This window comes from Lissotriton vulgaris, chromosome 12, assembly GCF_964263255.1.
Source record: "Lissotriton vulgaris chromosome 12, aLisVul1.2, whole genome shotgun sequence".
NCBI lineage: Eukaryota > Metazoa > Chordata > Amphibia > Caudata > Salamandridae > Lissotriton > Lissotriton vulgaris.
Window position 1 is genome coordinate 747,409,605 of NC_141700.1, and position 144,179 is coordinate 747,553,783.

The window sequence follows — 144,179 nt, forward strand, 5'->3', positions numbered from 1 at the left end:
AACGATGCAATGGTTGCCATTATTAGCTGACAATAATCAATACTCTACAAAATGGAGGAATGGCAGTCCTCCGGCCAAAATGGAGCTTCATTGCTACAATTCAGCAGCGCTTACTGAATGTGCCTTAGTGCTCACAAACACCTAAAATGAGACAAATAAAGCTTAATTAACCTGCAAACCTAGTAACCTTCTAAAGAAATGGCCATGTTTCAAAGTTCAACAAGCGCATTGACTGGCTCAACCTAGGTAAGCCTATCTCACTGGTTTAGATCAGGCAATGTCAATCAGCCTAATGACTGTATCTCACTTGGGAACCAATCTCAGTTATGTTGAGCTATAGATCAATATCTGACTCACAGAAACAGGAGGGAGATCAAAGAAATGGATCCCCTCTCTTGACACTCAGGCATCTTGCAAGCCCACCAGCTGGCAGGTCAACTGGGAGCTGGACCAATGCAATAGTAGCAGAGTCAAATATTTACCTAAGCATTATTAAGGTTGGTGAAGAGAGGCAGCGTGGACATCAATCAGAGTGCTTACTCCACTTACCTGTACGTGTAAAAGTTGTATCATGGGGCCACTGTTAAGGAGTTGTGAGATCCAAGGTGCTGTGTCCACATTCCTGGACTCCTTGGCTGGGTAAGGGCTCTTAGGAATGTTAGATCAACATCAGGGAAGGCCATGAGTGCTCAAGAAAGGGCCTTCTGCTTTGTTCCTAGCGAGGAGGAAACTTGCAGTACTCAGCTCTACATTTATTCATATTTATATATTGCTCTATTCATTAATTTATTCTGTATCAGTACAGCACAGTAACATTTAGTGACTTGCCATCAAAATACTTTGGAGACTAACATAAAACATTGATACACCCATAGCAGCAGACATATAGCTGCATATTTTAACAGCTGTTAAGAGGTAAACGCTTAGTAAAAGATACAGATTATTTTAACTAAATCAGCTAATAGAAATCTTCTCCCAAGGGAGTTCTAATCCACATGGGATTCCATATGATGAATGCCCTCTAGCTTTTCAATACCTTTTTACGATGCATTTATATGGAAAGGAAAGGTTATGAAAAGTAAAAATATATAAATAGTCATTGCATTCACGAGAACAAAAGCTTCAGCTGGATAACTAATTCACAGTTCTCACAGTTCTCAGGGTGTGTGTCTTTTGATGTTGGACTAACTTGCAGTGTCTCTGTTATGGATTTATGAACAAATATTACCAGTAAAGGGCTGAAGCCACATTGATTTGTACCATAGTTCAAGTACTGCAAATGAGTTGGAGCAATGCTGTGCCCACCTTAAAGAAAAACATGTGGCCTAATGGGATATAGCTTTGGTTAAAAAACCTTGGTCTGACCTGGATCCCGGCTCATTAGATATGCTTTTGTGTTTCTGTTTGGTCTAAAAAGGATGATGAAACACTTTGGAAAAAAAATACAGAAAACTAGAGATGAACTTGAAGATAAAATGGCGAATATCTCCATGGCCACCATGTACCTGCCGTTAGTGCTGAGGTAGGCAGGAATAAATGAGATCCAAACACTGAGGAATGCAACCATGCTGAAGGTGATTAACTTGGCCTCGTTGAAGCTGTTGGGCAGATTCCTGGCCAGAAAGGCAATTATAAAACTTATGGTTGCAAGAAATCCAAGATATCCTAGCATGCACCAGAATGCAATGGTGGATCCTTCGTGACATTCTACTGTGATGATACCAGGGTGAGTGTGAGTGTTATAGACTGAAAAAGGAGGTGCAACAACCAACCAAATACCACAGATTAGAATTTGGATTAGAGTAGAGAAAAATATGATTGTGTATGACAACTGAGGCCCAACCCACCTTCTTAAGTCACTGTTGGGTTTTGTGGCAGCAAAGGCAATCACCACCATGATGGTTTTGGCTAAGATACAGGAGACACAAAGTGCAAACGTGATACCGAAAGCTGCTTGGCGAAGAAGGCATTTCTCTGATGTGGGGTAACCAATAAAAGCCAATGAGCAAAGGAAGCACATGGTAAGAGATAGGAGCAGGAGGTAGCTAAGATAACAATTGCTTGCTTTGACAATAGGTGTGCTTCTGTGATGAACGTAGAGTCCAAGGATGGCAAGAGGAATTGTTGAAGACAAAAAACTGGCTCCAGCCAGGATGGCTCCAAAGGTTTCATTGTAGGAAAGAAACTCAGTGATCTTTGGGATGCAACGGGTTCGATTATCATTGGACCATTGATCCCATGGACATTTGAAGCATTCAACAGAATCTGATAGATGGCAAGAAAGAAACATAATTATGTTTCTATTTGTTGACCACTAAAAAACTCATAGTTCAAGCTCTGGTAGCATGTCCAATTACCTGTTTGGTTGGAAATCTCTCCCTGCAGACAGGGAACACAGTCGTAGCAGCAAATGGGCTGTGTCGTTATGGTAGATTTTCTGAATCCAGGAGGACAGTGGGGACTACAAACAGAGGCTGGGACCTAGAGACAGCAAACAACAATACATGAATACAGAGGTTAAATAAAATGTATACATCAACTCTAAGGGACAAAACTGCAAAGACACAATTAAAGCACAAATGTAAATAAAACATGAGAATACATCATTTGTTAAAATAATTTGCAGGTGTTTTCTTGTAATAAGAGATTATGTATTTGCATGGCAGGAGCTGCCTCAGCTCAAGTTTTGCAGATGATCCTAATTTATTTATATATGTATTTATAAGTGAGAGCATCAACAATTCATAAAATGCTATTAAATATCAATCATCTTTGAAAAAAAGGCCAGAGGTATCAGAGTAGTTTGTATTTGTAAGCTTCAACATAGTGGCATACTGTGTCCAGGTAAATCACCAATATTAAATGTATTTGACTAAAATTATAATTTAATAATTTCTTTTCATATACAATTTTCATATTACAATTCCCGGTGAGTTTCTGAGAATAAGAGTTGCTAAAGAGATAGTTTTCCCCATTCTTGTGACACACACGTTACTTACTCAAAGCATTCTAACAACTTCTGTGTCTGAAAAACATGCAGGGCCAGATGTACAAAGCTCCTAGATTCTTGCTGTTTGTGAATGAAAAAAGGCATTTTTTAATGTTCAAAGGCACAATTTGCTAACCTATTACCGAGTCTCAAATTGGATTGGTGATACTGTATAAGGAAGGGGTTGATTTAGGGCATCCCTTACTAATATGGACTAGCAGCGGTATGTGTGAATGTTTAGTGAGCGAAATGCATTTGAAAAAAAACTCCAATTTTACCACCGATTTCAGGTAGGTGGTAACCCACTTGCAAATGCAAAGTAATCCCCAAGGAACCCCCTCCCCTTTCTGAATGTTTGTAAAAACATTTTTTAAGATCATGCTGTGGCCCCAAGTGCCGGTACCTACTCTTAAAAAATAGAAAGAAAATGTTTTTTGTTTAAGCACTTCCCATTTTTCTTTATTGAAAAGCAATCACAGACATGGCGGTAAGCTGACACCAGCAGGCCACCATCCCTGTGACTGAGACCCACCTCATGAATAATAATGAGGTAGGTCTATTTGTGACCCACTATTAAACACGCCATTTTCACAACTGTTTGCACTAAGATTCACAAAATGTGTTAAACACACATTTGTGCCTAGCTGTTTGCGATGACCAAATACTGAATCTGAATAATTCGCTATTTGGTAATCACATACATCTGGCCCTAAGTGATTATTGATTTTTCAAGGAAAAATGTAATTAGCCACCAGGAGGAAATTTTACATTTCTAATAACTTCTGTTGTGAGATGGACATCACCAGCATCTGGGGAGCATACAAGCATCTCATGGACCACGGAATGCTCTCTACAATGTACATGTCAAATTACTGGTGTTTATGGAAACGAACAGTCAGCATTCTCTGAAATGTCCTTACCTACTTCTCTAAACCATGGTGAACACTGATGGCCAACTTCGATGCATCCATGCCATCCATTTTTTTACTCTGTTTTCCATCAGGGTATTTTAACACAAAATATGGTTAACAAAAATTGAGACTTGTTTTTTCGTACTTGCCAGAAACTGTTTTTGGTTAGAATGAAGTAAGTTGAAGTGGACTTCATGATTCTGTCTTTGTTTTACTGTCAACTGTTAAACGTTATCTACACTGCTGCAGAAAGTGGCATCATTAGAGACTGAAACACATTGATTGTGCAGGGGGATTTAGATGCAGAGAAATACAAAATGCCCTATGCCTCAAATATGAACATACGAATCTATGAAGATGCTGCTAAAGAACTGTGGGGCATATTATCAAGAAAGCTCGATACATTATCGCCACTTTTATCGGCAGGAAACTGCCGATAAAGCAGCGATAATGGGCTTGATAATATGCTCTATGGAATTCCAATCGAAGCCCATGTTAGATGTCTTCACATCTTGATAATATGCCCCTCCGTTTACTGTATGATTATAGAAGCTTTTCTCAAGGAAGCAGCTGAAAAGAAAAGGAATGGGACCTTGGAAACCAAGTTCAACCAAATGGATTATCAACCACAGCTGTGTTTTGCATTTCTGACGCTCCCAAAAGAACTGCAAAACAAACTGGAAAAAATGCTCAAAGGAAGCCTGTGCTCATAATCTTAAATACATGGCCTGGCATAGCAGAAGCTCTTCTGCTCCAGAACCACAGCCAGCCACATCCATTCACCCCCCAAAGCTCCCCTCTGGGAAAGCAAACTACACAAATCTTTGGATTTGGGGTCGTAAACCCAGGTCAAAATGTATTACATACATTACAGAAAACATAACACACAGCATTTCAACATTGTATACAGTATTATTTACACCAGGTGATGTGTACCTAACCTTTACAGTGAAACTAGACATCATCTTCCTACAGTTAACTAGACATGTTGCTGCATATCCCAAATTATGCCCTGAGTGTAATAACTCCCCAGCTCAGGCCCAACCTTTCTGCCCAATGGCATGTGGTGGGTCACCCCTTAGGGGAGAACCCCACACACCCACACACCCAGAACGCATTCCACTTTGGGGTGTTTATGTGTGAGATGCCTGGCAGGGGGCTCGTCAGCCCACTAGTAAGCCTACCTCAGGCACACCCTACACCTGCCACTTCTCTCCTCCCTCATCGGCCAATGCGAGGCACATGCATGGGTGGGTGGCCTTAAGGGCCAGATGCAAGCGTCAGCTCACAACCCTCTGCACCTGGATCCTCCCAACGACCTCCTACCAGCACCCCTTGGGTGGACCAATCATCCCGCCATTGTGGAAATCTAAGGAAAGGTAGTGCCTAATTGAACCCCAATTGTGACCTCGCCTGCAATACCCCCAACAAAAATATGACAAAAGCACTCAACCGGAAATGGAATGATTGGTTAGCACATACAAGACAGCCCAACACCCAACATGTGAGGATCCTAGCCCTAAAATCTAATTGTGAAGGGGATGGTGGGAGAGACAAAGAAGACACAGCTGTCCTGTTGTGACATGCAGAGCAGGTCAATCCTCTCGAAGCAACGATCAGGAATACAAAGACCTGACCTTTGCCTCATGCCCCTTTTAAGGGCGACGCTTTGTGGTCCAATCGGACACATGCTCCAGGAAGTCGATTACGGATCTTGAAGTTGCTTCTGATGGCCCTCTGCTCCAGAAATACAGCCAGCCATGTCATTCTGGTCCCCACGGCCTCCTGGAAATACAAACTACACAATTCTTTGGCTTTGGGGTCTTAATCGCCAGCTATATTTAATTACATACACTATGAAAAACAAAACCCTCAAAATTATAACATTTTATACGCAGTAACCCTCATATTTACAGCATTATTTACAACTGGTGATGTGTACCTAACCTCGACAGAACCACTAGATATTATCTTTCTACCGCTATCTAGACATGTTCCTGCATATCCCAATTTTTGCACAGAATAGGATCATGAGCCTGTGTAATCTCCCCAGTCCAGGCCCAGCCTTCCTGGGCAGTGACCTATGGTGGGTTCCTCCTTAGGGAAGGACCCAACACACACCCAAAGGCCAGTGTCAGGCATGCTGATTGCACCTGCACAGGTGGTTGCCTATAAGGGCCAGATGCGAGCATTCACTTGTAACCCCATGACCCTGGATGCTCCAAGTGACCTTGTGCCAGCACCCCTTGGGTGGGCCCGTGACCTCGCTGTCATGGAAATGTAATAAAAGGTATTGACCTTACCCACTGACCCCAGCCTAGTTCACCTACAATCTGGCCTCAGACCCCCTCTGGTCCATTCCTCTATCGAGGGCGATGGACGAGCCACACCAAAATGTTCTCAAGAAAAATATCATTACGATCTTTGATAGGTGTACTCCATCCTACAGGAAAAAACACTTGCCCTTAATGAGCCCATGGGGGATTTATGCCAACTTAAGTGATCTTAATAGCTTGCTAGTTTTATTGTTCACATGTTTTACCGAATGATTGAGAGCATGCATTGAGCTACCACCGCTCTAATCCATCCATGAGATAATGTGTGTCCATGTCAGCACCGCAAGCAGGAACTTCTGGGCTAGCCAACAGCAGCCGCCAAGCAACATGCACCAAGTCATTGCCACCTAAATGCGGTGTAACCACTCCTGGGTGCGTGAACCCCTTTGGCACTATCGTGTCTAAAAGAGCCCTCAGTTGGGCTAGCTCCTGTCCCCCTTATCTGTATAACTGCAGGCGATAACCTGGGCTCAGCTCTCTACTTGGGAAGTAACCTGCAAGGTATGTCTCTTTAGCATGACGGACATAGAAGCGGCCATTCACCTCTGCATCGGCAGGGCCTGCCAAGGCTTTGAGTTACTTGTTTAACTCTCCTGTTCCCCAACCTGAACATGTAGGAAAGATGAAGGGAGGTCTCAGGAAACCATTACCACTGTTACAACATATGCAGCCTCACATAGCGCTTGTAACAATCTGACTGTTACAGACTGAGCAGCATGCATTACCTGGTGTCCTCTGCAGCAAGATGTGGTTGCCCTTCCCCACCTGCTCTGTCTTAGAACTGGGGATAATAATTACAGAGGACCCGACATCCACCAGCTGTAATCCACAGGCAATGTCCCTCTTGTTCATGGGTACTAACTAATAGACCCATAAAGCACCATAGAAAGCGAGGGTGAATACCGCTCTGAATAGGCTGATTTCCTCCATGGATTTAGGACTACTCCCAGTTATTACCCTCAAAGCCCTCTGGACCAGGAAGGACATGGTGTTGTGTAGTTCCTATGTAACCTATACAGGATCTGCACGTTTGGATAACATAAACTGTGGGATTGGTGTCAAACTGATTATGTGCACCCCCACCAGGTATGTTTGCCTGTTTGTATCAGCTAGCTCACATTGACACTATAATCTCCCCTTAGCACAGAGATAATAGATTCTGGCAACCTCAGAACATGACAACCCTGATCCCTCAGAATCCTGTAAACAATATACTACAATTCGCTCAGTTAATCGTGCTCACTTAGTTTGTCTTAGAGAGATACACAGAATAGACCGGCTGGGTGTTTTCAATAAGAATTTATTGAGCAGTTATTATTCTCATTCTAGTGTAGAATAGATGAGCTGCAACAACCATTAGACAGTAGCAGAGGTTTTGATTAGAAGTACAATGAAAGTAAAGGGATGGTAAAGTTCTACCATCTTGCAGTAATCATGAATATATACAAGTACATAAAATACATGATAAAAAGTGTGTACTCCTACGATGTCTCCCTAACTAGCTGTACCTAAATATACCTATCATCTTTGTAGGTGTTGTGCCAAGAATCCCTCTACGATCTAGTCAACTCCACTACTTGAGAATGAGGGAGTATGGGAACCCATCCTGGTCTCGAGTTGGACAACCAGTGTGGGATGTTAGACCACTGCAAGCTGGAGCATCTGCATACAGGAAACTCAGTGTCTCTGGTCAGTTTGTCAGCCGGGAAATCTTGGTCTCCTATCCCTTTCTAAGCAAGATGTGATGTATAAATACCCATAGGTCAACCCAGGGGTCCTACCTTGGTGTGTTACTGTGTCGGCCTAAAGGATGACGTCGGGCTTGAACTTTATACAGAGATATTATACAGGAGATGTTAGTCGTACTGTTAGTCCTGCTGTGCTTCCAAGAAGCCTCATGCATAATGTATGATTTTTGAACTAGGGAAAAACTTGCATTCTGAATGCAGTGTCATATCTAGGTAAAAGGAAAGTCCATAAGAAGCGTTATGTATGTAATGTAGGTAAGAATATAAGTGAAAGGTTGCAATGTTACCTGCGCCTACATAGGGTACATATATGGAATATAACAATGGTCCCATCTGTGTTCGGATGCATCTTTGGAAAAAAGTAAATTTCCGCTACATGGCACCTGGCAGCGGCGACTGAGCACCCTTCCCCTTGCAGAGCCTTGAAGAAACCCAACACTGACGAGGAGGTAAACCAGGACCCATCCTTGACTGCCCCACGAAGTCACAGTAAATGCAGAACACCCTTTCATAAGCCCACCTGGTCCTGGGAGCTAGCCTGGCTGCCATGAGGTCTAGTAGGCTGTGGCACCAATCTGCCACAACTGGTCCGGGAATGGTATAGGTGACACCGCTGCCCCTGGGTTATGGCACCTAAATGCCTGCATCTTAAAATGAGACAAAGCATCTGCAGCATTGTTTAGAATGCCTGGCACATGATTGGCTCTAAACAGCACATTCAGTTTCAGGCATGCCAACACAATCTCTTCAGCAGTCTTAGAATCATCTTGCACTTAGCCGCTTAATGATTAATGCATTCAACCAGACATATTACCTGACCAGAAAATGACTGTTAGGTTGCGGAATTGATCTGACCCAATAGGGAACTATTCAAGGAAGCCTATATTGTTAACCAGACCAGATTGCACCCACTCCCTGGGCCACCGCTGAGCATACCAGGCTGGACACAAGATGGCTACAAATCCCTTGTTCCCTCCCACATCAGTGAACAGCCCTAGCTCCTCACTGCTTATGGGTCACCCCGGCCACATCACTGACCCATTGACATCTTGCAAAAAATGGTCCAAGACTCTCTCGTCCTGCCTGACTTCACTATACAGCCTGGTATGATCATATTTAATCTTTAAGCCAAACATAGCCTGGGCGATGGACCTCGAAAAGTGGAAGCTCAAGGGTATGACCTGGAAGGTGAAGTTCAGCTGCCCCACCAAGAACTGCAACTGATGTACTGTGACTTTCTTATCCATCAGACATACCTGCAAGGCTTGAGAGAAGGCGTTGACATTTTCCATAGGAAGCATGGAAACTCCAGCAACTGAATCCGACTCTACTCCCAGGAACTTAATGGTAGTGGCAGGCCCAATTGTCGTGCCTAGTGCCAAAGGCACCCGAAGCTTGCACATCTGCTCCTGGAACATATGCAGTGCTTCGGTGCAGTACGCCGACTTATCTAGCACAGTCCCAGGTCCCATCTCTTGCAGCACCTGGATTGCCTGATCAAGCGAGGTGTATTAGACCGAGCTTAGGGTCCTATTGATAACCTCATTCACAGACTGTCCTGGTTATAGAGAAGCCTATATTCTCCTGGCTCTTTCTTCGGGACAACCCTCAATGGAGAGAAATCAAAACCATCCATGTGGATTGCCTCGAATGGCCCTGCAACCCTGCCAAGACCCAAATCATTTAGGACTTTTGCCCTGGCAATCCCTGGGTTAGCTCTGAGCGGCTGTTGATTCTTACAGCAGGGTGAACCCACATAACCAACTGCGGTAATCCTAAAACCTTCCTTGGAGCCCTCAAACAATATCTTTGCTGCCTCTCTGTTATTGTACATATTGAGCCATGGGATCATAACTGTCAAGACAACTGGTGAGTACACCTTCTCTAAAACCAGATGATCAGTCCTGTTTCTTGCCAACCATATCCCTGGATTTTTTAAAACACTTGGATTCGGGGAGGGATGTCATCCCACAAAAGGGACAAAAGTGCATAAATCTACATGCCCCTGCTGGTCTAGAACAGGTGCGTTGATTGAAATTCTAGCAGGTGCCTTTATTCGCCCCTACTGCTGGGCTACTAGCGAACCCTGTCCCTGCATGAAAGGGATCATTGCTGTCTGAGTCTGCCTGTGAATGCTTCATGTGGCAGAGCCATATATTAAGCTCAATCTGATGCCAAGCCAATGTAGGGTTGGAAGCCTTGGTCCTCCTAGAACTCCTTGTCATACTCCTTCCAACCCACCCCATCATACTCACCATGTGCACACACAACCCTGTTTTGGCAGCAAGAGAGTTAGGCCCCCTGTTGCCATCACGCTCCGCCAGGATGGCCTGATAAGCTAAAAAGCATTTGATCCTATTCCCCAATGTTTCCTCTACCTTCTTCCTCAGATACCATTGATTACAATCCTTAGGCTGCGCATATTATCTGCACCTTTTGACCTCTTCCTTGTCTGATTTTCAACCAAAAAATCAAAGATAACAACATATACACCCTTCTACATTTTTTCTTTGACTTCCATAGGAACCTGCCTGCCCAATTGTTTGTGCTATGATCGCACTTCACCCAAACCTATGAGAAGTAAGAAAGCCTCTGTACCTGAATCAACTTCCACCTGAGCTGGGGGAATCATCACAGTAACTGAAGAATTGCTGTGCGCACTGCCACCTAAAGCAGGGACCACACTGACAGCCACAGGCCATCTACCTGTGCGGCCTTACCTCTGACCCCAGCACCTTCTGTGGAGCCAAGTGTTCCCGCTGCAGGAGCTGCCACAGCTGTGGCCATGCACAGCCTCCTGCCGTGCCCCAACAACAGCAGATGGCCCTCGATTCACCTGGATTCCACAACCAAGTGAGCTACTAAGCGCCTGGCCTTCTCTAGATCATCCACATGGCTAGTGCCCTCCAGGGCCCCCCCACTACAGGGGCAGACAGCATTCCAACACTAGAGAGCCACTGCAAAACACCTGACAACTTATTCACTAAATCAGACAGCGAAGGACCTGCAACTAGAATTGCCCCGTCAGCTGTGCAATCAGCTACATTCTGAACAATACCCCTGCCTGCCTTTGAGCCAATTATCATTGTGACCACCCCCTGTGCTGACCCTTGCAACCCTTATCAGGACCTGGGGTCTGAACCATTATTCAAGAAAGCTTTTGCTGTTAAGCTTAAATATAGTATCTAAAAAAGAAAAAATAGAAGCCTATGTGAACCAGCCCACTATACCCTGTAAAGGAATATCTTTATCTTTTAAACCACTCAGATTGTTGGAGTTCCCTTAATAGATCAGACCAAAATCATCTGGGTCTTGTCAGTTCTTAACCAAGTTACATATTATTGCACTGCTATTGATATAAAAAAAGTCCTTTAGTGAGATGTGTAATTAATGCGAAGTGAAACATTGGCATGTAGGTTAAGTCCCGAAAAGACATAGAACTATTCCTCTCAGGTATTGGAGGTAGTTTGGATTCTAACTAAATATAGTTATTTTGCTGTGTAACAATAAGCTTCATATATTTTGCCTGTTTTGTTAATAGCTTCATTTGGCATGTGGTTGGTATGATGTACTCCAGTGATGTTGTTACATGTTTGTGAGCTTTTTTAAAAAGAAATATACCTTGCAACTATGGGCTATTCTGTTATTTTAACGTTGACAATGTATCTGGTTCTCGGGTAAATAAAGAGCCACCCTCAATTAACTAAATTTGATTAGGTTCAAAGTCTAGGTTAATGTGTTAATGTCAAGTGTCGTAGCTGCAAATTGTAGTGAAATTGCATGTCAAAATGGCAATGCTAAATGATTGTACTACTGAATATCAACTACAAAAATATCTACCAACAACAATATTGAAGTCAAAATATAGACAAATATAATATGAAACCCTAAACTGATAACAAAATTAGCAACAAATATTGCATCCAAAATATTGCCCTACAAGCATATGTAAAGTTAAATCATATCTAATGCAAAAATGTACAATAAAATAACAAGCATATAATGTTTATATTGAAAAGAGATTATGAAAATATATATTTCAAATTAATTTAACATGGTATTAAGTTACACTATATTTTAACATATATTTGATGTAAATCTGATTAATGTAATGTTTAATTGCGTAATTAATGTTTAAACATCTACTTTACATTACAATTGATAAAACTCACACCTTCTAGATTAACAAATGTTTTATTTACAACACACAAATCAATTTATAAACAAAAACTCTTTTTTAGTAATGTTGATTTATCTTAAAATAAAGTTTAAATAAAATATTTTATCTGTTTTTTTAAATACTAATATTGCTATATTATTACATAAACCTTGCAACTATGGGCTATTCTGTTATTTTAACGTTGACAATGTATCTGGTTCTCAGGTAAATAAAGAGCCACCCTCAATTAACTAAATTTGATTGGGTTCAAAGTCTAGGTTAATGTGTTAATGTCAAGTGTCGTAGCTGCAAATTGTAGTGAAATTGCATGTCAAAATGGCAATGCTAAATGATTGTACTACTGAATATCAACTACAAAAATATCTACCAACAACAATATTGAAGTCAAAATATAGACAAATATAATATGAAACCCTAAACTGATAACAAAATTAGCAACAAATATTGCATCCAAAATATTGCCCTACAAGCATATGTAAAGTTAAATCATATCTAATGCAAAAATGTACAATAAAATAACAAGCATATAATGTTTATTTTGAAAAGAGATTATGAAAATATATATTTCAAATTAATTTAACATGGTATTAAGTTACACTATATTTTAAAATATATTTGATGTAAATCTGATTAATGTAATGTTTAATTGCGTAATTAATGTTTAAACATCTACTTTACATTACAATTGATAAAACTCACACCTTCTAGATTAACAAATGTTTTATTTACAACACACAAATCAATTTATAAACAAAAACTCTTTTTTAGTAATGTTGATTTATCTTAAAATAAAGTTTAAATAAAATATTTTATCTGTTTTTTTAAATACTAATATTGCTATATTATTACATAAACATCTACAAATATATCCAAAAACTTTAATATCTTTAAATGCTTCAATGTTTAAACATTAATATACATTTGTGGGGTAAATCTTATTTACTATTCCAACTCCAAAATAAACAATAGAAAAAATTTGGACTTGAGGTTTGTGAGTGGTGGTGGTGGGAGGGATTTTCTACTGTCAAACCAAACTAAGCAAAACTGGAAATAGCTTCGGACTCTGGAGGAGTCATATATACTTTTCCCACTCCAAAAGTGAGCAACATTGAGGAAAGTGTGAAAAGCTGGGTTGGTCAGATGCTATTATGCCCACTCCAAATGAAACTAAATTTAGAAAAGTGCTGGAATCTGGAGGGGTCAGGTTTACTATTTCCACTCCAAACTAAGTAACATTAGGGAAAGTGTTGGCTGGACTATTGTCAAGTATACTAATCCTACTCAAACCTAAGTTACATTAAGGAAGGCATTTGATGCTGTGGGTCGGCAGATTAACTCTACCAGTCCAGATGAAACAATATTTGAGAAATTGTTGGACACTGGGAAGGTCAGATTTACTATTTCCACTTCCAACTATGCAACATTGGGGAAACCTTTAGACTCTAAAGGGGTCAGATTCACTATTTCTACTCCAAACTAAAAGACATTAGAGAAAGTCTTGCACAATAGGGAGGTGAGTAGGTAGCAGAAATACTATTGCCACTCCAAACTAATAAACATTAAAGTAAAAAGGAAAATTGTGCATAAATAACTAGAAAATAAAAAAAATAAATAAGAACTTTACCTATTAAACAATAATAAAAAAAGTTAAACAAAGTAATACACATATAAAAATAATTAAATGTTATAATATCTGATCTTAAAACATTTAGATGAACACAATTAATTAATTGACAACATTAATTTTTTAATTTGAAGCAATTTAAAAAATACTAAGGGGCCCATTAGGATGCCGGGCGGATTGCCACCTCCATGCGGGCGGTGGGGATCCACCCAACATCCTTGCCCACCCGCCACCCGCCCGCCACCCGTTTCCCCCGCCATATTACTATGGCGGGGGGACCGCGGCAGACGGAAACACCGTCCGCCGCTTTTCCGCCCCGGTCGCCTTGCGACCGGGGCAGAAAAGGTTTAATATGGTGGCGGTGTCTATCAGACACTGCCATCCATATTAGTATGGGCTTTGGGAGATGCCTTTCCGTGGAGGCAAGGCAGGCGGTCTTCACTTTGGGGGCCCCCTGCGGGCCCCCATGGTGAAGGCGAGGTGGGGGGTGCACATGGGGGGTACCTGTGGTACCCCCCTGCATTTGCATACACACTGCCGCAGGCACCACGCGGTGCCTGCCGCTTTTGTGCATGCAAATGCATTATATGCATTTTTAGCATTGTGGCGGGCGGTGCTGAGAGCACCGCCAGCCACAATGTTAAATATGCAGGATGCGCCCGCCACTGTGGCTGGTGCATCCTAATACCCCCCTCGGGACCCCCTTATGGCGGGCGGTCCTGTAATCCGATAGGATGGCGGACGGACTGTCATCCTAATGACCCCCACAGTATTTAAAAAATCTGAAACAAATGTTTCAACTAAACTATTTTTCTAAAATTAAATTAATAAAAAGGTAAACATTGTTCATAAATAAACAATATATATTTTACCTAAATTGAAAACAACAAAATAATGTTTCAAATAGAAGTAACTTTGAATAAAATAAAATATTATAATAATATTAAATACATTTAATTAAAAAAAAACACAAAATGTAAACAAAAATTTAAAAATCAATGATAAAATAAACTACACATTAGTAACAAAAACATAACATTAATATTTACAAAAGCAATATTATATACAGTTATATTTAATGCTTCAATATTATTGTTCATAAGAGGAAAAAAATATACTTAAAAAAACAAAAACAATAAGCTTACCATCGACATTCAATGTTGATATTATGGTACCAACAAAGTTATGACTGGTGATTAAGTACCATTTATATTATGTCATTGATAATAAGAATCCACATCAAAGAGACTAGACTGTCAAAGTTGCATATATGTTTATTTTGGCTGCATTATGACTCATTTTTTTTAAGAGGAGATGTCATTTCATCATTAGTGTTGATGAAAACAGAAGGACTAACCATGTGCAAAACAGCTCTTATGAGTACAGTCCATTCTAGATGTAAATCACTCTTTTGAGGTTTACATCAGATGCCTGGAGACGCCCGGAGGATGTGCTGTAAACTGCTATTCAGAAGCTCACCCTGTGAGTCCTGTTTGAGCCCTGTGCTCTGAATTCTGTCCTCCGGGTTTGAAGCCCGGCCACCAAGTGCTGCAGTGAGGAGGGCAATTCCAGCCTGGGGGCTCACGGGGGCTTGCCTGTGTGTAGTGAAGACTCGACTAAAGGTAAGATTTAGGAGGTTTATTCATGACCAGACGCACAGCAGGAACACCAGCTCCAGGAACCAACTGTCAACTGTTGGTCCTATCAGCGCATATAGATTAAACTAAAACAGGCATTGTTATGTGGGTTTTCTAACATTCTACACCATCTCCTACTTTGTAAAATAAAAAAACAACAAAAACAAACAATATCAATACAGAAAGGTTATTCAAGCAGCCAAATAAGAAGAAAACAAGCTTAATCACAGATATAATCATTTAAAGTAATCAGACGTTTGATGTTCCTTTTTCCTCAGCCTATGATGTTCTCCTTCTGAACAACAGTTGCTCCATTGATGTTATCCTTGTTAACTTGATCACAAAAGGCAACTCTTTTGAGACTCCAACATTTACCATTATCTAAGATCACAGAGTTTTTCCTCAATTCAGCAACACGCGGAGGTTCAAAAAATGTGCAATAATTTTTTGCTAAAAATCCAGGTTTCCTAAGTCTTACCCACTGACCCACAGAAAGCTGGGCTAGTTTGGTATTATACTTAGTGTATTATATTTGTCATGTTTAAGTAACAGATTACTTTTTACCTCAGATGAAGACCAATTGACCTCACCAATGCTTTTAATCCAACCTGGAAACCATTTGGCTCTAGGCTTTCTTCCCCTCATGAGTTCGAAAGGAGAAAACTTAGTGGAATTAACAACTGAAACTCAGCATGACCAGGCCGTTTGAAACACTTGAGTCTCCCAAGGTATGTTGTCTCTACAAGCCATCTGAATGGCGCCCTTTATAATTCTATTTTAATGTTCAACAAGACCGTTGCCACTAGGATTATACAACAAGATCATTTTGTGTTTGATGCCACACTTTTCCAAATACTGCATCATTACATCAGAAGTGATTTGTACCCCATTAACGCTGATGATGATAATGATCAGGATGCCTTCATTGACAAACACTTCATCAAAAAATGTGATGACTGTATCAGTGTCTACTTTCTTAATACTTAATAATCTTTACAACAGGCCATTTGGAAAAAATGTCCATAAGAGAAATTTGAAATTTCCAGAACTTTCCGGAGGACCCATGATGTCCACTGCTACGTGCTCCCACAGAGACTCGGGGACACATAAAATCACTCATGGGCGGTCTCAAAGAATTAAGGATTTTGTCAGAAGACAAACATGAACTTTATTCTCTTACCGGTATCGCCACCTCAATGTCCATGCTGGGCCACCAGTACCTACTTTTCACAATAGATTTTGTTTTAATAATACCCAAATGTCCTTCGTGACATCGAGATATTATTTTGATTCTCAAATTCTTGGGTGGAACCAACCTTTTGCCTCTCACAATATTCACATCAATAATGGTCAGCTCACCCCTGACCTCACAGAACACCTTGAGATCTTTCACCTCCAATTTGCGTGGCCACCGATTACTCACAAATGTAGCCACTCTCATCCAAGACTAATCATTCTTGCAACCTTCAATCAACTCATCCTTATTGAAAGATTCCAAACCATGGTCCCACATCTAGGCTAACTGAACACTTTCCATAAGGTCATCTTGTTTTTCAACCATTTGAATCGGCAAACGCGACAGAAAATCCGCAATTGCATTTTTTCTGCCAGGTAAATATTCAATTTTTTAAATGAAATCTAAGAAGCTCATGGAAATCCTTGCTAGTCTGGATGAAACATTGTTCATGCCAACGGTTAGACAAAACCCTGACTAAAGGTTTGTGATCACACTTGATGATAACTCCTCTATCCCATAAAAAATTGCAAAAATGTTCGAGAGCCCTGCACACGCAAGAGCTTCTCTTTCAATTACAGCATATTTACATTCAGCTGGCTATAACGACCTGAACTCATAAGTAACAACACATTCACAACCATTTTTTCCCACTTGAGAAATAACAGCACCAATACCAGTAAGACTAGCATCAGTGGTAATCACAGTCTTACACAAGGTGTCAGAACCCAGCAAAGCAGGGGCAGAGGAAATAGCATTTTTGATATCCAAAAACTCCTTTTGACAGTCAGGAGACCACTCAAAATGTGCTCTTAATTTCAAAAGTTGCCTAATGTGAAAAATTCTACTTGATAAAATGTTCCACAAATTTGGAAACAAATTTGCAAGTCCCAAAAAGGAGTTTACCTTGTCCTTGTTTTTAGGACTTGGAGCATCAGAAATAGCAGAAACAAGTTTGGTTTTAAGATAAATGCTAACAGCTCTAATTTTGTGACCTAAATAAGTCACCTTCTTAGCAGCAAATGTGCACTTGGAATAGAATACTCAATTGTCAGTCCAAACTTGTTCAACAGTGACAGCACATGGCTGAGTTTCATTTTATAGTCATTACATTCCTTTCCCATGACAAGAATATCATCTTGGAAAATTAAAATGTAATCCAAGTTACCAAACATTTTGTGCATTAAACGCCAGAAAACAGCGGCAGCAGAAGCCAAACCAAATGCTATTCTGGTGAATTGAAAGCAACCAATATGAGAGATGAAAGCGGTAAGTTTGTTACTCTCATTACACAGGGGAATTTGATGATAGGCTCACGATATGTCATTAGGGGAAAACATTTCCATACCTCTAGTTTTAGTTAGCATTTCACTGATTTTGGTAAGGGGAAATTGTATCCATTAAGGTGGCGCAAATCAATGCACAATCAGATTTTTCCGTTGGCCTTCCTGGCAATGACCAACTGAGAAATAAATCCATTCCGCAAACTCAGTGAGTTCAATGACACCATCCTTGACCAACCTCTCCAATTCCTTTTCCACTTCATCTCTGAAGGATAAAGAAACACTTCTAAGTTTATGAATTTTAGGAGAAGCATTGGATTTACGAACAATTTTGTGTTAAAAACCATCTAATCTACCTAAGAAAACACTGGGAAACTCCTCACATTCTCTTTTCTCCAATACTCACCCTCATACAAAACCAACACCTGTTCAACTCCATTAGGATCCAAAATAATATCAAGTTTCCTTTGATCCTTCCATCCAAGAACAGAAGGACCTTTCTTTGAAACATACATCTTGCAAAAAGCCTGTTTGTTTTGAACCTGAAAACAAGATTCCTATAACACAGAAATTCAATAGATTCACTAGTGTAACTCTCAGGGAAAATGTCAGCATCAAGTACATCAGGACCAAGCTTATAAAACAATTTGTTGGACCAAATGGATTCATTGACAATGGTAAATGATGAACCAGAATCCGCAGCAATGCGCATACTAACTCCGCCCATAGACATTGAACACATAGGTTTACTAGAGTCATCACTGCAAGAAATGTTTAGGACCACTTTTTTTTCCTTTTAAATTTATAATCTTGCAATCTTCATCATCACTATCATCATTAGACGATGAAGCAACACCCTCTTCAATACATTTAACTTTACACGTTCTAAACCTTTTAGTATTTCAAACACAACTGAAATAACCAATTTTCCCACAATTAGTAAACTTTTGTTTTATTGCTGGACACTTTCTATCATTGGCTCAATGATATTTACTGTCAAAACAAAAACATGTGAGTTCTTTTTTACTTTTACTTGCATCTTTCTTGTAGGAAGATTTACCTGAGGTAAGAATTTGTGACTTACTAGAGAGAACCCTGACAACCGTCTCCTGTTCCTCAGACAACTGAACCTCTTTCTTAAGTGCTTTGGCACACCTAACCGACATTTCAGTCTTCCTAGCAACAGCAAGAACATCTTTCAGTGGATTATCGCCATTAATCCAAAATCTTTCTAAAATGGCTTAGTTGAAAACATTTTCATCGCCAACTGTTTCTTTGTTCTATTAACTATACATTCTTAAGCCTTTTTGGACCTGAAGAGTACAACAACAAACTTTTTTTCCTTTCTGCTGACAACTTATTAGCATGGTTAATAGTAATTAAATAATTCACAAAATATTCCTCCCACTGTAAACAAGGCACAGGTGGATCTCCGGGAACATACAACAATTATTTTGGTGGATTAACTGTGATGTTAGGAGTAGCAGTTGCCATATCTAGAATGATAATTAACAAGTAATACTGATACACAACACACCGCCAAAATTACAGGATAGGACCTGTGCGAATCAGTGCAGTAACTAAAGAGGGAGAGTATCTAAACTAGCAGAATAGCCCCAAAATATACACAGAAACATAAGAGAAAAAAAAACAATGAAAAAGAAATGCAAAGCTGTGTGAGTCGGCATGTAGGAATCACAGAGACTACGTAGAGAAAAACAGTGCAAATGCAAGAAACAGCATAGAAGAAACCCCACAAATTAAACAGAAGCTTGAAGTTCAAGCAATGAAATTGACGTGCGAATCAGCACTAAAAAAAGTGAAGGATCAGATGAAAATACACAGGATGTCCTGGTTGCATAATAACCAGTTCCAGTTACGAAATAAATGGTAACAATATAACCATTTTTTAATGGTGATGTTTGGCAGCACCAGAATAAAATCAATTCAGCCAGCCAAACCTCACATTTTTATATCTGTTGGTTGTTGGGTGTAGGTATACGCTATTCTTTTGAGCACTTTTTTCTGTCCTACCAGGCAGTGTATTTGTACACTCCTTGTCTGTTTCTTTCTCTATTCTGTCCTGTGCATATTCTTTCTGCACTTGTTTCATCCTCCCAGCAAGGAAAGTAACCGATGATGAGAAGTGGGTATACCGGTGATTTATCAAACCGGGAACCCCCTCGGGTGTTACGTCCGTGAGGCACTTTCCTTGCTTTCTCACATTTTTTCTTTCTGTGGGTGATCCTGTACACTTCTACATTGTTATATCTTAAGGCATGTCCGGACCTGTAACACAGCACTGGTTAAATTTAACTTTTTCTTGGTGAGCCAATATGAGGTATTGGTTACAGAGTTTGAGATTCAAACCATGCAGGCTGAATAGGGCTTGTTGTTTCATATTTGTTGAGTGGGGGGCTGCCCTATATAGCCTTTCTTCCCCCTTACATCCCTCTTTGATTGATTGCATAATAACCCTACCTTCCCTGGATCACGTAAGCAGATATACGAACAAACCAAAGACCATGGAAGCAGGAGAAAGTACACAATGAAATTGGAAGAATTTGCCTGACCTGCCTGACCTGCACATCTGACTCATGTGCAGCAACCCGCCTCCCAGCTGACTCAGGTCTCGCTTGTTAAAGAACCCATTCCGCTGTCAGCAAGAAGGAAGGAAGGAGGAAAAAGGTGCTATACCAGCTCAGCGACACCACAGCCAATACGCCTCGCAGAAGCTGAGTGATAAACCAGCAGCAACTCCTCTCAGCAGGACCACAACTCAGCTGCTTCCTGAAGCTGAGCACATAGATCAAGCAGCACACTCACTCAGCGGCAGACAAACAAAAGACGGGCACAATAAAGTTGAAAAGGAGAAAAAAACAGGCTCACGTGACCGCAGGAAAGCAGCAAGAAACAACGTCGGCGGAGGAAACACACTCAGATGTAAACACAGGGACAGGCACCAGGCAGGAATTGCAGGAGTAGATCAGCAACCACAGGACTAAAGCAGCAGGAGACCCTGCAAGGAACAGCATCGGCGGCAGCAACAACGTAGGTGGCTCCATGGAGTCAAAGGAATCACGCAGCATCCCCAGGTGAGAGCGGCAGACGTCCGAGTAGGAAACAGCATCGCCAAAATCAGCCACTTCAAGAGTCAAATGAGGCAGACCCACACAAGATGAAGAGATGTGGCTCCCGTCTGGTTGTAAATCATTGCACTAAATGTGTAGATAAGACTCGACAAAAGGTAAGATTTAGGAGGTTTATTCATGACCAGATGCGCAGCAGGACCCCCAGCTCCAGGAACCAACTGTCAACTGTCGGTACTGTCAGCGCATATAGATTAAACTAAAACAGACATTGTTATGTGGGTATTCCAACATTCTACATCACAAGGAAAGAGATTAAAGGAAACACTCCAATGTGTCTATGTGCACTGCAGGAGGAGGCTTGGACATGTCCTGGTTCCCATGGCACCAGGAAGCAGGGTCCCTCGTACGATATGAAACTGCAGGAACCATTTGAGTTGCTGGAGCCCAACTTGGCTTGGCAGGTGCGATAAGCTTAAACAATTAAAAGACGGAGGCACATGCTGCAGCAGCATTGGGGTCTGATCAGGACCGAGGATTGACCCAAGTCAAAAGCATATTTTGACGACAATGCTACATCAAGGTGAGGAGCGTGGTGGTAGCGTTGTGCAGCATTAGTGTGCCGTTCCATTAGGTCAAGCCCAGGAGACGTGGAAGCAGCAGCTCCAGATCTCGGCTTGGCTTGCTGCACCTGGGGAGCTCCCTAGGATCCTGGGTTCCATTTTTCGTCTACCTTGCCTCACTTTTCCTCATTCTGCTCTCACAGAGAGGTGAGGCCCAGAAGCAACCAATCGTGATCCAGCCTGGTAATATGGCAACATGTTAACACAACAATACAGCTAGTAATACGGTTCAACACAATGCAATATTGTTTAGTCCAATTGTTTTATCCAAATAAACATATATTGGGCTTATTAGGTTGATTACCATTGGGGTAAAAGAATGCATAGAAGAGCAGCAGCAAATATTGCCCTAAACGGCAGAAACGCATTAAATTGAATCAGCATCATATAAGGTAATTCAGTCAGCATTTGTGGCCAATTTAAGGACCCTTGATGAGAACACATAGTTCTGCTTTGTTTTGTGGTCCAACAAGGAAAAAGAAAGCAAAGTTTTTTTTTTTAAACACAAAGGAGGATTTATGAGATGTGTTGCCTCCAGCCCACAGCAATTCAGCAATGCCCAAATGGCTCAAAAGCAACAAACCAGGAAAAACTAAAACCACTCAAAGGACATTACAAATTATTTTAGTGGCTAATAGTTTAATGGTTAATGGGCTGAGGTAATTGTGCTACAAGTGAGCATGCAGCTGGTGCCACCATCTGACTCTACAGCAGTTAGAATTGAGTCAATTTCAATTCAAATTGACTTTATTCGGCACACAGCCTTAAAGGTTTCAGCCAAAAAGACAGTCCAAGTTTAAAATACACAATTCAAGTTTAAAACACATTCTTTTGTCCTTTAAAAATATTATAAGAGAGATAAAAGTTCATATGCAAGCTAAAAACATGATTGTATATAGATGAAGTAATGACTGTCGAGCTTAGTTCCTATTTAACATAATTCATTTCCTCACTCCCCATAAATTACTGTACTTCATATCGTTTCCTAATGCCCACTGCTGGTTTGATAACATGTAATATCGCAGTGCAAATAACAGGATTAGTCAATGATTGCAAATGTCTGAAGCCCTCTAAATATGTACATGGGTGAATGTTCTTTAACAAGGCACCAAAAATCTTCTCTTTGGATCTTTGAAAAGTGTACAAAAAAGAATAAATTGCAAAGTGCTCTCGGTAGTACTATTGTCGCATGGGCAAAGAGTAAGGTTGTCCGTCCACCCGGATTGTTTGGGGAACCCTACCAGAAAGTGCAACGTGCTAAGACGGAATCTTGCTAAAAGAAAACACATCTGGCTGTTCGGAGTAAAGGAAAAATTAATACTGCTGTTTATGCATAAAAGGGGAACTGGGGCCAGGTGCCTCCAATTTCAAATGGTGCATTTTTGCCCAGACACCATGCTCCTCTTTAATTTTTGCCCTTCCCATTAGTGGGGATGCTTGATGGGGTATCGAAGTACTCACCCAGCCCAATCTGGAATAATCTATCCCTCACAAACCGAAGCCAAGTGATCCTCAAAGACTTGTCCAAGTTAATACAGTCTTCGATGATCTCCTTTGAAAACTGTAACTCTTCAGACTCCCAGATTTTGGCCCACAGAAGCAAGGGGCAGCGCCAATGTTATCTTCTATATATTCCATCCTCACTTCTTGATGAGAAAATGAGGTGGCAGCACTGCTAGGAATCATCAACATGCTTTTATAAACTTGTTCTCCACCACTTGCAACGGGCGGCTTCTTTGGTAACCCCACACCCCTGCCCCATACAATGCAACCATCATGGATTTTGCCTTGTATAAGCTAACAAGCTCAGGCACTGGCTTGTGGCTTAACTTACAAGCACACCTAAAGATTTCCACTACTACTCTACTTGTTTGCTGTGCTCTAGACATGATCAGCAAATCCCATTTCATATCCTTACTAAACGTGTTAGCCAGATATGCACACTGTTTCACCCTTTCAATGTGCTTGCTTCTTACGTTAAAACTTCTAGTTTTAGTCTTTTTTGGGCCACAAACCATTATGTAAGACTTTGAGAAATTAACCCTCAAGTCTAGTGTTGCCATGAAGCTCGTAAAGGCGTCCAGGGTGGTTTGGAGGCTTTCAGCCGTCAAGGCCATGAGTACAGTGTCGTCCGCATATGAAAGTAGCGGAACTGGCTGTCCTTAGATGTGTGGGAGATCAATTTTCTTACCTAATAAAAAGGCTTCCAGGCTGTTTGTATATACTAAGAACAGAAAAGGAGCTAAAATACACCCCTGCCGAACTCCTTCTGTTGAGGCAATGGGCCTCGTCTTTTCCCCCTGTGAACGAAATCTTAGAAAACAGATGTTTTGGTATGTAACCTTTTGAGGAGCAGGATTAGAGTTCTTTCAAAGCCCATGTCTGTCATTAGTGCCTATAATTTACCCCTGTTCACAGTATCAAATGCACAGGACAAGTCCATAAAGGCAAGGGGGATAGAACCACTCTTTGCCATCTTGTACTTGCCCATGATCAGGGATACATTTAGGCTCTGCTGTGTAGTTCCAAGTCCCCTCTGGAACCCATACTGCATTTTTGTAATGATCCCCCTGCTAGTCGCCCGGGTCTCCAGTCGGGCAAGGATTACCCTACCTAATACTTTGGCAGTAAAGTCGATTAGGGAAATGGGCCTATAGCATGCAGGATAATTTCTGTTCCCTTTTTTGAACACAGGTACAACTATGGCCTCTTTCCAGGATACTGGAATTGGGCCTGTCACTACTGAGTAAGCAGGGGTTCCCAAAGATTTATATTTAACTTAAAAAAGTCTAAAGGCACTCATCTGGTCCTGGAGCTTTCCTACTTATCCCCTTCGCAAGGGCCTCCTCCACCTCAGTCACCGTGAGTGAGACACTAAGCTCTGCTGCCTGTGTCATGTCGGCCGGGAAATCCTCCTTATACATCAACTCCCTACCATTTGGATAAAAAATGGGCGCATATGTGATTCCCAGGTGTCACCTAGGATTTTAGTCTCCATTTATCCCATTTCTTCAGCAGTGAATTGGAGACGGTTGATAATGGCCCAGAAACTTTTGCTATCTCTAAGAGCACTTGCTCTTTCCAAATCATCCCACGCTATGCGCCTCAACTCCTCTTTCCTTGCGCTGATTGTAGTTTTATATAGATGTCTCACATGTTTTATTTGTTCTATATTTCGAGGGTGTGATGGTAGAGCAATTTTCAAGATTTTGTGGGCTCTAGAGCATTCTACATTAAACCGACGTGCCTTACGGTGCTGCTTAGGCCTAGCTGGACAGGTTAATCTTTCAGCTACATTAGCACAGAGCCGTTCGTAGTTCTGAAAAATTATAGATGAGGAAAAATCCTGTTCCAAGCAAGCCAAAATCAGGTCTAAATTAGAACGGACTGCTTCTTCCTCAAAGAGTGTTGAATTTATTTACCCCCAGTTTACTCTTATGCCTTTATTACGATTGTAATCAATCAAACGACCATCACCCCTGAGGTTCTTGCTATTACTTTAAGTGAGACAATTAGTGGGTTGTGGTCACTTGCTATTTCCGGAGCCACGTGGAAGTCGCACACCAGAGAGGAGAATTCAATAGAATTAAGCATAAAATTTATCGAACTTTCCCTATCCCCACCAACAAAAGTTGGGCACTGGAATAGAAAACTATTATTCAGGGTGACCAGGTTATTCTCGATGATTATAGTATTCAGCGCCTCACCCTGCGTGGTGTGAATGAAATGCACCAATGGCTGGTCATCAGTGTCCAAGTAACCACAAACCCTTTTGTTACTAAATTCACAAGATGTACAATTAAGATCTCCCACCCATAAAACATTGAAAGGTTGCCACTTCCCAAAAACATTAGCAATTTTCATTTGCAGGGCTTCTATAACATCACATTTCTTTGGGTCATAAATGTCATAATACCAGTTTACAGGAAGGACTCTCATCTGCAGCATATTAGTGATCATAATCAGTTGGAACCACTGAGAGGATCCTACACAAGAGATTTTTAGAGAGCCAAATCTAACTTAGATTGAGGTTAGGGTTACCAACCCTCCTTTAGCCCTCCCAAACAATGATGCTGTAGTGGGCACCTCAAAGGCCTGGCAACGAATCATCCTAATACTTTCTTTGGCCCATGTCTCCTGTAAGCAGATGACAACAAAACCCCTTATATATTCCATCCAAACTTAGTCTGTTAATGTAGAACAAATACCTGCAAAGTTCCAGGAGATTAACTTAACTAGGGGTATAGAGTGGTCTAGATCCGTATCTGGTGGTAACACTGAAGGAACCAGGAGACTAACCACGTGTGTCTGGGACGACCCCTCCCCTGGGTCCAGTTCCGTATCTGGTGGTAACACTGAAGGAACCAGGAGACTAACCCCTCCTCTAGGCACTTATTTTCAGGGGTTATATTTATGTTCACCCTACAAGGTGTATGGGTATTCCTATTCACCTTTCCCGAAAGACCCACAAAATGTATACTAATATTTTTAGGAGGTTTGCTTTACCAGGTACCACATTAATCCCAGCCCCCTCTGCGTCAGCGTATGGGTGACCCTTTGACTCATTGTCCATGTGCCCTCCTGATTGTCTACTTAGTCAATCAACCTCGGTTAGGTCTGAGAGAACCTCATACCTATTTGGATGGAAGGAGGAGGGGCACATAGGGACGTCAATGATACGCCTGGGCTGAGTGGGCTGCCGGCCAAGGGCCTTTATCTGCTCAGCAGGCGAGTCTTTCAATTGGTTAAGGGCATCATAAACACATTTAGTGTCCCTAAAATTATGTATGACAAAATCCCCTCCAATACTTTTCCTGCTGTCACCGACCAAACCTACCCGCCTTGCCATGATAATGTACTCAAACCAATTAAAAAGAGGGGAAGCTTTCCTAGAGCACCAATCAAGCACTTTATTTATAACGCCATCAGCTTCTATACTCTCAAGGAAAAACAAACATCTTAAGAAACTGAGTAAGAAAACAAAAATATTGTCGACTTCAGTCCAAAGATTTTACCACCTCTTCAAAATGAATGAGGACCCGGCGGAAAATCAGGGCAGGAGGAGGGAGACAGAAGTTTTGAAAATGACAAAAGCACAAAACTAATAATTAATGAAGAAAAGGTGCCAGAAAGTGCTTTGCCTACCACCTATGCAGTCACTTTAAGTTCCATGCACAAGCAATGCTAGGACCTCAACCCCCCCGGGCAGGGGCTTGAGAGCTATCATTCAGGTGTTTCAGAGTCTACGCAAACAGAAACATGATTAGCGACCTCTAATAGCTCAATCAAGGAAAGAGAGGGTTTCCAGAATCGAAGCACCATTAATAGATGGGCCTCATCACTTCCTGGGAGGAGAAACTCCGTGGTGATACGGAGTCAAAAGCACTAATCCAACAACAACTAGTGCCAGCCCCCACCCCCCCCCACCTCTTGTGTGTCAGATCCCAGACTGAAATAGAATGCAAATAATGTTGAAACTACACTAAATTAAATCGGTGGTCTCAGCTGAGTATTTCCAGCTACAGGTACATTGTACTCGTAGGCAAATGTATTAGAGACAAAATGTACATTCAAGCCCAAAATCAACCCCCCACAAGATGAGGGAGACTCACCATCTCTTACTCTGTATCCAGAATACACCTCAAGGGGTTGAGTTATGACTTTAAATCAAGGACAACAGTTATTGCTTCTCTCAGCACTCTCTTGCTTCAGAGAAGACTTCCACAGCTGATATAGAATCACTGGCAGTGAGCCAAGGACAACATCAAGAACTGAATCAACAGCTGAGGTGCTCAGCAACAGAGAGGCTGAAATAAAAATATGGTCACACAAATCAACCCTAGATGCATAAAAATATGCAAACCCCCGACTATTACGTATCCAAAAGTGTTTTCCCAAATGGGTCAACATGGGTGTTGAATATCGGCTAAATTCTCCGCAACTGACTTTTAGCTTCAGACAAGAAAGATCAGTCCTTACCAATGCAGAGGGAGCTGAGCTCATCAGCAGCCTCTTGTGTGCTATATTAAGAAGCTTCAATAACAAAAATCTGTGAAGCCATCCAGAAGGGGTAACAAATAATTATAAAGGAAACTTCCAAACAGACAGCCACCAGTATCCCTAAAATAAAGGCCACTAGGCTGCATCGTGTGCCTAAATGCAAACCAAGCTCGTTGTGGCAACGCACATAAGTAAAAGCATAGGTGACAAACATAACATCACTCTACCATGGACTCTGGTAACAGGAATTAAATTCTCCTGTGGCAAATCCCAACTCAACGATAATCATCGGTAATGTACATGTCAACCCACAACCAGCGAAGAAGGAGTCACAACTGAAAGCATAGTTTCAATAGTGAGAGCCATCCAGAAACTATGTGGTACTGAAGGTGATTTCAATTCAAACTTGTTAGACTGGTCAACCATGCCAATTTGGCAGAAAATAGACAAAGCAGAATGGGGAATTCCTCCATTAAAAAAAAACAATGTTGAACCTGATAAGGCTGGTGCACTAGCTGCTACTCCCTGGATTGACTTGGGTCTTTACAGTATTAATGGAAGAATCTCATCTGATCAACCTGCGCCATACACCAGAATTTCCCGAAATCAGGTGTAGATGTTGGATTACATTAGGGTCTTTAGAGTCAAAACCTTTAGAGTGTTGCATACTGGGATCAGTGACCGCGCTACTCTAAACTGCCAGCTTGAACATAGCGGTCACCATAATATTACATTTAGGGCCAGACGTACAACCGTTTTTTGCAGTTGCAAATTGGAAATCAGCCCGTTTGCGACTTCAAAATAGGTCTGTCCTATGTAGAAACCCTATTTTGCAAATCGGTAACCTATTACCAACTCGAAAAATAGGGTTTGCAACCCGCTATAAGGAAGGGGCGTGCAACAGGCGTCCCTTTCTAATAGCGAGTCACACTTCAATGTATGATTGTTTTGCGGCTGCAATTGTGGCCACAAAATACTCGCAGTTTACCACCCATTCCAAAAAGGTGGTAAGCCACTCGCATATGGGACCCCTTCCCCTTAGGGACCGGCAGAAAAATTTGTTTCAAGAGCAGGCAGTGGTCCCAGGAACTACTGCCTACTCTTAAACGATGAAACAGAAATGTTACATTTTTCTTTTTTAAATGCATCCCTTTTTCCTTTAAGGAAAACGGGCTGCATTAAAAAACAGCTTTATTTAAATAGCAGTCACGGATATGCTGGACTGCTGACCCCAGCAGGCCACAATCCCTGGGAGTGGGAGTCCTTCCCAATAGGTTCTCAAATTGCACCTGACTCATGAATATTAATTAGGCATGCAATTTGCGACCCCGTTAGGAATCTCAAACAGTTGTAAATTCAATTTTGTAAGCCGCAAATTATGAGTCGCTAAATAGAAGGGTCGTACATCTGGCCCTTAAACTATTATGGACCCAGGTGGAACTAGCGCCAGTTTATAAAATTAGATGGAGACTATTGTATTATGTGGAAAAGAGAGAGAAACTTAAATGCTCTCTATGGAGGATGCCTAATGAGTTCAGTGGTATGGCTAACACCGGGCATATGGTTCTAGGGGAAGTTCAGGATACTCTGCAATACCTTGGAGCCTGCCAGGACACGGAAACGTCTTGCAATAACAACAGCACTGAAGGAGGTGCAGAAATGAGACAGTTGAAAAAAAAGTTAAACTTTAATGTTGGAATGTGACAGATCTAATAAACAAGTTAGAACTAACCCTTCTGAAATTAGGAAACAGTACAGGATAAAACTTTGGGATCTCAATCAATAAAAGCAGGAGAAGCAATGGTTAAAATTGCACAAGGCCTCAAAATCTTCAGATCCCCGTACATTCTGGGTCCTTGTCCACCGAATATTGAGATCAAAGAGCACAATATTACAGCAGCAACATGGCCCAGATATAGAGCTGCCTTATATGCGTCCGATAATTCCACAGAGACGGAGGAGAGTGCATGCAAGAAGAAGTTTATAGTCGGATTACTGAGCTCAAAGTTCCAAGCGTATCCTATTATTGTTGAATGGAATTAAGTTGATGCGCGCCTCAGTTGCGCCAGCCTGAATGTGTTGCCAGCCAATATATTTAAAGTGGCTAGCCATGAATGGGCGGACTTGATGTTTCCATTATGTAATAATTGGCTGAGGCTGACATTTAATATATTTTCAGGCAGTTGGAGAGGCTCCATTCTGATTCCCGTTCACAAGAAGGGGCTAAAGATTGGCCGGGAAACTATAGGCTCCTAGACTTGCTGGATGTCGACGGCAAAGCATTTGCAAAAAGTTGTTCTCAAGGAGCTGGAGCAATGGGCGATAGCAAAATACCTAATTCGCAGTATCCAGATGGGCTTCAAAGTTGATGCGGGACCGAGGATAACCTGATAATAGCGGTTCCATCATCTGTCTTCACTCACAAACATGGGTGTGGGTACGAATAACATCCAACTGGGTGATGACAGAGAAAATGCAAATATCGAGGAGGGTTAGGGCAAGGCTGTCACCTGGCCACTCTCCTTTTTAACCTGCATCTTGCTGATATTAATGACCACCTAGCGAGAGCAAGATCGTTTATAATTATAATCCACATTTGTAAAGCGCACACTCACCCCATAAGGGTCTCTAGGCGCCTTCGGGAAGATTAAGCATATGTTGCTGGCATAATTTGCAACGGGCGCCGGGGATCAAACCGTGATCCCCAAATTCCAGAGTCAGTCGCCATAGCCGTAACGCCACACCTCTGACAGCACTGAAAATTCAATCACTGCAATACACTGATGGCCACACGGAGCTTGGTATGCAGCGTTCCCTGAGTGCAGTGGAGGTCAACAGTGAGGCTTTTAGCACCGAAATCAAGAGCATCAAAAGTATTATCTTAATATTAAACTGGATGTGCCACGATAAAGATGATTGGTACTTGTCAAAAAGAAGCTTAATAGAATAAGATCTATCAACTATTTGGGCGAGTGCTTTAATGAATGAGACAGCTACACTGATCACCTTGGCTTAGCTCTCAGAAACATACAAGTTCTGCATTGAAATCTATTTTTTGTGAGCTAATGCGTAAAATGAACAATGAACTGCCTGAATAAGTTGGCGGCATGTAAGGTCATCAATTGTAAATACACACCTGCATTGAGGTATAGAGCATTCACATTTAGAAACTGTCAAGTCAAGTAAAAAAATAATATTTCTTTATTTAAACATTAAATAGTAATTATTACAATATTTAAAATTCCAACATTAAAAATTCATACCCCAGACATTCAGGTTAAAATACGTAAAACACCATAATGTTAAATACCCATTCATATGCCAGTAATTATAACATTTCTAGAAATTCACAGAGTTACTAATTTTAAAAGTGTGGTACTTTAGCCTAATTATTCTTAACTTCCTCCCGAATCACTTTGTATAGTGAAGGCATTTTCACTTTATTGTATAAGGTTATTGCCTCTAGAATTTCTCATTTAAAACCCAAATACAGCTAATGACATTTAAACTTCCAAGTATAATTTTGTATCTGCTAAAAATGTTTAATCAGAACACCTTATTCATTTAATTCATCCATGTATAGCTGTTTAACTGCAGTCATAAACCTTCTAATAGCAATTGCAGTGTCCAAAAGGCACACATCAGTAAGAAACTCTACAGCCTGTATTCAGTTTACTATTCCATATTTAAAAAGTATTGGGTGTAAAATCATTTTCCGCAAAGTAAACACCTTTAAGCAATCCACTAATATGTCCTGAGTATAGCATTTTGTGTGTAACTCACATTTGCAGTTACCATTAGATTGGATAATTTCTGCTTTTATTTTCTCATTTGCATAGAATGAATTAACACCAATTCTAGCTCTTAATACTTCAGACCTCAGCCAGCAACTTGGTAAAATATCAAGGTAAAGGAACCAGGCTCTCTTTTGCCATGAATTTAGCAAAAGTTCAACTGTTTTTTTTCCCTCCCAGATACTGCCAGTCCCTTTCCCAGGATAGTTCTCTCCCTATAGATCTCAGCTCCCCCGTAGAAACTTCAACTTGCAGGGTTTCATGACAAAGGCTCACTTCCATGTCAGTAGAAACATATTTCAATTATTTTCCGACCCCCTTTGGCCCATTTTAGTTCACTTTTTCTGGATCTCATTTTTACACCATTGGGAGATTTTGTGTTCCTCTCCCTGACCCAGTTTTGTTCCTCCAAAATCGTATTAAAGCCATTTGTGCCAATATATTCCATGAGGTCAGATTGACCTTTAGTCTGATGGACTGCACCATGGAGAAGCCTGGCAGGGACATTAAGGTCTTAATACATTTCCCCTCCACAGGATCCCACCCATTTTTATCACTGATGCAGATTAATTCAGCTCCATATTGCAGTTGCAGTGGTATCTTAGCCACAAATGCTTTAAGCACTGGTCTATGTGACATAGCCTGATAGACTTGATTAAATTATTTTAGGCCACTCACCTAAGCAAGGGCCTTCGCTTTAAGGGCCTTCAGATGGGTATGCTAGTTCAGGGACCTTTCAAAGCAATTCCTTTTTTTTTTTTTTTTAAATATTTTTATTGTAATTTTTTTTAAACAATTTTACCCCCCAATTACAGTCATCAACTTTACAACACAAAATACATATATTATATTTCCTATTATAATATAAAGTGAATACAGTACAGACACATTCTTGTAACAGTACTCCACAAAGTTTGTAATTAAAAAAGAAAAACAAAGAGAGAAGAAGAGAAAAAAAAGAGAGAAGAAAGAAATAACAGGAAAAAATTATAACCCTCAACACACAAGGTATTCTTTCCTACATACAGCTGTTTAGCCAACCCCTACCCTATTTTGCTTATGTTTCCACCTCGTAATGGGTTGCCATATCTCCTCTCCCACTTTTTTTGCCCTTTTTCCTTTTCTCTCATATATAGCCTTCTCTAAATTATATGAGGCTAACAGTCTAGCTATCCAAGTTTGAAAAGTAGGGGGTGTCTTATCTAGCCAAGCCCGTGCGATACAGATTCTATATACAGCTGCCACCATAAATAAAAACTCTGTAGGGCCATTTTCAATCTCGGTCTCCACCCCCAACAATAATATTTCATTGTTTAATGTTATCTTGATATCGAGTGTTTTCCCCAGAAATTCTTCTATGGCCATTTTCAGGGTATATAATTGTGGGCATTGGGCAAACATGTGTATTATATCAGCTTCCGTTGAATTACATCTAGGGCATGTTATACCTTCTGTCCCCCCCCCCCCCCACTGCGCTATTTTTGCCGGCGTATGGTAAAGGCAATATAATGCTTTATAATGCTGTGACTGCAGCGTTGCCGAGCATAGGACCGATCTGCCTAAATCTAAAGACTTCTGGAATCCTTCCGGAGAGGTCCCCACTTTTTCTATCCATTTTTTAAAGAATTTCTCTCTATCATCTAATTTGTATGCGTACAGTTCTGCATGTAGCTGCCATATCTTACATTGTTTACTCTGTTCTATACAATCCAATAGCCTACAGTGTTTGAAACCTATCCGTCCACCCTTTTTGTCCCTCAGGTAGCTCCTCACCTGTAGATATTTAAAAAAAAGTGTTGGTGGGTATTTCAAATCTACTTTGTAATTCTTCAAATTGTATTATCCCCCCTTCTATATCCAGGAGGTCTCCTATTTTCCTAATGCCCCTATCATTCCATATCTTCATCGTTCCATCCCTGAAGATATCCCCCGGAAGTGTTTCGTTATCTAGTATCCTAGTGTATCTGCTAAATCTGCCAATTCCCAGTTTTTTTCCCATACCTTTCCATATCATATATGCAGCTTTTAGGGTTTTAAACCTGGTGTTCTTAAAGAGTCTATAATCACTCGTGTTCAGAAACCCATCAACCGCGGCCTCCCCCAGTATAGTTCTATACACATTTGTATATTCCCGTCTCCCTCCGATTAATCCTTGGAAATATTGCAGAGCAGCAGCCCAATAATACAATTTAAAATCCAGTGCTCCCCATCCCCCTTTCTCTTGTGTAAGTGTCAAGTGTCTGTAGGCCCTTCTAGTTTTCCCTTGTGCCCATACTAGCCTATTGAGTATTATTTCTAACTTAGTGAACCAATGTTGTTCAAAGAATAGAGGTATAGCCCTAAATAGATATAAAAATTTCGGTATGCGCCCCATTAGTGTCAAGTGTAGTTTGTGAATTCTCTCTGTGTTGCTTTTTACCTTAGTTAGTAATGGTTCCATATTTATTTTGACTAATTCCGCCAAGTCAGCTGACACTCTTACAACGAGATACACTGCCTCCTTTACCACTCTGGGATCCGCAAAAAGTGTGTATTCATTCATAATGATCTGGGTTTTCCCTTTATTAATTGAGTATCCTGATAAACCCCCAAAAACTGCTGCTTCCTGCTCTATTTCCCTCAATGCTCTTTCTGGTTCCGGAGTTATCAGTGCCACATCGTCTGCGTATGCGAACACTTTGTGCTCTGCCTCCTGTAACACTACTGGTGAGATGTTAATATTACCTATTAGTATCCTGAGTAACGGATCTAGATATACGGCAAAAAGTTGGGGTGATGCCGGGCAACCCTGTCTGGTTCCTCGTGTAATTTTTACCGTTTTAGTATATGACTTGTTTATTTTCACCCTCACCTTTGGCTGCAAATAAAATACCTGTATAGCGCTAATAAACCCTTTACCTACGTCAAACCAGTCCATTACTTTCCACAGAAATTGCCAGGAGACCCTGTCAAATGCTTTTTCAGCATCAAGGAATATGGCTGAAACAGGGTCTCCTGCTACCTCAGCAGCATCTAATATAGTAATTAGCTGTCTGATATGCTGAGTAGTCCCTTTCCCGGGAATAAAACCATGTTGTGTCTTGCTTACTAGTTTCTCGATAACTGGGCTCAATCTTTGTGCTAGTGCTTTGGCATACATTTTTGCGTCCGCATTCAGGAGAGTGATAGGTCTATATGACCCTGGGTCTAATGGGGGTTTGTCTTTTTTCAGTATCACAATGATGTTTGCATCATCCCAGGACTGTGGCGCTGATTTATGCATCTGTGCCTGTCTAAAAGTCTCCAGCATATTTTCTCCTAGTCTTTCCCAGAATACTTTGTAAAATTGAGCTGGTATTTGATCTGGCCCTGTAGCCTTGCCTCCTGGTAAATTATTCACTGCCATTTTAATCTCCTGCAATGTTAGCGGTAGGTCTAAATTATCTCTTTCTTCCCTATCCAGTTTCTCATGTGGTATCCCTGTCAGATAATCCCTACACCCTTCTCCTATATCCTCTGATTTCTGATCATACAATTTCTCGTAAAATTCCCTAAATACCTCCTAAACCTCTTCTACCTTATTTACTACTACCCCAACACTATTTCTAATTTCTTTGATTTCCCCTGCAGCCAGATTTTGTTTAATTCTAATAGCCAAAAGGTGTCCTACTCTCTCGCTTTACTCATAGCACCTTTCCTTCTTAGCAAGATAGTTCCCCGCCGCTTTTTCCTTCAGTGCTTCTCCCGTCTCTGCTTTCTTAACTTCTATTTCCAGTAGTAGGCCCTCTATTTCATTTGCATTTTGTCTCAGCACTGCACTGTTTAATTGTTCTTCTAGTCTATTCATCACTTCTACCCACCTATCCATCCTTGTTCTCTCCGTCGTACTCTTTTTTAAAGTATAACTCAGGGTTTCCCCCCTTATCCCGGCCTTAAATGTATCCCAAACAATCTTAACTGGAGCCGATCCTCTATTGATTTCCCAGAACTGTGTGATCCATTCGTTCATCCTATTGATATATTCTTCCTCTTTTAATAGTCTTCTCTCAAATGCCCATAAAAAGGGTTTAATACTCCCTCTATCTATCCTGGGCATGGTTATTACCAATATATTATGGTCCGAAATCATTCTCGGCAGTCGCACTATCTGGGCCCCATTTATTGTATCATTAGACACTAAGATATAATCTAATCTTGCAATTTTTTTATGTGGTGCTGAATAAAAGGTACCCCCTGACCCAAATGGATTGTATTTAGACCATAAATCTGATAGAGCATTATTCTGCATCATATTGGTTACGGCATTACATGTTTTCTTTTTCCTACCTACATATCTCCCCCCTCCTGCTCTCCCCAGTCCATGCAAACCGTTTATATTGAAGTCGCCGCACAAGATTACCGTCTCTATCCAAAGTGCGAGTTCCTGATCTAGCCATTCAAACAATTCCGGATTATCATCATTTGGGCCATATACAGATATTATTGTTAAATTTCCTGCAGCAGTTTCCCCTTCAACTATGACCCATCTCCCCTCAGAGTCTTCTTTCTTCCTTCTGAGTTTGAAAGCCCCTTTTCTTGCTAGTATAGCCACCCCCTTTGTTCTTGTGTCCTGACCTGTGTTAGCCAACAACTCGTATCCCATCTGTTCCAGCCTAAACTTTTCTTTTCCCAGTATGTGCGTCTCCTGTATGCAAATCATATCTAGTTTTAGCTGTCTGAACAGTGACGCCGCCTTCTGTCTTTTCCCTCCATCATTTAAGCCACATATATTCACTGTTGCAATTCTTAATGCCATAATACATTATAGTTTCCTCCTGTAAATTTTACCCACTTATTCCGTTTTTTTGCAAGTATTAACTCATTCCAGTCTGTTCTTTTGTGTTGTTTCTCCGTCTTTGTCAGATCCTTTCCCTCCCCTCTCCCCCCCCACCCCTTCCCTCCCACAGCAGTCCCTCCCCCCCTTCTACAGGCAAATAGGTCAATCCTGACCTATGTGTTGGCTGCTTGCATTGTAGCGTCGCCCTCCCCCTCCCTCCCAGCTAGACCGGATACATAGTCTATTGATCTTGACACATATTCCATAGCCTAATTCCTTCCTGATCGTCCTTATTTCCCCTTGTGTTGCTCCCTTAACTCATCAAGGTACTCCCCTGCTTTTATCTCAGAAAAAAACATCCTTGTACGGCCACCACTGATAACCTTGAGTTTTGCCAGGAACATCAGATATGCTTCAGCTCCTTGTTGCTGAAAGGAGGTTATTAACTGTCTTCGACGCCATCGCCTCTCAACAGTGACATGGCAAAAGTCAGGTCTCGCGAAGAATGTAACTCCTTCAGCCATTCTTTTAGAATCTGGTCTAGCTTTTTCCATCACCTCCTGTCTTGCCAAAAAATTACCAAAAAATACCAGCATTGCTCTAGGCATATTATCTTGGGACTCTCCTTGCCTTTTTTTCTTTGTCAATGGAAATCTGTGGGCTCTTTGTACCTCATCCTCCCATCTCCACCTAGCCTCAGGGAAGGCTCCTTTTAGTAGCCTGATCACGTATCCCCTTGCGTCTTGCCCTTCCACTCCTTCCTCCAGGCCCAAAGGTCTTACTTTGTTCCGTCTCTGACGGTTTTCAAAGTCCTCCACTTTCCATTGCAGGTCTTCCACTATCTTTGTCTGATCCCTCTTAAATTTTTGCCAGTCAGTTGCTTCGTCCTCCAATCTCCCCGTCCTTTCCTCTACCAACTCCACTCTCCCCTCCACTTCCTCATACTTTTTGTTCATCTTCCTGATGGAGGCCTGTATTTTGTTTGTGTCATGCCTAGCTCTGCGGCTCTCTTTCCCTGGCTTCACCCTGGATTTGTTTTAGCATATTGACCAATAGGTTCAGGGTAGCTTGCTCTCTTGGCCCATCCTCCTCGCTTGCCATATCCTTTCACTTGTGCCCCTTGTGACCCTTGTAACCCCTCTTGAAAAAGGCCTGCAGTGGCGGAGTAATCCCACAAGAGCTTTTTATTTTTTTTGGCATGCAAACTACGTTTTGAAACTGACCTTTTCTTTTTCTGTGTGTTTAATGTATCAGATTCAGTGCTCTCTTCCTCCTCCGACAATAGCTCAGAAGTCCCTGAGTCTTCTCCAGCGCTTGATGAGGTTGAGCCCTCATTAACTGAGAAAAATGTATCTTCTTCACGTTCTTTCTGTGAGTCAAGGCTCACCATACTTTCCAATTTGTGTCCGTTTTTGCCCTCAGATTATTACTCATCTCTGCTTCTTCTTGCAGCAGCGCGTCTAGCATTGAGGCGTTATTGTTCATGCCTTCAATCTCCTTTAAGGTTAGCTCTTCATTACCTTTTGTTTCTTGGAGTTTTCTCTCCCCCGTGTATAATGCTGCTCCGGGAGATGTTTCAGCCGCCACCACCTCCGCAGCGTGAGCTGTCTCCCCCAGCGTTCTTTCCTCCTCTATCCTAGGCGTGCTCGCTCCTGCGCATTCCTCTGGTTGCTCGGCAACCCTAATGCCGCCGTCCACGAGGAGAGTTTGTTTTGCGCTGCACTCTGTTGAGCCAACGCCGTTACTTCCAGGCTGGTCCCCAGCTCGCTCTACTGCCCGCTCCACGAGTTTCATACGGCTCTCCTCGCCGCCCGCCTTCTCGGCCGTCTGCCTTACCGAAGTAGGTGCGGGTCCCGCTCTTACATTTCCCTCCGGTCCGCCAGATCAGCCGAGCAGAGCCGCCATGGGTTTCCTGGTGAACGTCTCCGATAAGGTAGGCTGTCTCAACGCTGTATCCTTCTCCTTGTCTTTATTTACAAAGCTGGGGTTTTTGGTGCTCTGTTTAATTTCTCCACGCTCTTTTTCAGATACTATGTTTCCTTTTTCCCCTTGTGGCAACCCAAATTTTTCTGCTCCAGTCTGTGCTTTTAACTCCGCTTTCTTTTCGTGGTCTATCTTCCGCTGCTGTGCTTTCTGTGAGGCGCTTAGAGCGGGGGTGATTTTCCTGCCTGGCAATGGAACCTTCGGTATGGCCCCCGGGCCGCTGCCTTCCTTGGATCGTGCTGACATTCTTGCCTTCTTCCAATCAAGGGGTCCTGCCCAGCGTTTCTTCTGTGCCTCTTTCCAAAGCCTCAATACCGACCAGTAAATAATCCACATACTCACGTTTTACTGCATCATTCCTGATCTTTGAGTCCGACTCTGCAACCGGTCCAGGAGAGGGAGTATAGTGCGACTACTCCCTACAATGCGCTAGCGGCCATCTTGCCTCCCCCATGGAGATCCTTGCCTCCCCCATGGAGGTTAGTCCTTTCAAACCAATTCCTAAGTATTTATACTCAGTAACTGTTTCCAATTTAGTGGTTCCCAGATACCAGATCAATTTATTAGATTTTTTACCAAAGCACCCAACTTTCTTTTTATCCATATTTACAGTTTGATGGGTATGCTTGTCAGGGACCTTTCAAGCCAATTCCTAAGTATTTATACTCAGTAACTGTTTCCAATTTAGTGGTTCCCAGATTCCAAATTAATTTTGTTGCTTTTTTACCAAAACACCCAACTTTCGTTTTATCCGTATTTACAGATAACTGTTAGTGGCTACAGTAATTCCTGAGTATATTCAACTTCCTCTGTAAACCCATCTTCGTCTGGTCTAAAATTACATTTAGAAACTGCCTTGAGGTTTGGCTGGATCATGCTCAAAACAAAGGCTTTCGCTCAGTGTTTACCCTTCCAAATGTCACTCCTGTGTCTTGTCTTTGACTGGAATTTAAGTTACCAAGGGAAAGTTTGATATTAAAATTTCTCTTCTTGGTATACAGTTTGAAAGCAAAGAATGCAGTTAGCGGCTCCTTGAAGCAAGCAATTTGGCAAACTCTTTCTAATTAAAAGCTAAAGTGGTATAAATACTTGAGAGCCTGGATTGAAATCTTGAAGGTAAAGCATTAATGGGAAAGCTCCCTGCCACCCAAAATGATAGGATATAGTTTTGACCAAAGAGGCAAGATTAATTTTGAGAGACCTGAATATTGAATTTATTAACAATCTGGCCTTCATATGTGAAACTCCACTTCAATACAATCAGGGAAGGATCTCTAAATTCTTGGACTATCTGTTAAAACTGTATATGAAAATGTAATTGCTAAGTGTAAGGAGTTGGATAATCCTCCTCAAAGAGTACCATTTTCACAGCATAAATGGTACAACAGTTTGAGTATGTAGGCCCTGTGGGGTTGCATCAGAATCTTTGATGCATATTTTTTAAAACTGGGTTTCTGTTTGGCAGAGGTATGCATCCTGTCTAAGCAGGAACCACAATCCTAATCATGGTAAGTCAAAACACAACCTAAATTATCCTATTCTCACCCCCTGGTAGCTTGGCTCAGAGCATTTAGGTTTAACTTAAGAGTCAATGTGTAAAGAATTTGTGCAACACTTCAAACAATCACACAGTGAAAACACCACAAAAAGACACCACACATGTTAAAAAAAGATTATGATTTTACAAATAAAACAAGACCAAAATGACAAAAATCCAATGTGTACAAGTCAAGATATGAATTTTTAAAGAATAAATGTCAAAGTAGCACTTAGAAGCAATAAGAACTTAAGTGGGTCATCTGGTCATGCTACACTGGGGCAAAGTCAAAAGCTAATGTGATCGCAATGGAGCATAGGCCCTGTATAGGACCGATATATTAAGGACCTGAGAAAAGGGGAGGTACTGAGTACTAAGATGTAGTAAGTCCCTGAAAGCGTGTATGTGTGAATGATGATAGGGGATCAGTTTCACTTGCCACCACCCGGCCACTTTCTAACGATTAACTTGTGATTTTTTTCTTGCATTATTTTTCTTTTAAAATAACCTAAGAGTGTGACTACAGGGAGACCCGCACAGCTACGATATCCTATGAAAAAAGAGGCCCAACACCAACGGGTGAGTGGCAGCAAACAATGAGGGTGCGTGGGTATTCTGTATGATTTTGAGACCCGATCAATTCAGAGATGCCCTTTACATGTGGCACACAATGACTTACAAGGCATTTTTGATCTCTCTGCCTGATAATGGATAGATTATTTTCATAATGAACAGGCGTACACTGGGGTAACTATCAATTTTAAGCAGTTTGGATACTTTAATGACACACCAAAGGTTTTCACCAAATTGAGCGAATAGTTTATTATTTTCTTATTGTATATCGCCACAAGACAAATAGGGATGAGGTGCAATCTCAGGCACATTCTGATTATTAGTTGGTAACAATGGATAACAAAAAATCCAATGTTATCACATTATGTGCATGCACTGGGTGATGCATGCCATTCTATAGAATCTTGCACTGGTATTCTTTGTGATGCACTGACAAGTCAAAATTTGAAAGAAGGTTGTGTGAAAAAGTCACTAACATTACAGGTTTGAAGTACGAAAAAGAACAAAAAAAAGGGCAAGTACACACTTGACTCTCTGATGCAGTACGGTACTTGCATCTAGTCTGTATAAATTTGAAAGTGCTTTGAGCTTACAGACCAGGGATGTGAGATTAATCACCTTGATGAAAGCCCCGGAACTATTGGGGCCATAGAATAGTGCTGAAACATGTTGGTTTGGGGTAATCAGACCATTGTATCCTTAAGACCCGACAAATATATTTCTAATTTTTAACATCCCTAACTACTCCATCAATAAAGGGATACCTTGGAGTTGGCTGGAAGATTTGTAATCTTTATGCCCCCTGGTCTTCTTCTTTTAAGTGCTCCCAGGAATATGGTTATTTCTCGATGAACCCAGTGATGAAGCAAGACACTATTGGAGTGTGTGAGGGTTATTCAAAGAAAAGGAACCCTTTCCTGCCCCGCCTTTAGTAAGGCGAAGAAATTAGTGCCCCACATGTTAGACATATACAAGGTGGGGTACTTTTTTGTTTATACATGCACAAGACCATCTTGGGCTTGCTGAACCAAAGTACTTTGATCTGCGATGCGTTGTCATTGACGAGGATGGGCGGTGCAGCCAAGGTGATGCGTTTGTGTTGAGCCATGCAGTGGGCGAGATGCATTGATTTTCTTGAGCAACTGAAGCAATGCATTGGTTGCGAGTGTGTGGCGTTGGGTCCGGATACATTGCACAGCTGCTGCTCACGCAGTAGGTGATGTGTCAATTCCAAGGGCGATGCACTTGGTCTGCTCCACATAACTACGAGAATCCATTGGTTCCAACCCATGCAAAGGTGAAGTTGCGCTGGTTCTGATAATGATGCATGGATTCTGGATGTAGAGCACCTTAGGCACGGCAGACTCACAGCTTGCACATTCCAAATACAGATGAAGTTGGGTCAAGTCTTTGATACTCCTGAGACTTGGGAACAGGAGGCAAGCCAGCAAAAGCTTGGAGTAACTCTGAGCTCAAGTGATGCAGGTCCAATCCTTCTCACCCAGGCAGGAGAACAGCAGGCTTCCGGGCAGCTCAGCAAGGCAAGAGCACAACAAAGCAGAGTTCAGCAAAGCAGCAGTCCAGAGGAGTAGCTGTTCTTTAAGAAGCACAGCAGCTCTACATTCTGACAGAGTGGTTACAGGTTCAGAAGTGTACTGATTTTATATTGTCAGAGGTCTAATATGTATACCCAGTGATACTTTTGAAGTGGTGAGACTACAAAGAAAGCTTTGAAGTGCAATGAGGTTCTCTCTTACTGCCCAGGCTCCAGACACATTACAGTAGGGAAATGAATCCTTTGTATGAGGACATTCTGCTCATGATGGCCCATCAGCATGCAGAACAGCACTCACATACACTTACACTTCCTTTGTTTGGGACTGTCTGGAGAGAATGCCGGAAGCAACCCAAGACGTTTGTTCCAGAGACAGGCACCAAATGGCTAAAGTAGGTAAATGTCAACTTTCTAAAAGTATAATTTGCTAAAATGGAATTTAAAATCCAACTTCATCCTAAGTTGTTGTTTTAAATGTTTAGTTTAGTGACACAAAACTTGAAAAGTCTATCTCTTCACAATTGGGAATTACACTTAGAGATATCATAAGGCAATCCAAATGTAATCCTATGGGAGAGATCAACCTTGCATTAGTGAAAAACGAAATTGGGGTAAAACTTAAAAGTACATGTCCTGTATTTTAAATACATGCCACCTGGACCTGTGGGTAGACAGGACATACCTTAGGGGTGACTTATTTGAATGAAAGGGAAACGTAGGTAGGACAAGTGGTTTGTATGGGGCCGGGTCCAAACTGGGGTGGTGTGGTGAGCAAAAGAATGATGGATTAAGCCCAGATCCTTGTGACTGGGGGTGAATGTTTGCATTGTCCAGCATTCGGTCCATCAATTGTTTCTTTTGCATATGTCGCCCTGAGTGGGAAGGGTATACCCAGATGTGGAATCCGTGCTCACTACACCACTGGATTCAAGATAGCTGGGCTGATGAAGGGTAATGCCCTTAAACCAGTCCCAGGATGCTTGTTTCCGGTTAAGGGAAGACCTAGCTTGGCAGTTCAGGCTGGACTGTTCCCACAAGGAACAGGGTCAAGACTGATTTGCATATGTCTGGGTCCAAACTGGGGTGGTGTGGTGAGCAAAATAATGATGAATGAAACCCAGAGCCTGTTGACTGGGAGTGAATGTTTGAATTGTCCAGCATTCTGTCCATCAATTGTTTATTTTGCATATGTTGCCCTAAGTGGGAAGGGTATGCCCAGACGTTGGTCCCATGCTCACAACACCACTGGATTCAAGCTAGCCATGCTGATGTAGGGTGATGCCCTGAAACCGGTCCCAGGGTGCTTGTTTCCGGTCCTGGGAGGATCTGCCTTGGCTGTTCGCCTGGACTGTTCCCACAAGTAACAGGGTCAAGTCTGATTTGCATGTGGCTGGTTTTAAAATGGGGTGGTGTGGTAAACAAAGTAATGATGGATTAAACCCAGATGGATCCTTGTGACTGGGAGTGAATGTTTGCATTGTCTAGCTTTCCGTCCATCAATTGTTTTTTTTTGCATATGTCACCCTAAGTGGGAAGGGTATGCTCAGACGTGGGTCCCATGCTCACTATACCACTGTATTTAAGCTAGCCTGGCTGATGAAGGGTGATGCCCTGAAACCGGTCCCATGATGCTTGATTCCGGTCCCGGGAGGACCTGGCTTGGCAGTTCGGGCTGGATTGTGTTCACAAGGAACAGCGTCAAGACTGATTTGCATATGGCTCGTTCCAAACTGGGGTGGTATGGTGAGCAAAAGAATGATGGATTAAACACAGATCGTTGTGACTGGGGGTGAATGTTTGCATTGTCCAGCATTCCGTCCATCAAATGTTTTTTTTTGCATAAGTGATTTATTTTGCCAGGTTGAAATGACAGTTTAAATGCACTCACAGGCTCTGTAATGGCAGGTTTGACACATGGTTAGAGGGATCCGTAAGTGGGTGGCACAAGAAGTGCTTCAAGCCCACTATTAGCATTACAGGCCCTGGGTACATGTAGTGCACTATACTAGGATGACCTATAAAAAGATTATATATGTCAATTGGGTATGAGCCAAGGTTACCATGTTCAGAGGAGAGAGCACATGCACTTTAGCAATGGTTAGCAGTGGAAAGTACTCAGAGTTTTAATGTCAGCAAAAACAAGGTTAGAAAAAAAGGGTAGAATGAAGACAACAGGTTTGGGGTGAACATGCAGAATTGGGCCATTTCCATCACATAGCATCTGTGTTTGTGATCTGCTATTGGTTTACAGATGCTATTGGCTGTGCCCAGGTTTTTGCAGCTCCACGAAAGAACATGCAGGGAAGCAATACAAGCATGTCAATCCCCGCAATTGCACTAGTTCGCAGCCTGATTCATGAGATTTATATAATATGAAGTAAAGTTGCTGGAGGCTGTTTCAGCTTTATGCATTTAATTTCTCTGCAACAAGACTCCATCTAGACCAATCAATTACATTTAGCAACACTGGGAAATTAATTGGGAGTAATTCAAATTAATGACCAGAGTAGATCATCACAGATGAAATCCCCTATTGATCTACAAGTCCTGAGTAAAACCAATGAAAACGGTACATCTCATTACTCTGACCAGTAAAAGTTCTAGCTTCTCTTGATGCAATCGGTTGAAGTACTAGGAAAGTGTAGGGCACTGCACGCAACTTTGCCATATTCAGTAACAATGAATACAAGGTCAGCCCACTGAGGACTTTCACTTTGTTGACTCTCAGCAGCTAGAAATGTTTTTCCATCAGCTTGTGTGTCCAAGTATGTGGGGTAGTTAGGTTTGCACAGAGCTGCATACTAAATAAATAACTCCAGAGCACTACTACTTAATAAGTTTCCTTGCACGGAACTGTCAAAACCAACTAGCACTGTCACTTTGTCTAGTAAAACTATTCTTATACTGCTTATGGTAGCTCATATATCTCTACACAATCCTGATTAACAAGAACATCATTGAAATATATGTTATTGTATGTTTTAACTTGGATAGCTGCTGACTTTATGGTGTATCACAATCAATGTTTAGAAGTTGTAGAGGAGATTTTAAAGTGGAACTACTTAAAGATTTGTGTCAAGACATTCAAACTTCCATACACCAACTAAAGGCTGATCTTACCAGACAGATGGCGGATATTCAACGCGACATGGACTCAGTGACAGCAGAGTAATTGACCTTGAAACACGCTCTCAAGAAGCAGATAGGCGCTCCTCCGAGTTGCATGACACGGTCCTCACCCTGCCGTCACCTACCCAGCCAGACCTTGGGCAGATTTTCCCCTTGCCTCTACGTCTTATCTTCCTCCTACCCCTTTACCCTATTCCCTTACCCTTCCTTGCTCCATTCACCTTGTCCCCTATGTTCTTTAATATGCTTTTGTTGATACTTATGTAACTTTTAACTGATGTTAATTGCAACATCATTGTTCCTCATGTAAAGCACTCTGATTCCTTCGGATCTAGCCAGCGCTATATAATAACTCATTAATTAAATATGTACCTATTTAGTACTCTTTCTCTCTTTGTCTACTTCCCTAGCTTCTATCCCCTCTCCCCTGAATCTCTCCCCTTGCCTGCTACTCTGCCTAGCCCCCTGTCCTTTTTGCCCTTTGACTATGCACTCCTTCTCCCCTTGTTGGGGAAAGGTCCAATATTTATACTCTGGAGTCTCAGCGAACCCGCTAAGGGAGTCCACTGCACCAAGGGAGCCACTCACAGCTGAGGTATGGTATGGCAGCCCTTGCCAAAGCACTCCCTCTCCCCTTTTTGGGGAATGGATCCAGTATGTAGTCCTTGGAGTCTCAGAGACCCCTCTAAGAGAGTCCACTGCATAAAGGGAGCCTCCAGCAACAGAGATAGGGAAGTGATACCACTTCCCCTGGGATCACAGCTTACTGGACTTTGGACGTTGCTTTGACTCGTCTACCGGTTTGTGTCCACATCGCCCTTCCCCTCCTCTTTCCATGCAGTTTCTCTCACCCTCCCCTCCTCTTTCCCGCCTTCATTATTTGTCTACTTCCCCTGCTCCTATCCCCCTCCCCTAAATCTCTCCCCTTGCCTGCTTTTCACCTTACATATTTCTGCTTATTGTTTATCTCGACCTTACAAGTAACTATGTTGCCATGCTCTAATAATTGTGTAACCTTTGTAACAATGTAACCTGTAACTACGATCTGATACTCATGTAAAGCGCTCATATACCTCCGGATCTAGCCAGCGCTATATAAACCCATTAAAAAAAATGCTATACAGTGCATTACTTTCTTTGATATTTTAATGAAGAAAGTACATGAAGACGGATGTCTATTAATACGTCTGCCAATGGACTGTATGATTTTATGCTGGTATTAAGCTGGACTGGTTAGTCTACTCTAAATTACATCCATGATAGTAATCCCTTGCAATGATCCTCACTTGTTCTAATATTTTCTGTGGCTAGGCTTGTCACTACCAATGAGAAAATGTTACCATTCTACTTCTATAGTACACAATGTACATTAGCTACCAATAATGTCCTAAATCAGATCTAAAAATTGATGTATCATGTGCAAAGCTATGCTCCAAAACCATTCCACAAACTTAGTGAATCATTCACCATTTTGGGTGGCCAAAGAAGACTCATAAGCCAAAAATGCCTACAGCTTGAAGAAACAAGTTCAAAATCTCTTTTGACCAGAACACTCTTATGCTGGTACTGTGGACACTTCTCAAAATTCTGACTCTTGACATCAGAGCCATTTCAAACCACTCTGCTCACCACGTGTAAATACTTACAAAAATAGCTGTTCAATCCCTTCGTGAATTAATGTCTGACTTTTCACTGTCCAAAGACTATATCTTTTCAGACTTACTTTAATGTTTCTCATGTTAATTGTGATAGCTCTAAATGAGTTTTATGTAAAGCACACAAAACCTGTATGTGGTGTAGGTGTGCTATTTTAAACTGTTAAACAGATAAAAAAATGAATATATGAATGTAATAGGTTCTTAATTATTTTTAGTTCACTTTAGGTTATAGTTAATTTTCATTAGTGACACATTGCAGTTATCAGAAAAAAGATTTACACAGATGTCTAAAAACTCTTCAAAGTTGTTTTCCTACCTGTGTGTTTCCTGCAGGCCATTGAACAGCGCTGACATTGAGGATCAGAGTCTTCCCTGGAGGAGCACTGGAATCATAGGTTCCCACCTTCACTTGCCTGATGGTGCCGTCAGGACCCTGTTGCCAGTTGACAATATCATACCAGCCTGGAGAGTTGCCATTTTCATCAAAAAGTGTTTCTGTGTCTTCCTTTTGCAAGCGTACCTTTTTAAGGTAGTGGAGGAGCTGTGGAAAGAAGGAAATCACTTTAGTACTTCACAGATGCTCCTGTGCATCTTTACACAGTGTGTCATGCATCTCTCAGCCCTGCCATGTTGATTGTGATTTAAATGGTAATTCAATGTATCAAGAGTAAACAAGCATTGCTAAATATTTCAACCATGCCTGGGCCTTCCTTATACATAAAGCCTGAACAATCTTCAATATATATATTCCGAAGATCAATAGAGCTGAAAGTCATTGATACTCTGTTCAAGCCATTTGGCAACGTGCTCCTCATTTCTGTTATCCTGCCATTTCTGTTTCACATGCAGCAGACCTGTGTTACAAGTAGCCTATGGAGTGTTCTATATGCTGGTGGTCTGCTATTCAATAATGGAGAGCCAGACTCTTTTGGACGATTGGAGACCACCTAAAGTGGAAATGTTTTAATGTTGGTGGCTACTACCTCCATGACCAGGACATGATACTACTAATGGCTGGTGTCAGCTTATTATATTTATGGGGTACAGGCCTTCTAACATCCATTGCAGTGGGGAGGCTACATAGTGATTCTCCCTGATAAATCTGCAAAATTGTGTGTGTGGTGAGCATGAGTGTGAATTCTTGAGCTGGGGTATTAGTCTTGGAGCTTACAAAGGTTGTATTGAACTCTTAAGGCTGTAGGTTGCTACATAGGTGTTTTGATTGTAAGAGCTTTCCGTTTTCCTTTCTCTGTGTATGTGCCCCCATGTTGCTCCTTTCTTTTCCCCTCCCTCTATCTTGTTTGTAAAGTTCAGTTCAACTGTCTGTTTTGAGTAGCTATCCTGGAAAAAGGTGACCCTGGAGTGTGCTGGCTATAATGTGCAAAACCTCTTGGAAACTTCTTCATAAATAGAACAAGTAATTTATTGTCAAATCCAGGATTTGTCTCTTACGCTGCGCATCACCAACACATGCTTTTCACTCTCAAACAGCCTCACTCTCTGCTCAACATTCTAAACCCATGGAGAAACCAAGAAAATGTTGAAGGTGGGAAGGAAAAAATATCAAGCAAAGTGTAAGAGGATAAAAATGGATATACAAGGAAAGCATAAAACAATTGAAGGGGATTTAGAGCTGTGGTATTTGTCTTAGAGTCTAAAAAATGGTGTATTGATCCTTTAAGGCTGTAGGTTACTACATATGTTTATTGACAGTCAGGGATTATAGTCTCCCCTTTGTGTGTTTGTGTCCCTTTCATCAACAAGTCCATCAGTGGTTTAGGGTGCCAGCTGTATCTGAAGAGGGGCTCACTCATGATGGCTGGCAGAAGCACAGGAAAGCAATGGGAGCCTTGGCTCTGACAGAAAGACTGAGGCTCCCAAAGTCGATGGTAAGAAAGTTCAGAGTGGGAATAGTCCAGGAAGGTGTTGTTGTTGCTGGGTGTTAGACCTGACATCATTGGCATGAGTCTCCCTTCCAATTTTGACGGATTGCCTCCTCTGTTCTGATATGTTTTTGCTGGATTTATGCTTTGGGCACTGTGCCACTGCTAATCAGTGCCAAAGTGCGAGTGCTCCCTATATTAAATTGATATACTAATTGGATTCCATGATTGGGTATTTGATTTATCTATAAGCCCCTAGTACACTGCACCATGTGTGCCCAGGGCTTGTAAATCAAATGCTGCTGGTGGGCTTGCAGCACTGGTTGTGCCACCCACAGAAGCAGCTTGTAAAGTATGTCTCAGGCCTGTCATTGTCGACTTGGCCAAATGCCCCACTTGCCAGTCCCTAAACCTTCCCTTTGCTTCATATTAGACACCCCTATGGTAGGCCCCAGGGCAGGGTGCATTGTAAGTATAAGGTAGGACATGCTCTGATGTGTGTAGCATGTTCTAATAGTGAATTACAGCCATTTTCGTTTTTCCCTATTGAAGGCTACTTGTTCTCATAGGCCAGTATGGGCAGTTAAGAGTATTACATTCTTATAATCCTAACTGACTGAAATCGAATTTAGTATGCCTGAACTCAGAATAATAAAGTACATCTTTTAGTAAAGTTTATTTTTAATATTCTGTGTCTGCAAATACCACTTTTAGAAAGCAGGTATTTGCTTGCCTAACCATTTGAGCCTGCCTCTGCTGAGTTGTGTATTCCTTGTCAGGGTTTGTGTGTGACAGGGCTGGGGAATTCCAGGAGACAGGCTGGGGCAGCCCGGTGGTGAATAGAGAGATCTGCATCTAGATGGGAGGAGGGTGTTGCACCTGGGACCTGAATAGGGCTGGGCCTTCCCTCTACAATGCTGGTTCCCCCCCCTGTGGATGTCTGATGTCTCTGCCCTGCACTGTGAAATGAGAGGAGGAATCATGTCAACAGAGTGCTCCAGAGCTTTATCTTCCCTCCCTTGTGCTGGCTCCACCTCCTGTGGGGCAGCTGATGACTCTGCCCTGCACAGTGAAAGGAAGAAGAGAGTCATGTAAACAAAGTGCTCAGGAACTGGTTTGGACTAGGCAGAGGCCTCTCTGGCTTCAGAGAATAAAGGATTTTGGGTTATAAATATTGGGACCCTGATCCCAAGAAATTAGATCACTTCTGGAACAAGAAACCTTTCTGCCAAGGAGAAGAACCAAGGAAGCTGCAGGAGTTTGGACTGCCCCTCTGCCAGTGTGCTGCTTGCTGGGTTGGCCTGTAGTGGTCGCTTCATTGCCAAGGGAAAGGAGAAGGAACTTTGTAAGGACTTTCATCTACAGAATATTCTCCAAGGGCTTAAACTGTGCTTGCCTCCTGCTGAAGTCTCAGGGAAAAAAGACTTCACCTCCAGCTCCCTCCTGAATTTCTTTGCTGGGAATTCTGACTCCAGTCACTTGCGTGCCGCTGGGAGCTGGAATCGCGACGAATCGAGAAGAAGCGTGTCGCCGCCACAGCTGAAATCATCGCAATGCCGGAGAAGCGAGCGTTCGTCGCATCTCCCTGGAAGCGCGTGCTTATCGAAGCTTTCTGCTGTCGCATCATCGGAGATGCGCAACGCCATCGTGAGAGACGCCATTGCATCACCGGAGAAGCGTGTCGCAGGGCCTGTTGTGGCTCCAAAGTACAGAGTCGTCGCAAGGCTGCCAGGGCGTCATCGCATCGTCGCAATCAGGGCGCCATCTTCTCGTATCGCAACTGAATCGTCGCATCGTATCAAGGCGCCTTCTTGCGCACCACAACGGGCCTGCAGGCCGAGAATCTACGCATCACCTCCGCACCGGTAAGGCTCACGATGAGTCCCCTACTCTGCGCAAGCATTGAGGAAGGACGCAACCGTTCACCTCGGTCACGAAACCGACGCATCTCCCCTTTTGCGAGCCTTTTGTTCACTTTGCGTTATGCATCCAGGTATTTTGTTGAGAACTTTGTTGCATTTACCAACAACTTGAACTAAGAGACTTTAATCATCTTTTAAGTAATCTTAAGTGTAGTATTGTGGATTTTTGTCGTTTGTGGTCTTGTGTTAAGTCTATATAAAGAATACTTATTTTTATAAATCCTGTGTTGTGTCTATCTGTAGTGTTATCACTGCATTACTGTGTATATTCACAAATGCTTAACACACTGCCTCTGAGATAAGCCTGTCTGCTCGTGCCAAGCTACCAAGGGGGTGAGCAGGGAATAATAAGGAGTGTAATCCCCTTATCCAGACTTAGAAGTAAGGGTCCCTATTTGGACAAAGGTGATAACCACTGCCAACTAGAGACCCCCAGATCTAACATTGGTGGTCAGCGGTGAGGATTTGGACTTTGCATTTGTGTTTCATATGCAGTGATTGGTGTACACTACTATTGAGTGCAGACCAAAGGTGACCACATACTTTTTTAGAATCCTTTTTCCTTGGACTGTTGGTTTTTTCCTGAAAACTCCCAATTCTTACTACCATGAGTAAACCAGCATCTATTGCATATATGGATCTTGATTTTGAGGAAGAGAGGTTGGAAACGTACACTGTGAAACAGCTCGAGTATCTCTGCAGGAAATTAAAAGTTGCTACACCAGGCATTTCTAAAAAGGAAGACTACCAAATGGTGCTGAGGGCCTCGGTAGAAGGCAGAAATTTCCCTGATCATGTGGTGGAGCCTGTTGGGGATGCAAATGGGCAAATTGATGGGTCAGAATTTCCAGCCAGGGGAGGGGTGCCATCCCCCCCTGGCAGCAGCTTCTCTTCCAAACACCTGTCCCCCAGCGAGTTGGAAGACAGGGAGAGAAATAGGGCACACAAGCTGGAGATTGCTAAGCTTAAGATCGAGAGTCAGAGGGAAACAGAGAATAACAGGCTGTCTTTGGAAAGTGAGAGAATGAGAATGGAACATCAGAGAATGTTGAGGGAGTTAGAAATCCCTCTGGTGGCAGCGCACTATCTGTGCCTTCAAAAGGCAGAGTACATATTCCCAAGGATGTCATCAAAGATTTTCACAAAGGTGAAGATATTGGTCATTGGTTTGCAGCCTATAAGATAGCATTGTTGGCCCACCGGGTCCCTGAGAAGGATTGGGGAGCGGGGTTGTGGGGCAGCTTTCTGACTGAGGGGAGGGATACCTTGTTAGAACTACCCAGTGAGCATAGGATGTCTTACCACCACATGAAGGAAGCGCTGATGACAAGGTATAGGTTAACTCTAGAGCTCTATAGACAGAGGTTCAGGAATTGCAAGAAACTGGAGGGAACTACTTGGGTAGAATATGTGTCATTCTTTTGCAGAGCTATGGATGGTTGGGTGAGGGGTAGCAATGTTGATAATTTTCAAGCGCTCTATGATTTGATTGCTAGGGAAAACTTGTCTGCTAATTGATTTCCAGAGCTACGCCAGCACCTTATTGATTGCAAGTTGACTAACCCTAGAAAGCTTGCTGAAGAGGCGGACCGCTGGGTCAGTACCAGGGTCCACAAGGGTCTTGTGGGAGACTCCCCCAAATGTGGGCAGGGTACCTAGCAGAAGAGTGGGGGGACAAGGGTAAACAGAGGGAGACCCAAAAAGGTCCCCAAAGTAATTTCCAAGGGAACCAAGTTAAGGGTTCCCAGCCTCCCCCTGAAAAGAAGTCAGGACCCCCAACAGGTAAACCTGTTCATAGGGGGCCTGTTACCTGCTTTCATTGTAAGCAGGTGGGACACTGTTGGTATGATCCCCAGTGTCCTCAGAAAGGACAGTATGTGCCACCCCGTGCACCACCCAATCAGATGGCTAGTGTAGCCCTGGGTGGGGAAGAGATGGGTGCCCAAGGTGGGTGGGGTCCCGCAGAAATGTCCCTTGTCTCATTAGGTCAGTCAGCCAGTCAGTCAGTCAGCCAAAATTTGCTTTATTTCGATATAAGGCATATCTTTAAAAGCATTACACAGACATAATAAAAAGATAAAAGAGCCAATCCCTAAAAATACAATCATACAAAATAGGGTACGAATGGCAACAATAAATTACATAAAATAGTCAGACATAGAGACTAAAAATTAAACAATATGCATAAGCCTTTGTGATCTGATTAACCATGTCCAGCTTAAAAACTTCACCATACCAGAGACAAATAAGAGCTGTGTTTCAGATTTCAGTATTCGCAAAGCTTCACTATAATTTCTGGTACCCAGCTCTTTGCACAAAGGTTTAAGCCACCTATGACGAGGAGCTTTATAGGCAGGTCATTCAAATAAAAAATGGGGGACCGACTCAGTCTTAAAAGCACAGAAAGGACAAAACTTGGTGGTTTGTGCCTGGATCTTCCAGCGAGCGGTCAGTTCACCCAAAGGAAGCACTCCTATTCTGAATTTAAAATATAAAGCTCTATCACTAGATTTTGAAATAGCATTGAGATAAGGTTCACATAGGGTTACCTCCTTTACTATTAAAAATTCTCTGGTAGTTCTACACAGATTGGGGTCAGTATTTCTTTTATTCATTACCCACTTCCAATAAGCTTTTTTTAAGACTGCCTTAGGGGGTGCGAACATAGATTGCCAAGCCTCTCCATATCCTATTTCTCTAAGCAGATGCTTAACATACCTTAACCATCCTATTTTACACCAACCGGACATCGATAAAACCTCTTTTAACCCTTCCGCGTAGCTGACAAGTTCAGGGACTCTCCATAGGCGAGCCCATAGATGAAGGGGTCGTAGTCTGGCCTGGTCTTTAATTGGGCGGCAACCCATGTCTAGGAGTAAGGGTAAAGTGGGGATATTATACGGAAGACCCATAAGGTCCATCAGGAACTTGTTCTCTGAGAAGGATAGCTGGTCCACATTCTGTGCTCCCCAAAGCTCTGCTCTGTGAAGCGCTGCACTAACACCTCTCGCCTTGTAAATGTCTAGTACCGGGGCGATAGGTCTGAGAGTAGATAGCCGCTGTTCTTTAAGTAGGCCCCCACCACCCTTTTATGGCTCAATAACATCTTTTGGAGATGGCAGTTCCATTTCATGGTATCAGACAGGCGAATCCCTAGATAATGAAACACCTTGACCCTTTCCAGGGGCACCATATTTAGTAAAGGTGGCCGACCATGCTTTTTCCGGGGGTTCAAGACCAAATATTTGGTCTTATCGGTGTTAATTTTTAATCCCCGAGACTCACAGAAGGATTGGAATCTATCAAGAAGGCTCTGTAGCCCAACTGGGGTTTTGGAAATCAAAAGGGTATCGTCTGCAAATAATAGGGTGGGTATTCTCCTGCCAGCCAGGGAAGGGGCATCTGAAGGATATTTTAAAAGATGCTCCACCACTCCGTTGACATACAGTGAGAACAGAGTGGGGGCAAGGACGCACCCCTGGCGGACACCTCTATTTACTGTTATTTGAGCGGTCTTTTGGCCCTGTTTACCTCACCGCACCTGCGCGAAGTTCTCAGCGTGGAGCTTTATTAATAGTGACAATAAATACAGGGGCATTCCCAAATCAGACAGTACCCTCCATAAGCAACCACGGGGCACTAGGTCAAATGCAGTCCGCAGATCGATAAAAGTAAGATACAGACTGCCTTTGCCTAGTACAACCACCTTCCAGTAGAGCAACAGCAGTCGAAAGGACTGCTCAATGGTCCCGGTGCCTGACCTGAATCCCGCTTGAAAGTCAGAGAGGTTACCATTGTCCTCTACCCACTGGAGCACCCTCCCAAGGACCACCTTCCCTGCAACTTTCTGCGATGAGTCTATCAAGCTTATGGGTCGATAATTTGCTGGGTTGTCTCGACTCCCTTTTTTGAAGATCGGGACGACCTCAGCGCCCATCTAAGATTCTGGGAGAGCAGCATCATGATAACTTGCATTGAGCAATGAGGTAATAAGATTCCCCAATTCTAACGAGTTAATGCGAATCAAGTCCCCCGGTAACCCATCAGGCCCAGCAGCCTTATTGGGAACAAGAGACTTGATTGCATACTCTACTTCTTTACCAGTAAACAATAGATCCTCACTCAGCCCGGGGGGGGGGTCCAGTGGTAAAATCTCAAGGGATCCTGACCCATCACCCGTTATTGAGGTATATAAGCGAGAAAAGTGGTCCAACCATGACGCCTCGGGGATATTACATGTTATGAGCGAATCAGTAGGCTTATTCTTATTTCTAACTAGGTCCCAAAAGCCCCTAGAATCCCTCCCAGTGCTTGCCGTCTTCAGGTCGCACCAGAACTGATTCTCCCACTCATCCTTTGCCTTACAAATGGCACCCCTATACTTCTTCCTGGCAATACTGATCAGCCCACATCCCTTTGTTTTGATGGCATTAATTAGATCCCTTTTTGCCTTCCAACAAGAGTTAGAATACCAACCTGTATTTCCCTTGGGACGCCCCCTCTTACCAGCCTTTGTATTATGGCTGCGTATAATAAAAAGGTCGCCTATAGATTTAGTGGTGTGACCAAAAGGAGTAGATACCTCATGGGCATTTAAGGTGGTAGATTCCAACTTGGTCAAAACCTTGGTCATAATTGATCGTATTTCCAGAACCTTACCCTCGTTAATAGCAACATTGTTCCATTTCAGGCAACTCCCACAGTTCGAGGGGCAAAGTTCGCCTGTCAACCTCAACACATGGGATGGCTGAAGATTATTGCCCGCCAACCATAAAGGGGTCAGTGACAAGGAAAGTGAATTATGGTCGCTGTCCGTAGATGGTAAAACTACCATATCTAATAAGTGTGCCCAAAGTTTAAAGTTCAACAGGATATAATCAATTCTGGACGAATGGCCTACCCTGTTGAACGTGTGGGCACCACAGGAATCCGAAGCTGTTTTTCCGTTTACCGCCCTCAGGCCATGCTCCAAGGTTAAAGCATTCATTTGTATTGCCCGTTTGGACCATCTCTTAATAGGCGCTATCGATAAGGATGGTATACCTCTCCTGGCATCTTCCTCTGAGGTACCCAAAATGTCATCGGCCGCTAGGGGCTCAAAGGTGCAGTTAAAGTCCCCCGCGAGCATGATGTAGTTATCTGGACTACACGATCTAAGTTCGTCCTCAAGACCCGATAAAGTTGAAGAGGGCAAGCCTCCTTTGGGGCCCCTGACATAAATATTAAGGATCTCCAGGGTCCGCCCGCTGAGAGGCCCTCTCACTGACAGTCTCTGCAAGTCAGGAGACTTGGAATCTCTACACCTAATCTGATAGCCTAATGAAATGCTAACCCAAATAAGCAGGCCGCCAGAGGGACGACCTCTCCCTGCAGAAGGGGCAGAAGCAGACACAAAGTAGGTAGTATAACCAACTTTGTGGCGAGGTTCCAAACACCAGGTTTCTTGGAAAATACATATCCCGAAAGACTCAATGAAGGAATTCCACTCAGGTAAATCTCGGTTTCGGGAAATGCCCGCTATTTTCCAGCTGACAATCTTCAAATCATTATTATCAACTGTCACGTGCTCGACCAAAGGACTCTGCATGAGCGGACTAATCCCAAAGCCAGGGGCCCTTGGCACACCCTCCAATAATACCATGGCGCCAGACATGCACAAAGGGAAGCATCCAGATAACTCCCCATGTGGGGGAGCAGGAAAAGAAGAAGAAGAAGAAACGGGAGCTGGTTATTATTATTATTATATTTCTTATATAGCGCCTGAGTCGACCCCCGAAGGGGTATCACTGCGCTTGCCTTGGGAACCCATCCTGTCTTTTCCCTGTGAGATAGCCCCTACAGGGCATCCCCAAGGTGAAAGCCAGGCATCCCGCCGCAGGGGGCCGTTGTGGAGATTAAGCAAGCTTAATGCCCAGAGTTGCAGAGTGTGAACCCATGATTAGGTCAGGCACCGAAGCGAGAATTATCGAGTCCATGGACATTTGAGCTCAAGACCCTGCCGCGTCGGGAATTGAACCCTGGTCCCGGGTCTGACCTCAGCTTCAGGGTCTGCCTGCTCTAACCAGAGAGCCACACTTCTCCACAGCCACACTTCTCCACGATTGACGATTGCAACCAGGCCCCAGCGTGGCCCCTTGCGAGTACATACCACAACCTCCGGGTACAGCAGCTACAGCAAGTGACTTCTTGGGCGATTGATAACCATCTGGTAAACAGCCCCACCATGGCCAGTAAGAGTTCATGTCTGGGATCTGACAGAACAAATTAGAAGGAGGTAAATCGTGATACGAATATCTAGTTGCCCCTCCCTCCTTATTGGTGGGTCTCAAGGGCCATGCAGTTGCAGGATGCAGGTTAAAGTAGCTAAGGTCACGCGTACTAATTCCTGTGCTACTCACACCAGCATCGTAGCTGCAAAGACATCTAGCCACCCTTGGATCTTTAAAGTTAACAAGGATGCAATCGCCCCTTAGATCTTTAGGCCTAGTACCTATCCAGCTAACCCTTCTTACATAAATAACCCGACCATCAATTGAACTGGGCAAAGGTCTATTGTCCCTAAGCTAAAATATGGTCTTATTTTTAAGTTCGGTATATGACTCATGTTTGCCAGGTTTGAGCATGGGGACCCCAGTGAGAACAATTACAAAGGGCTGACAGTCAGGGGGTAAGTTGACATTGGGAGCGGTAACTGCATCCAATTCTCTTAATGACTGCAATATAGGAGCTACAGTCAAGTTTCCTTTTTTAGTCCAATCAGCACCTTTACCTTTGCTAAGATTCTTATTATTAGCGAGACCGCTAGTCCCAGGACCTTTAGACATCATAACCGTCTTTGAGGGCTCATTACTACTCGTGGGCACTTTAGACTGCACTAAAGCATCTACAGCAACCACCCCTCTATTTGGGGGATCCCCAGAAGAGTCACCACAGTGCGCAGTAGATGTATTTACCTCCACCCCTGATGGAATAATCGGGGTGTTAGCAACAATAGATGGCACCTGAGGAACAGTATTCCCTGCTAGCCCGTCCTCCCTAATTTTAGAGTTGAGTTTAATTAGGGATTTTAGGGAGAAAAAGTTGTCAAGGGTGGCCTTGCCCGGGCTCAACCCAGCGACCGCCCGCGTGCGTCCCGCGATGCGGGACAAGCGCAGGATAATTAAGCGCCTCCGGGCACAGAAGTGCGGCTGGTGGGCGGGGCTGTCTCGCTTGGTGCTTTGGTCCGTGTAGTCCCCCCGCACTGCGGCCGATGAGTTGGTAGGTCGCGGCAGCGGGGGAGGACAGGCGGGCGATGGCGCACTTACAGCGCCGGAAACACCGGGAAGAAAAAACAAGGGTCCTCCTGGTGGCAAGGGATGTCCAGGTGAGCCTCAAGGGTTCAATTAGTCAAGGTTCTCCTCATTAGGAAATTTTGAGACGGTCCCTAAAACTCAGCTGCCTGAGAACACTAAAAAATACAGGCAGTGGGTCACCATCAATGGCCATAGAGTGGAGGCTCTCAGAAACACAGGAGCAAGTGTGACAGCTGTCAAGTGTCACTTGATCTCTGAAGAGCAGGTAGTTCCTAATGCATTCTTCCCAGTTGTCGCTGACAACACAGAGTGCCATTGCAAAGTGACTCAAGTTCCCTTTGAGTGGGGGGTCTCTGGTACTCTTCAAGTAGCTCTGAGGCCATCCATGCCTGTTGATTGTCTGTTAGGCAATGATTTACAAAGCTCCCCTTGGGCTAAGGTGGAGAGGAAGGCGCATTTAGAGATGTTGGGTCTGCCTGAGTGGGCATGTGTGACCAATTGGTCTATGGCAGCTAAGGGTGTTCAAGAGACCCTGGAGCCTGAAAGTATGGCCCAGGGACCTGCCCTAACCCCTTCTGTGCTCCGGTCGGCCGTTGGCCGTCGCAAGCACTACCTCCCTGGGGCTGCGAACGACCAACGGCCCGCGCAGCCACGCCCACTCCGTGGAACGCCCGCACTGCGGCGAAATAATCGCTGCGGCAAACGGGTTAAAGAGGAGAGGTAGGGGGCGCGGGAAACCAGCCCCCATTGTTCCCCTGGTCCAGGAGGAGGCAGACCTTGAGGGGGATGCCCTGGAACCTACAGGGGAGCATGTTTCTGAACTGGGGAACCTACCTGAGCTGACCCATTGGCAGCAAAAAGGGAGTCCCTCCAGGTATTAATTTTGTGAAGGGCAGAAGAAGTGCCCTTCTCTTGTTGGTTTGAGGCAACAGGCCACAAACCAGGCAGCAGGTTATCAGTCTGGATCACATTGGATCTACTGGGAGAATGGTCTCCTGTATAGCGAGCATAAGGTTGCTGAGCCTGGGTCAGCCTGTGTGCTGGTGGTACCCTAGGGCTTCAGAGCCTTCCTACTGGGTTTGGCTCATGATGTTCCTTTAGCTGGTCATCTGGGACAGAACAAGACCTTTGAAAGGCTTGTCTCCCACTTTTATTGGCCCCAGATGCGGAAGAGTTCAGATACTCATTATAGGACCTGTCAAACTTGCCAGGCAAGTGGGAAAAGTGGAAGGAGGCACAAGGCCCCTCTTCAACCTTTCCCTGTAGTCAGTACCCCCTTTGAACGGGTGGGCATTGACATTGTGGGGCCACTGGACCCCAAGACAGCCATGGGCAACAGGTTTATCCTGGTCTTGGTGGACCATGCTACCAGGTACCCGGAAGCCATTCCGCTCAGGACAGTGATGGCCCCTGTGGTGGGACGTGCAATGATTGGGATCTTCTCCCATGTGGGATTTCTCAGAGAGGTTGTGTCTGACCGAGGTACAAACTTCATTTCCAATTATATGAAGTCTCTGTGAAAGGAGTGTGGTGTTACCGACAAGTTCACCACTCCTTACCATCCACAAGGAAATGGGCTGGTTGAAAGATTCAACCGAAACCTTAAAGGCATGATCATGGGTCTTGAAGAACCAATGAGGAGTAAGTGGGATGTCCTCTTGTCATGCCTTCTGTTTGCCTACCGTGAGGTGCCACAAAAGTCTCTAGGGTTCAGCCCCCATGACCTTTTGTATGGTCACCCGGTAAGAGGACCTTTGAGTCTGGTCAAGGAAGGCTGGGAGCAATCTCCCAGGAAACCTCACCAGGATGTGCATAGTTACATGCTGGCCTTCAGGAACCAGACTCGGCGTTTCAGAGATCTCGCTCAGGCGAATCTGGAAGCCAGCCAGGAGGAAATGAAGCAGTGGTACAATTAGAATGCCACTCTGACTGAGCTTCAACCTGGACTGAAAGTTTGGGCCATGGCCCCTGTGGAGCCTTGTGCGCTCCAAGACAGGTGGACCTGTCCGTATGAGGTGGTGGAGCGCAAAAGTGATGTCACTTATCTGGTGAACTTGCGGTCTGCCAGGAACCCCTTGCGGGTCCTGCATTTTAACCGCCTAAAGCCCAACTTAGAAAGGTCCGAAGTGGGCATGCTCCTAGCGACAGATGATGGAATGGAGGAGGAGACCAAGCCTCTTCCTGACCTCCTGCCTGCAACAGAGCAAGATGGGTCAGTGGATGGTGTCAGCCTCTCTGCCATACTGACCCCTAATCAGCAGCAAGATTGTCGCCAACTGTTGGGGCAATTCTCTGATCTATTTTCCTTGGTTCCTGGTGTCACAGAGTGGTGCGTCCATGATGTGGACACTGGTGACAGTCCTCCTGTCAAGCACAAGGCTTACAGAGTGACTGACAAGGTAAGGCTTACATTAAGGAGGAAATCTCCAAGATGTTTGCTTTAGGGGTCATTGAGTCCTCAAACAGTCCTTGGGCCAGCCCAGTGGTCTTGGTCCCAAAGGCTGCCTCGCCGGGTGCCACACCCAAACTCCGGTTCTGTGTGGACTACAGAGGGCTCAATTCAGTTACCATGACTGATGGGGGCTGCCCGGTACCTCAGCACGTTTGATTTGACGTCTGGGTACTGGCAGATCACCTTGAGTGATGGGGCTAAGGAGAGGTCAGCATTCTCCACACCATATGGGCACTACCAATTCCGGGTTATGCCCTTTGGGATGAAGAATGCACCTGCCACCTTTTAGAGGTTGGTCAACCAGGAGTTGGCTGGGCTGGAGGATTTCAGTGCCGCCTACCTGGATGACATTGCAGTGTTCAGCGCCAGTTGGGAGGAACACTTGCAGCACCTCTGGGAAGTGTTGATGGCACTCCACAAGGCAGGCCTCACGTCACGATCAAAGCAAGTAAGTGCCAGATCGGGCAGGTTTCCGTTGTGCACTTGGGTCACCAGGTAGGAAGCGGCCAGGTGGCGCCCCTACAACCCAAGATTGATACCATCCTGGCATGGGAACCCCCAAAGACTCAGACACAGGTGAGAGCCTTTTTAGGACTCACGGGGTACTACAGGAAGTTTGTCAAGGGGTATGGCAACATTGTTGCACCTTTGACTGAGCTGACTTCCAGGAAGCAGCCCAAGAAAGTGAACTGGACTGACACCTCTCCGAAGGCTTTTGACGCCCTGAAGACTGCCATGTGCACAGCACCCGTGCTTCAGGCACCCAACTTCTCAAAAGAATTAATTGTTCAGACAGACGCTTCAGAGCATGGTATAGGGGCTGTTCAATCACAGATTAATGAAGAGGGCTTAGACCAACCTGTAGCCTTCATCAGTAGAAGGTTACTTCCACGGGAACAGCGGTGGAGTGCAATTGAGCGTGAGGCATTTGCTGTGGTCTGGGCACTGAAGAAGTTGAGACCATACTTGTTTGGGACTCACATCCGGGTTCAGACCGACCACAGGCCCCTCAGATTGCTGATGCAGATTAGGGGTGAGGACCCAAAGTTGTTGAGGTGGTCCCTTTTCCTACAGGGTATGGACTTTACGGTGGAACACCGCCCTGGTACACAACACGCCAACGCTGATGGTCTGTCCAGATTTATCCGCCTTAGTAATGAGAACTCGCTAGGGGAAGGGTAGTTCTCCCCACATTTCAGCTGGAGGGGACACGTGTTAGACCTGACATCATTGGCGTGAGTCTCCCTTCCAATTTTGACGGATTGCCTTCCCTGTTTTGATATGTTTTTGCGGTATTTATGCTTTGGGCACTGTGCCACTGCTAATCAGTGCCACAGTGCGAGTGCTCCCTATGTTAAATTGATATACTAATTGGATTCCATGATTGGGTTATTTGATTTATCTGTCAGCCCCTAGTACAGTGCACCATGTGTGCCCACGGCTTGAAAATCAAATACTGCTGCTGGGCTTGCAGCACTGGTTTTGCCACCCACAGAAGCAGCTTCTAAAGTGTGTCTCAGGCCTGCCATTGAAAGGCCTGTGTGCAGTCTAACACCTGCCATGTCGACTTGGCCAAGCGCACCCACTTGCCAGTCCCTAAACCTTCCCTTTGCTTCATATTAGACACCCCTATGGTAGGCCCCAGGGCAGGGTGCATTGTAAGTATTAGGTAGGACTTGCTCTGATGTATTTAGCATGTTCTAATAGTGAATTACAGCCATTTTCGTTTTTCCCTATTGAAGGCTACCTGTTCTCATAGGCCAGAATGGGCAGTTAAGATTATTACATTCTTATAATCCTAACTGACTCAGGGAACATGGTAGAAATTCGAATTTAGTATGCCTGAACTCAGAATAATTAAGACATCTTTTAGTAAAGCTTATTTTAATATTCTGAGTCTGCAAATACCACTTTTAGAAAGCAGGTATTTGCTTGCCTAACCATTTGAGCCTGCCTCTGCTGAGTTGTATATTCCTTGTCTGGGTTTGTGTGTGACAGGGCTGGGGACTTCCAGGAGACAGGCTGGGGCAGCCCGGTGGTGAATAGAGAGATCTGCATCTAGATGGGAGGGAGTTGTTGCACCTGGGACCTGAATAGGGCTGTGCCTTCCCTCTACAATGCTGGCTCCACCCCCTGTGGTTTGCCTGATGTCTCTACCCTACACTGTGAAAGGAGAGGAGGAATCATGTAAACAGAGTGCTCCAGAGCTGTATCTTCCCTCCCCTGTGCTGGCTCCACTTCCTGTGGGGCGGCTGATGTCTTTGCCCTGCACAGTGAAAGGAAGAAGAGAGTCATGTAAACAAAGTGCCCAGGAACTGGTTTGGACTAGGCAGAGGCCTCTCTCCCTTCAGAGAACAAAGCGTTTTGGGGTATAAATATTGGGACCCTGATCCCAAGAAATTAGATCCCTTCTGGAACAAGAAACCTTTCTGCCAAGGAGAAGTACCAAGGAAGCTGCAGGAGTTTGGACTGCCCCTCTGCCAGTGTGCTGTTTGCTGGGTTGGCCTGCAGTGGTTGCTTTATTGCCAAGGGAAAGGAGAAGGAACTTTGCAAGGACTTTCATCTACAGAATATTCTCCAAGGGCTTGAACTGTGCTTGCCTCCTGCTGAAGTCTCAGGGACAAAAGACTTCACCTCCAGCTCCCTCCTGAATTTCCTTGCTGGGAATTCTGACTCAGAATGCCGCTGGGAGCTGGAATTGCGACGCATCGAGAAGAAGCGTGTCGCCGCCGCAGCTGAAATCATCGCAACGCCGGAGAAGCGAGCCTTCGTCACATCTCCCTGGAAGCGTGTGTTCATCGAAGCTGTCTTCTGTCGCATCACCAGAGAAGCGCAACTCCATTGTGAGAGACTCCATCGCATCACCGGAGAAGCGTGTCGCAGGGCCTGTTGCGGCTCAAAAGTACAGAGTCGTCGCAAGGCTGCCAGCGCATCATCGCATCGTCATCGCATCACCGCATCAAGGGCGCCATCTTCTCCCATCGCAACTGGATCGTCGCATCGTATCAAGGTGCCATCTTGTGCACCGCAACGGGCCCGCCGGCCGAGAATCTACGCATCACCTCTGCACCGGTAAGGCTCACGACGAGTCCCCTACTCTGCGCAAGCATTGAGGAAGGACGCACCCGTTCCCCCGAGTCAATGAACCGACGCATCTCCCCTTTTGCAAGCCTTTTGTTCACTTTGCGTTACGCATCCAGGTACTTTGTTTGGAACTTTGTCGCATTTACCAACAACTTGAACTAAGAGACTTTAATCATCTTTTAAGTAATCTGAAGTGTAGTATTGTGGATTTTTGTCATTTGTGGTCTTGTGTTAAGACTACATAAAAAATACTTATTTTTATAAAACCTGGGTTGTGTCCGTCTGTAGTGTTATCACTGTATTACTGTGTATATTCACAAATGCTTAACACACTGCCTCTGAGATAAGCCTGTCTGCTCGTGCCAAGCTACCAAGGGGGTGAGCAGGGGTTATTAAGGAGTGTAATCCCCTTATCCTGACTTAGAAGTAAGGGTCCCTATTTGGACAAATGTGATAACCATTGCCAACTAGAGACCCCCAGATCAAACATTGGGATATTGTCTGGGTTTTTTCCTAATGAAATCCTCTTGTTCTGATTTTCTGGATCCTTTCAGCGGAACATGCAAGTTTAGTCTGAGAGGCAGCTCAACGTAAGCTGGTTCCTTTGTAAAAAATTTACTTTTGCCATATCTAGAGGGGGAAAGAGTACACTTAATAACCAGCCAAAGGTCTAGCCCTTTTGGGCACCTCTTAGAGGGTAGGACTCAATCTCCTTGAAGCCATCAGCAGAAACCAGTGCAAATCCAGTTGGAACTGGTCAGCTGTGATAAGCAGTGATATTGGCTTCTTGAAGGATTTTTTTTCCTAGAGCTCAACAAGAGAACAGCCATCTAGCCCGTGGAATCTATTTAGCTGTCCATGGAGCAAGTGGGGAGCAGGTCCAGCTTTTGGGGTTTCTCTCCACAGGTTCTCCAGTAGGTGCAGTTCGTCTTCTGTCTTCTACTAGTCCAGAGGTGGTCTGTAGGGGGTACTGAGAGTGCCAATTCATGGGGGTACTGAGGGTGCCAATTGTATGTCCAAAATTCCTGGGCACTCCCTAATAAGTGGGGTAAAAGCTCCCAGACCTGCTCTTACCCACTTTTTCACCACTTGCTGTGTTCTTTACTGTAAACTCTCTCACAGTGCCCCTCTCTGCTTAAAGACAATATGTTAGAACCTCTCTTTCCTTGTGTAGATCTCTGGGCATACCCATATGGTGTGTCTAGAGAAATAAGAACATTCCCCTTAGAAACAAGTTCTGAGGCAGATTTCCCCCCCCCCATGGGATTGGTACCATTCTGGCTATTTGGACAATTGCAGGGGCAGGCCTAGGTGTGTTACATCTGCCTGTGACATAGGAATGCACCTTTGAACCTTGTGCAGTTGGTTGTCACTCCCGACTCCTACCTGTCAGAAGGAGGTCACACCTCCTTCCAGCCAAGTCCTTTCTATTCCCTTTCCTGAGAGCCATTTACACCTCTTTGCAGGGGGCCAACAGCCTGCCAGGTGGCAGTTGGGGGATTAACTCTGAAAGGCTACTAAAATCTATAGGCAGGAAAATGCCAACTTTCTAAAAGTGGTATTTTAAATGAGTACTTTAAAATATGACTTCACCATTTGATTGGATTTTACATTTTTAAGATTTGTAGTCCTTAAATAATTGTTTCCAAGCTTACATTATGCATTATAAGGTGTTAATAAGTAAACCAGTTCTTTTCTATGGGGGAGCTAGTCTTGCCACAGTGAAAAACAACTTTAAAGATAATTAAACATGTTCCTAATTAATACATGCCATGCACCCTACAGTTTTGGCATTTAGATACTGGAATATACATAATGGTCTGTCCATCTAACCCTATATATCCTGGGCAAAAAATGTAGAAAACAGAATACAGCTGAATTCTGTAGGGATTATTTCAAACAGTGTGTACTTATAGCACAATGAAGCAATTAATTATGACTGGGACTTGATTTTAATAACTCATTTAATTTCCTATTACTATTCCTTATATATAGCATGCCTCTGTAACTGTAATATAAATAAATTCTTTTAATGGATCTCTGGAGACAAAATATATAAAATATATATATCTTACAACAGAAGAAAAAAATTATATATAATACAAAGGCTCATTAGGGGCAAAGTAGCTTATTTTCCATTTCCCTTGTGACTTCCAGGTGATATTTACCACATCAAAAAGAACCTTGGGGACTAACCCTCTTATTTGTTCCTTTGACAAGGCTTAATTTAAAGATTATATATATATATATATATATATATATATATATATATATATATATATATATATATATATATATATATATATATATATATCAACCAATATGTGTATATATACAACAAACAATGCCCTAAGCATTGAGAAGGCACACAACAATGCTCAGCCCCCCAGCCTGAACGTGCTGCCTGCTTGCAATCTCTGACATCCGGTTACCTCTGCCAACGCGTTTCAGGGCCCAAAGCCCCTTCTTCTTGGGCACGAAAAGCACACCTTAGACCTGCATTCGTTGATTCCAACTTTATTACACATCATCCCCACCTCCAGTGGCCATGTGCATTCTGGGGCATGAAGTTTTGCATGCAGGTTAAAAATGTCCTTTTAGTATTTTCAAGCGTGCTTTTCCAAATAAAATTATATTATATCCTCTGAGTGAGTCACAGAGAAAGGTGGGTAGGCTAATGTGCATATTTGAGCATTGTACTGTTCAAAGTCCAAAAAAGTTCTGAACCACAACCTCGTTCAGCCGGTGACTGACGTCTTCTCCAGCTGCCGGTGGTGCTGTTCCCCACGGCCTAGCCGCCGTGCGTAGTATTCTGTCAGACATTCCAGTCAGGGTAGTCTGCCAGTACACTGGTATGAGCTCAAAGGTACTAAGCAACTTGGCAGTGCCCCAGCCTACCTATGAGATCATTAGCTCAGGGATGGGGTTAGCTTTAGTCTTGGTGACTAAATTGAGACCCCTGGATTCCTCACAGAAACTGTGTTTTGGGGTGCTGCCTGGTGGGGCGACCTTGGGTACAGCACAATTGCGTGGGACAGAGATTGCTGGAGGGTTCAATTACCCTTAATGCCAGCATCATGGAGATTTCCTCTTTGATGATCGCTCTCACCTTGTCCAACAACCAGTAAATGTTATTCCTTAGAGGCATACTGTCTTCAGTATCAATGTCGTGGGTATACAGTTGTGTGAACCCAGGGGTGGGAGAACAGAAAAGAATACTGCCCTAGAAGCTGTGACAGGCACTCTGCTGTTCCATGGTCAGAGTAGGGGAGAGGTTAACATCCTCTACCAACCCTTTATGCTTGTTTGAAGATAAGAGGTCTGCGAGAGGTTCACTCTGCTCTGCTACACCATTGTCTATCACCAAGAGCATGGTGATCACAGACCTCTCAAACTGTAGCTTGAGGTGATCTATGTGGAGCAGGTATCTTGAGATCCACCAGGTATGTGGAATCCCCCTTCTCTCCACTTTGAAGAAGGAAACAGTCCCAGAGGCTTACACCCCCAGATTTCCTACCTCTCTGTCCTGGCACCAGATTGTCTGGGGTCACAATGACCTAGTATGAAACCTTTTGCAATTGTGCTGCAACAGTGACTTTGAAATGTAAGTGTGGCAGGTGGCAGCTCCTCCCCCATCCTGTCTATATCCATTCCCCCTTTGTTTCACTGTCTGGGAGCAATACACAAAGACAAACTGCCAGCTATACCTAGTCATGTGATGCAGGGTACCGGCTGTAGGCATCAAATTGTTAGGGCATGAAAAACTTTCAATGTGTGACATTTTCAAAATTGTAACTTAAAATTCAAGTTTACTATGAGAGAGGGGCTTAATTAAAAAAAAATGAGACAACAAACTGGATCTGGTTACCTGCTCTCTATTAAAAGTTAGCACTTATTAAATGCAATAGGGTAACCCAATGTTATCCTTTGGGTGAGGTAGCGAAAAATAAAATTGAGATTTTTCCTTGACCGGGACATTAAATCATTTATCGAATTAATTAAATATAAAATCAAAAAAGACATTTACTAAAAATAATTAAAAAACTATATAAATCAGCAAATAATATAAATGTAATAAGAAAGAAATAATAATAAATATATGTAAACAACATTTTAAAAAAGGTATTGACGTCTGTGAATAATAAATATACTATTCCGACTCCAGGTTATACAACATTAGTGAAAGCACAGACTTACAGAGGGGTTACATTTATTATTCCCACTCCAAACAGGTCAACAGTAGAAGAAGTATTTGACTTAGGAGGGGTTAGATTTACTATTCCACCTCTAAACTATGCAACAATAGGGAAAGCATTGGACTTCAGAGGGGTAATATTTATAATTCCCACTCCAGTCTGTACAACAGTAGGGAAAGTGTTGGACTTTGGAAGGCTAATATTTGCTATTCCCACTCCAGTCTGTACAGAAGTTGGTAAAGTGTTGTACATTTGGGGGATTAAATGTGCATTTCACACTCCAGTCTGTGCAACAGTAGTGAAAACATGGAAGTTCAGAGGGGTACAATTTACTGTTCCCACTCTACTCTGTGCAACAGTATGGAAAGCGCTGGACTTCAGAAGGGCAAGATTAACTATTCCGACTCAAGTCTGTGCAAGAGTAGGGAAAATATCGGACTTTGTTGGGCTAAGATTTACTATTCCCAATCCAACCAGTCCAACAGTAGGTAAAGCGTTGGACTTTGGAAGGGTAATATTTGCTATTCCCACTCCAGTCTGTGCAGCAGCAGGGTAAGCGTTGGACGTCGAAAGGTTTAAAGTTACTATTCACACTCAAGTCTAAGTATCATAAGGAAAAATGTTGGACTTCGGAGGAGTATGATTTACTATTACCACTCCACTTGATGCAACAGCAGGGAAAGTGTTGGACTTCGAAAAGGTAAGATTTACTATTCTCACTCCAGTCTGTGCAAAAGTAGGAAAAGTGCTGGACTTCAGAAAAATTACAAACTACTGGAATATCAATTTCTGAAGAGTAAACCTGAAGTAGGCTGACTGCGAACCCGAGCAGAGCTGCTCTAAAATTGGTTGCCCGACTGAAGAGGTCTCGTGGATTGTCCCTTCCTGATGTCCTTGCTGTCCCTGGAGGTGGACAGTATCCAGCTCAATACTGGTTTCCACCCGCCCTTTTGTCATTGAGTGGGTGGCGCAGCCTCCGTGGAATGCTCCAGGACGTGAAGGCTCCATCGCCTTGGGTCTTAGAACCCAGCCTCCACACTGAAAGAAGCACAACAGAGCGGAGCAGCAGACCCAGACTGGGGTCAAAAGTCTATGTCACCCCCCACCCGAGGAGCTGCCACATGTGGCAAGAGACCAAATCAAAGCTCCAATCATGGGGTAATTTCATGCAGAAAGGAGGCAGAGGTCAGCACTGCATTGGCGGCTCACATGGCGTCCATAGGTGAGCCCGGGGGACAAAGGGAGGAGGTGGAGCTCTTAGTGATGATCTTCCTCCTCCTGCAGGACCCACAACAATCAGATTTCATACAATTAATAAGATTAACCCTTGAATTACTACGTGCAACATAATCACTATTAGCATTGGGGAACGTTTTAAAAACTGGGTACAGTCTTTATATCAGAACCCTGTCGACCAACTACAATATTTTGGAACTTCTCCTTCACTGTTTCAGATCCACGAGGGTATCAGGAAGGGGTGCCCTTTTTCCCCAATGCTACAAGCCTTACTCACCTGATATATGGATTCAAAGCTGGGCTCCTTGAAACTCAATGAGCAGATCCAGCCTATTGTCTTAGGTGATCTTGAGCTGAAAATTACAGCTTATGAAGATGACGTGGCAATCTTTTCCCCCAACCTCTCGATGGTTCTCAATTATATCATCTATGAAACTGACAGATTTGGTGAATTTTCCGTATAAATGCTGAATATTACCTAAACATTACTAATTCTTAATTTTGAACCTAAAGATCCAATGCAGACATATATTTAGGCATCCGTTTGACTTCCCAGGTGGCAAAGATTATCAAGCTAAATTATGAACTGGTCCTAATATCGGTACAACAAAATCTTAGGGCATGGAATAACCTCCTCATATTGATCATCGGTCATTTTAATATTATCAAAATGAACATTCAACCCAAGTGTATATATTTATTTTGGGCTACTCCTTTATGGGTCCCAAATTCTTTTCATAATCTACTTGATGGAATTATAGGTCTCTTTATTTGGGGCTATCGACTGGCTAGGTGGGCAATCCAGTTTATTAAACTACAGTACAATCAAGGAGGATTTTCACTTCCCGATTTTAAACTTTATTGTTGGGCAGCCTATGCTGGGTGCCTTCACAGTTTCCAATCCTGACACTGCTGATTTCTTTTTTAATTTCATTCTTGGGAATGATTTCAGATTATTCTTGTATAGACTAACGGATCCCAACTATTTCAAACGAGTTCGAATTCAGGTCATATGAAATATAGTTGCTATTTGAAGAGAGATGTCAACTAAATATGTTTTTACCCTTATGCACCAAGATACACCGCTTTCGGATAACCCAATGTTTCCTGAGATATTTAATGACCAGGCAGGAGGAGCGTGGTCCCAGTATGGTTTTAGTTCTCTTGGCCATAATGACATCCACAATGGCTTTTCGTGCATCAGCTGGGCTTCAGGCAGTCTATAACCTTCCACACAGCTTCTTTTTTTCAAGTACCTACAGATTAGCTACTCTTTAATGATGGGCTGCAAGCTTTCAACTTTGGCACATCACTCAGATATACCTAATAGCTTACTTAAAGCACCTCTGAAATATTTTATCAGTACAGTATATCTAGCCCTCACCCGGAATAATGTTAATGATATCACCACTTTTGCCACCAAGAGGCCCCAGGCCCTTTCAGTCAAAGTTTTCTGAAATAAGCTCAGCTTTAGATACTGTTGACCAATCTATTCATTCAAGAATTCTGAAGCTACAGCAATTTGAAACTGTATGTGTTTTGTACTATACACCAGACAAAATTGTTAAATGGGCGGGGAATTGCTGGGGGATAAGACTAAGGGCCCCATTAGGATGGCAGGTGGATTAGAATGGCTAGGGAGTCCGTGGCGGACGGAAAGACCGTTCACCGCATTTCCGCCCGGTCGGCATGTCGATCCAGGTGCAAAAGGTTTCAATATGGTGGCGGTGTCTGAAAGACACCTCCAGCCATATTAGAATGTGCATTTTTCAATGCCTTTCCGTGGCGGCAATGCCGCCACGAAAAGGCATGCGGGAATTGACAGCAGGGGCCTGTTGCGGGCCCCCAGGTACTCTGGGGGTGGGGGGTGCACCTGTGGGGTACCTATGGTACCCCCCAGAAGTTCCATGCACCACATGGCAGATACCGCGCAGTGCCTTCCTATTTGTGCATGGAAGTGCACACCATGCCTTCCTGGCATTGTAGCGGGCGGTGCTGAGTGCACCGCCCGCCGCAATGCCAGGAATGCAGGATGCGCCCGCCACTGTGGCGGGCGCATACAAATTGCCCCCATGGGACCCCCGCCCTTATGGCGGGCGGTCCCTTTTACCGTGAGGATGGCGGACGGACAAAGTCCGCTAGCCATCCTAATGATGCCCTAAATCTCGCGAGAAATGCACATGCGCAGGCGGCTGCGCATGCGCATTAGTATCCAAGATGGCGGCGCGATTAGAAGAGGGAGCCCCGGGACGCAGCGGACAAGATAGTGCTTTTTATTTACTTTTCTAAGACTATCTAACACAAATTAGGTATGTAGGGGAGTGGGGCAGGCGGCACGTAGTGGGGCTACGCGAAGTGTGTAGGTGGCCGTAGTTTCTCAACCACTTTGCGTCGCCCCACTACGCATACTACGCCCAGGGTTACTTACCACCCAGGGTAACCAATTGGTGGGCTTGCCTCCGGCTAATCTATGATCTAGAGTTTGCTCTGGCTAAGTCCAAGGAGCATCGGTCCATTAAAAAGTTTGATCGTATTTGGGTGGGTTTTAGGTGGGACCCCTTTAACTACACTAATCTAAGAAAAGTAATGTCAAACCCCATTTTTATTTAAGCCCACTATTTAAATGGAACTTTTCTCCTTACTTTTTGTATGACCATTTTTGACAAAAAAAATATAAATATTTTAAAAAAAACAATTACATCTGATCATAAAAATATGCACCCAAAATACTTGTAAACATGTTGATCAGTCCGGGAATATTGTTTACTTTTACAATCTCATACATATTATTTGCCTCAGAAAAAAACATACCTGCCATGGATAGAAGTTTGAGATATTTTTGCAGGTCCCCTGAATGAAAAGCCCTCCATCTTTTACACACAGCCTCAAATCTTCTAAAGCAAGTGTTGTGGCATATACTGCATTGTAAATATTGTAGGTGATTCTAAAGTCAGACATGCTGTTAATTGGAAGGCTGTTCAGTTTCTCATCACCTGTGCACATCTTGGTTAAATTGTCCTTGATCATTAAGACGTTTTCTTGGCTTAACCACTGGCAACCAAATGTTTTTTCCCAGAACTTTCTGATAAAAGGATCTTGTGTAGATGATGATGGATGAATGCCAATAAAATACTCTTGAAAGTTCATCATTTCTCCAATGCGAATTGCAAACCCAATGGTACCGACCAAGATTTCTGAGTATTGCTTGATGGAGAGGAATGGAGATGTTGACCAGGCTTCACTGGCAATCAAAATCTTTCCAGTCACGTTCTGCCTCAACATCTCATCCAGTAGAGGAACCAGCTCAGCACTAGAAGAAAACACAACAATGGCTTTGGCCATTGAATTTTTCATCACTTGGACAAAATGGATGGCATTCCTATCTGCTTGGATTAATATGATATTGAAGGCCACACAAGCACCGGCCTTGAATAGCTCATCCTGAAGTAGTTGACTTCCCTGTTGTCCATAATCATTATTTGTAGCCAAAATACCAACCCAGGTCCATCCCATGTGAATCACAAACTGTGCTAATCCAAGGGATTGAAACTCATTGCTGGGGATGGTGCGGAAAAAGGAAGGAAACTGATTCCGGTCACTCAGAATTGGACTTGTTGAAAAGTAACTAATCTTTTGTAAAAGAAATAGAAAAATAGTTTTACATTTTGCAGATTTGTTTGTAATTTTTAAATATTAGCAAAAGATGTGCAGTATTATTTGAAGTCCAACCAGATCCCGCACTCAATAGAAAGCAAGTCTATAACTGTGGTGGCCTGTTTACAGAATGTTTGTTAGCTATTGGAAGAGTAACTTTTCTACCATATGAATGACTGCTTTAAGTTGGGCTACAAATGGATTTCTCAATATTTAAAATAGCAGTCACATAAACAATTATGACATTATGGGCATAACAATAACATTATGGGCATAATAATAACATTATGGGGCCTATTCCGATGTCGGACGAACATGAGTCTGTCCGACATCGGCCAGGAGCTGTAACCGACCGACCTGCTGTCGTCGGTTAAAGCCCTAATTGTACGATGCGACCGAACAGGGTGCATTCGTATGGTTCACAATGCAAGCATGCTTTCCAACCGGAAAGCATTCTTGCAATGTGAAATGCAGTGGGGCGGTTCATCCCTGCACCCTGTGGCCGGCACCCCAAGGTGCCTGCCAACGGGTGCAGGGATCAACATAGGGGCACTATAGGTGTCTCCAGACCGCCATCCGGCAGACACTAGACTAAATAGAACAAGGACCCCCTGAAACTACTAAAAGTTCCTAGGACAGGGAAACAATTCTTATGATAGTAACATTCCTAGGCAACTCGGGATCTGGCGAAAGGCAGATCTTTTACATACTCAATGATAATTACAGGCTCAGTGCACTACCCATAGGACTGTTAAAACCACTTCATTTTATTTGTAAATTTTTTTAAATAAAAAAGTTTTGACAGTGACATTCATAGTGACAAAATAACAACATCACAATCACTATGACAATACATGTGGTAAATACATATTTATTTAGCGACTTATTTATTTAGCGACTTGTAAAGCGCCTGGTGACCCGAGGGCATCCCCGCGCTATAAAAGATTTGTGTCCTGCTGAGGGGGAAGGGCGAAGGGCTTATTTGGGAAACAGAAGGGTTTTGAGTTTTTTCCTGAACGCCAGGTAGCTGGGCTCCAGTCTGAGGGAACGTGGGAGGGAGTTCCACCCAGTGGACGCTTTTACAGAGAAACGTCGACATCCGGTGCGCGTCCTCTTAAATTTGGGGATGTTGGCAAGGTGCTCGTTCTCGGACCGTAGAGCTCTGGATGCTTTGTACGGAGTGACCAGGCCGCTGAGGATCGCCGGTCCCGAGCCATTAATCAGTTTATGGGCCGTGCACATGGCTTTAAATTCCACCCTTTGGCGGACTGGGAGCCAGTGCAGAGCCTTGATAGCGGGTTTGGCGGATACTCTGGGAGGTACGCTCATGAGTAGGCGGGCTGCTGCATTCTGGGCTCGTTGCAGTCTCGCCAAGGTAGCTTCCGGAGCACCCAAATAGACCATATTACTATAGTCTAGTCGTGACAATATGAGGCCTTGGACTAATAGTTTCCTGGACACGGGAGGGAGTAGGGGAAGGATTCTGCGGATAGTTCGCAGGAGCCCAAGACAGGTCCCTGCCGTTTTGGCCGCTTGAGTCTTCATTGAGAGGTCGGTTTCTAGCCAGACTCCGAGGGTCTTGATTTCGTGTTTCGGGGTGGGGGTTTCCCCGAACACGTCTGGCCAGACCGCCGGGGGGATGGTCACCCATTGTTTACCCATGAGCATCACTTCGGTTTTGGAACCGTTGAGTTTTAATGATGATTCACACATCCAGCCGTGAATTTCGGTGAGACAGTTTGACAAGTTGTCTGGGTGGTCGTCTAGTTGGGATAGGGAGACGACCAGTTGTGTGTCATCAGCGTAGCTCACTATTTTTATCCCGAATGGTGTTACCACGTCTTCCAGAGGGGCCATATACACGTTAAAAAGCGTGGGGCTCAGGGAGGATCCCTGAAGCACCCAGCTCGTGAGTGGAAGGGTGGACGAGTGGTAGTTACCGTCCCAGACTTGGAACGTGCGTCCGGTGAGAAAGGACTCTATCCAGCTGAGTGCCGTCCCGGTGAGCCCTGCTGTCGCCAACCGATGGAGGAGGACACGGTGGTTGACCGTGTCGAAGGCAGCACTAAGATCCAGGAGGATCACTGCCACTGATCCTCCTGAGTCTAGAATGCGCCTTGCTTCCTCGATGACGGCAAGAAGGGCGGTGTCCGTACCGTGTCCCGGGCGGAACCTGGTTTGGGATTGCCGTAGGATGTTATTAGTCTCGAGGAATTGGGAGAGTTGACCATTAACCAATTTCTCGGTGACCTTACTGGTCCGCGGGAGGAGAGATATAGGCCGGTAGTTTGCTATATCTGTTGGGTCGAGATGGGGCTTTTTAAGGAGTGCTTTCACCACTGCGCTTTTCCAGCTGTCGGGGACCGATCCTCGTGCAAGTGAGCAGTTAATGAGCTCCGTGAGTGTGGGGGTAATAACGGGGGCTACGTTTTTGAGAAATCTCATGGGCGCAGGGTCCAAAGGAGACCCGCTTTTTATTTTATTCAAGGTTGCTTCCACCTCGTTAGGTGTTACTGGCCTAAATGTCTCAAGTAGGGGGCGTGTTCCTGTCTGACAGGGGAGCTGAGTGTTGTTCCTGTGGGTGGGGGGACTAGGAAGGGGGAGGGATGTTAGGATGCGGGCAATTTTATTGTTAAAATATGTGGCTAGATCATTGCTTCTGTCTACCTGGGGGATGGTGGGGGAAGGGGAGATAGGAACTTTCAGTAGCTCCTTCACGAAAGATAAGATTCCCTAGAGGAATTAGAGGCTTCCTTTATCCGGGTGTCGTAGTGGGAGGCTTTGGAGAGCTTAATAGCAGTTTTATAAATTTTAACTGAAGAGTGATAGGCCTCTTTGCTGGCGTTCTGCCAGTCTTTTCTCCAAAGCCGTTCGGCTCTCTTACAGTTTTTGCGGAGCTGACGAAGTTCTGGGGTGTACCACGGGGCGGAGCCCGTGTTGTTGGTTTTGTCTTCTCGCGTTCTGAGTGGGAGCACGGAATCAAGGGAGGTCGTGATCCACTTTCTGAAGTTGTTGTCGGCGTTAGCCGGGTCTTCTTCTTGGGTCGGGGTAGTTGATGTCAGAGTGTTAGCCCATTCTTCAATGGGAAATTTGGACCAGGTCCTGCCTCTGGTATAGGTGGGTAGTTTCTGAGGTTTCCTGAGGGTTCCTGGGAGTTGGAATAGGACCAGGAAGTGATCCGTCCAGGGTAGGGGGATGGAGTCTATTGCTTGCATCGTGGGGGTGCTGGTGAGCACTGGGTTCAGCAGGTGGCCTTTGATGTGAGTGGCTCCTGAATTAAGGAGACGGATATCCAGGGCCGCTAGTTCAGTGATCAAGTCGACTCCTCCAGAGTCTAAAGGGTCATTGAAGTGAATGTTCAAGTCTCCCACTAGCATGAAATTCGTGACGGAGTGGGCCTGTGTTGCTACCGTATCCAGGAGGGCATTGGTGAAAGAACCAGGATGCCCAGGGGGACGGTAGACTAGAATCCCTGAGAGAGAATTCGTAGGGTCTAGTTTAATTGTGAATTGTAGGCTTTCCGAGTCAGGAATTTGTGCATCGTTGGAATTGCAGGTGAAGGAGTCCCGGTAGATGATGGCAATGCCTCCACCTCTACCTAGTGGGCGAGGGAGAGACTGAATGAGAAAGCCCGGTGGGGTGGCTAACACTATGTCCGCGTCAGAGTGTGGAGTAAGCCACGTTTCCGTCAGGAAGAGGATATCAATCTCGTGGTCTTCTATTAGGTGGTGGATTAGTGTCGCATGTTTGGGGAGAGAGCGGCAGTTCAGCGAGGCAAGTTTGAGGGCTACAGGCTTGGGCACTCGTGTAAGGAGTCTAAGCTGGGCTGGCTGGCAATGAGTGCAGCTGATGAAGGGTCCATTCATGTCGTGAATATAGTCACATGATGAGGCGATGGGAGGTCTAAGGCTTAAAAAGTCCCGACGGGAGTAGTTAACCTTAATGGCAGCTCTGTCTGCCAGGGGGTCTGGCCCTAGGCCCGGTCGTGCGCGGACGGGCTTGCCTTAGGCGCGCCTTTGGCGCGCAGACGGCGCTCCCGCTGCGCTCGTCCGCTGCGCTGGAATGGCCGGCACATTTGTAGTGAGTATTATGGGCGTGGCCTCGCAGTGGGCGTGGCTTCGCCTTTGACCGCGCTGGCGGTGTGGGCGTTTTCCCCTTCTAACAGCTGAGATTCGCTGTATCTGGAGGGTCTGGGAGGGCAGGCTTAGCGCGTAGTAGCGGCGCTTTTACTCAGGTGAGCTTCGTTCGTTTTTCTGGTTAAAAACAACAACAAGTGACAGGTTTAAAAGCTAAATGCAGCGTGCAATACCTCCGGCTTCCGCCTCAGAGGGAGTTTAAATCAAGTGGTTCGTTGCGCTTTTCAAAGCGTTTATATAGTCATACAGTACTAAAACCAATAACTCAACACCATATGCAACAAACAACGAACATTCATGGTAAGATGGTATAGACCAAAGTTGGCAAAGCTTTGTAGATATAGATTTTAAAAAACACTTTTCACACTATACTGTACATATACTTTTTCCCAGGAAGTTTAGAAATTCAGCGAAGAACTCGAAAAAATGAAACAGGGGCTAACAAGCTCTCTAAATGATTTGAGAAGAATTTGTCCAAAAATTGAAGGATGCCCAGTAAATATGTGCCAACAGAGAATCTATAAAATACAGGTATTTCAAGAAATTTGAGGTAATTTTGATCACTGAGGTAAAGAAGCACAGCCCATAGAAAAACAAATACACCTTTGGGAACACAACAGGGAGTTAAACAGTTCAAAAGAGTATGGGTATGCCACTCTTGAGACACAGAAAGAGCAGTCTGTCCCAAAAAATGTCAAAGTACCCCAAACATTTAGTTGAGTACAGCTGTACTGGAAGAAAGAAATACATTGCCCACAAAACAGAACAGAAGGTAATCCCAGCACTACTATTAAGGGGATACAGTACCCTGTGCATTATAAGGATATTTCAAGTAACTGAGGAGTTTGGTAACCTTGTAGAGAAATGAGGCTGAAGGCCAAGTTCCTTTATAAGATTATGGAACTCTGTGATGACTTACAATATCCTTATCATGTAAGCCAGGGGGAACTTTTGTAACAGTCACAGACCCCCTGAGTAGGCCCTGTGGACCCCCAGGGGTTCTTGGACCACAGATTAAGATCCACTGCTCTAGTGCAAAATTAAACATGTTAAAAAACTGTAAATGATCCTTGCGAACAGCTATTTGTGAAGTTTAGAAATAATTTTACAGAGACTGAAAAAATATTGCTTGCACAACTGTTTTAGTGATGTTCTGGTTGCAACTGAGGTAATTAAAACTGGCTGCCAGCCCAGGCTACTCAACCAGACTGCCTGTCTCTCTTTCATGACATGCATGTCAATAACGATGATTGATTATGTCCAGCCTTGAAATATTTTCCAAATTGTATATTTATAGAAGATATGGCTAGCATGTATGTCTGTGGAAAATACAAAAATTTAGAGGTGATAAAATAAAATGTTATCAGTGCATTGAACACAGTCAAATGTCCCTTGCACTGTTGTGCTTTGTCAGTATACGGGAAGCGACTTCCTCATTCCAGTGTCAACCTTCCCTCGCACCTTTTTAAAAAACTCTTACAAAATCCCTTTACCCATACTTTAAAGCAGTTAAAACTCAACTAAGCCATCACCATCCCTTATTTAAACAATAATAGCCTAACACTTCAAGGCATGCTTCGCACCATACCTTTCTCTTTGCCTAACTCTACTACATGCCCAACGTAAACCTAACTGTAGGAAAATTGTTTATTAGTTCAGGGGTTGACTAACCACTTCAATAATAAGAACAGTCCCTATAAGGGTGAACCTCTAAAATTACTATATTAACCTGAGGTCTACCTCCTGGTAGCTATGTCATAGAGCAGATAGACTTAACTTAGAGACAAGGAGTAAAGTCTTTATGCACTACCAAAACAGTAATCGGGACAAAACGCAACACAATAAAAATTCTAAACTGACTGGGGCCTAGGTGTGACTAAAATAAAGAACAGGTTGGATGCAGGGACCAGCTTTGACCCGCTTGGAGGTGTCACTCTTATAAATGGAAGTCCAAAATCTTCAGTGGGGGTGAAAGCAGGAATGGCTCCACAAGGTCAGATAGCCATTGGTGGGGTCCCAGTGAAGCAGTGTGTTTTTGAAAGATCTCAGAGCAGAAGAGATTTGAATTCTGCATACAGGGAAGGTCCCTTCCTGGCCCGATACTTTTAGAGCCTTGCCTGTCAAGATTCCTTTGTTCGATCTTAGTCACTTTGTTTAGAACTCATATTCCTCTGGTAGGGCAAAGCTTCAGGCTACATACAGAAAGTGCACCACGAGTCCGGATACCATCTCTGCCAGGTCACACTACAAAGGCATTTATTATCCAAAAAAAAGCCCCAAGTTGGGGAAACCTAAGCAACGCACCTTGGTCAGATGGGCTTGGAATGTTTTTCCCTGATCCTCAGAGGTATTTGGGGCCAAAATCTTTCTAAATCACAGGTTTCCATAGGTTTTTAATGGATGGTAGATGTCTACCTAGACACAGTCCAGGGGTCCAGGATCTCAGGAACATCACTTTGGTCATCAGGACAGACTGCAGCAGAGGCTACTATCTGGTAAGGTCAGGTCCAGTGGAAACTGCTCAGCTGGAAACCATCAGGAAATGCCTCTTGTGCCTTGTTGTGTCCATGTAGCTTGAACTGGTGGTCAGCCTTATGATCGTTGGAGTTCACGTTTTTGTCTTGCGTACAAGAGAGAGAACGTCTAGTCCTTCAGGGCTCATATCAGGTCTCAGAAGGCAGGTTTAGTCCACCTCTGATCTTCTTTAAGTCAGTAAAGTTATGAAGAGGGTACTGGGGGTGACATTTATGCGTTGCACCAGCCTGTCGCTGGGGTGATTGGTGAATTGGGGCTGTTCTCTAACTAATGGGGTAAAGGTTCCTAGGGGTTACCCTAGCCACGTTTGCAACATTTCCTGTGTGCCGCACTACAGGCAATCCCTACCATTTTTCCTTTGAGCAGAGTCTGTGTAGTGTACCCACTCCAGCAGTGTGACCAGGGAAATGAGCAACTCCTCCTCTGTGGTCATGTCAAACCAGTTCTCTTGGCAGCACCTTCCCCACTGGGATTGGTACCTTCTTGGATGATAGATTAAAAGAAGATGCCTTTCCATGTGTCATCTGACATCTGCCGATGACAGGAGAGGGCCCATTGAAATAAATTAAGTTCCTGGGCACAGCCCAAATGTCCATCAATATACACCTCCCAATGACAGGCCTCTGTATCTGCCCTGTGAATATTTTACACATCTCATTTTAGGGGTTGAACACTCACAGGGCTGCAGCTGGAGGATAATGCAAATTAGTCTGGAGAGGTTTTAGGCATGGAAATGTTAACCTTCCATAAGCACATTTCCCTTAAAGTTTAGTACAAATATGACTTCATCACTGAATTGGTCTATTAATAAATACATCAAAAAGTCAAATAATCAAGTTTCAACATGGTTCCTAGCCAAAGACAGCATTATTAAATGTTATAATGCACCCCAGTGTTTCTCTATGGGACAGCCAGCCTTGCTTCTATAGTGAAAGTACATTTTAGGAGGTATTCAATGTACAGCTATGTTTAACGTTAACTTTCTACATGTCCTACTTTTCAATACCATGCACACTGCTTTAGAGGCCTTAAGGCCTACACAGGGGCAGCATATTAATAGTTGAAAGGAAGGTTTTGATCTAGGAAAGTTGTTTATTTTGGCAGGTCAAATACAATTTTAGTTTTTATACTGCCACAGTCAGGTTACAATGATAGGCCCGAATCCATGTTTGCACCGCCACTGTAGTCGATTACACAATGGTCTCTACAGTCCACTAGTTGCATTTAACTTACAGCAACTGGGTATACCTTGCATCATATAATATGGTCCTTTATGTTAGTTAATTATACGAATTATGGTTAAGCCAAATCAACCATGTTATAAAAGGGAGCACAGCCACTTTACTGCTGCTTAGCAAGGGTAAAGTGCACAAAGTTCCTCAGCTATCGGAAACAGATAGGTAGAATACCTGGGATTATACCAAACAAAATATGGTCATTTCCTGCACTAGCCCTAAGACAATAATATTTGAAATGGTGAGGGGTGTGCAGCAGTTAGGGTGACCAGGGAAGCTCGGTGCACTAGCCACTTTAGCTCAAGGAGGGGTGCCAGACAGGGATGTATTTTGGCCCCTCTTCTTTTTACCATATACATTAACGCTTTGGAGAAGTCCTTGGGGGTGGCTACTCTGGATGTCCCGCGTATAGGGGAATCGGTTATCCCTGTTCTCCTGTACGCGGACGACGCAGTGTTACTGGCATGCACTGGTATGGGTCTCCAGAGGCTGCTGGACCGTTTCAGCGGCTTTATGGATTCCCTAGATCTAAAAATGAACACCAAAAAGTTGCAAGTAATGGTGCACGGGACAAGTTGTGGGAAGGTAAAGTCAAAACCCTTCACTTGCAACGGTGTTGAACTATCGAAGGTCCCAGTTTTTATCTATCTTGGGGTCCTTTCTGATGAAAAAGGCACGTGGGGACCCCAACAAAAGCTTAAGAGCAATGAGGTTGCTAGGTCAACTGCGGCTCTCCTGGGTTTCTCTAAGCGGTTGGGAGCAAGACCAATGGAGGTAATCCTAAAGATTTATCATTCTAAATGTTTGGCGATTGCTTTCTATGGTGCTTCCATATGGGGGTATACGTCGCCGAACAAAATAAAAGTTGTGGAAAATAGGCTCCTTAGATCCTTTCTGGTTGTCCCCTAGTAGACCCCAACTTATTCTTTGCATACAGAATAAGGCTTGGGCTATATATCAAATTAATTAAAATTGGCTCCATTAATTGCTTGGGTTAAAGCATGGTTAAACGAGGAAATTACCCTGAACCACCAGATCCTCAGTGATTGTGTAGCATTAGACAAGGCAAATAGACTGCCCTGGTTGATGTACGTTAGAGCGGCGTGCATCAAGCTGGGATGTCTTGAATTGTACACTTCACCTGATTGCATAAAAAAAGAGGATATAAGTTGGATTAAGCATAATTACCGGAATATGTTATAACTGGAACGGGAAAATCAGGAGCTAGAGAAGCCATGTGTCAAAGCTAATTATGCTTTCTTAACCTCCCCCTCTATTGAACCATATTTAAAAATTGTAACCAAGCCATTTCAACGCTATTTGCTGGTCAGATTTCGGTTTAACTTAATACACCTCACTCTAGGAGCCTTCCCAACTTGGGGAAAACCAGAAACTTCGAGACCATGTTCTTGTGACAATTTCTCAATACAAGATACTATGCATCTGGTTATGTTTTGTGAATTCTATTCTGAGTTACGGCAAAATATTTTAATCCCAATATTAAGAGAGGCAGGTTTTGTACAAGTGAGGCCAGCCTTGCTGTATCTGCAAATGCTTAGGAGCACGCGTGATATTTATAGCGTGGCTAGTTTCTTGGCGGACGCTGCCCGGCTCAATAACAAAAGGAGTGTCTGTGCATAATATTCGTGTTGGTCCATCACTCAGATGAATAGTTTTTTTTACACTGCCCATTAGAACGCATATGGATTGTCATAATTGTAAACTTTTTAAATTTTTAAATGTATGCTGTTTTTTATACTGTCTTTTATGATCTTAATTAAACGAATAAAGTGTTTTGACTGACTGACTGATATTTGAAATGGTGAGGGGTGTGAGACAGATGGGGTAAGGCTACTGAAATAGCAGTGTTGTCTATCTCTACAAATGCATGAGCATACTTCACGGATTCTGATTAAATGTATTTTGTCCTTTCCTCTCTGGAAAAACTACAGACAAGTTCCATGAAGGGCCAGATAGAAAACGGAGAGCCAACATGTTGTGAAAGCAATGTCCTCTGCATGGTGTATATTTGAGTCCCCTGTGTGTCTACCTGCGAGTATCTGGTGTACCAATTTCTGGATTTTATGGTCCCAGCCTCATACTAACCTATCATGGGCGTCAAGGCTTAGGCCTACCTGTGACTGGTATTGGACCTGTCTAGGACCTAGATGGGGTGCACCATATGAGGCCACCTTAGTAGAGAGGACTACTCTCCCTTCTTAGGGTCACAAGTGTGGAGTGGTGGTAGCAGGATACTGTGTTTTTTGTGATTCTAGAGTCCAAGCTGTTTTACCTACAACCCCGAAGTGAGAGCCTACTGTCCCACTTGCAGTCGTTTCAGCTGAAAACCGCAAACGCTGAATCCTAGTGCTGAGATCCCAAGCACCTGGATGAATTATAGTGTGTATGAGAACCACTTTATATACTGCACGAGTCTCTGAGTTAACCAGAGGGACTCAGGCCTGTGGGTTCTTTTCTGGCCTGCTCATGTGCACAAGATGAAGGTGAGTTTGCTTTCCCCGACAGTGGCATAGTAATGCTGACATTCCTGATAACAGAAGGAGGGAACCCAGACACTGAGTGGGGGACGAGGAGACAGGTGTCCCCGTAGAAAGGTGAAAAGGTTGCTATAGTGTGGAGGATCTTCCTGATCACTGTTAGATGTGGGCGGCCCACACCTCTGTGTGTTTTGGATGTGAGTACTCCATCCTCGAGACAACTCTGCTGTGATGAGCATCACGCAAGACCAAGGCTTAGTCTGGAAGGCAGAATGAGAAGGATACCATATGTAAAAAGTGAATCAACACAAACTGCTTTTGAAAGGGCAGAAAGAGAAACAACATATTATCTGCCATCTCTGTATGAATGCTAGCTTTTGACCCACTTGCTGTTCCAGTTGCAAGTTCTCTCTGCTCCAGGAGAGGTTGCCCAACAAAACAACCAGAGTACCATTGTGCATACATTGCTGGTGTTTGCCTGACAGTCAGCTTCTCAAAGGGAGCGAGGACATTACCTGGAATATGACTTGGAGAAAAAACTGTCTGTCTTATACTAAATGCAGAAGGAGTCCTTCTCGAGCAAGTGGGAAGGAGCAACTCAACCTTGTAGGATGAGCTAAAAGGTGATGTGGATAGAAGCGATTGACCCTGTAGAAGTTGTCTGCCCACCAGAGACCCACAAACTGTGTTTGTGGGCATTCTCTAATCTGAGAGACAAATGTATTGATTGACTTGCTTGAACGATGCTGGGATAAACTTTACCTGCTGGCACCTATTGTGTGTCCATGATTGAAGCCTGTTTGATTGCTGGTCTATCTGCCCTGTGCCCATAAGAAGAGGCCGGCATCTTGTGGGGCCAACACCAGCCATCATGAGTGGCTTGCCCAGAATTGATCCAAGGTCCTGTGCTAAATGGACTGAGCTGTTTGAAATTTGAAGCTCTTGCCATGAGGTATTCTGTGTCGAAGCCATGCCTGCTGTCATGATGCTAGAGACCTATGAACCTGATAGGTACAGGAACTGTGTCTCAAAGCACCTTGCAGCTGTTAAGTGACTGCCGGAGCCCAGTACCTGAGGAATAAGACTGCAAGATCACTGCATCCCAAAGAAGCTTCAGCTTGACTCCCATTATGACTCATCAAAGTGGAGGTACAGCTCCCTTTGTGACCAGGAGGCCCATCTGCTGATGACACCTCACACCCAGAAGAGGGCCACCATAAGAATCAAGCTGCTCCTGCCCCTGTCTTCCTCACCTTCAAAGCTGTATGCACCTACCCAGCATAATCAGTTTTTGTGCATGACTCTACTGCAACCCTGCCCAGCTCTATTGAGTCAGACTCTAAACAAAAGGCTTAACACCATCTTCTGTTGCCCAGGCGAGTGGGTGAAAGATTATATGGCTCTCCTGAGCCAGAGGGATACTAAGTGCTAGTAGGAGTAGAGGAGGATTCACCTGCACACGTAACTATGCCACGGGCCTTTAGACTGTCCTTGAAGGGGAGGAGGGTAGAGGTCATGGGGGCCCACCCTAAAGCCTATTGGACTCAGACACATACATTGTATATCTGGCACATATTTGTGCAGTATTGTGCTTTATTGTAGAATAAAATGCTGTTCATTTCTAAAAGACAAACACTGCACAGGACAAATATTTAATTATGTTTCGGAGTGCATTGTTGAGTTTTGACCCTTTGGAACTCCACACACTAACCGCCCTGAGAAGCCTGAAACCTCCGATCATCACTACCTATAGTCAAGTACTGAAGAGGTTGTACTTGGCCCAGTTTTGCAGGGCCTTGATAGGACAGAGCCATGGGCTAGTAGAGGTAACTGACCTGAACCTCATTGTCTTTGGGTCCAGTACCTCCTACCTGCCACATTGACCCCTGAATGAGGTCTGAAACAATGGTATAAAGATGGCGATGGGCAAAGGGGGACTTTGCAAACTGCATGCCACTGTAGAAATGCAGGAAAGTATGCTGCCTTTCAGTCAGTAGTGCAAGGAGCCTTCAACTAGTGCCACTCTTGAGTCAGCATGTGATTGCTGTATCAGCTCCTAAAACTCCAGAATACTGCCTAAAATATTTGAACAGCACTCACCTAAATCAGAGGGAACCTTTTGGCAGGGGTTTGTTGAGTGTCTTGGGAAAGGGTGGGTGTGTTTTTGTAGGTGGGGCTTTGTATTTATGCAGTGGGTATGGTTTGTGAAATGTTAATGTATTCGGTTTTAGGGAGGAGGTTGGTGTGTTTTGGTTAGTGGGATAATATTGAGTTTAGGAAAGGGGATGGAAGTGTATTGTGGTATGACTATGTTTATTATTGCTGGGTTATGGAGTGGATAGGAACATTTTCAGTTAATTTAGTACAAGCATATCATATTCTGCTTTTCAATTTGGCCTCACGCTATCACCTGGAACTTTTTTTTATATTTTTTTGCTTTTCTCTGTTTGTTTAACAGGTAGGGTTTATAGACTGTTGTTTGGCTCAAGTATACACGCATCCAGTACACAGTCTTTCTAAATCGCTTGAATACCAGCTCCAATCATGCCGAAGTACTGGTCACCATCATCAGAGATTTCACCTGCCCATCAGCCACACATACGCCATCCCAGCATCACAGGAACTCTGCGATGTACTGGCTGACCATTTCCACAGTATGATAACAGCCATCCATAACAACTTCGACCTCCAACCCACCAACCTCCTCAGCCATCAGCCATCCACAACCACTGACCACCAGCTTGCTGCATGGAAAAAACTCAGCTCATCGGACACATTCAAGCTAATGAACAAAATCCACTCAGAAGCATTCACCAACCCTTGCCCCAACCAGCTCTTCAACCTCAGAAGAGATAAGATTTGCAGCCAGTACACCACCATCAGCACCTTGTTAACCATGGCCACCTTCCCAGATGCCTGGGAACACGCTGAGGTCAGACGACTCCTCAAGAAACCCTCAGCAGACCCTAGAGAGCTCCATAAACACCGACCCATATTGCTGCTCCCCTTTCCCGCTTAGGTCTTTGAGAAAGCCAAAACCTCAAACCCCCTGAACACCTGGAGAAAAAACACCTTCTTGACCCTCCACAGTAACGCAACAGATCCAACCACAGCACCGACACAGCCCTGATCGCCGCAATGAATGACATTTGCACTCTAAAAGACAGAGGAGAATCATCTGCCCCGATCCTACTACAGATCGACATCACAGACGATGCTCTCAAATGTATGGCATCCTTCCTCACCGGATGCACCCAGAAAGTCTGATGCCCCCCCTTTCACACCACATGCAGAATACAAAATCTGTGGTGGCCCACAAGGTTCTGCCCTGAGCCGTACCCTCTTCAACATCTACCTGACACCACTCATGGACATCGGCAGATCTCGCCATATGAACATCATCTCTTACGCCAATGACACCCAGATCATCCTATCACTCTCAGCCAACAGCACCTCAGTAAAAACCAACTTCCACAACTATGTGAAGAATGTCTCAGCCTGGATGAGAGACAACTGCCTCAAACTCAACACAGACAAGACAGAAGTCCTCATCTTTGACAAGCACACCACCCTATGAAAGGACTCCAGGTGGCCATCAAACTTGGACCCACTCTCACCCCATAGGACCATGTCCACACCCTCGGCATTATCCTTAACAGTAAACTATTCATGAAACATCAAGTCAAAGACATTTTCTAAGCCTGCTTTCATTCACTATGAATGCTCCACAAGATCTTCAAGTGGCTTCCCATCAACACCAGGAAAATGGTAACCAAGCCCTCATCCCCAGTCGACTGGACTACAGCAACCCAGTCTATGCCGGCATCAAGTGAAGTTATGCCAAGACTACTGTTAATCCAGAATGCGATGGCCAGACTGATCCTCAATCTACCCAAAAGGACCCACATTACCCAACACCTGAAGGACTTCCACTGGTTCCCTGTTCAGAAGAGATGCCATTTTAAGCTCCTGACAAATGCCTACAAAGCCCTTGATAACCAAGGACCTGCCTACTTGAACTAATACCTACACTTTCACCAGCCGCACTGGAAACTATGTTCAGTGCACCTTGCCCCGCAGAGATTCTGCGCATTCGTTGCAGCCGCAATGGAAGACGCTCCTTCCCTCACCTCAATGCCAAAACATGGAACACCCTACCCCTCCACACTGCACCTTCCACGTAAAGTTCAGGAGGGGAGTCTAGACCTGGCTGTTCGACTGAGACCAGCAGCAAGTGCCTGGAAATCCTCAGGGGTGACAAGCAGTGCTCTAAAAATACGAATTGATTGAACGGATCCTTCAGAACAGTAATTGCACTAAAGTGAGTTTCTCAATGTCTTACCTGAGGATATCTGTATAGACCCAGAATCCTTGCAATGGCTATTGACCGGGTGGAGCCAGCATCTCCTATAATGGCAGCTGGTAGCAAACCCCTCTGGCACCCGTAGTTTATAACTGGCTCCTCTTGTCCTGTGAGAATCCACAAGGCTCCTTTCAGTGCTCCATGGAGGATTTTACAGGAGTCATAGATCTGGAATCCAAGTTTGATGTTGGGCAAAAGTGTTGGGTTGTTGTTAATTTCTTCAATGGCAAACACCATCGCTTGGATGTACTGATAATTTTGAAACCCAAACCTTGAATAAAGAGAAAGATATTTCTGAAAAATGTAGCTTGATCATAACACCAAAAATAGAGTAACATGTTGTGGCTTCACTGGTGTGGCCCTAGTTTGTTGAACTATATCAGAGTAAATTGATCTATTTAGGGATGTGTAGGGAAACAGGTTTCCTAGCATTGTAGTGTCAAAATATGAAAATCTTGGAAATGCATTTTTTTCAGCCAGCACAAGCTACTCAGAAAGAAAGAACTAACGCTGCTTTTTAATATAGCCTCATAGCCTGCCATAGAGGGCTATACCGGCTATGAAAGGCCCTCTCCAGCGTTAAAGGCCCGAGGCGAAGGCCATTAACAAGAGAGAGGGACTTTAATAGCCAGTATAGCCCAGCTACGAAGGGCTATAAGGCTATTAGAACATTCTGCCACTAGAAGGCAGAATGTTCTAACAAAAAAAAACAAAGCCTTATGGGAGCGTAAGGGGATTGGAATCCCCTCAGGTTCCCTGAAGCCTTTGTTCACAGCCAGAGTAGTGAACAAAGACACATTGGAATGTTGGAGCTCCGGGCTTATATCAGCCATTATAAACCCGGAGCACTCATTGTTTTCAATGGAGCTCCAACACATTCAAATGTTCTAATATTTAATATATAAACATCAACAATGTTCGAATGAGGTTTCCTTCAGAAAAGTATTTCATCAAATCACATATGACTGAATTCTGCGTGGTCCAGTCAGATACGTTTGTCCTTTATGCATGTTGTCACAGAAAAATGTTTTGATTCTGGGTTTCTGGGACTGTGATTGAACAGCCTGATTTTACGATCACCAAGACTAATCCAATATTCTTCTGGTAATTTCATAAAAAAATGACTACTTGCATCTGCAATAAGGGTGCATAGTTACATTTTAACTCTAATTAAAATTGATTATGTAATTTACTGTCTATTTAATATTTCCTTTCTGCAGTTAATACAATTATCATAACCCTAAAGGTACATACAATTATGAAACCAGCTGATTACAAATAAACTCTATACTATAAAACATCACACATATAAAAATGGTAAAAGTAGAAAAGTGTGTTCAAACATGTTCTAATCAATGATTTCCTTAATTTAACACTTACAAAACAATTGTCAACAGAAAAAAACATAAATGTTTGGTTATACTTGCAAATACAAAAAGGCAGGGTGCATTTGTGTAACATTCACCCTTCTTAGCAAAGACAGAAGAAATGAATACCTGGGCTTTTTCAAGTATTTACAGAACATGAGAAAGTGCATAATATATTGGGGGAGAGAAACAATCACATCTACAGGGGCCAGGGTGACTATTAAAATCAGTAGGATTAACAATCTTGAAAAAAATATCATATTAAATCTAAAACTGGCCAATAAAAAGCAATGATAAGCATTTACAACCAGCCCAACATAGGGTTCCATAGAAAGGTCCGTTTGCAGAATAGCCTGGGCTCTAACTGTGGGTTTAACAGGTTCCATGTGTTCCCTAGTAAATTATCTATACCTGTTGTAATTGGTATGGATCCACTGTAAGTCAGTATTCACGATCTTATATGGGTTCTTCAAAATGTCTGCTCTCCCTAACTCCAGAAGGCACCTACTTACATAACTCAGCCATGGTATGTAATGGTATATGGTATCCATCTATGTAAGGAAAGACAATCTTTTAAAACCAGCCTGGTTAGCTTACATTCTGTCTAGTCCAGATAGTGATGCATGTGATAAGGGGGGGGTCAGACCAATGGTCAGACCAATAATATCATTCAGATAGGAGCGACCTAACTCTTGATGGGTTATATAGGAAGGTGGGCACCTTGGAATACACAGCAGTCGTCTGCCACATGTATCGATGGCCTGAAGTGAGGCAACTTTCATATGGCCCCACTCATCTCCTCAACTGAAACACATTTGGCCTGATACATTTCTTGTGTAGGTGTCTTGCCCAAAATAGCTCCATTATAGTAATTGGAAGGAAGCAGGCTTTTTGCAGGTTCCACCCACTTTTTGCCCGCCTGTGGACTACTAACTGCTGGATTTTCGACTCTGAGAGTGCACTGAGGCCTGCTAACCAGACCTCAAGGCCAGTGTTCTTACCCATTACAAAGTGGATCTCGAATTGGCTATCCCCAATTGGCAAATCCTGACTTACTTATAAGTCATGGGTATATGGTACCCATGGTACCAAGGGTCTGTAAAGCGGAGTGTCCACTCAGGGCTGCAGCACTGATTGTCCCACCCTGTGTGTCACAACGTACGGAAATGACTCCCTGCCTGACACTGCAAACTGGAAGGAAAGTTATCACACAGCCAGTTTGACTTTGCCATTAACAGTAATGGCAAAGCCACCATGTCCTTTAACAATATATGTAAGTCTCCCCTAGTGAAGGCCTTAAAGCCCTAAGGCAGAAAGCTATATATTATTAAGTGGGACATTGATGTTTATATATGTACTTGCAACAAAACCCCTCAAATTATCATTTTACTGTGAAAAAGATTGTAGCCCCATTGGCTAATACAAGGTTACGGGCTATAAACCCAGCCTCGCTAATAACGGAAGGGCCTAACTAGCTGGCTACTGTTAGTTATCAAATAAATTGTGGCATTAATCCCGACCTGATGACTTTTAGAAAGTTGGCACTCTGTGACCCAGCTGGTCTAATAGCCTCACATGGGCACTGCCCACAGACAGCATTTTGCTCACCTGGGGTGTTGTGTGCATGACTTCCAGGCTTGAAAATAATAGACGCCTGCTGCAGGGAAAGTTGTACCCCTGCCCCCTGCAGGATGACACTCAGAGTGTTAGCCTAAAAGGCCAGTTTCAAAGGTGGAGCTGCATTTTGGGGGCAAATGGTGTTAACACTAAGGACGGGCTGCCCTTTGTTTAGTTATACAGACTGGAAACCGGGCCAGAGAGGGAAGACCAGTGCCCAAACCTGTTTTCCCATAGGCCTGTAACCTCCATGCAGTCACATCTCTAGGGTTGGCTTCCAAGCGCCTCACAGTCAAGAAGTGGTTCAGACATTTTGATTGTGGCTAGAATAGTGCACTCTGGGTTTGCTAGATGCTACACATTGCAAATTGTCACCAAGATGAAGGGGACCTAATAGCCAATAGTGGAGAAGTGTGGCTCAGGGGTTAGAGGCGGCAGACCCGGAAGCTGAGATCGGCCCTGGACCAGGGTTCAATTCCCTGCCTCGGCGGGTCTTGGGCTAAAAAATTCCACGGACTCGATAATTCTCGCTCCGGTGCCTTCTTGACTCACGGGTTCACACTCTGTGACTCTCGGCAATAGCTTGCTTAATCTCCACAACGGTTCCTCGCGGCGGGATGCCTGGCTTTCACCTTGTGGATACCCTGCCGGGGTTATCTCACAGGGGAATACCAGGACGGGTTCCCTAAGCAAGCGCTTAGATACCGACCTCGGTCAGTGATTTGCGCTATATAAATACTTATACATACAATTGGCTAGTGACTGCATTGTCCCCTGTGGGTTCTTTTCTGGATTAGATATGGCACCCTTGGCACCCTGAACCTCAGATCACATCGGAATTGGATAAAGGACCCAAGAAGAACTGCCTGCTTCCCCTGGGCTGCACAAAGAGTGGCTGCACCGTCTTTTGGACTGCACATGCTGCACTTTTGTGCTAGCTAAGGTAGGACTGTACCAGTGGCTTCCCAGCCCCAGACTGCAACAGTGACTCAAAGGATCAGTTGGCTGGTTGTATGGAACAGTACCAGGGACTTTAAAGCGGAAGAAGCCCAAACCGGAGAGTTGGTTGCCACTTTGAAGGAAATCAATGCTAATTGCAGCTAAGCTTGGTCAACTAAGAGATGCAATAGCCCCCTCTAAAGTATTTCTCTCCAACCACAGTGTACGGAGACAATTTGCCCAGCCACAGCTCACCTTCATGGGTCTCAAAGAGGACTTCATGTAGCCCCATCCTGTGGACTAAGGAATGACCATGAAGGCATCCCCATCAACCGTATCATGACCAGAGCATCTTCAAGCATCTTTTCCTCCTGCATTTTCAGCTTAGGAACCCTAATAAATTCTATGGCAGTCTTGCCATCACATTTGGAACCGGACTGTAAAAAGCACTGGTGGCCAGGCACTGCCCAAATCTACTGCATTGCCCCCCCCGACCTTCATCCTGTCTGATTTGGTTGCCCATGCCAGCAAAGCTGTACTAACTTTTACAAACTGTTAGAGCGTTTCAAAAAAAAATGTTGACCAATGCTTGTTTGCGGTAATTAAAAGTGATAAAACCTTTAAAATTCTGTATCTCTTGGGGGCAGAGCCAAGCAGTTCATATTCACAAACTTTCCTTGAGCAAGCTCCCTTCGCCCGTAGACAATCCTACCAATATCCTGTTTGAAACCGCAAGGTTTCCTGACTCCAGCGATCCTCCCGTGGCCATCATCCTTGGGGGAAGACATCGGGCCACCTCCATGTTCCCTGCAGTAAAGGAACCGTTCATATCTTGCGCAGCCAAGGCTTGGTGTGCTTGCCGGCCACAGCCTAGAAGTCACAAGAGGCATCTCTGTATCGAGCGGAGCGCAGCTGCTGGTGAACGCCCTCGGGAACCTGGGCTGCCAGGGCAGTGCAAGAAGAGATGTCTCGGGAGTCCCATCGGGGACGAGGACTTGCTGACTATCCTGGGGCTGGGCTAGGGTTGAGACCCACACACCGCTGGACGTCGGGGCTCGGAGTGTTGGCCCTGGGAGTGTGAGAGGACATCTGGTGGACCCGGCTGGCAGCATCCAGGCAGTGGATCCTATGTTCGCTACGTGGGGGAAAGGTAAGGCACATATTAGGGGAGGGGGGCGTGCTACAGGTCACAGAGGCAGCCGGGCTAGGTCCTAGTGCGACTTGCGGTCAGGGAGGGCTCCTTCTGTCTCCCTCTAGTCTTGCAGTTGGGGACATAAATCAGATGCTGACGCTTTGCCATATTGATCTGGCCAACTATTATAGGCCAAGGGCCAAACAAGGAGGGAGTACTGTTGTGGAGGATGCTGAGGACTGGGGCTGGGGCCATACTGTTTGATTGGCACTTCTGGGCTGCGTGATACACTGGATTCAGACTTTATGCTTTCCGGTTCGCAGGGCCGATCTACTACACTGGACACTTTGGTGCAGTGAGCGGTGCGGCGGGCCCCAGGGCGGCTATCCAGGCCGGTGGCCCCTGGCTTGATGAATAACTTGGGGGCTGGGCCTAGTAGAGGAACAGGTAAAGCTGTGGGTTATGGGGCCCTGCTGAGCGGACTGTGCGAGCAGCGGGATCGGAGAGGGTGGCAGGCGACAGACCCACAGGTCCTTATTCAATAATCGCTGCAGCATGTCTAAAGACAAGGCCCTTGGGCCCGGCCCAAAACAAAGCGCTATAGACCACTTCACAGCCACAGTGGCACAACCTCCTGATAACTCGGATACCACATCAGGCTTACCAGGTAACTAGGCCCTACTAGTATCCATCACCCAGCCCACGCAGGTGCTGGAAACTCAGATTGGTGCGTGGGAACAAAGGTCATTCTCCTGCGCCAGGACCTCCGTAATGCAGTTGACCACATTACAGAAACAGAGACAAGAGTCTGGGGGGTTGAGGACACAACCTCCGCTTCGTGGCTTTCCCCAAAAATTAGAAGGGAGATGATACAGGAATGTTTCTCACACACTGGCTACAGTCTTGGATCCCAAGCACTGCTCTTTCAATGTGTTTTGTGGTTGAATGTGCACACAGGGCCCTGCAACAGAGGCCTCCACAGGGGCCAGCCCATGTTCTATGATAGCACAATTCCTAAATTTCCACGATCACAGCACGTTCGTGCAGCAGGTGAGGCTCAAAGGGAATCAGGCCTATGTGTCCCATCGGATTCTGATTTTCCCGGATTATATAAGAATTGTCCAACAACAGCGCCAGTTTTTCCCAGGCTAAGGCGCATCTTCATGTTCTCAAGATCCCCTACATACTCCTATATCTGGCCCGCTTAAGGGTAGTCTTCAACTCTCATCCCATTTTCTTTGACATCCCGTATGAGGTCCTCACATGGCGGCGTAAAGACTCTAATTCCTCGACTCAAAGACAGAAGACTTCATAGATCCAGATCCACATGGCATTCCAAGAACAACACATGGCACCCGGAGAGCGTGCCGCCTCATAAAAAATAAAATGTTTTGTTACCTGGTTTGTTCCCTCCCAGGGAGGTCTGTCTCATAAGGTACACTTGTTTATGCTCAATTAAAAATGAGCCACCTATATTGGGTTTGCCCAGTCCCCCAGTAGGATTCGGCACAGTATAGAAACACAGGGTATCCATTGGGGAGTCAGTATTCCACCTCCCTGTTGGTGGCAGGATGCAGTGCTTCCTGCAATAGATATTGTGGCATCATTCAAAAAGAAACTAACTACACCCATTTCCGTAAAATTCTTAAAACTTGGCTCTTTGACCAATACTTTCTGATCATTGTTCTGTTTCTTGCTCTCTGTCCGCTATGGCGCAGGGAAACCCTTTTTAGGTAGCTGTGCAACTTATAAGTTTAAATAATAAATTAATACATAAATGGGATGGAGTAGGTGTGTTGCATATGTAGTGGTTCGCTCTGTTTTGATTTTTGTTTGCTGCGTAGTGCAGATGTCCTGGGGCTCACACTTTCTTCGATCATCTGATACTTCATATCACTACCATATGGTACAATGGTGTCAGAACCTGTAATACATCCCCGTGGTAGTTACCCATATTAAGTTGAAATATGAGGAGCATGCTGGATAAGATCTAACGGGGTCCAGTACTCTGCCAGACTAAACACATAGGAGCAGACGTTCTACTTTTACAAGAGACGCACATGCTTGGTACGAAGGCCCTTGCTTAGCCCATTATGGCTTTGTACGCACTTTCCATGCAGGATTCAAGAGGGGCACCAGGGGGGTGGCCTTTTTGCTTCACCACCGTTTGCATTCACATTGACACAGAAGTGGACAGACATACATGGTCGATATATATTTGTACAGGGGACCTTAGCAGTGGAACCCATTGTGCCTGTAGCGTATATGCCCCCGTCAGAGTTTCTTGGACCAGCAGGTGGCGATTGTGGGAACCCTTCCAGAAGGACTAGCAGTGGTTGTTGGAGACTAGAATGATGTAATGTCCCCAAATATAGATAGGTCGCGCCCAACTGGCGTTGTGGCAGGACCACCTGATTCCATACTACGGACCCTAGTGGACATGGTGGGGTGGGTGGATGCATGGCAGGTGCACAATCCCACTTAAAGCCAGCTACACCAACTACACCAACTTCTCTCACACCCACACTTCCTACTTCAGGAATGACCACATATTTATCCCCTGCGCCTTTGTCCACAGAATAACATTGGCAGTGATCCTTCCCTGGGGATGTCAGACCACTCTCCCATAGCTGTACATCTCCCGCTTTGGTGGCAGCTCTCGGCGTGGTGAGGACAATTCGGCTCATTATGAGTTGTACTCACAGGATGCGCTAACAAAATTAGGAATTACCGAAGAAAAATAATATTTTTGGGTCCAATTCCTTCGAACCCACTAAAATCAACCAGAATCTCCAGGTGAAATTTAAGAGACCTACAGTGATTCTGCAGTTCTCATAAATCTAATGGACTGGTAATTGCTCTTACCAGCACATTAGAATTAAGAGCCCACTTGTATTGATGGAATAAGCAGTAAACGTTCATGTGTGGGGATCTCCCATAGAAAACATAGGAAAGGTGGCGATTCTACAAAATGCAGTTTGTGAGTTGGGCCACATATTTTTGCCCGTTAGAGATTATAGATGGCAAACCACCACTCAAATTATTATATTAATGGTACCTAAGTGGTATTGACAAAATCAGAGATGGCTTTCATCAGCAGAAGTATGCCTACCGAAAACCAACTAGTTTATAAAGAGAATAGAAAAAGGTCTAATCACTGTTTGCAACTCACAAATAACAGATTGCAGTGGAACAGGGGATATTTGAGTTTCAACATATTTAGTGAAAATATCAGTAAGAAGCAGAATTCGCCACTCATGGGTAAGAGGTTGCGCTAAACCGGTGAAAGTCACAAGCTCAGGCCAACCACAATGGAGAGTGGGAACATACTAGCACAAGGCTAGTGCCACTGAAAAGTTCCCTTATTCATTCCGGGGTAACGAGTTCCATCCACATTTGTGGGGCCCACAAGGTGGCTGTAGCACGAAAGAGCAATTCATCACTAGTCGCTGTGGGATGTCATTGCTGTATCAGAAAATGCATGTCTCACTTACCTGGTAGGTGTGGATGGTTGCTGTGGCTGCGAAGAACACGTCTCACCAGAGCTTTGTGTTAGTGGTTGTCACTGGCAGCAGTGCTTTGGTGCAAACAGGCCTGTTTGTGCTCGGGAGGAGCAAAAACTTCAGGGTTTTTCACTTTTACTTTAGGGGGAGCTGTCACTGATGCCAGCCAGGGGTCCAGATCTGGGGGGCATCTCTTAGGGATCAGGACTCAATCCAGTTGAGGCCAGCAGCAAGGCTCAGACATGTCCAGGCAAGTCCAGTTGTGACTGGTAAGTTGGGCAGTTGGAGGGAGGCTTCTGGAAGCATACTGTGTTCCTCTAGCTCACACAGGAGGTCAGACAACTGACCCTTGGAGCCACCCTGGAAAGCCTGGGTTCAAGGCAAGGAGGTCCAATCATCCTTCTTTAGAAAGCAAGTCAGTCCTTCAAGGAGCATGACATACCTTCTGGCAGCTAGGCAGTCCTTCTTTTGAATCATCCTCAGGTCCAAGAGAGTTCTAATGAGAGGCATTTATTGTCCAACCTTTATACATGGTGCCTGCCTTTGTGCGAGGGATACTCCCAAATTCTGGTTCTGGTCATTTTTGTCCCCTTTCTCCGGCTCCAAACTGTCTAGGGTGAGAATGGCAAGTGCAGGCCTGGTGTCAGGTTCCATTGTGGGTGCTGAGGGCAAGGTCCTTCTCAGCCATCCTGCCAGGAAGGCCTACTTCCAGCTACACCCAGGTCACATTATTCACTCCCTGGGCCAATTCATATTCTTGATGGAAGAACCATTACCAGGCCCAGGGAGCTGGAAAATTTTGAATAGACCTCAGAAAGTTTGGGCTAGAAATTTCCAACTTTCCAAAAGTAGCACAATTATAATAAAGAATCTGCCTTTACTATTAAAGAGGAGTTTAAATTTTAATTCATTCAAGTGTAAATAGTATTCCTCTATCTTCTCCCAATCTGAAGTTAGAACTTGATAAATGTAATAAGGTAACCCAGTGTTAGAGTGTAGAAGAGTTAGAAGTTCTTCACTTTCAGGACATGTAAAACAAACACAAGTCCCAATTTTTAAATACCATGCACCCTACCATATGTGCTTTTAGAGGCTTATTTGGTGGTGACTTAAATGTATTAAAAAGGAAGGTTTGGCCTGGCAACAGGTTTATTTTGTTTTATTCAAGTTGACATGGCAGTTTAAAACTGCACTACAGCCCGAAGACATGTTTTAAAATGTACTTTAGTGGGTGGCACAATGAATGTTGCTGCCCACAAGTAGCATTTAATTCACTGGCCCTGGTAGTGAAATTTCCTAGACACTTACAAATACTTTAAATGTGCCAATTCGGTATAGGCCAATTTTACTACGTTTTAAAGAGAGATCACAAACACTTTAGCTCAGTTAAGACAGGGTAAAGTGCAGAGTCCTAATGCTAACTCAAAATAGTTCATCAAAGTTAGGGAGCGAAGGCAAAACGTTTGGAGGAATACCACTACAAGGATGGCAGGTCTAACATTGTGTTAGGTTTGTTGTCTATCTGGAATAGCTTGTCAGCTATTTTGAGGGCAACAAGGTCATGTTTGTTAAGAGGCAGGCATTTCCCTGGCATCATTCAGTGCAGCCTGAGCCCCGCAGGAGTCTTACCACATCCTTCTTTGGTTAAGAAGAAATCTGACGCCTGGATCTGCTTCCAAATCTTCATTGGGTGAAGTTTCTCTTTCTCCTCTCCTCAGTGGTCAGTTCTAGAGGCTTGTGAAGGATTTTCCAATGACTTTGAGCCTGCATTGCAGAATTTTAAAGCGCTATATCTAACAGGACTAATCCAGTGGATGCTAAATGTGTCACGTATGTAAAAACCCCTAAGAATGTGTGCCCTTTTTAGCTCATGCTTACTTTAAGTTAGAGACATTGAGAAGATACACTAGACTTATGCTGTGAGATAGTGTAACAATTCAGGCTAAAGTGAGTGTAGACATGAATACCACTGTCAAAAGTCTGTGAAAGATGCTGACTGTGAACTAAAGTGCAGAGAGGTTAACTAAAATGTAAACTATAGTTTAAATGAAACCTGTCCTACACATGTTTAAGAACCTCAATCCTTCTACTGAAACTAAATAAAAAAAAGCCTACATGCAAGAGATTAAAACAAATAAAATAATAGAATTATAAAGTGAATGGTCATAGTGTTTAATACATCCCTGCTATAAATTCTAAACTAAGCAATCACTGAATGTGTCTTTGCATAAGCTTGATTATTATAACTTTAGGACACATTTACAGAACAGAAGAGTAAGCTAAAATGTTAATTTTCACACTTCATTAGTTGTTGCATGTTCAGTAACACGTTTCTATACTGAAATGAAAGGGAAATCTGCATCGGAAGACACAGGATCCCCGGCAGCAGTTGAACTCTTTCTTCTGCCCTCCATCCACCCCTCATTCCCCCTCACTCTGCAGCAGCTGGGAACAAAAAGAAAAAATGCCACAGGCTGCCAGACAGAATAGAAACAAGGACATGGAGATGTGCAGCACCATTCAGAATGTAACTCCTCCACATCAATTACAAAGTGTGTAAGGTTCAGAACACCAGAATATGAAGCAGGGCAAAATATTATGATCACAGCTTTGGGAGAGATCAATATCATACAATAAATGATATTTACTTTTAAGATGGCCAGTGGCCTGACATAGCTATATTGATCCAGTGCCTTCGTAGATGAGTTTTTGTTCTACAGTCCACCCTTATTCCATGTGTTTGCTGAACTTGAAGGGATGGTGTGGGGTCTTAGCATATAGTTGTCATTAGTCTAGGCTTGTTATGTAGCCTTTCAGAATGTGATTGTCTTTTTTATAAATCTCTGGAAGGTTGGAGCTGCCTTTGTTTTGATCTCAAGTCTCTCTTCTCCCGTAATATGCAACACAGTCTTTCAAGCCCTGCACTTTGTGGTGTGTCTCTGCTGTGTCATGAGCATGCTTTGTCTCTACAAGGCTAGAAGGGACTGATACTGCAGCCTTTGCCAGCAGAGCAGTTAGAAAGGCTGGGCAAAGGATGAAGAGAGTGTGCAATAGGCTCTTGTATCAGTAGAGAGAGGATAGGGAAGACAAGACAGGAGAATGCTTTCAGGGACGGTCACTGGGAGCCTTTTAGCTCTGCTGAAGCAACATTCATCAAGCAGAAAAAAACAAGAACATTTATTTCAGTCTACCAGGCCCCTTAGTTACAGCTCTGTCTTGATGTCCATTGCCTTTCACTGTTTGCTGATGTGCTTCTGCGTGATGATGGCAGCACCTCTCTCCTAACCAAAGCCCTCCCCAAACACTTCATGGGGCATAGGGTGAGCAACAGTTGCATTTTGTGCAGCGTTGTCCCACATTTGAGAGGTCTGTCCCAGTGCCCACAATCAGTTGGTGCTGGAAACCAAATGCCCTCATTTTGCTGCTCACATCTGCAGAAAAGTGAAGTATTATGTGATGTGGGGTTTAGACCTCACCATATAATGCTATCAAGATACCCCAAAGATGGTCCTTGGATTCACACTAATACATTTGTAGCTTAAACCTAGTAGTGTGGCAAAAAGCAGTCGGGATTTACTTGAGGAATATGTGCTAAGCATTTCAGAATACCAACATGGATAATAAGTAATTGACATGACTCGAGAGAAATCCAACACCAATTTATAAAAATACAGTGGATTTTTATCTTAATTTGGACACCAATATGAACAGAACAGCATACATATAACCAGGGTTATAGATTTTTGAATCAATATAAAATCAGTGCAAAATAATGCAATGAAACTATATCATTGTGGTCAATGAGAAAAAACACTAGTGACAATCGGTGGCGTGCTGCATGGTACCCTTGCAGGGCAAAGGTAATGCAGATCCCAGGACCAAGCCATGACATTCAGTTCAATTTTATCTGGCCTGTGGAGCCCGGGTGCAAATTTGTCCTGGATCCTCTCTGTGGCTGAGTGGGAGCTGGGGGAGAGCGGCTTTTAAGACTGAAACTGTACTGCAGTGGAAAAGATGCTAAAACACAACAATGGGGTAGTTACTGACATCAGTTGAAGGTTGGATATAGTTCCCTCTACGTGCAGCATTGAGTAAAGTGGGTTGGTTGATGGACTGGTGACCAACAAGCCTTAGTAGCAGTAAGTAGAGTAAAAAGTGACTTCGACATTCGGTGGTCCCGGTGAATGTGGCAGGGGCACATGGAAGGCAGGACTCCAGTTCCCATAATGCACTAGACCATCTGGATTTGTGAGATCCCTCGGAGGGCCCGGTGGCCAGCATGTCTTTGGATATGGAGCGTTGTTTTACCAGCAAGTTCTAGGGGGCTAATGCCACTAATTCAGGGGATTCTGAGGGGGCTGCCGGCTTCCACAGGGGTCCCTCTGTCTGGGGGAACCAATAGGTAGCCAAGGACAAGTCTCTATAAGGCAGTTCCAGGAGCTTTGTGCAGGTGGATTGAATCTCTCTTTTTCCTTGTGCAATTCACACACAGGTCTTCTGTCCTCTTTGATGCCAGTTGTTTCGAACTGATGCTCTGGTGTTGTGAGTGTCCCTTAAATCCTAGATTTAGAGGAGCTAAGGGTATGGGAGCAAGTAGCCAATGGGCTGCTAGCCCCTGCAGCAAATCTGCCCCTGAGGTGACCATATCCCGGGGTCTGGATCACCGTTTCTACCCAGAACCTTCTACTCTGCCACTTCTAAAGATGCCAAACATCTAACTTTGGTGTACAAACCAGACTGCTCATCTTTGAGGTGTGGTTAGACTTCTGGGCTGTATACATCCTTGACTATCTAATTTACCACCTGTCTTTGTGCAAATGTGCCTAGGGCAGGGCTGTTTTCTCCTCTGGGAGTCAGCCCTGATGCATATCAGAGGCAGTGCTGCCTTTGAAGTTCACCACCTTGATGTGCAACTTCACTAGCCTGCTTGGGAGGAGGGAGGTGTAACCTCCTTCCTGCCGAAGACTTTGTTCCTGACTCCTGAGAGTGATCACACTTCCTGGCAGGAGGTCAGAATTCTGTCTTGGCAGCAGCATACACAGGAAACAAGGGTGTTTCAGCCGGAGCACGAGAAGCTGGGGCAAACAGGTGGGCAACCTCTAAGGTAGTCACCTGGGTGCATGCCAAATCGCCCTCAACCCAAGATTTATGTTATGGTTGAGAGGGCATGTTATTTGATACCAAATACAACATGTTTAGGCTGTATCTAAATGGAATTTACAACCTCGGGTTTGCCGGGGTGCCAGCCCATGTTATCCTATTGACTGCCTATCACTTATAGTGTCCATTAATGGTAGAAAGCAATATATGGTCAAATAAGCTTGCACTTGCATGTCCACACCTTTGATATAATGCACCATGCCTCTTGGGCTTTAGGAGGCCTTTCTTAGGGGTGACTGCCATACATCAGAGATAGTGCATTGACTGTGCCACACATGGTGAGTGCAAAGTAGACGTTGGTCAATTTGCACTGCTCCTGCTGTGTGTAGCTGCAGGCCTGCTGTCAGAAGTTTGTTTAGGTCACTTAGGTAAGCACAACCAGTGCTGCAAGCGGTGGAGTCCCCTTTACCATCCATGCCCTGGGTACCACTGGTATCATATATGAGGGGCTTTCAAAGAATGTAGAGTCCTTATTAAAATGGGATTGCCAATTCACACATAACAGTTTTAGGGATAGAGCACTAGCATTAGGGCCATAACCATCAGCAATGGAGCAAACATGTGTGGGGGGTAACCATACAAAGAAGGTACTTTCCACACATCAAGCTGCTATCAGAACACTTCAACTTGCCCTAAGGTGGTCCTCATTTCACTATTTCAGCTATATACGAACCCTGAAAAATGCGTCTGTCCATTGTCAGGAGGGAGAAGCCGAAGAACAGGAGGGGTCCAACCCAGCACAATACAGCATCAGGGGCAAAGTCACCTCTCCCTGAATTGTGCACATTTCTAACCACCCCACATATTTTCATATTAAGAGGAAACTATCAGAAGTGGATTGAGACTTTTCTCTGGGGAGTATGTGGTTGCTGGGCAGCATTTGCAGAGGACAACCTTGGTTTATCCAAATGTTTTTGGTTTTAAGACTATTTAATTCCTTTTGCTTGACAAATTTACACATTTTAAATATTTTTCCCTTCAAGGGTGCCAGTAGCGAGTAGTCAAGGCTCACTCCAGAAGGTGGGCAAGGGGGTTATACAGATATAGAATAGCACATTAATTAAACTTGATAAAGTTAATATTGAACTTATAGATCTTTTAAAACGGCCTGATTTAGAGGAGGGAGCTATGAAATTAAACTTGAAAAATGAGCTCATAGCCCACCCTGTTCTAAACAAACATCTTCTGATTTGTCCATGCATGTAGCCGGTCTCCACACAGGCAGTCCCCGTTCACACAAACTGTCTGTGCACAGAAAGTGCCTGCGAAGTGATAATGGAAAGTTGGCCCCTTTAATTTAAAGGCTGCTGAGGCCTGCCATTCATATTTACCTCTTGTGCCCCTTACCCAGTGGACAAAGTGCACCGTGTCCAGCTGCAACGAACACCCCTGAGATGTACTCCTGTGCACTTCACACCTTGACTCGCTGCATCTTTCTAGTTAATGTTAGTGAGATAGTCAATTCTCACGTGCGCTGGGACTCTGCTCATGTACTAAAGGGAAGCAACTATTCATATGTAGTCAGGAGCGCAACTAGATCTGAACTTCAGGGGGGCAACACTCCTAGTCGGAGCTGGACCTAACATTGGTTGCACTGCCACTCACCAACAATACAACTCATCCCTCTATTGCACCTTTCTGACAAACATTTCATTTTTTCTTAGCGCAACTCATAGTTCACTTACACTCTGTTCTGTGAGCTGCATGGTACATGTTCTTTGTAGCAGGCACTTTAACCCACTGCACTGTGTGGGTGACAGTGTGAGAGTAGGGTAAGAGGAGTGACTGCAGGGTGAGTGAGGTGACCATATGAATTTGGGTGCCAATGTAAGTGCATAGTAGGACGAATTATTGCATGATGGGCTTGTTTGAGCGAGATTGCAGATTGAGCAGTCAGGACAGGCAAGTGAAGTGTCACATAAGTGCAGGGTGAGTAGTGTGCTTGTGTGCCTGCAGGGTGAGGGACAGGGTGAACAGTGCAAGTGCATTGTTAGTGCATAGTGATCAGTGTGAGTGCAGGGTGAGCGGGTGAATGGTGTGAGTGCATGGTGTTCAGTGTGAATGCATTTTTTGATCGCAGTGCAAGGTGAGCATGAAAGTGAAGGCCGAGAATGAGGACTAAGTTGTCTGAATGCAAGGTGCATTCCCAGACACTTGAAGTCACTCAGCATGCTATTGACTGTGGCATAGGGTTTCAGATGTAAGTTAAACTATTGCTAATATGGCATTAATTAGGGATCAAGGTGGAGGAAATAAATAATGTGCTGATCCTGCAACAATCTTCCAGTCTCATGATTAGGATTGCCACCTCATTATTTCGGTGTCCAGACGGTACAAAAATAAGCAGTCACCTAAAGCCTATTTTCAGCAGTTATCTGTGCTTACTTGGAACAGCAAATATAAATAGAAAGCACTTTCAATTGTGTTCTAGGCTGCCTGATTGATCGATGACTGATAATTAAAGGGAACAAAGACAGTATAGTCACATTACAAATGAATACATACTTTTTTATTTAGAACCCAATTTAGTGTAAAGACTAGGTCTTTGCAGGCTCTTTAAACAACACATGGCTGGCATTTTTCATTCAGCAACTCTACTTTATATTCCTTTTCATGAAATGCATTCTCACATTACCACAGTAAATGTAAAATGCAATTGTAAAGAATAGGTAGAGTGGGGACCCAGGGGGTACTAGAACCATAAAAAAAGGTAAGGCTCGGTAACCAGTTAACAAAGGTGTGTAAATATGCAAATGGTCTTTAATGACCTGTGAAAAACGTAGGCGTGCCGGAGATAAGACCCCAGACACTGCCCAGCCGAGCATCCCTGTCCGTTTCTTCTGCAAACCCAGGCGGACTTGGACCTGGGAAGGAAGGTTCAAGTACCAACCACGGTTCAACATTCTGTGATTCTAGGCACATCCCCCATGCCTAATGACCATATATATGATGTTCATGTGTAAAAGCTCTCCAATGTCCCTGTCAAGTTTGTACTATATAAAACTGCAAACAAATATGCCATCCCTGATGCTAAAGTCATTACTGCTACCAAGGGACAACCTCTGGCAGCATCACCCCTCTAAAATCATAAAAAGCTCTTAACTTCCAGGGCTATTGAAGCTAAATCGAGTTTACTATTCTAAAAGTCCCAAGAGCACTGCCCATTGTTTTTTAATTTGTTGCTGATGTGGAAATATGACGGACATAAAAAAGCTTTTAACATCCCATGCTCACAAAGTGGATGCAACCGTCTTCTCGTAATATAGGTTGCTACTCCCCTTCTGATTCCTGCTCATGTGTAGTATCTGGCTCTTCCTCCTGAATTGTGATCTGGCAAAGCATTTGGATGGATGAATTTGCACGCCAGTGCCAACAAGCATTGGCATAGCCAATATCTCTAAATTTCAAATAAAGGAGAGTAAGTGGCACAGAGCAGGCTGGGCAGGTTAACTTATCTGCCCATGTAGTACCTGCCTGCATTACCTGCAGACCTATAGCATAGAGCTATCACTGCCAAGCAGCCCCCTGTACTTCACCACTTTGGAGTCTACTGTACCTCCTGCTATACCATTACGCTACCACAAACATAATGACAGTCTTGGCCACAAAGATTTTCTGGAGCTGGAAGCCCACTGAGAGCTCATCCACTGCATCCTAACATAACATAAGTATTTGTAAAGCACACGTTCACCCGTAGGTGTCTTGGCACTGAATAACAGATGTTTATTGTTACCCAACTCAATGGTACTCTTTTTACCGACCTCAAATGGACGGAAGGCTGAGTGGACCCTCCAGGATTTGAACCTGTGACAATGAGGTCAAACACAAGGCCCTGCAGAGGATGCATTAGTCGTGGAGCCACCAGACCCAGTTGATGCTGACCTGCAAAACTGCTTGATATCTGAGGTGCATTGCGCACTGTCTGTGTACGTCACAACTGACTGACTGTACAGCTATCAATCTCACAGACAAAGTATGTCATGTATATGTGTCTTTTTGGGTGGACTGTTATTCCAGCGGTTGGTACAACATGTGACTGCCAAAGTAAGTCAGGACTAGCTTGAATTAAATGATGCCTTCTCAGAGGGGGATACTGTACTCACCTCGCATGGACTTCAAAGTTGACCTGCTAAGCCTCATGGTATCACAAGTCACGAGTATGAAACATGCCTCAGCCCACAGCAGTGTCAATTTGGTGGGATACAGCATAAGTGGATCCCCATTGAAACAAGAGGAACAGTCACCCAGGCCCTCATTACCAGCAGGCTGGACTACGGTAACGCCCTCTACGCAGGAGCACCGGCCAAGCTCCTGAGACGGCTGCAACGCATCCAGAACACCTCGGCACGTCTGATCCTCAACATCCCACGCCGCAGTCACATCACTCCCCACCTGAGAGACCTACACTGGCTCCCCGTCAACAAGAGGATAACCTTCAAGCACCTCATCCACGCAAACAAAGCCCTCCACGACAACGGATCAGCGTTCCTCAACAGACGACTCAGCTTCTACACCCCCACCCCAAAGCTCCGCTCTGCCGACCTCACCCTCGCCGCTGTACCCTGCATCTGAAGAACGACAGACGGAGGCAGATCCTTCTCCCACCTCGCCGCCAAGACCTGGAACACCCTCCCCACCAATCTACGGCAGACCCAAGACCTACTAGCCTTCAGAAGTCTACACAAAACCTGGCTCTTCATCAGTAGCAGCACCCCCCTCAGCGCCTTGAGACCCTCACGGTTATGTAGTGCGCTCTACAAGAGTCTTGATTGATTGATTGATTGATTGATTGATTGAACTGACAATCACATTGCACTTAAGGGGTTTCCTGACTTCTCAGCATTGGCTCTCAGTTCAGGACAGAGGCACTTCATGACCTGTGGCACTACCTTGATGGCGGGGAACAGTGCAAACCAGGAAGCTCCTCTCTATCCAGAGGAGGAAAATGTATGCCATGCACCCGCAGTGTCCCTATGCAATCCTGCATATGCAGGTTTCGATATTCCACTTGAACATCGACTAAATATCATCAGGACAAAACATAAAGCCCCAAATATTTGAGGATCAAAAGTATATACGGGTAAGTGCAGGTTTATTATCTCAGGTTTACTATCAATATACTATATATATAACACCCCACCTGTACATTGCGTTAAGTTGGATGACTTACTTACATCTGACATGTGTGTGGCGCGGGTTCCTCTCTGAAAGTGATGTCTCCTTCCACTGCATCATTGTGAACTGGGAAGATCCCACCGATCACGATATCTCCATCCCTTGAATATCCATTTGCTTCAATTCTCTGGAGATGGCACCCATCCTTTAAGCCCAGGGAAACTGACCCTGGTATCGAAGACCAGGAGAGCAGGTACACAATGAGCCTCTGGAAGCAGAGAGCCCTGATGAAGGTCTTCCCAGCCATTTGTCTTATAGCTGGAGGAGACGCTTTGTACAATGGCCTATTGACCTTCTGATCTAGAGTCCATCACATTCCCTTCTTGGAGGAAGCTGCCCAAGCGACTATGCTTTAAGGGGAAGGAACTCATACATGTTGGTTGTCAGTGGGACTTTTATGCAATCTGCTCACACCATCACTCCACCATCATCACCATGAACCAGTATCTGTCCTAAAGTATCTCACAAGACAAAGGGAATCTCTAAGACTACTCTGAAAAATCATAGTAAATTGAGAAACATGACAACAATCAGAGGCTTGGCATAGATAAGATCTCAGTCCAGTAACCCTGTGTCGCAGTGAACTGAACCACAACAGGTCAGAGCTGCTCAGAAGACAACATCATTTAATATTAGCCCATGTTTCTGCCATAGTCTGGGGTGGTTCCATTTGGTTATCTGCCCCAATGTAAGTAAACTGCACATATAAATCAAATAGCAGTATTGTCATGTATAACACTGCAGAATCTAGCACATGCTTTATTCAGTGGCTTGGTAGCCCTATATGTATCTGTTGTCCAAATGTAGCATGTCTTTGGATCTGCTTCAGACCTGGTATCACCGGACTCTGAAGTGATAAGAAGCTGAGCCTCAGTGCTGGTTCCAGCAGCTCTGTGGATCTCAGCAATAACACAGCAGGCAGCTACAGATCAGCTGCCAGCCACATCCGAGCCACAAGTCAATACAAGCAAGTGGGAGAGACAGTGAGGCATAGGTGGGACTTGACTGAGTGTGCATGTGCATGTCTGCAAGGAAGAAAATGAGTCTGGCATTGAAATATCAAGTGTATTTTCAGTCCTGAAGGAAATGGATGTATTTTTACTAAGGTTCGCCTTAAATAGGGACAAACTCTCTGGTAGAGTTTACTTGAATGTCCCCTGCTCCTAAAATCATCCAGTCCTTCACGCCCTCAGCAGCGGTCCCACTGGTCCCTAAAGCATTGTGAGTGCCTGTTCAATTACTGCAGGCATTTATAGGTAAGCACAAGCCCCCCAGAGAGGAGCAGGAGGAGCTCTGAGGTAATTGCACCATGAACACAGGTGGAAATTTGTGTTAAAGAAAAGGATCTTTAATGCACAGCACACCCACCTGCCTCAGGGGGATAGCAAAGTAGAGCAGTATCACTGGCCAACTAGAATCTGAAACCCCCTTAAAGAAGGTTTGAGGTCTTGTGCACTTGAACTAGTTTTACTTTTACAAAATCATCACTGCACAAAGCGGCTAAATGTGAAGGATAATCAGCCATTTACCAAAGTACTATAAAAGGTCTGAGCAGTCTTCAGATTGACCAGTCCATATGTGATAGCATACAGGCATACCAGTGAAAATCCCATCGGATACAAAGACTTATTTTTATTAACCACATCGCTGCTAGCCCTATTTTTCTCCTGTGCTGGGGTCCAATATGAATGGGTGTGGTCATGACGAGCTCCGCTCATCATGAGCACACGAGCACCGTGCCTCATGACGAGCAGAGCTCGTCATGAGCACGGAAGGGGTTAAGTCATTTATTATTTCCAAGCAAATCAACAATATAGGGTACAGTAACAATTTTTATTACAGATTTTAAAAAATCAGGGCTACTACTTTTCAATATACTGACTGCAGCTCATTGATATGATACAACTCGTTAATATGTTTTAAAATTCTATAACACATTGTGAAGATGATGCATTCTTTAGGATTGACATTACTATGTTGATAAAGATAAGGACAACAGCTAGTAACATCTTTGCTTTTGCCTCTTGTCCAAGCCCAAGATGTGCCTATCTCTGAAGTCTGTTTGACACTGGTCCAAACAACTGCAGACTGTTAGAAATGGGGGTCTGGCATGGGCTTGCACCTTTGTCCAAATAGGTACCCTTCTTCCTAGTCAGGATAAGGGAGTTACACTCCTAAAATAACCCATGCTCACCCCCTTGGTAGCTTGGCACGAGAAGTCAGGCTTATCTTAGAGGCAGTGTATAAAGCATTTGCACATAACCAACAGTAATACAGTGTAAGCACTACAAAAGGATACCACAGAAGTTTAGAAAAATATCCAATATTTTTATATACTTAAGACAAGACCAAAAACGATAACAAAATCCACAATACAGTACGTAAAGATCTTCAGTTATCAAAATAACCTTGTAAAACAGTTCCTTGATGTCGATAGCTCCGTCCAGGGCTATCACAGCATTGTGAGCAAACCTGGCTAACCTGGGTGTCGCGGGCCAGCTAAGGTGTCGGGAAGACCCGCAAACAGCACCTTTTAGAAATGTAGGGCATCAGCAACCTCTTGTTGAGCTTCCGAAAGGTTGGTGCAGAGGTTGGTGCAGGAATCGTTGGCGCCCTCGAAGTCACATACGTTGCAGATCAAACTCCTCTTTCTTGTAATCAGGAGTGCTGGCGTCGGTAGGCGTCAGGTGCTGCAGTTCGAAGTGCAGCGGTGCCCCGTGTGGTGCCCTCAGGTCACGGTGCGAGCAGCAGCTCAGTGGCAGGGTCAGATGGCATCATCGGTAAGACCAGGGTCGCGGTGTGAGATGAAGGCAGTGTTGGTCACGGTGCTGGCAAGCACAGTGCAAGCAGCAGCGTCATTGTTGCTGAAGTGCTGTCATCAGCTGAGGAACTGGAGTCGATAGCACCGGCATCGGTAGGCCATGGCTGCATTGTGGGCTGAGGCCAGTGCATCATGTAACTTTACGAGCGGTTCCCTCGAACCACGGTGCAAGCAGTGGCGTCAATTCTGGCGTGGAGCGGTGGCATCGGGACTACCAAGGTATCGTCATGAAGCGAGGCGGTACGGAGTGCAGTGCCCACAGGTCGCGGTGCAAGCAGTGGCTCGGTGGCGGCATCAGCAGGCGTCATCGTGAGACCAGGGTCACGGTGTGGCATTGCGGTGGTGCTCTCTGCGGTGCCGTCAAGACACTGAGACAGCAGCGGCGTCGTAAACGTCATTGAGTTGCTTTTTTTCTGTTGCAGCACAAAACACACAGTCCCCAGTGCTGAGGGCAGACGAGCTTTAAGTCTTTGCTGTTCCTGAGACTTCTTGAACAGGGGGTAAGCTCTACCTCAAGCCCTCAGAGAAACTGACAAAAGTAGATTGCAGAAAGTTCAGTCCACCCCTTTCCCTGCCCAAGACAGAACCAGCCACTGCCGGCCAACACAACAAAGCAGACAGATTCTCCAGCTCTTCTTCTTGGCAGTCTTCTTGGTCCAAAAGAGTTCTAAAGTTTTGACCCCAAAATTTATACCACCAAATCATTTGTTCTCAGAAGGCAGAGAGTATCTGTACCTAGTCCAAACCAGTTCTGGGTGCATTCTGCCAGTGCAAAACTTCTTCCTTTGTCAGATGCACCACAGGAGGTGGAACCAGCATTGTGGAAGGCAGGCACAGACTTATTCAGGTCCAGTGCTACTCCTCCCACCACTCCTACTGCAGATAGGTCTATTTAGCCTAGTGCTGACTTACCCTGCCTCCTGGAGCCACCCCAGCTCCTGTCACTCACAAACCAGACATGCAATACACAACCTAGCAGAGACAGGCTGGATGGTTAGGCAGGAAAATACCTACTTTCTAAAAGTGGTATTTTCAAACACAGAATATTAAAACCAACTTCACTACTGGGTCAGTTAGGATTATAAGATGTTATAATGAAACTGACCATTCTGGCCTATGGGAATAGGTAGCCTTGCAATAGGGAAAAATGTACCCCACACACCAGGGCATGTCCTACTTTTCACATACAATGCACCATGCCCCCAGGGGCACCTTGGGCCTACCTTAGGGGTGACTAACATGTATAAAAGGGAAGGTTTAGGGACTGGCAAGTGGGTGCACTTGCCAAGTCAATATGGCAGTCCCAGACTGCACACAGGCTCTGCAATTGTAGGCCAGAGTTACACTTTATGGGATGTTTGTGTGGGTGGCACAATCCAGTGCTGCAGCCCTTCAACAGCATTTGATTTATAGGCCCTGGCAATCTCAATGCACTTTAATAGGGATTGACACATAAATCAAATAGGCCAATCATGGAAACAACAATCCATAAAGCATTTTACACAGAGAGTATATGCACTTTAGCACTGATCAGCAGTGGTTAAGTGCCCAGAGTCCTAAAACCAACAGCAGGTCAGGAAAAAATAGGAAGTAGAAGCAAATATTTTAGGGATAACCCTGCAAAAGGGGCCATCTCCAACATTGCCCAACTGAATATTCACCAGGCTTCATCGATTAGCTGTTGTGAGAAAGTCATCCTTTTGCCCTTTTCACCCCCTTTTTTGACTGATACTGGTAGTAACTGACTGTGACGGTGCCCTGGGATCTGATTACCTGACCCAGGGCTAGTGGTCTGCTGTAAAAGTATCTAGTGGTTAGGTATAATTACAACTGGCAAATTCAGACCCCTGTAAGTCCCTAGTAAACAAGAAGACAAGGGGAATTTAAACAATCTATAAGTCCCTAGTATATAATAGGGCAGGGAGGTTTAGAGAACCAGTAGATTTCTTGAATTAGTGTGTGCACTGCTGTGTTTCCTGCTCTCATTTTAAAGCGAGCCCCGCTTTGCAGACTGTCTTTAAATGTCAGTTATATTGAAATTTGACTTTGCAATTAAAGGTACTTCCAAAGTATCTACTGTATTTTTAGATGTGAGTCACCCTAAGCTCTCCCGTAAGTGCCCCAGGGGTAGGGTGACTCTTAAAAATAAGCAAGGACTTTATAAAATATGTTTTATAAGCCCTGGTGAGGGGAAAACTGCCAGTTCAAGTATTCCCCATTGTAGTGAAGGTTTCCATAGGCTAATATTGGGATATTTTCTTTGAGTATAAATATCGACAGGAGCCACCTAAAAATACACTTCAAGGTATCCACTTAAGAGTTAAGATTAATCAAACAATTTGCTACTGTTAGATTTATAATACTATTACAGAAAAGAAGTTATTAAACTTTTGTTTCTGTGAGCCAAAATCCAGCTTACAGCTGCCCTCTTTTTAATGGCCAGATTTTTCCTGGCTGAGTCAGAGCTGCTTGATGAGGTGGGAAGTGTCCTGCCAGAGTAAAGAATGTATTTCCTGTGGGTGGAGAGCTTTAGCTGCAGAAGCCAAAAAGCAGAAAGAGGGTGGGGGAACCAAACTGGTCTTCAAAGTGAGAATGACAGTTTGGGACCAACACAGGCTGAGCACTACTTCCTACACCCTAGCCAAACAGGGGTCTCAGTAATTAGATTATTCAGGTAGTTGGAAGGTCCGTAAAATTTACCAACACCAGTAGGTTGGCTTAGCCAGATAAAACCTGAAATGAAAAGAGTTCTCCATGATGTATTTTGAAGAATGGTGCTTTCTGGGACAAGAATATGCAACACTTTTGAGGAAGTGGTCATGTTCCTAGGTGGTAGACTGCATCCCATTAGTCAGGGGTGCCCTCTTGTTTGAAGCACCTGAAACTGTGAATAAATATGGGAGAGCTGCATAGCTCCTCAGATCTGCTGTTGGAAACTTCAAGAAGAAGAAGGACTGCTCTGCTTGAATCTGGATCTGCACCCAGAGCACTGCACCTGCTGCACAATCTGGCACTGCAGCCTTAATACGTTGCCTAGCTTCAAAAAAGAGTAAGGCTGACGGAGCCCACCTATATCATCTACACCAAGAGTCGACATCCTGGACTGCAATCAGTGGAGTTTTAAGGCTGTGGCCAGGTGCATTGTGGGAATTTTATTCCAGACACACCAAGGACCATCCAGGAGATTCTAGACCCTTGGATTTGTGTATTGGATACATTGAACCCTCAAAAGGAAGTTCAGAAAGAAGTTCCAGAAGATTGGAGAAGTTTGGGAACTTTTTGGCAAAAAGCTCCATAAGGTGATCAACTAGATGTCGAGGGACAAGCCTGGTGCTTTCATCTCTGACCCAGCTTGGATTTCATGTTCATCCTGCTGAAAGCTTTGGACGTCTGGATTTGACCGACATCTTGTGATCCGACAAAGTTGCATGGAAATCAGCCTGCTAGAGGGCACTGCTTGGCATCGAGGTAAAAATAATCAGGAAAGATATCTAAGTCCAAAGGTAAAAGTTTGACCGAGGCCTCCCTCTTAGTATATCCATCTAGGGCACCATTGCAGCCGGCCTCAGATGTCCAAAAGTGTCGCTATATGTTTTTAAGCATTAGAAAGTTTCATTCTTTAAAAATGTATATCTCCGGTTTCCTACTTTGGATTTTCATCATTTTGGTGTATATTTAATCATAAAAATGTAATCTATGTTTATACATTGGTGTTGATTTTTTATTAAGTGTTGTGTCTTACTTATTAATTTGTATTGGTGTTTTTGAATGCTTTACAAACCTGTCTCCTAAGTTAAGTCTGCCTGCTTGCAGCCAGCTACCAAGGATTGAGCAAGGGAACATTTATAGAGACATTTATTAAACCTTCTATTGTGATTGTAGCCTTATTACTAGTGTTAGATCCCTACTTATCACTACCAATAATCCACTTTCCAGCAGTTATCATCTGAGTTATGCTATATAATGTCAATTTGTAGAGTGTGACTAAAAACCTGTGAGGGTCTCTTCAGAAGTCCATGAAAGATAGGGAGGTTCTTCTTTGTTTCAGGAGGCCGTTCCAGTATTGGCTGTGAGGTATGAGAAGGAGCATCCCTACATTTTGGTCTTCTTGATGCAAGGGTGGTGTTCTCTTGCCTGGGGCGCAGATCAAAGATGTCTGGTGGGTTCCTAGAAGTTGAGGTGGTGGTTGAGATAAGGTGAACCAGTGTTGTGGAGAGCTTTGCAAGCATGGGTGATTAGCTTGAACTTACATTCTGGTTGGTTCGGGTGCAGCATAGGGCATAGGCTGGGATTTCAATGTATAAGGCATTTCCATTATTAAGTCTACTTGTGATAAGAGCCTAGGTGACTGTTCAAATGCTGTTCAGTGGGATCAACTTGAAAACCTTGGGTAGCATTCTCAGGATGTGGAAGTATGATGAGAAGACGGCATTGATCAGTCAGCTCATGGAGACGTTGGTTTACAGGATGATCCTGAGGTTCTTCGCATGGTCTGCAGCGGTGGGAGGGGGGTCAAGGTCAGGGGAAGTCGTTGCTACCGAAGATTAGGACTTTGGTTTTGCCTGTGGTGAGCTGGAGAGGCGAAGTTGCTTCGGTGGTGCGTGTTGAGTCAGAATGTGAGAGGATGAGCCTTGTGTCACATTGGCGTAGGAAACTATGTGGATGCCATAGGCTCTGACAATTTCCACAAATGGAGTATGCATAAATGGAGTATGCTTAATAGTTGCCAGTTTATGTGCACTTGGATAGGCTGGTGTTGGGTTAAGTATAAAGCCAATAGTAAAGGGTACAGGATTTATTGGTAAATGTCATGACAGATTTCATAGGTTTGATCTGTTTTTTATTAAATATTATGACAAGGCTAGTAAGCCTGACCTGCATGAAATATATGTGTTAAAGACAATGTTATTTTAAGGATGGATTATTATTCACTGTGCAAAGGCCTGTAGGTAGATATTTTGTTTCATGGAATTTCACAGATTACCATAGTAGGCATGGGTTTTAGTTTTTGCACTCCACCAAACAAACTGTCGGGATAGAAGTTATGCACTACAATAATCCTTGTTAGGCTCGCTTAGGTGAGATATTTTATTGCTTTACCTACTGTAATTTTGTATATATGTGTACTTTTGTGACTGTATGTCAGGTGATTGGCTTATGCATAGTACAATGGGCTTATTTTGGGTACGCTGTGTCAATTAATTGGTATGGTGTACCAACTCATCGGTGAGTCGATGGTGAGCCAATGATACAGGCTGTATTCCTGATTATTTATAATAAAAAATGATGATAAAGTTAGTAGATCTGATATTCATTGAAAACCATATGTTAAAGTAAGTAGGCATTTAAAGGTAGATAGCTATTATTCTGAATGAAAACCTGCAGATAGATATTTTCTTCCATGGAATCTCACAGATTACCATAGTAGGCAAGGGTTTTTGGTCCTGGTTATCCCCTCTGACAAAACATTGGTATCAGCGGTTTATGCTGTCAGAATACTTCTTAGGTCCTCTTATCAGAAATAATATTTTGCTTTGCCAACCATTTTGTTGTATACTCTGACTGTATACCTGATGGTTGCCTTGTAGGATCATTTACACTCAGTACAGGATAATGTTGGTGGATGGAAGTGTATGGTGCCAGGCTGGTGACTGGGAGAGCACCATGAGGAAGGAGCAGATACACTGGAGAGCAGGTTCTCTTAACCCAGAGTTGTGGAGGGGTTGGATGAGTATGGGTGGGAGACTGGGTTGAAGGCTGTGGAAAGGTCAAACAGGATGAGAGCTTCTGTGTCTTCTCTATCCATGATCATGCAAGTATTCCCAATGGTGGTATTGAGGGCAGTTTCAGTGCTATGGTTGGGCCTGAAACCGGATTGGTCAATGTGGTTGTTTTGAAGTAGTCCGAAAGTCATCAGTTTGAGTTGTTCCAAGATTTTCACTGGGTAGGGTAGCAGAGAGATAGGTCAGCAGTTTGACAGTATCTTTGGGTCTCCTGAGGGTTTTGACAGGAAAGAAAGGCTTCCAGGATTGTGGTCTTGGTGAGGGACTTGTTGAGGATCGAGGTGAATATTCTTCTGGTGAAGATGAAGTGTGAAAAGACACACAAGATTAGGAGTGAGAGGTTCATCAAAATGAGACTACACCCTCACTCACTAATAGTAACATACTTCATCATTGGACATGCTACAACATCCCTTCAGAGATCAATGCCTCGAATGGAGCAAAGGATTAAAGGGAAGGACATACAAACATTTAGGGTGGATCCAACATACAGCAATTCTCATTAAAAACTATCTCAGAGACATCCATGGTTCCTCTCTCTTATTGGGCCCACTGGGTAGGATTAAATCCAATAATCCAGTAATGAATTGGGGATATTAATACCTGATTATCCTTTTATCTACCCTCTGTCGAGATGTTTTGGCCTGTCATCGTACCCCTATGGGTTGATCAGCCATCTTAAGGACCTAGATCCCATACCTCAGCCTATCCACGCCCTGTCATTAGGAAGGTATCAACTGAGTTCATTTATTTTGTGTGGTGACCTTACTTGTCACTCTTCTAATTTATACTCAGGGATTTCATAGAAAAACAAATAAAAAATTCAATATCCTTTTATATGAAGGTGCAATATTTATGTGTACAATTAATTTCAGCATCTGAACAAGACAGATTCTGGTCAAGTGCCGTCAGCCGGGGGTATATCTTTGTATTCCCGCTGTAAAATGTGCCAGCAGGTTCCTGCTTGCAGGTACTGCATCACCAAGATAACACCACAGCATAGTGAGGTTAAAGGATGAATCAGAAGAGTAAAATTAGTATTCTTACCATGGTTCAAACGTTTATTCTCTGAAACTGGGATCAGAGTGGGAAAGTATCCCTCTAGTCACACACGAAGCCCAGAAACAGAAGTATGATCATTAAATAGCTATCGACGGTGTTTCTATTCTTTCATAGATGTTAAATAAATGTTATAATTTAAGGTTAATATTGCCATATTTTATATCCTTTGTCAATCACTGGACAAACACCCAATTCTAACTTGGATGTCCTTATAACGAGTGGTACTTGTTTTGAAGAACCAATATGGTGGACCCATAGAGAGCCTTTGATCTATCTGTGTGTTGTTTCCACTCAATTGTAAGCTCCGTTGCGTTTGCATTCACACATTCCCATGCTAGATTTGAAGTTTTCTTGTAGTTCAGGGTGCTAATTATGCAGCGCAAACAAAGGACAATTGCCAGCCAGATGCGCAGAGGATAAAATCCCTTCAGGTGAGCATTACTGCGCTCGAACCCTAGCAACACCTTGTGTCATTACCATTAACCAATCACATTGCACCTACGGACACTTTGTCTGCTAACACCCCTGGAATACAGCTCATGTGACTCCAACTCCAAAATTACTCATGTTGTCAAGGGACCGACGCTGCTTGCAGTCGCCGATCGATGCCCTCCTTAGTATGAAGGTAACTTCTGGGACCACCTCATTCCCAGTCCTTCAATCAGGTGTTCATACCACAGCGTGGTTTATTACAAGTTATTCCCTTGCCATGGGCCCAACCACGCTTATCAGTGCTCTCCGCCATATTGGAAGTACTCAAAAAAGCGATCAACGCTACTTAACAATCATGTTTCAGATCAGTGTTAATTGTTTATTTAAAATGAAAATGCTTTATAATTATAATGAGGATGATCAGCATTCAGCAGAGTTTAATGGAGGATTATAAATGTGTTAGAAGGTGGTTGACTAGTTGTGATAAGTAGTGACTTACCACTAGTAGTAAGGTCACAAACACAATAAAAGGTTTAGTTGGGGGTCTCAATAAATGAATACTTTGCTCAACCCTTAGTAGCTGGCAATGAGCATGCAGGCTTAACTTAGGAGACAGGTGTGTAAAGCATTTAAAAACACAAATACATTAAACAGCAAGACACAACTCACAATAAAAGTCCAACACTGATTTAAAGAAATAAGTTACATTTCTATGGACAAATTGAAACCAAAATGACAAATATCCAATGGTGGGAACTGGAGATCTGTATTTTTACAAATATTAAGCACTTTTTAGTGCTTAAAAATCAAAAGCGGCAACTTTGGCCATCTGGTCGCGCTTGACCGGGACAAAGTAAAAGTTTGAGGCCAACCGCGATGGAGCTCAAATTGGATACACTAAGTGTGAGGCCTTGGTCGGTAAACAGACATAATATCGAATCCAAAATATAGACTGGACATAATATCGAGGAAAAAATATAGACTAGACAAAATATCGACCAGACATAATATAGACTACAAAAATATCGAGTTATATTGATATTAATAGCCAAAATATCGAATCAAAAATATAGACTAGACATAATATCGACTAGATAGAATATAGACAAAAGAAAATGGAAAATAAGGTAAGTTTTTACTAATTTTTAATAATTGGGTAATATAAATCTGTAGCGGGTAGTGGGTTTATAGGGGAATAGGGTGGGAAGTAATTTAAATATAATTAATTAATTATGTAATTATTATTAATAATTGTAAAATAATTAATAATTGGTAATTAAATAAAAAATAATTGGTAATTAATAATAATTGATTAATTGAAAATAATTAATTTATAGTAAATTTGTTTCAGTAGCGGGTAGTGGGTTTATAGGGGAATAGGGTGGGAAGTAATTTAAATATAATTAATTAATTATGTAAATTAATATTAATTGTAAAATCATTAATAATAGGTAATTAAATAAAAAATAATTGGTAATTAATAATAATTGATTAATTGATAAATAATTAATTTATAGTAAATTAGTTTCAGTAGCGGGTTGTGAGTTTATAGGGTGGGAAGTAAATCAATAATTAATTAATTAATTAAGTACATTAATTAAATTGTTTAATTAATTAATAATTGTCCATGAAATTAAAATTAATTGGTAAATAAAAGTTATTGGTATAGGAAATTAAATTTACTTGGTACAAATATTTCTATAAATTATAATTAATTATTAAGTTTTGCCTTTTTATACAGTTGCACTCACTGGAGTGGGAATAGTAAATTTTACCCCTACGCTATCCAACGCTTTCCCTACTGTAGCACCCACTGGAGTGGGAATAGTAATTTTAACCCCTACGCTATCCAACGCTTTCCCTACAGTTGCACCCACTGGAGTGGGAATAGTAATTTTAACCCCTACGCTATCCAACGCTTTCCCTACTGTTGCACCCACTGGAGTGTGAATAGTAATTTTAACCCGTACGCTATCCAACGCTTTCCCTACTGTAGCACCCACTGGAGTGGGAATAGTAATTTTAACCCCTACGCTATCCAACGCTTTCGCTACTGTTGCACCCACTGGAGTGGGAATAGTAATCTTTACCCCTACGCCATCCAGCGCTTTCCCTACTGTTGCACCCACTGGAGTGGGAATAGTAATTGTAACCCCTACGCTATCCAGCGCTTTCCCTACTGTTGCACCCACTGGAGTGGGAATAGTAATTTTAACCCCTACGCTATCCAACGCTTTCCCTACTGTTGCACCCACTGGAGTGGGAATAGTAATTTTAACCCCTACGCTAGCCAATGCTTTCCCTACTGTAGCACCCACTGGAGTGGGAATAGTAATTTTAACCCCTACGCTATCCAACGCTTTCCCTACTGTTGCACCCACTGGAGTGGGAATAGTAATTTTAACCCCTATGCTATCCAGCGCTTTCCCTACTGTTGTACCCACTGGAGTGGGAATAGTAATTTTAACCCCTACGCTATCCAATGCTTTCCCTACTGTAGCACCCACTGGAGTGGGAATAGTAATTTTAACACCTACGCTATCCAACGCTTTCCCTACTGTAGCACCCACTGGAGTGGGAATAGTAATTTTTACCCCTACGCTATCCAACGCTTTCCCTACTGTTGCACCCACTGGAGTGGGAATAGTAATTTTTACCCCTACGCTATCCAGCGCTTTCCCTACTGTTGCACCCACTGGAGTGGGAATAGTAAATTTTACCCGTACGCTATCCAACTCTTTCCCTACTGTTGCACCCACTGGAGTTGGAATAGTAAATTTTACCCCTACGCTATCCAACGCTTTAGCTATTGTAGAATTCACTACAGTTGTTACAATAAATTTTAACCATTTTGCTATGCTATGGTAAAATTATTATATATGTTTATTTAATATTATTTTATTTTATATAAATATATATGTTATTTTTTTTATTTTTTTTATTTACAATAAATATTTATTAATATAACATTAATTTAATAATTTTAAGTAAGGTTATAATAAATATATTTATAATTACATTAGTTTTAACTTAATTTAAAGACATTTAAAAAAAACGATATTTTACAGTCTATATTTTAGTAACTCGATATTTTAAAGTCGATATTTTAGTACTTACCTGTTTAAAGATAGCCAGTCGATATTTTGTCCATCGATATTTTATCAACGATATTATGGTAACTCGATATTTTTGAGGTCGATATAATTTCAGTGATCCGCCTTGGTCACAATGTTACCCTCGCACTTAGAACGTTTTCTGGAGGATTTTCTCTCGACATCGATCGTGGCTCTTCTTTGAGCTGAATCCGTATCAACGTCGTCAAATTGATTCTGCATGAGGCCCTTTTCAACTCTTGGAAACCTTGTCAACGGCCAGAGCTCAAAGGCATTCATCAGGACACACATGACATCAGGGTTGCAGTTGAAATCAGGGTTGCAGTTCAATGGAGGTGGTTTGACTCTCCTAAACTTCTTCCTGAAGTTCCTCTTGTGGTTTCAATGTATCCAAAACACTAATGCAAGCTCTGAGATTGTCTTTGGAATGTTGGGACTACAATTCCCACAATACACCTAGCTTAATCCTTAAAAGTCCATGGGATGCACCCCAGGATGAAGACTGCTTGGTGGAGCTAATGCAGGTGGGCTCTGTTAACTTGTAGCTTTCAGGGAGCCCAGTCCCTAATCTTTGTGAAGCCAGACAAGTCCTTAGGTCTAAAGTACCAGACTGTGTAGCAGGTGCAGTCCTTCAGAGTGCAATCCTTCGGTTCAAGATCAGGGTTTCAGCAGTACAGTCCTTCTTCTCCTTGTTGTTTCAGGCAGTAGGACTAAGTGCTTGGCTACCCTCCCATATTTATTTAGTGTTCTTGGGCATCGAGCAGGGGGCAACCCTGACCAATTGGGTGTAGGGTGACACCCTCCAAAGTGTGGCTTATTCTTGTCCCAGAAAGCACTACTCTTCCAAAATCCAAAATCTAGAAACTCCCTCCTGGAGGTTTAGATTTGGCTGTCAATTCACTGGCGGGGCTAAGATTCTCAAACACTCCACTTACCACCCTATTATTAATCAAATTACAGGGGGACATGTGTGACCGGAGGTGCAAGATGTGGGGGTAAGCCTCTGCTGCCGGAAGTGTCATTCTCCCTTTTAAGACCAGCTTGACTACTCCACTTTCATCCTGCCTTTTGCTTCTGCAGATGTAGTTCTCTACTCACTGGAAATCATTTATTTCTCTAGCAGGCCTCTTCACATCTCATTAAGATAGTTTAGCTCAGACTTGGTCCACCCACCAAGACTGTATACCATCCTCATATCACAGGGGGAAGAATCCACACCCAGAATTCTAGAAAGCTGTGTTAAACTGGCCAGGAAATTTAATCATAAGTAAATATAAAATGTTGTGCTTATTTTCTTTATCAAAGCGCCTACCAAATTCCAATGTATCTATTCATTCAGTATTATTCTTTATCAAAGTATTTTCCATATAAGAAAAGAGATTGTAAGGCGTTGGCATAAAAAAATATATGAATTCCATCTTCTGAAAAGGAAACTTGAAGGTAAAGCAACTTATCCAATATGCAGCAGTCCTTTTCATCCACAATCCTTATATATACTTGAGGCAATTCAACTCAACATTATGTGTCATGGAAATATCAACAATAGACTCTGGGCAACAGAATTTGTGTATCTAAACAACCGAGACTGACAAAGCAAACTTGGCAAGAATCCGCTCCTAGCGATAAATGCAGAGCTTGCCAGAGGATTTTTTCTGGAAAATAGTAAGGATTGAAATATGACGAGAGTAGATAACAACCCTCTTACCTGACTAAAACCTGCAACAGCTCCTTTCTGGTGCTTGATAGATCAGTACCAAGCGACGAATAATCTGCACCGGTATGCAGGCTGATCCTGCTTTATCTATGCCGGTGCAAACAGATTCACGATGAGATCTGAATGGGCGCCTACAAATCCGAACAGCTTCATGGAAAATGTAGTGCAGTTTTTCAAAGCTCAATTCCCATGTCCACTTCTTACTGCCCACCATTCTGCTAATGTGTAATACCTTGCAGATATTTATCGGAGCAGGCTTTCCAGTGATCATTCTCCTCATCCTGGGAACTGCCCAACCATATGGTAGAGTTCTTTAGCTTTCGGTGTGGCAGTACATCACCTTCCCAGAGAACTCTGACTGGAACCAGGCTTATTTGGATATTTATTGTGGAAAGCCCTTATACAGCAAGGAGCATGGATACCAGTGGCTGGTTCCTACGCACCATATCCCTTTGCATGAAATCAGATACCACAAAGCAGATCCTCTTTTCTTTCAATACAAAAATGTACTCACCTTATACTCAAATCTATTATCCACCCAAAAGAGTTTTTTTTCTTAACTGGTGTATAAGAAGGTTTAAACTAGGCCTGGGTGGTAAATTCCGTTCCGCTTGCAGAATTTGGGTAATTTTGAGGTCCGCGGAGAACGCAAAATTGGCAAAAATTCCGAGATCCGCGGCTTTGCGGAATTTTTTGTTTGCTTGTTCGTGCTTTCAAAATCATCGTTCGTGAAATATTTCTCCCCAAGCACGCAAACAGCGTTCACGAACAGGATAAAAGCATCATGAACGGGAAGAACACGCAATTCCGCGTGTTCGCGGAACTTATGCGTGCTCGTGGAGATTTTTTGCCATTTCACGGAGCTTTGCGTAGCGCGACTACACAATTTCCGCCCACCCCTAGTTTTAACAGGGATGATGGAGCAAGGATTCGCATGTAAAGCGACTTGCTCACATTCATGAACCTCGTCTAACCTTTAATAAGCATTAACCAATCCTGTCCGTCTTAATTTTCACCTTTTCCAGTACATGCGGGTGCCCGAGAGAAGCTCGCATCTATGTTTATTAATTGTAATGATGCTTGCACTACTGAATGGCCGCTTCGCAGAAATCCAGTCTGCGCATGCGTCGGTCATACCCACGTGATGTGACGCACTCGCAATTTGGAGGGATATTGTTGCTCATGTGCATTGTCGCTAAATATGGCCGCTTGTCTTTAACCATGCTCTCTGCTAGCTCATGCCGCTTTTGCATATCTGTCTTTCTCGCATTAACCCTCAATGCTATAGATATTACACAGTAAGGGGTGCAGTGAAGCTTATTCATGGTAGACAGTGTATTCAATTTTTCTGTGTTTCTAATTTGTTTTCGCTTACTTTTCATGTACCGCGTATTTGGGGCCTGGGAGTGGGGAGCGACACCATCTTTGAAACCTCCCACAACCCTGTCACGTGATGAGGGAAAAGCCGAACCGCGCAGAAGCAAGCCCAAGCCAGCTGGCTCCTGAAGCTGAGATGCGCCTGAGAACCTCTTCCATGCACTGGGAAGAGAATTCGGCTGTACCAAAAAATTGATACAAATGTATAAGTCTTATGTGTGTTCTATTGTTTTACACCTTTCTCATACCCTGGGAACTGGAATGTAAGGGGTGGGTACTGAAAAATGAATATTAATTATGAGAACATAGAATTTAGGGGGTGACTATGACCTAACCACCTCTCTCGACCAATCATAAGTTTGGACCTTGTCACTTGCAACATTTGTGGGTGGTCTAGGGGTCCCAAAACAGTATAACTAGTCTAGTTTAGTTTAGAGAAATTGTCCGACTTGTCGGAGTAGCTGACCTGTCACTGACCCTACGAACTCTATAGGTGATTGATACAGAGCGCTGCGGAGCACTCTGTCCGTACTTTCCACAAACTCCAAGGGGTGGAAATAGTCTTAAGTGCTGGCGAAGCACTTTTGCTGGGAGATTCGAAAACCCAATCGGGGTTACTGATGGAATTCCGTGCAGAGAGGGGGTAACGCAGGCGTTGCATCCGAAGCTGCAGGTGTTGGTCGTGCCCTTTGATGAGCCCAGTCCTGACCCAAACCTGAGGGGTATCCTGTCCTGACTGTCCTGAGCTGTACCTGCTCGCCTACTGGCATTCTGAATCCTTGAGGGTCCTTGTCCCGCCTACTCCCAAACTGACCCGTGGCCAGGGTTAGTCCTCATTCTGTCCTAGGCAAATATATATGTGGGTGTCTGTCTAACTATACTCTTACGTTTCCTTTTCTTAATAAAGCACTCTTGCCTGTGATATTTTCCTATCACCTTTTTGAAGTAACTTTAAGAAACTGTTTATTTAGTAATGTTCCATTTTTCCCCCTACCTATAGGATATTATTAAACTGACTGCATATTTTAGCTTGTTCCATTTTCCCTTCCCTTTAGTATGGTTGATGTAATTTTAGTAAGAATAGCATAAGGTTTAGGAATTAGGTCAAGAATAAGTACACATATTAGGTCTGTCTCACGCCCCTGCCTTAGTATAAATTCGTACTGAATAGCATGTTCTCAAAAGCATACCCAGTAGTTTTTCCTTAGTAAAATCTATGGTGCTTGCCTTAATCCATAGCTACATTTTAGTTATGTTCTTTACCATTGATGTTCTAATTTGTATCTGCCGGTTACTTATGGCATATGTATTCTGAAAAAAACTAACTTCCTATATAAACCCTTTAAACTCCATCAGGTGTCTGTGGTCATTTCATATCACTAAGTGTCATTAAATATACTGAATGTGTAAGGTATTTCTACTCTGATAGGAAACTTGTTACCTGTCCACTGCTAGCTCCTGATCCATCAGGAGTAATGTGCCTGTGGTAAGTCAGGTACATGAATAGTAAGTGGTGAGTGAGTCACCCCCTGAATTACTCATAGTAGCGTGTGGAAATTCACCCGGTTCACGAAAAACACTGTCATTCGGATGCACGCCAGGGCCCAGTGCGTGGAAATTGGTAAAAAGGTGACCCGGGTGAACTGCGCGCTCTATCAGGGACACATGAAAAACTGGGTGCATTCTCAATGTTTATGGCAGAGCCAGCAACATAGAAACTGGTATAATGCACTTCTTTACCTTATAAGGACCAATGAATTTAGGAATAAAAATGCTGTACTTTCTGAATCGTATGTTTTTTGTGGAACCAAACCACATTACCTACTTGAATATTAGGATAAAGTCTACAATGCTTATCAGTCATTCTTTGGATTGTATTTTGGCATGGATGAGATTATTGTATGTTTTCTTCAATGTTTGTTGTACGTGAATCTCTCTTTCATTTACTTCTGGCATTTGGTCATTATATACTGGATGAATCATTGGTCATAATCTAGGATGAAAAACATATGTACTATAGAATGGTGCAGTTTTCGTGGATTGGTGTTTAGCAATGTTGAATGTTATCTCAGCTAACCATAGAAAATTCACCCAAGCATCAGTATTCTCATCGACATAGCATCGTGAGTATTGTTTCAATGTTTGAGTCAATCTTTCTGTTTGTCAGTCCGTCTGTGGTTGGAAGCTGGTTGATTTTGCTGACTTCATATGCAATGATTTAAACTACACCTCCCAAAAACATGCAGTACATTGTGATCCTCTATCAGAAACAATAGTTGTAGGAAGACCCTGTAATCTTACTAATTATTGGATCAACAGCTGAGTTAGCTGTCCTGAAGTTGGTAACTGAGGACAAGCTATGAAGTGTCCCATTTTGGTAAGGTTGTCTATTACCACCAAAATGGTAGTGTAACCTTTGTCTTTAGGTTTTCCATAACCCTGGGCAAAGTAGGCGTAGCAGGCAACACTACGCCCACCCCGTGGGAGTAGCGAAATTGCCTGCCTGGTGAGCTGTAAACCGGACCCTGCATTGAAGCTGCTAATTGGTTTTTGGACATTGGGGTGAGGGACTGTGAGGCCCAGGCTTCCTTGCGCTTGTGTCATCGTGCGCACCTGGTGCCTCTTCCCGCCCCTTCTCCTCTTCCTCCTTACAAGGAACGCCCATAACGCCACCGCAGGACTCGCACGGGCGCGTGCCGGGCAAAGCCCGGGCCAAGGGCGGGCCCGTTTGTGCCCGTTCGTGACCGATCTTGACCGGACCGGGCCCCTCCTCTTGCATTTGTCCCAAACCCCTGCCAGCTTCATCAGCTTCACATGGCTGGACGTGAAACGAGGAGCAAGACCTTGCTAGCCGGAGGTTCTACAGTCGGAGGTATGGAAAAATGTCTCAATAGAGCTAATACAATCATAGACACTAAAATTAATATCCTTGAAAAACGCCTGTCCAAAGAACTGTCGGCTATCAAGAGATCCTCCCTGGGAACAATAGCTAATGCCATAACCCCTGAAAGGCCCATCAATACCGTTACCAGCGATATGGCTGGCCAAGCTTCCATATCTCAAGTTGACAAACAGGCTTCACTGGACTTGGACATCTTGGTTAATGAAATACTTCCTGAAATTGATTTAGTCCTTGATAATAATGTATCCATTTCCTCTGAACTTGATGATACTATTAATAACACTTTGTCACAGGGGGTTAAAGAAGGGGCTACCTCAAAACGCAAGAGGACCTACAATAAGAAAGCCGGTAGAAAGTCTAAATCAGCGAAGTTACAACATGACACCCCCCTCCCCCAACTAGTTCAACCCAACCAACCCCTGCTTATCAACAAGGTATCAATTGAAGGTTTGGGTGCCCTATTCAAATCGATCCTATTCCCCCTAGAGGCCAAAATGGAGCGAATAGAACTCAGACTGTCAAATATAGAGAAAGTCACAGCTGCCATACTGGCTAATTCCAACAAGCCCAGTAACCCGAGTACCTTGCCAAATACCCTTACTACCCTTACTATCCCTGGTCCCTCACTAGTTAAAGAGGCCTTAAATCTAACTTTCCCTTCCGTAGGCCCCCAGGACCACAACCAGGTTAACAATGTACCCCTGCAACAAACATCTGGGCCGCAACCAAATAATGCTAATGCAAATGGGTTAACGGTCCATGGTCAAATAGGTTCCCCAGCCAAAGAACTTAGAGCCCCTAGACCACGTTTGCCAGACCTTCCACTTGAAGCAAATCGTTTTCCGGTAGTCTTAGCAGGATCTCCTATCCTGGAAGCCGGAGAAGCCAAAACCTTTAATTCCCTAAAAAGCAAAGTTGTTTGGTGGCTCAACTGGAATAGACCGCTCCCGGCCCATCTCCACAACGAAATTATCATGGTAAGAAGGGTGCCTTGGCTGGGTAAAACTGTTAAGACCATAAATGGAGATTGCATAACGGTCAGTTTCAGAGACCCTAGAACCGTCTCGCATATCTGTGCGGGCTTTAATAGATCCTTTGACTCCACCATCAAGACCCTTCCAGTGTCCTTTTTCTTTCCACCTAATTATATGAATCATGGTAGAGGTAGAGATGACTGGACCAGGGTTGAGCGGAGGGGTAGACAAAGAAGATACAATGTAAGACTGGTTATGCCACCCCAGTATGCTCCCTTTTGTGATTTTAATCGGTTCAGTTGTCTAGATGGTCTAGATGGAGTTGACTGACTATCCCCAGCCCTTGACTCAAGATTTTCCCTCCCTGACACTGGTAATGGTTTATTGTCTGGAGAGGTTGAGATAAATGAAATGTCCCCTGTAGAGTGCTTGCCAACGGCTGTAGCCGCTATGAAGTTACCTTCCCCTACCACTATTACACTCCTGGAGCTACCCTTGGAAGCAGACCCAGCGGATATCCACCTCCCATTAGTCTCTTTGGATATATCAGAGGAGCCGCTACCAACCACAGTGCTCCCAAGTGACTTTGGATCTGCAGAGCCTGTCTCTGGTCCACCTGGTTTCAAAATTGTAAGCTGGAATATTGCCGGTTGGCGACAGAAGGTGTCGTCTCTGGGCTGGAGGGAATCCATCTCCAAGTTTGACATCCTCTGTTTACAGGAGACCTGGTCTACGACAGATATCCATTTTGACGGCTTTGTGTCCTACAACTGTTTAGCGCAAGAGTCCACTATGGGTAGGGCAAAAGGTGGCCTCGTAATTTTACTGTCTGTGAACTTCCCAGTACGTGTGAAATCCCATTCTACTGTAGGATTCCATTCACAAATTCTAAGGTTGGAACAAAGAGGGGGCCGTGATACTTTTTTAATCAATCACTACAACAATATGTTTGATTCCACGAGTACTCGTGTTGTAGATGAACTCGAGACAGCTGTTAAGAAAATTTGTAGAGATGATTGTGATATCATCAGGGGAGGTGATTTCAATATCCGTATTTGTCCCTACTCTTTTACAAATGTATGTGGGTTTGACGGGGATAACGGGGAGAACCGGCCCCATTTTATCCACACTCCTTATGGCGACTCCCTTCATACCCTTTTGTTAAATATTGATCTGCTAATCCACCAACCTGCTGCGGATAAAGAGGGTAATATTGCACCGACTTTTGTTGGGAGGAATTCAGCCTCCGTCATTGATCACCTGCTGATATCAGTGCATATTGCCCCACTCTGTACGGTCCCTATCATTGTTGATTTTGGTATTAGTGATCATAATGCCATTACTATGTCGACTTCCATCTGGGGGACTATGTCTAGTCTTAAACGCAGGATTATTGTTGATGAGATCACCCCTTGCAGGCAAAATGGTATTCGGATTAAATGGTGTGGGGACAATTCTGATAAACTGCTGCGGAAAATAGTGGGAGCAGGTTCCGAAGAGCTACTCCGCTGTCTTGACGACGATGCTGCCCCCTGGTGCATTATCGCTGATTTTGAGAAACTCGGCGATATAATTAAAAGGTCCCTCACTATTACAAAGGGTATATCCAAGAGGGCAGCTTTAGGTTGGTTCGACGGAGCCTGTACGAACTTGTTACAAGATCTAAAGAGGGCATTGTCAAGCCACCCTAGAGACAGGGATGCCGTTACACTTCTTAGGGCGACCTATAAACACTAGTTGACCCGTAGAAAAAAGGAGCTTAGGGAGCAAGCCTGGGACAACCTGACCAAAGCAGCGGAGGTTCGTGACAGTAAGTTATTCTAGAGTACTGTCAACAGCCCATTCCTCCAAAAGGAGGAATTCCCAGTTTTAACTGCCCATGTTAGTGAAGATAGCTGGGTCAAATATTTTACAGGAATCTTTGATCCGGCCAGGGAGGACCAGGCTTGTCTTAGTGCTGATATTATAGGATTCAAACAACCCCTGGGGATTACACTACAAGAAGTAGATAATGCCATCCGTAACAGCAAGGGGGGAAGGCCCCAGGACCGGACGGAGTTCCGGTCGACCTGTATAAAACTGACCTGGCACTATGGAGGCCCCTCCTGACCCAGGTGTTTAATGCCTCCGTCAACGACAGTACTCCCTTTACCTGGAGTGAATCCATAACTTTGCCGATTTATAAGAAGGGAGATAGAGGAGAGGCCAAGAACTACCGCCCTATCTCCCTTCTGGATTCCTCGTTAAAAATTATGAGCAGGGTCCTACTGTTACGACTGGAGGATTGGGCTGAAGCCAATAATATCCTTGCAGACTCCCAAAATGGTTTCCGGAAGGGTCTAGGCACAATCGAGCAGTGTAATAATTTAGATCTTATCATAGGGAAATACACCAAAGCTAAACAGGGCTCTTTATTTCTTTGCTTTGCAGACCTCTCCAGTGCCTTTGATCTGGTGGATCATACTCTTTTGTGGTCCACCTTACTCAAAATGGGAGCCCCGGCAACTATAATTTATTTCCTGGCTAGACTTTACAACAAGTTGTCAGCACAGATCCCCTATGGGCAAGCGGGGGAATGCACGAAGAAGATCAAGGTTAAATCCGGCATTAGGCAAGGTTGCGTCTTGGCCCCGCTACTTTTCTCCCTTTTTATAAATTCTATGGAGTCCGACATGAAGAGGGTCCAAGCCGACGCTCCTCAAGTTGAGGGCCAACCAGTACTGGTACTGCTTTATGCAGACGATACTGTCCTACTTTCGAGAACTCCAATAGGGGAGGAAATTAAAAATCAATAATTCTAAAACTTTTATCATGGCTTGTGGGGAAAAGGTGAATCAACTTAAATCATTCCAGTTCAAAGAACATCGAATTGAGGTTGTGGACACATTTTGTTATCTAGGTATAACTTTTAGTAACAGTGGGTCGTGGGCCCCGGAGCTACTCAATGTCAAGGCCAAGATGGGAAAGGGGTCCTCAGGAGTATTTCGCTTTGCTTCTAAACTAGGCAGTCGCCGCATCCCTGATATGTTGAATGTCTACCGGCACAGATGTGCTTCAATTGCCCTCTACGGCTCAGGAGTGTGGGGACATTGGAACCAAGGGGAACTGCAAGTAGCTGAAAACTTATTCCTTAAGAGACTCCTCTGTCTCCCTCATTCGGCATCCACAGAACTAATCCATAAAGAGGTGGGGCTGGAATACTTGACTAACCTAACAGGATTGAGACCCCTTATGGCATGGAGGTCAATCTGGGCTAAAGATGAAACTGGATTTACCAGGCGAATAATTCAAGACTGTCTTCGCTTGGACAAAGCCCGCCAGATTCCCTGGTTAAAATATGTTAAAATCCTATAAGGAAATTTTTGATTTGGATGTTCACAGTGACCCCTTATGTGCCATCAATATATCTAAACAGGAGGTCAAAAGTGTTTTTTTGGGGAACAAATCTAATAGGCGTAAAGATCAATGTAGCCATTTTACAACTCATGTTTTTTATTTATCCAACAAGGAGGAAGGTTATGGCATGCCTAAGTATTTAAAAGTAATTATCAAACAGTCACACCAGTTTGTTCTTACAAGGCTGAGATTAGGCATTGTTCATAACCTGGTGGCATTCCCAAGGATGAAAACCTATACTTCAACTCCTTGCCGTGTGATGGTACCACCAAACAGAGCACGTTGCACTTTATGCTAATTTGTCCACTATATATGCACCTTCGTATTTGTTACCTCAGACCTCTTTTTAAGAAATACTCTGTGTTTACAACTGCTACTGCTATGAGATTACTTTTTGCACTTGCTACCTCGGATATCTGTTTTTTTACTGCAACCTTTATTTTAAAATCAGTGTCCATTAGAAAAAGCCTGGAATTTTAACACTGCCTTTTGTATAATTAGTTGCTACTACGTCCATGGTATTGCCTCCATTCGAGTTGTCCCAATTCTTGTAATACATTGTAATTCTTTTACCTTGTAACAATTTTAATGTGATACTTTTAATTCTGTGTGCTTTTATGATTGTTTATTGAATAATCGAATAAAGCTTATGAACTGAACTGCCTGCCACCCGCCCTCCCCTCCATACCTAATTTTTGTAAAATATTGAAATAAAAGTAAATAAAAAGGCACTTACCTTGTGCTTTGCGTCCCGGGGCTCCCTCTGCTCGTTCGTGCCGCCGTCGCCGCCGTCTTGGATACCAATGCGCATGCTGAAATGCGGTTTTCAACTGTGGAAAAAGTTTTGACAGCAGTGCAAATGGTGATTCTCAAGGAATGTGCACTGTTGCAGGGAAAACGCATGTTGGTTGTTACCCCTTATCCTGCGCTAGAGGCAGTGACGAAAGCCAGTGTACCAAATTCTAAAGCTTTGCACCCACGGTGGATACAATGGGCAGCATCATTGACGTCTCCGGATGTCACGTTTATTTTTGATACCTCCTTACAGTCACAAGAGTTTTTGCAGTATGAGTTTGTTCAACCTGCGCCATTGACTATGCGGCCTTTGGAGGATTTCCATAGTATCATTTACACTGATGGTTCAGCTCAAGTTGCGCATGGGTCTAAAGTACACGCATACGTCTCAGCTTGTGCCATTGTGTTAGGTACCATGGTGAATGATGAGTTCAAGTCCGATGTCGTGCATACACAGACATTGGGGGACTGTACCGCACAATTGACAAAGCTCCGTGTTCTGATGCTTGCATTGGAGTACGCTGATCCTAGTGTGACGACTCTTATTGTGAGTGATTCTTACTACTGTGTCCAGTCTTACCATGAAAACCTGTTCTTTTGAGTTCAGAGTGATTTTCCTGATTCCAAGGGTAGCACGATAAAACATAAAACGATCTGGGTCCGAGTGGCTGAGCTTAAAGAGCAGTTGCCACTCGTGTATGTAATTCACACTCTCGGTCATCAGTGTGTGGGAGTTCATGCTGTTGGCAATAGTTTGGCCGATGAGACGGCACAATCAGCAGTATCGACATATTTGGTTGCAGCAGTTACACGTTCCAAAAGTAAGATTGATGATGATATCTTGGCGGCTGTAGCCGGGACTTAGAAGGGAAGTAAATATCCTAAGGGGTTCCCTTCAAAGTATTCAAACCACTTAATTCCTGATGATGTTGTTTATGTGAAAATACTAAACGTTGGTGAAAGGTTAATTCCCAACGCGGACCGCAGGTCCACTCTGATTACAGCTGCCCATGAAGGTGTTGTGTCTGCCCATGCGGGAGTTTTGGCTACTGTATCTCAGTTACAACAAAGTTTCTGGTGGCAGGGACTCTGCAAACAGACGCGTGATTATGTCTTTCAATGTGACATTTGCCAGCAGATTAAACCTTCGACTGCTGCGCATCCACTCCAGACACAGTTTACATAAGCCACTTTATTGTGTTTATTTGGATCACTGCGGTCCTTTCTATTCTGATACTGCGTATAAGTACATCTTAGTAGCAGTTGATTCATGCACACGCTTGGTGTGGCCACAACGCAGCGCTGATTCACGAACTGTCATAAGAGACTTGGGTGTCTTTGTAGGGATTTTTACCTGTGACACCTTCCATTCAGATCAGGGTCCTGCTTTCGCCTCTAAGGCGTATAGGGATGCCACGAATTCGTTGGGGGTCCATGTCAAGTTTTCATCTCCATACAGACCTGAGGGTAATAGTGTTGTGAAACGAATGAACCAAGATTTAAAGCAATCTTTGACAGCTAGGGTTATAGGCACTGGCAGAAACTGGCTGGCCCACCTCAATAGCGTGCAGCGTGCCCTTAATAATTGCCCTAGAAGGTCTCTGCGTGGGGGGACCCCCATACGAAATGCTCCTTGGTATCAAGATGTTCGTCCCGGACCTTGATGGCCTAGACCAGGTGACAGTTGCTGCCGCGTTTGACGTAGATGAACATTGTAATGTTTTACAGGATCTACAAAAGACGAGAGACAGCCTTGCAAAGGAACACTTGCCCTCCACATCTGAGGCTGCGTTTCAGGTTCCGGTAGTTGGCTGGCTACCCCAAGTTGGAGAACTGGTTTGAGAGAAGTTCGAAAACAAGAAAGAATTTGGTCCCTCATATCGTGCTCCAGTTCCAGTGCTTGGCGTGAAGGGCACAAGAACAGTCCTTTTACCACCACTTCCTGGTCGTAAAGAGCAAAGTTACATCTCCATTGACGATGTCAAACTACACAGAGTGACCGATTCTTGTTAGTATAACTCCGGCAGTCTCATGTCCATCGATTTTGAGAAATTCTGTTTTGGCCCTGGCTCTTAACCCCAGGCCTGATGTTGCCCGCGAGATTCCTGCAGTTTCAAGTCCTTTATTGAGTTCACTACCTGGTGCTCTCCTTGATGAGACTGAATATACTTACCCCACTGACTTATCGATGCCTGATTTGCAAACTTGTTTGGCTACAGAATCCAGATTTTCATTTGACTCGGACTCTCACACATCGAAGACCCCTTCCATGATTTCTGTTCTTGCAATGCTGTTTAAAAACATTTTTGATTCCTCCTTGGACCGACATTTGGTTGGTGTTTTTTTCGATTTACCTGTTCATGTCTATTGGATTTGTGGTGTTTTCCGCCTTGTCAACGGACACTATGTTGAAGAAAGAACATGTATTCAACAAATTAATGGAACATTGACTCCCCATTCCTCATCACACAGATTGAAGAGGGAACTAGCTTTTGTTAATATCACTGCCTGGCCCGTCTTAGATGGGATTGTGTGGGATGCTATTAGATTTCAAATTCACGGACCCACTGAAGTTATAAATGTCCCAAATGATTTAAGAGTTTCTATGGGGGATGTAATTAAACAAAATATACGTTCTGATGATTGGGATGTTCAGGCCGTAGAGGCTTTGTTTTCTGATTTGAAATATTATGCTGCCTTTGATGCTGAAGATCTGTTTCTAGATTCCGCAAATTATGGTGATTTGTTTTGTTATCAACACTTTGGCAATCACTACTTGCATAAGGCTAACACCAGGAGGAATATGGTTAATTACACACAATGGGAACATTGTACCTCTCCTGTACAAGGCAGTTCCACATCTCTTTTAAAGACGTTCACTTATTTTACTGATTTTTGTCAGTCCAATCCCAATGCATTTTATTTTAAAATTACTGAAAATTCCACTTCCAAGGTTAGATTTACTCACACAAAATGATTGTATTCGAAGTCCTTTTTAGACCAATTGGCAGTTGGGGCTACGAGCTGTGGAGAGATACTATTGATATTAAATCTGTTTGGGTTCTAAAAGTTGACAAGTGCAAGGCACTGAGGCTTTGCAACATGCATGCCTCATCCCGAACCATATGTTGTTTTTGAATTCTACAATTTCACAAACTACTTGCTTTGGATTGGCTACTACTAAAAAATTAAATGCTCCTTCTTTTCCTGAACTAGAAGAATGGAAAGGGGCGACCACTCGGTCCCCCCGCACGTATGGCAGAGTACCACGATCCCCCCGGGAAGCCATCTTGGGCGGGAGGCGTGTCTCGGCTGGTATGCCCGAAGCGGCGTAGCCGGGGCGCGCTTTTTCCCGCCCTAGAGTGGGCTGGCCTAGACACTGACGCGGCTGGCCACGCCCTCGGGGCAGGCAGGGGCGGGTTTACGCCCACCCTGAAGACGGATAAAAGGGGACGCAAGACCGGAAGGCATCCTCTTGTTCCTGTGCTCTGAAGCTGCACCTCCTCGCTGCACGTGAGCTCGAGACGGAACGAAGAGCCAATTTTGAGCGTTGTAATCTTTCTTTTGTCTTACAGATACTCTGTCGGAGAAATGCCCAAGAAAGGCGGGAAGAGAATGACGACCGAGCAGATGGTTCGGGTCCTCATGAAGGAGATGACCGAGCTGAAGAAGCGGGTGGCGGAGAGAGACGGGGAAGGGGGGCCGGAACGTCCGTCGGCTGGAGCAGCTCCAGGAGGGAGAGCCAAGAGGCCAAGGAGGGGACCAGCTGGGCGAGACGTCCCGGTTCCCTGTACCCCGCTCGAGGCGCCAACCCCAGTACCGGCGGAGGGGAATCCGATTCCCGTGGTGGTCACCCCGGTGTCCAAGGAAGATATGCCGCCCGAGTTGGCAGCACAACTTGCAGCGTGGTTGGGCGAAAGTAGCGAGGGCGCCATGGCTGCCGAGGCGCAGGCGCTGATGAAGCAATTGCGCGAGAAACGGGAAGCAGCCAAGGTGTCCGCGCCGGTTGCAGTAGTTGACAAGCCACAAGGGACGATTGCGACCGCAGAGGCAGCGTCCGGTGCAGGTAAGCGGCCATTGCCGATTGCGAGGGATGAGTCAGCACCCTCTCATAGAGAAAGGTTGGGTCAACATGTGCCTTTGGCAATTAAGGAGAAGATTTGGGCGGGGGAATATGTGAACATCTTCTCGTTGCTTGTTGATCATTATGAGGTGGAGCATGTTAAGGGTCAGAAAGACCTCATGCATCCGAGTGTTTGGCGCGCAAAAATGGCCGCCTTTAAAGTGAATGAAAATATTGGCAATTGGGGCAATGCATGGGGAATCTTTACGTCGATATTGGGGGAACGTAGGCCCGAGTTGCTTTCCGAGTTGCCGACCTATCAGTCGCGAATCATGGGGTACTCGACATCATACCAGGGTAACCATTGGTTCTGCTACGATAATCTTTTTAGAAAGGCTAAAGAGCATAATAAAAGCTTAACCTGGGATTGTTATGATTCTTTGACATGGGATAAAATGAAGGAGACAGGTATGTTGAAAATGCCATTGGTTGGAAGTAATGTTGGCGAATCCTCCCGCCAATATGGGGGGACGCCCTTTCGTTCAGGTACGGGTACCGACGATCACTCGAGGCCTGCCGGCAATACAGGAAAAAGGGGTTTGTGCTTTAATTTCAACAGAGGTAAATGTACTAGGCCCCAAGGATCGTGTAAATTTAAACATGAATGTAGTGGGTGCGGGTCGCCCCATCCTGAGTCCACGTGCAGAGCCAAAACGGGTGATAACGGGGGGAGAGGAGGCGCCAAACAGGTCTAACATAGTCCGAGGGGCGCCTTTACCTACCCCGATTGATACCTTGGCGATGATTCCCTGGCTCAGTGAATACCCGGATCGTACTTCTGCTGGGGTGCTGCGGAACGGATTTTCGTATGGTTTCCGCATCCCGGTAGGGGACTTTCAGGGTGTGGAGAGGTGTAAAAATCAACTTTCGGTCCTGCAGCATACGACCGTGGTACAGGATAAGATCCGGAAAGAGGTTACTCGAGGTCGGGTCGCCGGCCCGTTTAGTGTACCCCCGGTGCAGGATTTTGTTTGTTCCCCTTTAGGGGTGGTCCCCAAGAAGGACCCGGGTGAGTTCCGATTGATTCATAATTTATCAGCTCCACGTGGTCTTTCTGTTAACGATGCAATAGATCCGGAAGTATGTTCGGTGCGGTACGCATCCTTCGATGAGGCCGTAGCCATTTTGAATCGCCTGGGGCCCGGGGCGCTGATGGCGAAGTCAGATATCGAGTCAGCGTTCCGATTGCTCCCGGTACACCCAGACGACCAGCGGCTCCTGGGTTTCATGTTTCAGGGTTGTTATTACATGGATAAGTGTATGCCGATGGGGTGCTCTATATCTTGTGCCTATTTCGAGAAGTTCAGTAGTTTTCTACAATGGGTCTTCACAAAGAAGACGGGTTTCCACCATGTAATGCATTACCTTGATGATTTTCTGTTCCTTGGGGCAGCCGGGGATCTCGAATGTGGCCGGGCCTTGGCCGAATTTTGTATGTTAATGAAGCAGTTTGGTGTGCCATTGGCACCAGGTAAGACTGTGGGTCCTACGACTTGCCTCGAGTTTCTGGGGATCGAGTTAGACTCCAGTGAGGGTTGTTTTCGTTTGCCAGCTGACAAAGTGTTGAAGTTCAGGGCAGCCCTGCGAATGTGTATAAATGGATCTAAAGTCACTCTGCATCAATTACAGCAATTGGTGGGACAGTTGAATTTTGCCCTGAGGGTTATACCAATGGCCCGCCCCTACTCCCGTTCAATTGCCCAGGCTATGGTCGGCCTAAAGGAGGGCCATCATCGCACGAGACTATCGGCGGAGGTCCGCCAGGACATGCGCATTTGGTTAGCATTCCTGGCGGACTTTAATGGTCGAGTCGTCTGGAACAAACCAGCCGTGTCCTCGGAAGAGCTGGGGCTATGGACAGATTCAGCAGGTAGCATGGGTTTTGGTGCCATCTTCGGCACAAAATGGTCGGCACAAAGGTGGCCGACATGGTGGCATGACAATGGTCTGACAAGTAATATTGCTTTCCTTGAACTTTTTCCCATTCTTGTGGCCCTGAGAACCTGGCCTGAAGGGTTCAAAGATCACTCTGTGATATTTTGGTCTGACAATATGACTGTGGTCGAGTGCATCAATAGCCAGGCTGCACGATGTAAACTGATTTTAAGACTGCTCAAAGAAATTGTTTTACTGTGTATGCAACTGAATGTGCTATTCAGAGCAAAACATGTCCCGGGGGTAATGAATCAGGCGGCTGATGCACTGTCTCGTTTTCATATGCAGGCTTTCTCGGGTTTCCTTCCCACAGCGGACCCAGAGCCGGCACCCTTTCCCGAAGCTCTCTGGTCTCTCGGTGCCCCGAACTTCGTCACCTCGTGGGAGAGAGTCTAGCACCAAGGACGAGGAAGGCATATGAAGGGGCGTTTCGATCCTATTTAGCCTTTTTGGGGCCCGATAGAGAGGGGCTTTGGGGCCACGAGGAATGGGTAGTGAATTTTCTGATGTCCGTACGTAGGGCTGGGAAATCGGTGGCTACGGCCCAGAGGCATCGTGCTGCCATTTCCTTTGTTGCCAGGGCTCATGGTATCCAGGACCCGACAGCGTCTTTCGTTGTACAGAAAGCGCTGCGTGGGTGGCAACGCCTTGAAGGTCGCAGAGTAGATGAGAGGCGCCCGATAGGTTTGGATAGGTTGGCCCAGTTGTTGGCCACACTCCCTTCCACATGTTCATCTCAGTTTGAGACAGTGTTGTTCCGAGCCGCTTTTACGCTGGCATTTCATGGGGCGATGCGGGTAAGCGAACTGGTGGCAAGGAACAAACAGGATGTGACAGGGGGTTTGTGCCAGGAACATGTTCAGATCAGAGGAGAGACAATGACTATCTCCTTTGTCAGGTCCAAGACCGATCAAGGTGGGATGGGTGACTGCATAATCATACGCAGGATCCCCGGGTCCTCCATGTGTCCGGTAAAGTGTTTAGAAGACTACCTAGCACGAAGGGTGGCATCATGGGGGGGGACCTTGTTGAGACACGCAGACGCCACCCCACTGACGAAATTTCAGTTTCAGCGGGTACTTGCGATGTCAATTGCCGCTGCGGGCTTGAACCCGGGCGAGTTTGGGACCCATTCCTTTCGGATAGGGGCTGCTACAGAAGCTACAGCTAGGGGTCTTAATGTTGAACAAGTGAAACGAGTGGGGCGTTGGTCCTCCAATTGTTATAAGAGGTATGTGCGGTTACACATGTTGTGAAGCTGTAATGATGTACTCACGCCTCTTGTTTTTGTTTGGTTTTCAGTTGCGCAAGCCTACGAGGTGGGGCGGACTATGCAGTCGACCCAACACCGGGCCAGCGGTCAGACATCACCGGCTGTGAAAAAGGAGGTGTGGGTCGTGGGCCACTCACACGTGAGGCGTGCCGCGGACGTATTCAAAGCAGGTGACATGATTCACGTAGCTGGGGAATACGGGTACAGGGTGTCCTTCTACGGAAGAGGCGGTCTCTGTATTGACCAGTTTCAAACATTTTTCGAGGGTTTGTTAGGGCGGACGAGGTCACCGCCGTCTATAGTCATAGTACATCTAGGGGGCAATGATTTAGTCACCACCGGTAGACGACTTCTCCTGGAGGCAATGCTTTCCACTGTAAGTTGGTTGGCGAGGAGAGTTCCGGGGTGCTTAATTGCGTGGTCCCATATGATCCCACGAAAGGTGTGGCGAGGGGCTATTTCTATTCCTGCTTTGAATCATTCTGTTAGAAAGCTTAATAACAAAGTGAGTAGGTTGTTTCGTTCCAGGACATTGCATTCTATTTCGCATGGCTGTATTAATGATGACAATATGTATTTGGGGGATGGTGTGCATTTGTCTCGGGTGGGGAATGAGTTACTCATAGGAGACTTCTTAGCATGGTTAAAAACGTTAAAACATGACCTTTAGGTAGGAGCTTTGTGGGGGGTCCGGATAGCCGGTCAACTATCCGGCCTGTGGCGGTAAGGTCATGATCGGTGAGCACTAATTGGAAGATCCCTATGAGTGGGCGTCACCCAACACGGATGGGAGCGCTGGGGAGAGGTGGCCATTGGCCCCTCAACGGGGAGGCGGTCCCTTCTAAGGATGGGTCGCCGAAAGAAAAGGAAAGGCGGTCAAGGCCCCTTCCTGTGTAGGAGGGGTTACAGCCCCCTCCTGGGGAATTTCCCGGGGCCAGTGACGTCTGCGACGGCAGATGTGGTAAGTTGTGTGGGGTTTGGGGGGAGGTCTACGCTACCTTCTAGATACCTCACACGAGTCCTCGAACGACCTTTAAATGGCGTCGAGTTTATTGGTACCCCCGTCAAGTCAAGGGAAATTGGTAGTTGCACTTGAGGTACGCCTCAGTCCTGTCGCCCCTCCCAAGTGGGGGGGGTATTTCTGGTTAGGGATCTTGACACCGGTTACGACCTTGCCGTTGGCCCTTAAACGTTAGGATGTACAATTTCAAAATTTCAAGTCAATGTTTTGTAGGATGTTAGTTCGGCTAGGAGAACCTCTGTATTAGAGAATCTGTTAAGGTTAGCCAAACATCCCAATGTGGTAATGAAATTGTACATTAATATAATGTTTTAATTTTTGTTTTAATAAATACGGCCGGGAGGGTCACTCCCTCCCTCTTCCAAAAACTTCAAGAACTGTTTCCGGTTTCCCTCCTTTGGGTATTGTGTTGAGAGGGGGTGGCGGGTATCTCAGCCATATGGAAAGGGGCGACCACTCGGTCCCCCCGCACGTATGGCAGAGTACCACGATCCCCCCGGGAAGCCATCTTGGGCGGGAGGCGTGTCTCGGCTGGTATGCCCGAAGCGGCGTAGCCGGGGCGCGCTTTTTCCCGCCCTAGAGTGGGCTGGCCTAGACACTGACGCGGCTGGCCACGCCCTCGGGGCAGGCAGGGGCGGGTTTACGCCCACCCTGAAGACGGATAAAAGGGGACGCAAGACCGGAAGGCATCCTCTTGTTCCTGTGCTCTGAAGCTGCACCTCCTCGCTGCACGTGAGCTCGAGACGGAACGAAGAGCCAATTTTGACCCACCCACCAGCCCCTGAAGACAGCAAGTGGTTTTAATAATGTCTGAATAAAAGTTTGATGGATAACTCTGATTTTCGTTTACAGGTTATGGTGATTATCGTGATGACTTTGAGTATGCAATAAAGTCTGGTCAATTTGTGTTATGTTTTGCAAATAAAGTATTTCTGCTTTAGTGTTTATCAGTAAGCATGCTTTTACTAAAGTGGTTGTTGCTACTGTCTTTTCATAGTTAGGCATTTAGTAATTTAGTTAGCATTGTCGTATTTATTTTGGTCGGGCGGTAAGGTCATGATCGGTGAGCACTAATTGGAAGATCCCTATGAGTGGGCGTCACCCAACACGGATGGGAGCGCTCGGGAGAGGTGGCCATTGGCCCCTCAACGGGGAGGCGGTCCCTTCTAAGGATGGGTCGCCGAAAGAAAAGGAAAGGCGGTCAAGGCCCCTTCCTGTGTAGGAGGGGTTACAGCCCCCTCCTGGGGAATTTCCCGGGGCCAGTGACGTCTGCGACGGCAGATGTGGTAAGTTGTGTGGGGTTTGGGGGGAGGTCTACGCTACCTTCTAGATACCTCACACGAGTCCTCGAACGACCTTTAAATGGCGTCGAGTTTATTGGTGCCCCCGTCAAGTCAAGGGAAATTGGTAGTTGCACTTGAGGTACGCCTCAGTCCTGTCGCCCCTCCCAAGTGGGGGGGGTATTTCTGGTTAGGGATCTTGACACCGGTTACGACCTTGCCGTTGGCCCTTAAACGTTAGGATGTACAATTTCAAAATTTCAAGTCAATGTTTTGTAGGATGTTAGTTCGGCTAGGAGAACCTCTGTATTAGAGAATCTGTTAAGGTTAGCCAAACATCCCAATGTGGTAATGAAATTGTACATTAATATAATGTTTTAATTTTTGTTTTAATAAATACGGCCGGGAGGGTCACTCCCTCCCTCTTCCAAAAACTTCAAGAACTGTTTCCGGTTTCCCTCCTTTGGGGATTGTGTTGAGAGGGGGTGGCGGGTATCTCAGCCATATATTCCGGTTGGGGTAATAATACCAAGTTTTCCATCTGATAATTACAGACTCTGTTACTGAATTCTACCTTTAACATATCCAGTTTGGATCCTAAGGGTTGGTTGCTGTGGCACAAAAGTGCAGATTCTTGCCAGCATCATTTTCTGGGTTTTGCTCCAGGCTACACACAGGTCAGGGTGGATCCCCGTTTTGAAAGTGGCCATTCTGTGACTACCTATTCGGTAGGCAAATTATGTCAGAGTTGGCTCAAACATTCCACTTTGGCGTCAGTTAAGCTTCATTTATCTAAATTGATTGACGATGTTGATCTAAATGATTTTGTGAAAGGCCCGGCCTCCGGCAGGTCTAAAAGATGGATATATGCTATTTACAACGAGGTTTGGAAACTGTCCCAAATTGAGGCGGCTTCCCGCATTAGAACTATAGATCAAGCAAATTTAGAAAAAGTGCTTGCAGTTGTAGATAACAGCATTAACACACTTTCTTCCCACATTTACACATTGGATAATATTGTTTCATCTGTTGTTGATATTGTGCAAGAAGATGTGTCTCTTTTGTACCATGGTCAGAATCAATTGTGTTCTGTTATGCAGTTTGCCAGGACCTTGCAGACCTTAAAATCTAGAAAAGTGCCATGGCACTACATGAATACTTTATCATTATTTGCCCCATTTAATTTGACTAACAAGCAAAGTTTTATGTCAATGAAAGATGCCACATTTTCTATTTTCAACTTGAAAAGTTAGAACCGTTACCCTTCTTGTGGACGAAACTAATTCTGCAACGTGGCTTATCCACGGGTTAATAACTCTACCTTTTCCCCTTTTCAAGTTCGAGGCCTGTATGAAGCACTACGATATAGGCAGATATAAACCTCTGGGCACCGCTTATCTTCATGAAGCTTGGTCTCTACCATTTACCTTAGGGATGGAAAAGAGGTTTACTTGAATGGTAAAGATTGCACTACAACACCAGATCACTCATTAATGTGTAGGAATATCCAATTACATGGCTCTTGTAACCAAAACGAGCCAAATGTAGCCTGTACTTTGAAAGGTACACCGGCACCTGCTATCATACCAACATTCACATTACTGGCAAACGGGAGTTATTTGCTTTTAAATAATGACGATTGTTGTGGGATGGTAGCCGGAATTCCTTACGTGGTTACGGTAAGTGAGCGTGTAGTTTGTTGTAAAAATGTAATGTTTCCTCCTCTGCATGGGAAGCTTGGTGTTTCCATCTGGCCGACAATTGCGACCTTGAAAGCAGAGTTCAACAAGATGAGTCATATAAGAGCTCTATTGTCCCAGAAAGAAGTTGCCCTCACATCTGCTCGTGAAACATTTGTCCTTCACGTAGCAAACACCCGCACAGATGTGCATGTTTTATTAAATACGGATTTGCCCTTGCATTTCGGTGAATTAATTCACAGTATCTTTAATGCATCCTCCACCACAGGGCTGGCTCACTTTTTTAAAGTTGTTAGCAGCGGCCTTCTGACTTCTTTTCAAACTATATTTGGTGTGTTCCCGGCATTCTTTCATTAAATTTTTCCAGCCTGTTTGGTGGATTTCCCTTAATGCTGGCTCTGGTCGCAGACTTACTTCTGTTGCTTTGTTTATTTCAAAATGGATGCACGTCCTGTGTTGCGAGAAGATCTGTCGCGACTGTTGCTGCTCCGCAACCGAATGCTTGAATATTATGGAGCACTCCCTCTTGCTACCCTAAGTGCGGCTTATGGATTATCATTTCGATTTTCCTTTTTCACATGCGTCCAGCCTGTCTTTCATTACCTGAGTTGTGATTTCGACTGGACCCTGGATTTGTGTCTCTGCAATACGGTGTCTCCCAATGCGGATTATGATCAGCTTATGAGCCCCTTTGTTGCTCATGAATTGCTTTGTTCTGGCGGAGGGATTATGGCCTTTGCAGTGATGTATGGAGTCCTGGGATATTGGAATGTTTTCGCAGCGGCCCACGATTTCTTGGCACGCAGCTTCATTGAAGAAACACTGAGTTGTCCTCTGATGGTGCTAACTGGCTCTGGTAGTTGAGGAACATGTATGTCCTTTCCCTTTGCTAAATTGGAATGCTGACATGTTTTCGAATGAGAACAGTGACTTCGTATTGGAGGCTGTTGCTATGTATTTTGCATATACATTATTGGACTGAGATGTGGCATCGCTTCTCTCTCTCTCACATGAACAATGTCACATGTGGGACATCGGATATTTTTTGGAATTGTTTTTCTCGTTTTCACTTTTTCCACCAAGTCCTATTGGCTTCCGTATTTCAGTGGCTAAAATGAAATATTTATGGATTAGTTCCAATGTTTTTACTGTGGCAATTTGAACTTGGTTCTGACTGTTGTTCTTGAACTCTGCTTTCCAAAATTGCCCCTTTTTCTTATCTGTGCTCGGATCAAGGGAGGGTGTCATGGGGACGAGCCTTGCATTTACACTGTGTTAAGTTGGCATGAGCTTATTAGAAGTTTAAACACAATTTTTCCTTTCTTTTTGCACACGGCACACATTATTATAAATGTTTAGAGTTTAGCAGAGTGTTTTGCTTCACACGAGAATAATATGTTTTTATATACTAGCACCTTGCTTGGTAAGCTTTGGCTGAACAGTGAGTGTTGAGGCCGTCAATGTTATTTCAACACAGTGGTTGTTGATCAGACTGATCAGCGCACGTTCTAGACATAACATATATGCAGCTGCGGCCACCTCTGATTTTGGCGCGTTTTAATAATCCACTGCGCAGGCATGCTCACACACTTGGAGAACATTTGCATGCAGAGAGCCGGAGTACAAAATGATGTGATCCATTTCTACTAGGATCATAGGTATGGGGCCGCCCTTGTAATCCCAAGCGACCTTCTGTAGATATAAAATACCCTACTAGCAAGGGAGGGTGATATCTAGGTGTAATCTAGCCTATTTCCATTTAGCATTTTAACATGCTTTCTTTCTTTGCATTTTATGGAATAGTAACTATACTGATAATCTTGTTGCATATAATATGTCTGCTTGTGTTATCTAAGATACTGCGCCTGAGAACACGGCATTAGAAATAAATATTTCAATCTTGCACGAGTCCTCATTTACTCCCTGTTTTAGACTGGTATGAGAGTATAACGAAAGAGTGTTCATGTGTTCCACATTGCCTGAGGAATTCTAAGTTCCATGTTCTGGGTTGTCTAATCATTGGTGGTATGAAAGAACTAATGAGACTCTGATTGCTAGTCTGGTAGGGGATTTTGGCTACTAAGGTGAGTTTTGGTACAACCTAATTCACTGAGGTTCCAAGTCTCTCTGCACAGTTCTGTGTACGAGCAGAATCCCTGCTTTACCTTGTGAACATGGAACTCACACGTAGTGATCTTCCAGAACAACCCACGTTTATGTAATGTCTGTATTACTTTACACATGTTGATAATGATTTTCATTATCAGATGAATAAATTAGGATGTCATCTAATATCTCTGCTTGTTTCCCACAGAAAACAAGTTGAACATCATGATAACAATCAGGTAATACCTCATTTTTTTCAGCTGTTGTGGTTATATGGTGCAACATAGAAAAAGCCTGTGCTGAGGTGACTTTGTA

General features: G+C 44.1%; 1 protein-coding gene across 1 annotated transcript; it reads right to left on the minus strand.

Annotated features, from left to right (window-relative positions):
- Window positions 1–1,345: 1,345 nt before the first annotated feature.
- Window positions 1,346–87,404, minus strand: LOC147678558 (vomeronasal type-2 receptor 26-like). The gene is made up of 4 exons (XM_086946598.1): window positions 87,144–87,404; window positions 46,995–47,219; window positions 2,358–2,481; window positions 1,346–2,265 (listed from the first exon to the last, which is right to left on the minus strand). The coding sequence occupies exons 1-4, from the start codon at window positions 87,399–87,401 to the stop codon at window positions 1,346–1,348; spliced, it is 1,527 nt and encodes a 508-aa protein (XP_086802724.1). The 5' UTR covers window positions 87,402–87,404.
- Between the last annotated feature and the right edge of the window lie 56,775 nt (window positions 87,405–144,179).

Bases quoted from the DNA above. Each gene is read 5' to 3' on its own strand.
- LOC147678558 (XM_086946598.1), bottom strand. From the start codon at position 87,401: ATGGTGTTTGCCATTGAAGAAATTAACAACAACCCAACACTTTTGCCC. The intron at 47,220-87,143 runs GTAAGACATTGA...TTCTTTCCACAG, and splicing joins GTCTATACAGATATCCTCAG to CTCCTCCACTACCTTAAAAA. The intron at 2,266-2,357 runs GTAATTGGACAT...GCCATCTATCAG, and splicing joins AGAGATTTCCAACCAAACAG to ATTCTGTTGAATGCTTCAAA.